A 104070-nucleotide genomic window follows, 5' to 3' on the forward strand; every position below is an offset into this window, starting at 1 on the left:
TTCCCTTAACGTTACGGATTTCTAATACTGCTCAGCAAACATGGTGTCATGATGTTTCTCTGTCATGGTTAGTATATTAAAGTAAAAGAGGGATTTTTGTAATGTCTATAATATTCAAGTCCCTATCTGTGTAGTTTTGGTGGTTACTGTAATAGTGTAAACAGTATGATCTACCCTCAGGGGTCTCGTGTTACTTTTTAAATCAATAAAAATAACATGTTTGGTTACACCATAAGACTGTGGCTCAACGAAGCATTTACTTATTAATGCAAGGCTACTTGTTTATTTTTGGAAATTTTATTAGGCCTATCATTTTGCATTTTTATTAAGAGTTCCACTTCAGCATTCTTATTTCCACTAGAGGGCGCCGCCCTACTACGCAAACCAGAGCTCTGACGCAAACAATACTGGGGATCTTTGAATATCGCATAATAAAGTATAGCCTACATAACCATTTCTGGATTAATGCCATTCGCCATAAAGTGTTCCCGCTAATTACTATGTATTATTGTTCACACACAAATCAAGTATAGCCTACACCCAAAACAGAAGGAGGAAAAAACATACGTTCTGCAGGGGTCTGAAAGAATATCAAATCAAGGATTTCATAAAATGTGATTAATTGCGTCGACCTGGAACATTTTACTATTTAATTGACTTTGACCTTCAGTTCAAAGAACATGTGAATGAACATTGATATGTGTGTGCAGTGATGAACGACACAGAGAACTAACCAATGACAAGTCTTCTGTCAGTTACCGCGCATCTGATTGGGTACGAGCCCGGCGTGAGCGCATAATATGCTACTTATTCTGTGTCATTGAGCACCGCATGGTCAACTTGGAGATCACTCACAGGTTAGTGATAATAATAAACGTGTTTTTTTTTCCCACAAAGGTATTTTCACACTCATTATTCCGTTTCAATTGTGTTGTTCATGTTAGCTCACGGAAGCAATCGGCCAATGAAATATGTTCGCATATGGGACTGCACATATGTTAGTTCTAACGTTACAGCTTCAAGTGAAACTTTCTGGCTGTCTCAAGGGGAAGTGTGTATTAAAATGTTAAAGGTTGGCGTTGTACATTGAAATTGTGTAAGGTATTGTGTTGTACAATGCACGCTACCTGTCAGATCGTCTTTGTTCATATTACTCACCGGTGGTCAATAGGTCAATAGTGTCAGTTGATAGTAGTAGCCTATGCAGAGTTGGCGTCCATAACTTAAAGCGTGTCTGTTCCCTCTTTGACTGCAAAAGCACTTGCTTGCTACTGCTAGCAAGTTCAATTCAGCTAAAGTAACTTGTGTGGAGCTTTCAGTTCAGTTGTTGTAACTAGCAAACCGTTAACCGTTTGTCTTTGTTACTGTTGAAAAAGACTATTTAGAAATGCAAACCTTACAGTGGTAACGAATGTGTAATCAGGTTAATGATGTGACTTGAAACTACTGGACTGACAAAGGTGTTCAAAGCGGTTATATCAGAAGTCCTTTTAAATGTGAGGTGAGTGAGAGGGATTGGTTGACTCCTTTCTGTAAAGTGACAGGGAATCTTGACCGATCGTTTGCGGGGTTACACGTTCTTGTGTGAGTAAGGGCTTGTCTTGTCAAGGTGACACAGGTAGCCTGTGTGAATAGGCCTACAGAAACGATGATTCAAGGGAAAATTCAGCTGACACTTGACTTGAGGCTTTAATATTGACTGAAATAACCTGCTGTTTCGTGCCATAACAAGCCCTGCCAGGTCTCACTTTCTCTTTAAAACTAAAAAGTTCCTCTTCCTCTTTTATATGATGATGGTGATGACAGCAGGTTGATCTGAGATTGAGAAATCAAGATGAATGTTTGAATTTAGTGAAATATGCAAATTTAGTGCAGTACTTACTAAAAAAAAGTCTGAGTTTGGAGCATATGCTCATCCACTACATAATGTCCTATAGTGAAAAAACACTCTGTGGTGCATAGTGGGTGAATGGATGTTTCAAGCACAGGCTGAAACTCCTTAAAATCTCCAATGACATGGAGTCAGTCCTTAAGTAGGCTAAATCTTGGTTAATTTCTGTTTTGACAGTGAAGTTGTGCAAGGACCTACAATCACATTCAACATCATTGCTGGGGGGTGGGGGGGTGGGGGGGGGAGTGACCAAAGTCTGTCTTTGTCCTTGCTCCTCAGACCCTTGTTGCTCAAGTTGTCTTCATTACTTAACATTGAATTCCCTCCAGCGTATGGAGGACACATGTTGGTCCTATTTGCACAACTCCTGTTACCGATTTTTGAGGCTTGATGTGTTAACTTGTCCAAAGGTGAACTGGACCTAGTTTTATGATGTTGAGTGGGTCATAGTTCAAGATTTTGGTGTCAGATCTGGGTGAAGGGTTGTGAGTGGACAGTACTCTCTTACATTTATACTTATTATTATTATATATACAAATAATTGCTTTACACTAATTGATTTTTATAGATCAATTCAGGGCTAGACAAGTCTCTAAATGCCCACCAATAACTTGCAAGCTTAAATTGATAACTTGATGAATGATTGTCAGACTATTTTCTTCATACAGCCCCGTCTTGCATGGCTCAAACTTTACATTATTGTTCTAATTGCATGCAAAGATTTTTCAACTTGTAGTTAGTTTATTGTTGTAGATATTAGAGTATTAGATAATATGAAAGTATGCTACAAAAGTAAGATTAAAAGTAATCTAATCTATTCATCTCTGATACATCTATGCATTGCTGCAGTTCAAAATCCGATAACGGGTTGCGTTTGAAGTACAACTAATGCTGTATACGAAGTGACCTCCAAACCACCTCAGTGAAGTTGATGTGTGCTTTTAGTGTTAATGTGACGCAACGTTGGCTGCTGCAGGAGGTGTAGAATTTGCAGTGTAAACACACACTGACTGAAAAAAGCCAGGTATGCAGTGGTGAGTCAGTTCGGTCGCGTTTTGGCAAACACAGAGAGAGGAAGACAAAAAGGGAAGGCCAGCGCTCTGGGAACATGACTTTGGCTGCTGCGTCCACGTCTGACGGAGACAGAGTTGTCTTGTCTGCAGGACAGCTGTCCTTGTTACGCCTTTACCGGATAGACTCAGATTGTGAGTGCAGGGGGAACAGGGTGCGCAGACAGACAAGGCCTGTGTCAGCTAGCCAGCCCCACCATTACAAACTCTCACACACACATGTGTGCCCCTTTCTCCCCTGAGACATATGCCCCGCATGAATTGTGCTATGTGTCAGCCACCAGCTGGAGATTTGACCCAATCACCCTCCCTCCCCCGCACACACACACACACACACACACACACACACACACACACACACTTTCCCTCCTGCTTCACCGTGCTTTCCACTGGCACGTCACTCGGTTTTAAATAGTGTCCCTAGACAAGCCCCCTGTCCATGCTTCCTGTTAGGCTGGTGCTCTGTGGGGTGATTTGCAACCCCCTTGGCCCTCCCCGTCCTGTAGTCCATGTTTAGGTGGCGCTGGGCTGGGCTGAGTGGTTACCTTTGCACTGGAAGCCTCTGAGGACATGGGGGACTGTGTGGAGAGGGATAGTGACAGTGTGATGGGATTCACTGGATGAAATGGCCCAAGGTGACTTCATGACGAAACTTGATCCAATCAGTGATCAGTGTGCAGTCAGTCTGCCTGTTGCCCTACTGTTTTAATGAACACACTCACACACACACACACACACACACACACACACACAGACACACACAAAGTGATACGTCTGTGTCGATCCTTTGGATAGTGGGACAAAAAGTCTGATAATACTTGAGGGAGAGCCTGTATCACACATCCTCTCTTGTTTCAGTGCTTTGATTGGTCGACGTGCTCTCTCTTGTCCAATCAGAGCCGCAGAGGGGCGGGACGGGGTCTGACCTTTGAGTAGCCTGTCACCCTGGGGGGGGGGGGGGGGGGGGGGGGGGGCACATAAACCTGATATAGTGTCCCATCATCTACTATAACTTGACTGCTCAGTCTAGGAGCACAATTGCTGATTGATTTCAGTGGACCGGCAGACCAGTAGGAAGACAACAGGGTTCCCTTTGTTTAAACCTTCCCTTTTGGTTCAGGTGAGGTCCCTATGCGTGGTCTGGTCTGTGAACACACGTGTGTGTGTCTATCTGTCTGTGTGTATGTGTGTGTGTGTGTATGTGTGTGTGTGTGTGTGTATGTGTATGTGCATTTCAGTTTCAGTGTGTATGCACGTGTGCAGTGTAAGGTCAGTGAGTCTGCCTATGAGAGTGTTATGGTCCAGTGCTGAAGCCGGTGGGCTGCCTGGGGTGCTGTTGTGATCGGCCACATGGGGTGTCCACACTGCAGCAGCCACAGGTTATCTGTTGCTGTTCACATTTCCTTCCTGTGTAAAAGTGTAGCCTAGTTGTGCACATGCACTGTTTGCACATGTTTCAGGGGTTTGAGTGAACTCAAAGATCAGATTCGTGTGTGTGTGTGTGTGTGTGTGTGGTGTGTGTGTGTGTGTGTCGTATGTAGATTAACTGCATCCAGCTACTGCAGATGCTGCTCACACTAGGAAAGGTGAATTGAGGAAGATGGTATGGTGAAGATAGTATAGCATTTGTTTTCCATTGTAAGCATTACTAGACATGAGGTCATGAGGTCATGCTTTTTGCTTTCTATAAAGTCATGTTCAGGGTTAGCCTAGAACATTTTGCATTTCATGTTTTATTGCAGTCTCCTCTGTTGCTCTATAGCACACACTTTGGAGATTGTTCAACAACACTTTCCATATTGACAGTCTAGATGGTTTTATCCATCAATGGACGTTTAACAGAGACGGGGCATTTCTTTCATACATTGCTGTCTTCTTATATGTGGCCTACACTTTTTTTTATGTCAAAGGCTAATATTTAAAATGCCAAATATTTTTTCATGTCAACATGATCTGAAATGCATAGCAAGTGGATATGATATAATGGAAATGAATTAGCACATTAGTGCATGGAGGAGCAATGTGCTTTCCAGGCCTGCATAGACTTAGACAGATGTAGGGGAAATGTCACCGGGGCAATGTCACCCTTGCTCTTGCTGGGTTATAACAGTGCTGGTGTTACTATGAGTCAGAGACCTTTGCCCCAGTCAGGAGAGACTTGCAGCTGACTAAGCAAGCTCATCAAATAGTATGGGCCTTGTACCGTAGGGTATTTCTTTTGTTTTTTCTGTCTTTCTTTTTGGGGTATGTGTGTTTTTGGTGTGTGTGTGGAGGAGAGGTCATAGTCCAAAAGGTTGTAATCCAGTGGTATTATTCTCTATAAAAAGACACTTTTACTGTAACTCATGTAGGCTCAAAGCCAGAATTGTATTATTGCTTGTGTTTCTTATTGTTCTCATGACAACACATAATCAACATTCCACTGTCACAATAAGCAGTACTAGACTTGATTCATCTTTACTTTTCCATACTGTGCAAATTCACTCAGACCGTAGTGTGTGTTGTGTGCTGTAACAGGCTGTGCGCAGTGTTGCCACACAATACAACACAATTTAGGTAAGTGTTGAATGTTTAATTTTTTGGGAGTTCCCCTTGGCGTAATTAGGTGCGACCGGTGGGGGTGGGGGGGGGGTGTGGGTGCTGGCGTCTTGTTTGTGAGATACACTACAGACTCTGTACATTTAACAATTATTTATTAAACACTACATATTAAATAAATAACCAGCTTCTCAAAATAACAGTTAACAAAGTAATAACACCTAACACACTATACAACAGTATTCAAATATTTTAAAATATTTGTGTAATTTAAACAAAGACTATTACAAACTATAGAACAAGTGCAAAAGAAAGTGCAAAACAACAAAATGTGCAAATGTGATCAGTCACTACTTCTGGCAGAGCTGACAACTATAGCATCGTTACAAGCCATCCTCCTTGGCTTTAAAAAGATCATTTCAAGGGCCCTTTGGTAATTGCACTGTTTTACTATTGGACCATTAATGCTTATCTTCATGCAGGCTGTCAGACTGTTGCCCTGCAGCCTGTTCCGCAAGTCTGTCCCTATCTATACACCGAGAGTGAATGAAGTTTAGATTATTTTATAGTTTTGTGTAATATGGATGGAATTTGAGCGCAGAGCGCTTTTTAATTTGAAGGCCGCTCTGTTCCGCTCCGATACTGCTCACACCACGAGACTGAGGCATGCCCAACTGTCTTCCTAATAAAACCAAGACTGTTAAATTTCAAAGATATTGGCCATATAGCCTAAGTTCGTTGATGGGGCTGGAGTTAGCTAAATAATTTAGAAAGCATACGCGTAGGCACGGATGGGCCTGGACGGGCCTAGGCCCGTCTATTGTCAGTCTTGCCCGTCTAATTAGAGGGCTTTCCTTCGTTTACGCTCACCATCTTAAAAGGATGCGCAAGTCAACAATGTGCTGAGAGCAGGTGGCTGTTTACTTAGCCGCTCCTCCGGTCAAATTCGCGTCAGGTCAATTTCGCTCCCCGGTCCCAAAGAACTAAGAGCAACGGCAATATATTTCACTCAGAACATTTATTTTAAAAGACTGTAACACTGATAGTGCAACAACAAACAAGCTTGGCAACGTTAATACATACATACATTGCCAAAAGAATACAGGCTTATCATCCACGTTTTACTTTAGCCTTCTACTTGATATGAAGCATATTCAAATTGCTCACGTTTTTCTTTGCTCTCCGTAGCACACCCTCATGTTTCTGCGAAATGTGTCCTCTTAGATTCCAAAATGAATCTTTACTCACTGGAACACTGTCACCACCACATGTTTATTCTTGCTCTACATTGTTAGTATCTAGTTGTTTTGTACGAATAGTACACTGACTTATCATTTTCCTTTCTAACAGTAGGGTAGCCAGAAATGTTCAAATGGGTGGGCACAGAAAAAAACGGGTGGGCAAAGCGAATTTGATTGAGCATAAGAGAGGCCTAAATTAGATACACCATAGAATAATTAATCATAGGCATGTTATATTTATGACATAAAACAGGAATTTATTGAACTAATTTGATCACAGCTGACAAATTACACAGAAACATTTTCAACTGGATCAAAACAATGCATGAATGTAGCTTCTGCGCGTCATATGGAACCCAATTGAGACAATATATTGACCATGTTCGACAACTGCAAAGCCTTATCATAGGCATTCATGACATGAAAAGTGGAACTTTTCACCTGACAGTCAGGTGCCAGTCGCATCACAGCTGCCTGAGCCAGTCGCATCACAGCTCCTCTGCCTCAGGACAGTAGCAAAAGAGAGCGCGCGGCAAGACTACGAGACACGCAGTTAACAGCGTCGCCACAAAAGTACATGTGAATAGACAATAACAAAAGTACATAAAACAAACATGGCATACCTGAAATATAGGACAAAACAAACACATTAGACAGGGAGTGATCCAGTCGCATCACAGCTCCTGCCAATCAAACAGGTAAACCACGTTTAAATGCATTCAGTCAGTTCACCAGTATGAAGGTCTATAAGCTAACCTGACAATTAAACGGAGCTGTGGCTGTTGCACAGGAAAAGAGGCTGACTTTGGTTTTCTGATAGGACCTTTGTGCTTGTGTGTTTTAAGGAATGTCTTCATAGACATTCCAGGTTTATTTCTAAAAGGTTGTTTTTGGAAAGACACACTGTCGTTTCAAAATGCTGATTCAGAATAAGGGGGAGGGCTATCCTTTACTTTGTTTAGCCATCTTCACAGTGACCAGTAAACATTTTGGAACCTGGAATGTATTCAACATGTTGAATTTCACTGCTGCAAATCTCACTTTTGCAGCAGTGGAAAACCTTTGGAAGTGTTCATAGGAGAATTCCAGCGAATATTTTTCCCCCCACATAGATCTCATCAAGTACTGTTGGAGTTTTTCCTTTAGGAAAAAAGTAAATGTATTTTAAAAAGCATACTCTTAATTTCCCATCTCATCATTGATTAATTCACTATGGAAATCTTAACAGGTTTCTGTCCAACTTTAACACGATATGGGGGTTGTTGGAGCAAGAAGTTAAGCTTCTTGTTGAGATGGTTTGGGTTTCACGTCAACAAGCTGTTGTTGGTGTTGAACAATACGATACAGATCACATGACATCCATTACCGTGTTAGCAGTGGCACTCTGACAGAGTGGGGTATATTAAAAATGCAGTGTGTGTGTGTGTGTGTGTGTGTGTGTGTGTGTGTGTGTGTGTGTGTACACAGACACAGACGCTGAGCGGCAGACACCATGCAGATGCCAGAGTTCATGAAGCAGTTTCGGCTGCCGGAGATGAATGAGTTGCGGGACTATCTGCACACTCTGTCCCCCAACACCATCGTGGGCATGAGTGCCTTCGCTGCTCTCTCCACCTTCTGGTACGCCACGCGGCCCAAGGCTCTGGAGCCTCCCTGCGATCTCTGGCAGCAGTCTGTGGAAATTGAGGTCAGTGTCCTTCCACAGGTTCATTATCATTATTGTGCATTATCTGTAGATGTGATCTCACGCTCTGTTTTATTCAGGTCTATATTTAGACCTACCAGACGGACTAATGGGAATTGTCAAAAGCTAGTTGTACTAAAGTAATTGACCTTTGTAATGGATTTGTTGTACAGTCAATAGAGAATAGTGTATAACGATGCAATTCAGCAGTATTCAGCAACATCACTGTGTTGAAAGGACCAGATATCCTATGCTGAGGCCCAGACATTAGTGTTTATTTCAGACATATGAAATGGCCACTTATAACTATATATAATAATAATAATATATAATAATAACAATGGCAGACATATGAACTGGTCATAAATCCAGTCCTGCAAATGTGGAAGGTGATCATGCGTGCTGAGCAGACAGGTTTTTGTTCCTCATTAGAATGGTGGACCACAAGAACCAATATGTCTAGTGCCGCCTGGGTCACTTTGCCATAGTACTCCTCTGTCTGGCTCCAGGGGCTAAGGTTTGGAAGTTTTATTTTTCTGTTTTTCTCTTTGTCTTTCTTTCTTTCTTTCTTTCTTTTTTTTTTTCTTTCTTTCTTGCGTTTTCTCTCTTTCTTGCTCGCTTTAATGCATCTGTCAGGGCGGCGAGTATATCAGACGGTCAGTCCTTGTAGAGGGTGACAAGCTACTGACCTACTACTATGACGACGCCAAGACCATGTATGAATTCTTGCTGAGGGGAGAGCGCGTGTCCAGTGAGTATACAGAAACCAAAACACACTCCCAGGCATTAGTAAAGAGTTTTGTGTTTACGTTTGTATAAAAACATAAGGATCATGTTTTATGCTAAATGCTCAAAGCAAACAAAGACAAATGCTCTACATTAAGAAATAGCCATGTTAAAACTGAATACAATGACCTTTGGGATAACAAACGTTTTGTTTGTTTGTTTTCTCCAGACAATGGACAATGTTTGGGAGCAAGGAAGCCCAAGCAGCCATATGAATGGCTGTCATACAAAGAGGTAAGACCACCAGCTAACATGTCAAAAGCAACATTTACCTTAAAGGCACACTATGCAAGATTTTCACCTTTACAAAGCAATTTGATGGTAAACAAACTTGTAATAGGCAAATCGTTCACCTAGCATAGCTATACAGCATAGACGTAGCGAGTCACTACTGAGAAAACCAACCAAATTCTAAGAACAGCGGCCCGACAAATCTCGCGAGAATCGTGAAACATTACCTTTTCAGTAGATATAGCTCTTTGGAGATCGTTTTTGCCTGTTGTTAATCCTTCACCCCCACAACAAAAGCATTTCATTGTGTACAGGGGGGATAAGTCACAGGAAGTTTGGTATTTACAACAGCAGAGTAAAATATAAATATATCACGACTCTAGAGGGAGATCTACAGTCGCCAAAAATACCTAAACCTGCATAGTGTACCTGAAATAACAGCTTGAAAGTAATTTAGTGCCACACTGACTTAACATGGATTGGAGTCTTGGACATTATTGATGTATGCCAGGAATATTTAATGTTGTAGCAAGTACGGGTATGACCCATTTTGTCGCTTTAAGCAGCTAAGTTAACAACATTTGAGTCATTCATTCATTCATTCATTCATTCATTCATTGTCCTGTATGTCATATTAAACCTGGGCTCTCTGTCTTGTGATGAGCTAGAGGGTAGAGGCAGATCCCTGGCCTGCATCACTATATTGTGTTGTTAAGTCTGAGTGCCTTTGTGTGTTCCTCTCTCCCGGTGTTGGCGGTCAGGTGGTGGACATGGCCGAGTGCTTGGGCTCCGCACTGCTCCACAGAGGTCACTCCAAGTCCAAGAACCCATACATTGGCATCTTCTCCCAGAACCGGCCAGAGGTAAGCACCCTTGTCCATCAGCCGCTGCTAAATTTAGACCCTTTGTTGTCTGGCTTAAGTTCCCCCCAGCGGCCTCCTACAGACCAGCAATGTTCCCTTGCAAACTGTTGGGTTTTTGCGTAGAGATATCCCCATATTTATACCACACAATATTCACCAGCACGTTTATCCCACTCCCAGCTGGAACTCTCGCTGCATGCATTTCCCTATCTGCTTGTCAGCATGTGTGTTAGGACAGTGGGAATTGGCCTGTGAAGTGGTGTATTGAATAGTATTTGAAGTCCTATGACCCCTTGTGTCCACAGTGGACCATGTCTGAGCTGGCCTGCTACACGTACTCTCTGGTGTCCGTCCCCCTCTACGACACACTGGGCACAGAGGCCATCGAGTACATCATTGACAAAGGTGAGTTACTGACTGGCAAAGGCCAGTGTATTAGGAATCCTTGTATTTTAAAACTTGTATACATTTGTTTTCTTGTTAAGTAAAAGGCTACATGAGCATGCCCTTGTAATGTGACATTTTGCTTTCGGCCAACGAAGAGATGGGGGAACAAAAAATGCAACAGCAAGTTAATGATTTCTTTATGGGAATCTAGACCACAAGAACAGACCTGAAAAACAACTCTAAACACTAACTTAAGCTTACCTTGTGCTGAGCCAGCGGAATGAGAGTGTGACCACCATAGATATATATGCAGTATATATATCTATGTGACCACCATAGATATACTGTATATGCAGTATATATATCTATGTGACCACCATAGATATACTGTATATGCAGTATATATATCTATGTGACCACCATAGATATACTGTATATGCAGTATATATATCTATGTGACCATAGATATACTGTATATGCAGTATATATATCTATGTGACCACCCCGTTGGTGGTTGTTTCTCTCATCAATAATAAAGCAGTTGCTATTAGCAGAGGTTAGCATCCGCTGGAAAAGCTTCTCAGAAAGGGAGAGATCCGTTTGCGCGCCATCTGTAAAGTAGATGATAAAGGGGGAGATGGACAGGATGCAGAGGTCCTAACATGGACATGGGAGAATCTCCTCATGCGTCCACTGCAAGCCCTTCTGATCCACGTGAGGTATGCAATGGCCTCAGTGTGTCCTCTGGTTAATAATGTCCACTGGTGTGGACTGTGAGCACGGTGTTACAGTGCTCAATGGACCATTAAAGGTGCAGTCAGGGATATCGCAGGAAGTTTGTTTGTGTTTATGCTTATATTTACATTTATTAGACGCTTTTGTGCAAAGATTTTTGTGCATTACTGTATGTTTTAACCAAAAACCAAAGGAAGCGTGCCAGAGAGGTAGCTTACCCCTGCCTTCTGTATTCCCCAAAAAAACTCAACGCAGGGTTTCATTTTTGTTTGGGGGCAGGCTGCCCCCACTTTGTTTTCAGTTTTCTGAGCCTAAACAATCCCGTAAAAATCACTGACTGTACCTTTTAAAGCGTCTCCAGATATTGTCAAGCAGTATTTACATTTTTAGTTACTACTTTTAATGTATTCTTTAAAGTTGAGCTGGGTCTTGAGCACAAGCAATGTTATTACTTATAATTCCTTTCATGAGTACATGATGGCACTAAACCAGAGAGGGTTAAAGCGGAGCTAGTAATCAAGGATCTTTGGCTAAACTACTGAAACATGCTGGCGGTTTTCCATATTTCAGCATAGCCCCACATAGTGAAGCTACACTGCTTTACATGTTCATATATGAATTCATCTCCCCCGTGTCTTTCAGCCGCTATCTCTACGGTGGTGTGTGACGTAGCGGCCAAGGTGACGCTGCTGCTGGACAGCTTGGTGGGCAGGAAGCACTGTGTCAGCACCGTCATCATGATGGAGGATGTGGAGGCCGAGCTGCTGGAGAGGGGCAAGAAGAGCAGCATAGAGATCCTCAGTCTCAAAGACGTCCTGGTGTGTGTTTATGTGTGTGGTGTGCGTGTGTGCGCGTGTGTGTGTGCGCGCGCGCGTGTGTGTGTGTGTGTGTGCGCGTGTGTGTGTGTGTGTGTTTGCTCTTTTATCTCTACACACAATGTACTTTGTCACTTGCATACAGGATGGCAATTATAGATGACTAGGATGTTAGATCAATGTGTCTGTCCACACATTAACATCAGTTTGATGTGCAGCGGTCATGGGTGGTTGACCTTGACGGACCTTTCCAATGACCTGTCCTCTCTCCATCCCTTTCCCCTTCCCCACAAACCTACCAGGCTCTAGGCAAAGAAAAACGCAAACCCCCAGTGGTAAGTGTTTTTGTTATTCTGTCTGATTTGATGTTTTCATTGTCATTGATGGTGGGATGGTGTTGTGTTAGACTGACTTTTGTTAACTCTGACTTTAGCCCCCTATGCCTGATGATCTGGCAGTTATTTGCTTCACCAGTGGAACAACAGGTAGGACCTGATGACTTAGTAAAACACACAAGGGGTGTGTGTGTGTGTGTCTATCTGTCTATCTGTCTATCTGTCTATCTGTCTGTCTGTCTGTCTGTCTGTCTGTCTGTCTGTGTTTCAGAGTAATTGTGTCAGGAAGGAAACTTACTTAAGTGTGTGTGTTTGAGAGTTATTGTGTCAGGAAGGAAACTTACTTAAGTGTGTGTGTTTGAGAGTTATTGTGTCAGGAAGGAAAGTTACTCATGTGTGTGTCAATGTGTATGACTAAATTCTTTTGAAATAATTTTGGCATCAGCTGTGAGAAATCATAAATGTGTGGTTATCTAGATCCTCAAATATGTTTTGCTCAGAGGGCATGGTGGTGCCTTTGCCATGTTTTGTGTGTCTGAGAAGCTTCATGTCTCTTTGGTTTGTAAATCTGCCTTTGAAATTCTAAGTGAGCCAAATACAATGCGCCACCTCTCATTGGCTTAGATCCTGGTGCCATATCCACTTCTTCACTGCCATTGGTTAAAGCTGAAATCTACTTCCTTGTTCTCTCTTTCTGCCCTTCAGGGAACCCAAAGGGAGCAATGCTCACTCACAAGAACGTTGTGTCTGATTGCTCTTCATTCATGAAGATTATAGAGGTAAACAAATATCAGTTAACTAGATTTAAGTTACTTGAAATATAAGCTAGTGTCCACTGTCTATAAATCAGAAGGGAGTTTCAATGCAAATTAGAAGTGAGTTCAGAAAAGGCTTCAGGTAAATGACCTGGTCACCTGTGTTTTTACCCTGCAGTGCGTTGTTTAGTATCAACACATTTTAGAGGATGTCCTTGCATATAAATGCAGGACATAGCCTTTAACCCACTTAACTTCTATTGCCCTGATGAATTTCCAAACCTGTCTTGTGAAATTTGAGTTTACACCACAGTGCCCTTCACATAGATAAACGGATGACGAGTTATAAATAAATAAATGAAAATGGTCATTCCAGTACAAACACACACACACACTTTTTCACTACTTCCTTGTGTCAAACCACACAATGCTAGATAGTTTTCAGTTACCAAAGTCAGTTTTAGTTCCTGGTTCCATCTGGTTCCTCCTTCTCTTTATAAAGGCTGTGATATCTCTCTGTAAGGGGCCCTGACATTTTGCACTCCCTCGAAGTGGTGTGATTATTTCCTCTGAGATTCTTCAGTACATGTGCCTCCCCCCTCTCTGTAATGTCGGCAATATCACCCTAAATCAATATCCCAATACTGTCATTTTAGATATTTATGTATGTGTACATTTAAAGGAAATAAACATTACTCCTTTATTGCACAATTTCATCATGAGTACATCAGTATGTGTACATTTAAAAGAAATGTATTGCACATTTTCATCTAAAAATCAACTCTGTGTTATGGAGAAATAGTCAGTAAGAGACTATTATTTGTATGTTCTGCAGTGTTTTTATTTTTTTATTATTTATCTATTTATTTTCAGAAAAGCTGCCCGATATCCAGCAGCGACGTCCACGTCTCTTACCTGCCCCTGGCCCACATGTTTGAGAGAGTCGTACAGGTTTGTAACAGCACATTCCCCTCAGTCCAGCTCTCTGCTCCTGAGCCACGCTCGGCCCTTTCTGACCCGTGCTCTGCTCCTCACCACGCTCGGCCCTTTCTGACCCGCACTCTTCTTCATGTGCCCCCAGGGGGTGATGTTGGCCCACGGGGCCAGCATTGGGTTCTTCCAGGGGGACATCCGGCTCCTGATGGACGACCTGGCTGCCCTGAGGCCCACTGTCTTCCCCACTGTCCCCCGGCTGCTCAACCGCATTTACGACAGGGTGAGTACGCCACGCCAGCTGCAGCTGTAGCTGTAGGCATTGATATTTGTGTGTGCCTTGGCTCATCACAGAGATCTAGTTTAGAAATTGGAACCTCATTGTAACTCAGTAATGAAATCTTAGCCCTATGCTTTATGTAAGGGATAATGTATAGAATGCCGGTCATTTTTGGGAATATTTAAAATATAATAATGGTGTTTAAATATTAAAATGTATTCACATCAAGGACCAGAATTTGGATGTTCAGTGCCTTTGTTTAGTGTTTTCTTTGGTGTTTGATTAACATTGATTTGTCTCTGTCCGACAAGTAGACCACAGTTCTGTTTAAAATTCATGTAGATATTTCATTATTTGTTCCACATTGGGTTAGTTTGGGCACAATTACTTACTTAAAACCATGGTTGAGAGAGTGAGTAATAGACAGTATACAATTGAGAAATTCACACATATTAATGTGCTTAAGCAGTATGGCATGAGTGAGCGTGGCGTTGAGTGATTAAGCTGTTAAACGCTCGTCATGACTCATGGAATGCCTCTTGTAGATGAATAAATAGTTCGACCGGATCTGTTTATATATGACAAGTTGATTCATAAACACAAACTGTTCCTGTGCTGTAGGTCCACGGACAGGCCAGCTCGCCGGTCAAGAAGTGGCTGCTGGGCTTTGCCTCCCGCAGGAAGGAGGCGGAGATGAACAGCGGCATCATGAGGAACAACAGCATATGGGACAAGATCATCTTCAAGAAAGTGCAGGTACTGTACGCCCTGCTCTGTTCCTCAGCAGCACCCTGGTGCATGCTTGATACCCTACTTCTGTGTAAAGGAAACAGTTGGGTGGTGAAACTGGTTCGACTTCAGTGGTTAAAATTCCTGACGAGTCACCTTCCGTCTGTGGCCTTGGCGAGCTAAGCTAAGCCACTCCACCTAGCTGATTTGGCTTTCAGGGTATTGTGCTCTTGGCTTTTGTTCTGCTTTGACATCAGTGTCGGCCCATTTCATATAAACCCAAAACACGAAAGTCCAGTTAAGTAGCTCTGTGTCGTTCTACGGGGAGATGGATGGCATGCATGCAGAGGAAGAGCTCATCGAGCATCCCAGACTGGTTTGGAGACCAGGGTTCCCACGGCTCATGACATTTCTGGAATATCATGGAATTTTGGAAAGTCTATTACAGGAAAGTCAGGGAATTTTATTCATTTTGGGGGTAAAGTCATGGAATATCAGGGAATTTTGTTGTAACAGTTTAAAATGTACTTGCCAAAATACATTAATACTTATAGTTCCATGCAGAACTGGTGCATATCTTTATTTGCTTTACTGCTTCCTTGAGTATCCCAACTTTGTTTATTCATCTCTCACTTTAAAAAGTCAAATATTCTTGAACGCTATACATTAGTAAATAGTATAGTAAGTCATGGAAATTCAGTTTTTGTCAGGGAAAAGTCATGGAATTTTACATTTGACTTAGAGTGGGAACCCTGGTAGACTCATCTGCACCCCCCACACCCACCTTTAAACACACACACACACACACTCTGCCCGCAGACCACACTGTCCAGAGTCTGACTCCAGACCTGCACGCCGGGCTTACTCTGGACTTCCAGGTGGACTCTGACCCAACTCTCACCACCTAACGCCTCATCAGTCCAGCCCAGTCATTCTTTCTTTCTCTCTCTCTCTTTCTCTCTCTCTTTCTCTCTCACTCACTCACTCACTCACTCACTCACTCACTCACTCACTCACTCACACTCTCTCTCTCTCTCTCTCTCTCTCTCTCTCTCTCTCATTTGGATGCATGGCTGCCTGTTTGTGTGTCATGTGACCCAGGGTAACGAGACCATTTGTTTCCATGGCACCATGCCAGAACAAAACTTCTAAACGACTGGTTTGTCCATTTTAAAGGAACTTGTGAAATCTGATGACACCTGAAGTAGTGTGGTGACTCGTGAAGCACTTTATGATCTTAGCCCTCAGGTGAATTATTGACTAGGTGTTAAGGTATGAGAATAAGCCTTGGTTTGTGTTTAAAGCCTCCAGGGCGATATTGTCATTTGCATTACCAGTTTGTGATCCACATCAGCTGAGCAAGCATCCCAGCTCAGTCATTTGCATTACATTAGGTGTCATTTTCACCTGTAGGAAGATGTCTTTCTCCAATACAGACGCAGTGCTAAAGGCCTAGATTCACACATGCTTTTACAGCACTTGAGACTGCCGTAACTTGGTCAGTCGTATGTCAGTAATGGCAGCAGTGGCATTGCACAAGGACAATGCAATATAAAATTCCCATGGCTAAATCATGTGGACTATTCATGCTTTAGGGTTTAGTTAGTGTGGTTTCTGTGCCTCCTTTGATTGTGTGTACTGTGTGTGTTTGCTGCCCCCTGCAGGCCAACCTGGGCGGCCGCGTGAGGTTGATGCTGACTGGTGCTGCTCCAGTGTCTGCCACTGTACTCACCTTCATCCGAGGTGCTCTGGGCTGCCAGGTGAGTCCCTTGTCGAATGACCACACAATATGCCGGGCTTTCCCTAATAGACTCCCATGGACGTTCACATGTCGGACTCATTCCTCGCATCCCTGTATCTTATACTGTAGATGACCACAGTGGCTAAGGTTGTTTCTCACAGCTGTTATCACAGGGCCTCACAGGAACTTTATGGAGTGGGTGCAAAGTCTGTGATAAGGCGCCTTCACTTGTGATGCTGTGCAGGTTGCAGCCTTTCATGTTGAACATGTGAGACAAGGTTGTTTTTGTGTGTGTGACCTGGTGCTGCCCCTGCATGGTGTGTTGACTGATTTCCTCTTGCTCACAGTTTTATGAGGGCTATGGACAGACGGAGTGCACAGCAGGGTGTACTATCACACTCCCAGGAGACTGGACAGCAGGTACACACACACACAATAAGTACAAAAAAGAACGCGCACATCCAGATTCAAACAGGTGCTGGACCAGAATACTTCAGAAATAAAAAATTACGTTAGTCCGCACACTGAGAACTCCTTTTTAAAATATTTTAATCACCACATGTGACGTTTCGGGCTGAATACCCTTCTTCAGACATGAAGACAGCAAAAAGACAAGGCACATATATACATACACCAATCGAAGTCACCTGACAGAACACCTGTTACAGGTTATTATCTTAAAGTGCAAAGTGTCCATTAAAGTGCAAAGTGTCCATTAAAGTGCAAGTGCAGACACAAAGTCACATGACAATACTGTGTACTATACATAGTGCCCCAGGCAATCTTAAAGTGGTGATAAAATACAGGCACAGTTAAGCAAAATAGGCAAACACATACACACACACATATGCTCAGATGTGTGTGCATAAACACACACCTCAGAGGGCTGTATGCATCTGCCTTTCCTTCCACTGATGCAACACACAATGTGCAGATTAGCATCAGCTCCCTGTGTATGCTTGCCTGTGTCTGATGTTCATGTTTTTTTTCCCCTCAACACACAGGGCATGTTGGAGCACCCCTTCCTTGTAACGACATAAAACTGGTGGATGTTGCTGAGATGAATTACTTAGCTGCAAACGGAGAGGGAGAGGTGTGTGTCTGTGTGTGTGTGTGTGTGTGTGTGTGTGTGTGTGTGTGTGTGTGTGTGTGTGTGTGTGTGTGTGTGTGTGCGCACGTGCGCCTGTGGGCGCTTTTAGGCTCATGGGTGCTCATTTATTAAAATGGTTTTGCTCTGTTGCTGCCTTTTTTTTTTATATTATTCTTAAGTATGGTTCTCTCTGGCCCCACAGGTGTGTGTGAAGGGACCAAACGTGTTCCAGGGCTACCTGAAGGACCCAGAGAAGACTGCGGAGGCCATCGATGAAGACGGCTGGCTCCACACAGGAGACATCGGCAAATGGTTACCGGTGAGTGAGCCCCAACACTCACACTTGTTTTGTTTTGTTTGGTTTGGTTTGTTTTTTTATGAAACACGGCCTAATTGTAATGTAAAAAACATGGCTAATGTGAACACAGATTCAGATAATTCATCCTTTCAGTCTAGCCTGTTGGGGGTTGGGGGGGGGGGGGTTGTGGTGGTTAATGATAATGGCAGCAAAAGGGGCAGCCGTGGCCTACTGTTTAGGGCTTCGGGCTTGTAACCGAAGGGTTGCTGGTTCGATCTCCGACCCAGTAGGAAAAATGTGGACGGGGGAAGTGGTTGAGCACTGCTCTCCTATGCCCACATCCACGGCTGAAGTGCCCTAGAGCAAGGCGCTTAACCCCTCGCTGCTCCCCGAGCGCCGCTGTAGCAGGCAGCTCACTGCTCCGGGTTAGTGTGTGCTTCACCTCACTGTGTGTTCACTGTGTGCTGTGTATGTTTCACTAATTAACGGATTGAGATAAATGCAGACCAAATTTCCCTTACGGGATCAAAAGAGTATATATACTTATACTAGATAGTGATTAGGCTATGAAAATTGCTGTGAAAATTATGTTTATTGAAAGTATAAAAATGATATGTTTTTGTGTGTGTGCACAGAATGGAACATTGAAAATTGTGGACCGAAAAAAGCACATTTTCAAGCTGGCCCAGGGAGAGTACATCGCCCCGGAGAAGATCGAAAACGTCTACATCAGGGCCGACGCTGTCGCACAGGCCTTCGTTCACGGAGACAGTCTACAGGTGGGAGCCACAGCAGTGTCTTGTCATAGCAGTAGTCTCATGGGTATCCCCTTTACATGTCTAACGATTAGGAATTGGATCTAAAGCACTATACATTTCTGTGTTGCTCAAGTGCCTAATATGTGCTACCAATAACACACATTATCTTAGCACATCATTTTTAAATGAATATACAGTACAATATACGATAATTGCTCTGGATGCACCCTGCATTTTTAACTGCAGCTTAATATCACATACATATTAACTGCCTCGCTAGTTTTGTCCTCTGCTTCGTCCATTGTCCATGCACCTGTGTGTTTTTTTCTGTTTATGCAACCATGTCCATGTATCTTGTGTGTTTTTTTGTATTTATGTATCTATGTGAAAGCTGTAAAGCGTCTTTGAGTGTCTTGAAAAGTGCTATACAAATTAAATGTATTATTATTATTATTATTATTATTATTATTATTACATTTACAATTAGCAAGGCACTGACCAGGCTTTGGTTATTGTTGTCTGTTTAGTGATGTTTACTCCCTTTTGTATTATCTGTGTATGTAAACCCGACAGTCCTGCCTTGTGGCTATCATCGTGCCAGACCCTGAAATCTTACCCAAATGGGCTCAGAAGAGAGGCCATAATGGATCATATGATGAGCTTTGCAAAAACAAGGTCTGTTGTTATTTCATCTTGAACACCCAAGCCGATTAGTCCTAGTACACTTGAAGCATTGCTTTATGAGAAATGTCAAGTTCTGAAATTCTGATGATCTGACATTTTTGTTTGCGTGTTCTTTGCCATGTAGGAAGTAAAGAAAGCTATTTTGGAGGATATCTTAAAGCTAGGCAAAGAAGGAGGTCTAAAGTCTTTCGAGCAGGTGAGTGTCCTTGATGATACAAGTCTAGAATTTTAATTCATTTCTTTCCAGTTGTAAAACGTTAAGGATTCACGTGTGTTTATGCTGTGGAACAAAGCTGTGTTGGGCTGCTTTTGGCTATTCTCCTGACCTTTCTAGTTTTTTAAGGTCAGGTCCCACACATTGATTATGCTTAGTGGAGATGGAGACTTAAAAAAAAGTTTAGTCTACGACCAGACTTAATCCATGTATGGGAATCCTATCCATAATTTCACTAAATTAAGATCTTAATATGGTATAGTATTTGGCCTTTTGAAGGATCGTTATGAGCTTTTAAAGCTGAATGTTTGAATCTTATCCATACCATATGTTGTCTAACACACATGCTTTTGCTGGTCAGGTGAAAGACATTAGCCTGCACAATGAGATGTTCTCTGTGGAAAATGGCCTCCTCACTCCAACCTTCAAAGCCAAGCGGACCGACCTCAAGAACCACTTTCGAGACCAGATCGACGAGCTCTACTCCAAGATCAACATGTAGATGATAGTGGGGAACCAGAACAGAAGGCAAAGCAGGAACTTTTTAAAAGGGAGCCTCCTCAGGGAACACTTTATCGTTTTGTCTGGTCTCTGGACATACAGTGACCACAGGACTGTGTCTCTCATGAACGAATAAAATTAAATGAAGATCCAAAAGGAGCAGGGACAAGTCAGCTATTTATGAATCCTCTGCCCTTAAACCGAAAGCCATATGTTTTTTGTTTTGTTTGTTTTTTTAAAAAACAAATGTATTTATTTTTTCATATAATATGACATACACATGAACATAAACTGTAAGACACATAGACATGTGTGGTAAGGCACATAGACATGTTTGCACCAAAGTGCTTTCAGCTTCAGGTAGACCACTCCTATGAATGAGAACAACTACCTGTCTGATAACTCCAAAAATACATATGAAAATGTATTCTAATAGTTTAACTAAAAATGCACTCACCATCATTCAAAACCAAATATGTGGCAAGGGAGAAGATTTCCCTTTTACCTCTAATGTAATGTAATGTTGAACTTAATCTCCTTTTCTCTCCTGATGGATCATTGTCCAGGTCAGTTGAATAATGTCCAGTCATTAATTCCACATCAAGTGGAAGGTCTGGTGAGTAGGTAGTTAAACAGGGTGCAAAAGTTAATAATACTGGACTGTATCTGTTTGTGGTTTGTACTTTGACTTTTCGGAAAGTCCTACATTGTTTGTTTCCCTGATTTAAGTCCTCACATCATGCGCCCTACTACGCTGTTTTGTTAGGATCTAACAATATTTGATATCAATGCCGTCTCTTTCCAGGAATGTATTGGGTGCATGTCAAATTTGTGCCACATGTTGTCTTTGCGTTTTATGCCACACTAGGCTATCTTTGACAAACAGCATTGTCAGCCATATTTGTTATTAGCCTGTCTTTCTGGAAATCCAAATTCCCTGTTAATTGATTTGAATTGAAACATTCCTCAGTTCTTAACCAACACAAGTGGTATGTCCGAGGGAAGCAACCGACATGCGCCCAGAGCTGTGTAACTCACTATTGCAACAGCAGGCCTGGCCATTTGAAGCTCCCTCTGGTTTGGTGGTTACAGCAGTCATGAGCAAAGTATTCAATGCCTTTTTTTATTATTATTATTATTATTACTATTATTATTATTATTATTATTATTATTGTGACAACAACAAAGTAGATGATTAATCCTTACAGATATCTATTGGAGTATCTGTGGAGAGAGATTTAGCAACTTGCAAAACATTGTTTCTGCACAGGTACACAGTATACCTGTCCATTATAGACATTCATAATGATGCATTGCCTTACCTCAACAGTGGTCACCAGTTTTTGCTTCTGACTGACAGGTCTGCACATTTTCAGTGCTGTTGTATTGAGATTGTATTATTGAGGACAGCAGTGTTGAACCATATGCCTTTCATGATTTGTGAGAAAGGAAAGGCTGCATGTTTGTAAGATATGCTAGTGTGGTTTTGTCCATGGACATTGAAGGGTTTTTTTTGTTTGTTGATGGAGTCTGTAACTAAAACTCTTGTCATAGTGAAGTTCAGTGAAATGTCTTCTCTCTTTGGAGATATTTTAAAGCAACAGGGAAATACTAAATCTGTTGGGCCGTCCATTTTGTAACGGACACTTTTATGAAGGGAATTTAGGTGTGAAATTACCAACACTTGATAATTTGATAACTGTCAATGGTTGAAATACAACAACTGATCTTTAGGTATAAATTCTGTTAGTTCTGTTTCTGTGTGTATTAAACATATATGTGCACTGTTAATAGTGCATACAATTTTGTGATTGACACAGCTAATAAATACCATTCAGATGTCATGGGTGTCTGTTGTAATCTATATGAACTCTGATATTTTCAGTTATGGAAATAGTTGTACAACCTCTTTTCAGAAAACTTACTGCATGTAAAAAAAAATAAAAGCTCATTAGTTTTAATGCAGAAAATGTCAAAGGTAAACACAAACTTTGGTGGATTACATTTAAAATATTTAATGAAAATATTCTATCCTAAAGACAACTCACATCAATGGTTTACCCTTGCCATGTTCTATAGCACAGATTGTATGACATAAGTAATTTTAGAATAGATTTTAAGCCTCAACTTATAAGGCTTTACATGTTCTAGCACCTGAATATATTATTGAATTGTTTATCCCCGTGTTGCGCGGGTTTGGTCACAAGCGGCCCGCGGTCGCCCGATATTTTAATCAACCCGACTGCAACTCGGACCGCGAATATTAATTAGGACAAAATTATACCCGACCCGCGATCCGACCCGCTTATTTACAAAAGGTGTGCTTTTGGTTATAGCCTGCATGCAGTGTGACAGTATAGGCCATTTCTGTAAATCAAACTAATTTATTTGCGAAACTTTATGCAGTAGCCTAGAACTACACGCAGTAAGCATGCAGGACGTCTGCGCAGGAGAGAGAATGAGAATAAGAGCGCAAGCACGCACGCAACCACCAAGGATTAGAACACTAGGATAAGATTTGAAGGCCATGGACATCTTGCATACATCTTTCTTTCGAAAAAAGAAATGGGGAGGCAAGGTAGGCAAGAGAGATGCATTGCTGGTCAAAACGTTAGCGTAAGAACTGGTTTATAATGCTGAATGAAGCACAAAGCTTTACTAAAGCACATCCACTGTTTAAAGTCACAAACACAACGAACTAAGGTAACTTTTATGCATGCGCGAACCTATACATACTGGTAGATATGGCTGTGTAGTCTGTGCCATAACATTTATTCCTGCAGGCTGCCCGTTTTGGCTGTCATACTTTTAAATGGCTTCGCAAGAAGTAGGCCTATAGACCATAACTTGTACTACTGTCATCTTCTTTAAGAACTTTTCCCAATATTTCCCATAGGCTATATCGCTTTCCCTGAAGGGGTGTCTTTATTATTTTAACTCGTGTCTTCAGCTTCTTTACTGTTGACTTTACTGTATTGATGCTTTACTGATGCTAGCCTTCTCGTGATTTTCTAAGTAGGCCTATTTGTAGAAAATATATATTTAATTAATTTTAACTGACCCGTCCGCAAATGACCCGAATATCATTAAAATATTTTGTTTATGACTCATAACCGCGGGTGACCGCGGTCATCCGCGGGCAACCGCTTAATTTCGGGCAGACCGCGCAACACTGTCCCCTACTCATGGGTGGACATTTCATTTCACCTTTGTGGGGGACAATAAACAGAAACCGTTTTTGACAGGCAACCAGAGGTGAAACCATCCAATCCAGTAGGTGGCAGCAAGCCTCTTGTAGAGGAGAGACCCCTCTCTTCTTTTTCAACGTCATGGAGTAAACCATTTTATTTCTGGGACACATCTCATGATCACTACATAATTCGCATCCCTACAAGGACAAACTTTGAGACGTACCAGACGGCATTTAGTATGTTATGTGACATATAATGATAGTACAAATCAAACAAGATATGAAATATTGAATCACCAGTCTCTTAAGTGTCTCAGTGCGATACCTTCTTGACACGCTATCCCTGTGTCGTCGGTTCGTTGATTCCAGGCTCGTCTGCATTTTTCCGCGGGAGTTTCATGTTGACGACGTCCAAGTAAGCTAAGCTTTCAAGGTATGTAGCTAGTAGCAATCTTATTAATTTCATTTCGTGACCTGGAAAAACTTTAATATTTTTCTGACCTGCAACCTAAGCATATAACGTAGACGTTACATCTTGTTCAGCTGGATGGAAATGTAAGTCCACTCGTCTAGGCTTTATTTGGCACTTTGGTAGCAGCTACTCGCTTTTTCGTTTTCAGGACATCTCCGAGGATGAGTCGAATGACCAAAACATTGCGAAGTGTCAAAGATGACTGGAAGGTAAATTTAGGTTAGATGCACCTTTTCCCAACATCAGCCTACACCAAGACATATTTCGTGACGACTTTTTTTGATTTTGTAATTCACCCGAACTTAACGTAACTTTATAACGTTATGTTGTTTTTATCGCCTCATAATATTAGCACCAAATGGATATGGAAGAAGCATCCCCTGACTTATCTGCAATTGAGAAGGACAGCATTTTCCAGGATGACCAGTTCAATAACGACGGTAAAATTAATATTAGGTTTGCTGGTGGTGACCGTTTGAAAATGTTGTTGCCTGCTCTTTGCTCTCATTGTAAAGTTACTCTGTCTCTAATACATCTGTGTGCATAGACAGCACTGGTAGTCTGAGCGAAATAGGGTTGAAGGTGGAAGTAAATACAGCAAAAGAATATTTGGTCTTAATCGAACCGTAATTTCATGTAGATTAAGAATTTCAGGTGCCTACAGCGCAGATTTGTACCAGAAAAAAGATATACAGCTTTGAATGGACCATGGTATAATGATTATTGGGCCAAAAACGTATATTATAACATATAGATATTAGCTGATATCTCCCATACTGGTAAAAGGATCTTTACCAAACTTGGTGTACTTACTCACCATAAGTTCTTCATTAAAATTAGTAGGTGTTTAATGTCTTGGGGTCAAAGGTCAAGGTCACGTGAGGTCATACTTGACATGCAATGTTTGTTTTATACCTCTCAAGCAGATTGAAGGATCCTCATTAAACCCAACACAGTTAATTAAGCCTAAATTAACTGATAAGGCATTAAAGATCATGGGGTCACAGGTAGAGGTTAAAGGTCATGAGGCTATAGCTGGCTGAGGCATAGAATCAACTATCTGAATTGACATTAAGACATTCATTAAAGCAAAACAAACTTTATTTTCTGTATAAAAACAGTTGTTTCAACCTCCACATCTTATTTTAGTATTGTAGTAATAGCCTCTCTGAAATCAGGGGAAATCTAAATAATTTGCTGTTTTAAAAATGGGGGTTGGGCTGTACTATCATTGCAATACGGTGAATAAAGATCAACAGTCTTCGGAAAATCTTCTATCTACATTGTCTCCTTCGGACGCCTTGTTCCAGAGTGCTAAATTACTAAATAGTCATGTGGTAATTGTTAATTGGACAATTGGATTTGGAAGTGGACATTTTCTAGCCTGGAAAATCCAGACCCTGGTAATCTCAAAAGATTAAGGGTCTGGCCACGAACAATGTAATGGCCCAACTCGAGCGGCGGCACCAAGCATGCATTTGAAAATCTCACTGCAAGCAATTGGATAACACTAGACCAATGTTTACTCTGAATGATTCCGGACTTCGACACAATTGGATAACACTATGACCAATGTTTACTGACCTCCAACGTTGCAGCGTTGTCGTCATCAATTTAGCTCGCCTCTGGCCCGCATATATCAGATACGCCGATTTGATTGGCTCCCCGGGATGCAAGGGGTAAAAGTAACGTGCATCATTGCTCATTCCATTGTGCTCTCGCGAGAACTCTGGATTTCCAGGGTAGACATTTTCCACGACAGTATCCTGATTGGAGTGCGCTTGTCTGTTTACTTTTCGACACAGTACTACTAACCGCTGCTAAAAAACTAGTCCCTTAAAATGTTATGCGATCATTGAAATGCATAGAATAATGTTAGAAATAAAATGATCAACACAGACATTTACATTGAGTCTGCCGTTATAATTTATTTGTCTGCCGTTATAATGTATTTGCCTGGGTGTACTGTGGAGTGGGTAAGACTGTTTTTAGTGGCAGGCTGACACATACTGATGAACTCTGCAACTATAAGGACTGGATCAAACGTGTTGAAAACGGTCTCCACTGATAAATATCACACATGCTAACTTGGAAATGAGGTCCTATGTCCAAAATCCTGAACCACCCCTTTAAAAATGTGTTGTTGCCTATAGCAATGCTATAGTAAATCAGCTTTTGCAAGCCAGTGCTACAAGATGACAGCTCACCTCCACATTGGCAGATAACACAAAGATCTGCGCATATGCCAGGTTCCTCTTCAAGTGCTGTCTCATCATCCATTGCAAATAACAGACATGCCACATTACTAACATCAAAACTGGAAGACAATGCTAGTCTTCAGGGTCACAGAAATTACCAGGAGAAAGTGGACAACACCTTGTCCACGAAGGGAAAAATAGCAAGGGCCACAGTTAACAGTCATACTAACGTATGGAAAGTCACAACAGCACAGAAAGCTATAATTTACAGCTGAAAGTAGCACTGCTTGTACTGTGGAAAGGACTGCAAGGGCAATATTGAAAGAGATATTGTTCAGGTCATGACTATGCTAGTGGACGTATTTCACTGTTACTGTATGTAACTGCTAAGCACATTTGCCTAGTAATTGCAATCAGATTCTTGATTCTTATATACAAAGAAGGGGTATTAAACTCATTGTGCTGTAGATAGGGACTCCCCATGTCAAAAACAACCAAGTCTATGTTGTGCAACAACAAGAAAAAAAGAAATCACTATATTTACAGTAATTGAATTGAACATGGCATGTTGATTAGCATGTATCCACCGTCTATAACCTTGTATGTCAGGGGATAAAACTGACGTTAACCTTTGACCCCATGGCCCTGAGTCCCTAAGTTCATCTAACTTGTATAGACAATAAATGTACTAGAGTTAATGAAGATCCAACAGTCTGCTTTGGAGATATGAACCAAATACTGCATGTGAGTTATTTGTGTGACCCCTTGTAACCTTGACCTTTGACCTAAAGACCTAAATTGTCTTGCCAGTTCTTTGACAACTTATAGTGGGAAAGTAGACCAAGTTTGATGAATATCTTTCAATTGGCTTAAGAGAGATCAGCTATTATCAAGATGTACTAACATACGTTTTTGGCCCAAAAATCATTGTGCCATGCTCCATTCAAAGCCCTATATATTTTTTTCGGTACAAATCTGCGCTGAAGGCACCACAAATTCTTAATCTACAGAAAATTATGATTCAAATGATACCAAATATGCTTTTGCTGTATTTACTTCCACCTTTGACCCTTTTCTAGGCTAATTCGCTCAGACTAAAATTAGAAACACAACGAAGCACAGACCGAGTCATACACTAATCCAGTTTCCTTTAACTTCTTTAACAAAGCGACTTTCAGTGTTGTGAAGCTATACATTTTATCTGCATACTGGTAGTCTTATGTGTGAGCTAGTGGACCAGCATTATACACACAGGATATTTATTCAACTTAATTTACATTTGATGTTCCACAAGTCATCAGCTGTTTATTTTTACAGGTAGCAACCCACTTCACAGTACTGCGATGGAGGATGACTTCAGTCCAGTGCTGACCCATCAGAAGGCGACGCCAGCTAGAAGAGTGGGGAGGCAGCCCGTGGCGGAAAGAACGGAGACACCACGCCGGGTCTTGGGAACGCACAGAAGGTCGAGCGCTGCCAAACAGGAGAAGGCCAAGGAGAAAGGCTCACAGAGTACAAACTCTGCCTTCAAAACTCCGTCCGTGCCCCCCTTGTTGGAAAGGGTGCCCTCCAAACCCAAAGCCATGTAGGTTTTTCTGCCTGCAGTTTGTAGATGGAACCATTACCATGTCGTTGCGGTACCGCAGGCTTTCATGGGCCTGAATGTGGTATGGATGCTGCAGACCCTTGTGGCACAAAAGCTCAGTGTTTGAGTAATTCCCCTCACAGGCATAAAATGGTCTTCTTCTCGTCAGGCCACTGCGGAAGATCTCTGAGGAGACAGAAGAGACGTCAGCATCCGCTTCACAGGGTACAACAGAGGCGTCAGCATCCGCTTCACAGGGTACAACAGAGGCGTCAGCATCCGCTTCACAGGGTCCATCTACTACAGTAGGAGACTCATCAGAGGTATCATCAGAGCTCTCAGGTTACTCATGATCGAGAGAGATGAAGCTAATATATAAATGAAGCCATACATTTCTCATCTCCTCCAATCTCATTTGACTGTGTTCAGTTTGTCAATTACATGTCCTGTCTGAGATTTTCTTCTTTGAAATTCCTATGGATAGATCGATGTTGATAATTGATCGATAATGTTGCTTTCATGAACTGATGAGCTCTTCCCCTCCAGGAGTCAGACAGTGAGGGGCCATCTGAAGGTGACGGTCATTCTTCACCTGTTAGAGGAAAGAATCAGCGTGCCCGGCGCTCGGAGGGGGAGGAGGGGGGCTCTGGCACAGTAAGTCATGGGCACTGTGAGCTTTGCCCACGTGGGTATGATGAAATAAGGGGCACAGTAATTACGTTTCTCGACTGTGTTTATCCATCAAGTCTGACAGATTTTTTTTGTTTAGTTCAGATATACAAGTTACAACAGAATGGGTATTGCGCAACAAATCATAGCCTGGTGTGTGTGTGTTCCAGTGTCAATGTCGAGTTTGGTGCAAAGATACACACTTTCAATTCATCAAAATATAAAATAAACTGCTGCAGAGTGCTACCCAGGGAAAAAATTACACACGTCTTCGACGCGCGGTAAATGTGCACGGAGGAGCGTTCCACCTCCTTCAGTTCTGTGCAGTGGACTTGGTACTAACTTGTATGGCTGAACATGCCCAGTTTTGTGTAGAACCTATTTTGTATGGTACCTACTTTCCTTGATCATTTAATTATTTCGCTCATTGTTCGGCCGTGTGACATGTTCAGTTCAGTTTAGAGAGATTTATTTGTCACATACATCGTTATATTAGTTATAACAAGCAGTGAAATGTAAGTCTGGTTAGCTTCATGACTGTGTAAACTAGAAATACTATAAGTAAACAGATAAGATTAAAAGCAGAAGGTAATAATAAATCATTCAAAATAATAGTAATTCAACATGTCTACATTGTTCTCTCCCCAACAGAAGTCCGGAGGGCAGAGGATGTCACAAGGGTCGTCTGTAACGGAAACACAGAAAAAGAACAGGAAGTCCAGCGGCATAGTGTAAGTTTATTCTAAAATGAATGTGTTAGGCTTCCAAAATGATTTCTGTAAGTACAATACTGAGGCGATGATGTCATACTCCTCATGTTGGGAACATTTGTAAATGAAGGAAAAGTGTGTTCTTTGAGTGCCTCTTCCTAGCTGGACTAAACGCGTCCTCTTTTTAATCAGACCACTGCAGAAGATCCCTGAGGAGAATGAGCTGCAACAAGGGACATCCGCATCAGCTGAAGACCCAGACGTATGACCCAATCTTCTCTTTTACTTGTCTCTTTCACTTCCATGTGTAGCTGATCTGGCACTGTGAGTGCTACCAACTGCCAAGGTCATGGGTTCAAGTTCTAAAGTTCTAAGGGAGCCCACATACTGAAAAAAATATATTCCAAGTTGGAAAAGCAATTTATGGACATTTTTTACAGGGTGCAAAGGTCTCAGCCTTTTTGATTTCGGAGGGGGGCCAGTGTTCCTACCCGAACAGCAGCTTCCTATGGCTGTTACAAGCGATAAGACCTGCAGAGAGTGCAGCAGCTTCCTATGGCTGTTACAAGCGATAAGACCTGCAGAGAGTGCAGCAGCTTCCTATGGCTGTTACAAGCGATAAGACCTGCACAGAGTGCAGCAGCTTCCTATGGCTGTTACAAGCGATAAGACCTGCAGAGAGTGCAGCAGCTTCCTATGGCTGTTACAAGCGATAAGACCTGCACAGAGTGCAGCAGCTTCCTATGGCTGTTACAAGCGATAAGACCTGCAGAGAGTGCAGCAGCTTCCTATGGCTGTTACAAGCGATAAGACCTGCAGAGAGTGCAGCAGCTTCCTATGGCTGTTACAAGCGATAAGACCTGCAGAGAGTGCAGCAGCTTCCTATGGCTGTTACAAGCGATAAGACCTGCACAGAGTGCAGCAGCTTCCTATGGCTGTTACAAGCGATAAGACCTGCAGAGAGTGCAGCAGCTTCCTATGGCTGTTACAAGCGATAAGACCTGCACAGAGTGCAGCAGCTTCCTATGGCTGTTACAAGCGATAAGACCTGCAGAGAGTGCAGCAGCTTCCTATGGCTGTTACAAGCGATAAGACCTGCAGAGAGTGCAGCAGCTTCCTATGGCTGTGTTACAAGCGATAAGACCTGCACAGAGTGCAGCAGCTTCCTATGGCTGTTACAAGCGATAAGACCTGCAGAGAGTGCAGCAGCTTCCTATGGCTGTTACAAGCGATAAGACCTGCAGAGAGTGCAGCAGCTTCCTATGGCTGTTACAAGCGATAAGACCTGCAGAGAGTGCAGCAGCTTCCTATGGCTGTGTTACAAGCGATAAGACCTGCAGAGAGTGCAGCAGCTTCCTATGGCTGTTACAAGCGATAAGACCTGCAGAGAGTGCAGCAGCTTCCTATGGCTGTTACAAGCGATAAGACCTGCAGAGAGTGCAGCAGCTTCCTATGGCTGTGTTACAAGCGATAAGACCTGCAGAGAGTGCAGCAGCTTCCTATGGCTGTGTTACAAGCGATAAGACCTGCAGAGAGTGCAGCAGCTTCCTATGGCTGTGTTACAAGCGATAAGACCTGCAGAGAGTGCAGCAGCTTCCTATGGCTGTGTTACAAGCGATAAGACCTGCAGAGAGTGCAGCAGCTTCCTATGGCTGTGTTACAAGCGATAAGACCTGCAGAGAGTGCAGCAGCTTCCTATGGCTGTTACAAGCGATAAGACCTGCAGAGAGTGCAGCAGCTTCCTATGGCTGTTACAAGCGATAAGACCTGCAGAGAGTGCAGCAGCTTCCTATGGCTGTTACAAGCGATAAGACCTGCAGAGAGTGCAGCAGCTTCCTATGGCTGTTACAAGCGATAAGACCTGCAGAGAGTGCAGCAGCTTCCTATGGCTGTTACAAGCGATAAGACCTGCAGAGAGTGCAGCAGCTTCCTATGGCTGTTACAAGCGATAAGACCTGCAGAGAGTGCAGCAGCTTCCTATGGCTGTTACAAGCGATAAGACCTGCAGAGAGTGCAGCAGCTTCCTATGGCTGTTACAAGCGATAAGACCTGCAGAGAGTGCAGCAGCTTCCTATGGCTGTTACAAGCGATAAGACCTGCAGAGAGTGCAGCAGCTTCCTATGGCTGTGTTACAAGCGATAAGACCTGCAGAGAGTGCAGCAGCTTCCTATGGCTGTTACAAGCGATAAGACCTGCAGAGAGTGCAGCAGCTTCCTATGGCTGTGTTACAAGCGATAAGACCTGCAGAGAGTGCAGCAGCTTCCTATGGCTGTGTTACAAGCGATAAGACCTGCAGAGAGTGCAGCAGCTTCCTATGGCTGTTACAAGCGATAAGACCTGCAGAGAGTGCAGCAGCTTCCTATGGCTGTGTTACAAGCGATAAGACCTGCAGAGAGTGCAGCAGCTTCCTATGGCTGTTACAAGCGATAAGACCTGCAGAGAGTGCAGCAGCTTCCTATGGCTGTGTTACAAGCGATAAGACCTGCAGAGAGTGCAGCAGCTTCCTATGGCTGTGTTACAAGCGATAAGACCTGCACAGAGTGCAGCAGAAGTGTCGTTAGCCCTATTAAGTGTTTATGTGCCATCGACCTGATTTTGGAAACGTTATTTTAAGACTCTTTAGGGGGCCTTTAAGTAACTAAGATGAATTATGAATGGGTTAATTATGGCTGGGGTGCGTCTTTAAAATACTCATTAGTAATGCTGAAAACATAAGAGCAAGGCTGACTCTTCTGTGATGTGGAAGAACTGATAAGATTTTCCCCCTCTGTAGACAGACAGTGACCTCCTCTCGGATGAGAACAGTGTGTACGTCCCGCCCAGAAAGAAGAAGAGCCGACTCATCCAGCGCTCTCAGGAAGAGGAGGAGGGAGAGTCCAGCGTGGTGAGTGGACGGCTAGTGATGCACTATATCAAACAGGACTGACGATTTTAGTTACTGTTGCATTTTCGGTCACAGTTGTGACTTCCTTTAATTTAAGTATAATTTAACTTTCATCCGTGAGAGTGTGGCTATCCAAATGTTTTCTCTCTTTTTGTGGTGATGAGTGAACTTATTATGAATGTGTGTGTGTGGAATGTGGAAGGGTTTTACTTCCTCTGGGGTCAGTCCATCTGTTGCTGCTGCTTTGAAACTTCAAATTCCCTGTTTGGGGATCAATAACTGTTATCTTAAACCTTAAAAAAACAAAAAACACAGCCAGAACCAGCCTTTTAAACTGCCATGTTGTGATGTATTTTTGTAAAACCCTTTTCTGCTGTCCTCCTGTACACGAGGAGGTCTGAATATGCTTTTTTCCATTTCAAATTCCTACACCAAGTGACGTAAACTCTCGGGTAATTTGTGACAGTGCTGTAAATAAGACTTTACGCTCCTTGACAGCCACCAAAGAAGAATGCAAGAGGGCAGAAGAAGTCCCGCTCATCCTCCGGCAGCAGAACAAAGCAAAGCAGGAAGTCTTCCTCTGGCTCCTCAGGTACGGGTCACATGGAGTGGAAGGATGGTTTAGGTACTGCTAATAGGGCTGTGTCTCATTTGACATTGTTATTTGTACACATTGTAACCACTATACAAATCACAGCATGTAAATAGGAAATGTTGGAATTCTTTTGTCACTATTGGGAGGTGTAGGCTAATGAAGCCGGCCACTTGTGCTAAGCTAGGCTAGCGGTGGGTGCATCACACCGAGTAACGACACGCACGGATATTAGAAGGGTATGTATCGACTTATCGAACTGGGGAACACGAAGAATGAGCTAGTCCCAAAAAGCCGGAGTGTTCCTTTAAGATGAAAACGATATGCTGACTACCATGCTAGTTCTTTGGGAAAGGCAAGTTGCATCATGTTGGTGGAAAAAGACTTGGAGTCTTGATTATGTCTGATCTGTCTGATTGTGGTGTGTCAACATTGTTTCTTTATAACTGAATAAAACACCCAGAGACGAACAATAGAGGCTTCAGTGATCAGTAATGAGCTCCACTAGAGGACTTTGCTCTCTCTTCCTGCTGTGCCCACTCAAAATAAGGAAGATGGGAAGTTGTTTTTTTGCTGTTAAAGGTTCAGTCCTTGATTATCACAAAACATTGTTGATATTTGAGCTCGACTGCTTTTCTATCAAATGACACCGCCCCTTCTGTACTCCTCAAGCAATGTGTTGATTGGCCGGAATAGCACATAGCTCCATATCAATGTGTTGATTGGCCGGAATAGCACATAGCTCCATATCAATGTGTTGATTGGCAGTAATAGCTCCATATCAATAGCCGAACTGAACTTATGAGTTAATTAACATAGACAAGCGTCCCACTAAATTATTCCTGCCAGTGTGTTTTATGCTATCGATAGTGTGGAATAGCCTAGGCTCCTTTAAGAACTATCGTAAAATCTCCAGTTTCAGCCCCTTTCGTTCAGAAATTCTAAAATAAAGATGTTTTTTAATACTTCAAAATATAACATTTGATTAATGAACCTTACATTTTCCAGTAGTCATAGATGTGTAGATTTGAACAAAGTCTGGTTTGGTTCTTAGCAAGACCATCCACTGCCTTCAGAATCTTATTTTCTCACGCGGCACATCTTCGTGAAATCAAAATTCCACCGGAGCTCCAAGCGGATTTGTACACACAGCCGTACAACACTGTTTACAGCTCTTCGAGTCACAGTAAAAATGTAATTTATGGGACATAGTTCATTTACATACACGTATGTTGTGTGTGCTTGCGTTTTTAGGAATCCGCCATCTTGGTTTGTATAGAAATGAATAGGCTATTAAGTGACATACACGTAAAAGGACAGAAATAGGTGACTGACTTCGATAGCATAGGCTACAGCATAGGAAAGAGTTACGCAACTTTCTGCTTCTCCTGTTTGAAAACGGGTCGTATTGGTGACGTTTTCACAAGCGAGGGCGTGTCGAGGTGTAATGCGGAGAGGCAGATAGATAGATAGATTCTTTCTTTCTTTCTTTCTTTCTTTCTTTCTTTATCCCCAAGGGGAAATCAAGGCTAATAACCGGACAGTCTGAACACAAACGTGTCAGGATCATGAGGCTTGTAGCCTGGCCTACTATCACCAGGTGGCCCCTCAAATTACCCTAGCCTGGCCTGTGATGTGTTGATTGGCCGGAATAGCGTATAGCTCCATATGGGCCTCTTTGTTTTCCTCTTGCAGAGCACGGACTGCTCGATGGCCATGAAGAGCACTTTGAAGGATTTAACAAAGCGTATTTTGAACTAGAATTATGGACTGTTCCTTTAAATTGGCTGGTGTTTGTAAGTCACATTTTTGTCTTTCAGACGCTGCCGCTGGAGTGAAGCGGAGGAGACCGAAGGTGCGATACCCCATTGACCTTGAGGTGGTGCTGGAGGCCTTTCAGGATTTTGTTGAGGAGTACAAGTAAGTGGCAGCGAGGAAGACTTGTCTACTGAAGGTGCAGTTATAATGGGACCTACAGTATGGGTTTTAACGGTGCAGTCTGACAGTCGGACAAAGCATGATCAAACACTTGTGGGTTTGACAACTATACTCACCTCAGCTGTGGGTTGAGGTACTTAACCCATTTACTCCTAAAATGCCTGCTAAAAACGCCTATAGAATCCTATGGCATTCTAGACTAAATAACCTTATTTCCTGAGGGTTTTCTGAAAACATACTAAAAATTGTCACGTCTACCAAAATTTAATATCTAAGCCTCTGTAGCACCTAGAAACATGAAATAAAAAGCATGCTGCGCTACGCAGCATCCAGCGGGAGGGTCAATGTTGCGCTACGCAGCATCCAGCAGGAGGGTCAATGTTGCGTCATGCAGCATCCAGCGCGAATGGGTTAATATCCTTTAATGAGTGTAATAATGTTATGTAGTAAGGTTATGATTTGATATACCTTAGCTTCTTTTTTTCCGGGATAACAGGATATGGTGCAACTCTTCTTTGCAGGGAAACGGTGGATTCTAATGCGGTTCAGAAGGCAATAGATCATATGGCAGAGTCTTTTGTGGATCAGTTGACCGAGGTGGTAGGTTGGACCTTGGACTTTGATCTGTAGTGGTTGTGGTAGTTCTAAAGTACAGAACTTCATTTTCCACTGATACTGATGATGTAAGTTTATGTGTTCCAGATCACTGCAACCAAAGAACTAACTACTGTTAAAAAGAAAAATGTGAAGGTATTAATAGATACATATTTAACTGTATGTTTTTTAGATTATCAAGCAGTATTGTCGTGAGGTTTGGTATGCCATATTTCATTTAACAGTTCTTTTTTGCTCCCTGGCAGCTGAACACCGCCATTAACCGTAAGCGGGCAAAGTTGGTCGACGCCAAAAACGAGCTCATACAGTGAGTCTCCTAAACAGACATAAATATTTCAACTGGATTTAAGACCTATGACAACCATAACAGAATGATGACTTGGCACAATACTAGTTTCCTGGGTAATCGGTATCTGATTCCCCACAGTAGCAGTTAAAATCCCCATCAGAAACCATATAGAGAAATTTTGAGATGCACCGCCTTTTGATTATTCCAAATGCTAGCCATCCTTTGTGAATACATCCAGTGCTCTCCTCCCATATCTACTCCGGTGTAAAATCATTCAAAATCAAATTTCCTTGAATTTCCCCTCGGGGATCAATACAGTATCTATCTATTTATCTATCTATCTAGAATAGGCTTGGGTATCGAATATCGAGTATTGGTTGGAACCGGGACTATCTTTGCGATTTTCCCGGAATCGTTCAAAAGTTTAAATTTCGATTCCTAGTTTCGATTCCCAGTCCGCCGACCTGAAGAAGAAACGGCTGAACACCAATGAAGAAGCGCATAGTTCATAGAATTAAAATTCATGAAGAAGGTCAGACTATTTCATTCAGAAAGCAGGGTTCCCGCGGATCCTTAAATAGTCTTAAATACAACTGAATTTTCGAAAGAGAGGTACTAAATGTGCTATGGGACCGCCAGCGAGTGCAAGAGAGCGAGTGATGTCTCAATCCAGTTTTGTGTATTTAAAACGCAATTGTATAAGTGATTAAGCTATTAGGCTACGGGAAGAAGTGTAGTGGCTGCAGAGTGAAGATGTTTTTCACGGGTGTGGTTAAAGGAGTGAAAACAGTAATAATACAGTAGGCCTATGTACAAAATAATATGCCTGACGTTTTCGTGGTGTAGCTGAGGCCAGAGAGATATAGGCTACAGGAAGCCTACGGTAGAATGAGCAAGAGAAAGAAAGAGCGATAGGTTGGCCATACGTTCGAATTTAGGCCGGACATATGGATTTTAAAAGCCCTGCCCGGCGTCCGGCGCAGCCTCAAGCCGGACGCTCATTTGTTCTCCTTTTTTGAGTTGCGCTTGGCATCTAAAAGCGTTGCTCGGACGCAGCATCGTTTCACAAACTATGGACGCGAAGACTGCTATAGTCAAATTATGTGCAGTGCTTCGCAATCAGGAGGAAATACTGTAAGTTGATCTGTTTGCATCTTTCCAGCGTGTGTTGCTGGCCTAGCCTAGGGAAGAAAATATCTGTCTAAGTTATAATAGCCTACCTGTAATATCTGCCAGCAGCTTGCTTGCCAGCGTTTCCCAGTAGGCTAGGCCTACTTCGCAAAAGTTGTGAACTATAACCGCATATTTTTTGAATGTCGGCGACTGGCTACATAAAAAAAAAAAAACGTGTGTTCATAATACGTGCGTGCTTGAGATGAAATCAGCGGTTTTCAGCAGGATCATGCGAGGAGGACCTGTCTCTTAATTAATTTAAAACAAGTCAATGGTTTTACAATGTTTCAGTCAAGCTTTGGTCGGTTTAGATACAACTGGTATGCAAAATGTAAAGTAGTGGATTAACTTTAATTTGCTGTGCTGCATATTGGACAATAGATGCACATAGTAAATTATATAAAGTAGGCTTATTAAAATATGTAAATAGCTTAGTCTAACTTTGAAAAAAATATTGAAGGGAATCCAGTCCAGTGCACATGTCTTTGGCAAGTAGCCTAGGCTACTACAGACACAGGTGAAGAACAGTCAGCCTCAGCAGTAAGCAAAACCAAATATGTACAGCCAGCTTCAAAAGCAAGCAGCCCAGACCCTAAAATTATTTTTCTTTTGCCATATAATATATTTAGTAACTTCTGTAGACATCCAAAATGGGGTGGGGGTTAAAATTAGTAGGAAAAAAAAAACTATTGCATAAACAGTCATATATATCTTTTTGCTGTGCAGTCTTAAGTTTCATTTAGATGTCTTGAAAAGGTCTTAAAAGTCTTTAAATTTGCACTTGGAAAATGTACCCTGAGAAAGACCGTTGGTTAGCTAGCTCATTTAAAATATCCTAAACTTTTTTTGACCCAGCCTCTTAAAAAAATCGGAATCGAGAATCGCTAGGAACCGGAATCGAAATAAGAAATCGGAATTGGAATCGGAATCGTTCAAATTCAAACGATACCCAACCCTAATCTAGAACCATTCCTCTCATATCTACTCCTGTGTAAAATCAGAACCATTCCTTTCATATCTACTCCTGTGTAAAATCAGACCCATTCCTCCCATATCTACTCCTGTGTAAAATCAGACCCATTCCCCCATTAGGAGTGAGGCCAAGCTGAGGGCACTGGAGAAGGAGCACCAGCAGCTGGAGCAGAGGCTAACAGACCTCACCAAGGGCATGTCCCTCCTCAACGGCCTGACCGACCTTCACACCAAGTACCTGGACTACTGCCAGGCCCATCCTAAAAAGACAGAATCGGTGAGAGAGCATGCATTTACACGATTGGAAGACAGAGACACATTCGGTGAGAGAGCATGCATTTACACGATTGGAAGACTAGTAAATACATTCGAACGTTTTATTAGTTTATCAACGTCTGACGGCATACTCAAACATCTGACCCAGAGCAGAGCGGACCTCATAATACGATACGCGTCGGGATACATGTGTCACGATACGAGTCATCACAATATATTGCAATGTGATATATGTTGCAATACTTTTTACCAAATATGTAAAACTAGAGCTGGAAACACACCTTGCTGTGTACCACCTGGCCAGTAGAATATGTAGATCACATGACCCTGATAATTACCACCTGGGCAGTAGAATATGTAGATCACATGACACTGATAATTACCACCTGGGCAGTAGAATATGTAGATCACATGATACTGATAATTCAGCAGACAAATAATAAACAAATATCACAATAGTCAGCTGTATAGACATTTTTGCAGTCTAATGCTTTAAAAAAAAAAAAAAATATATATATATATATGTCTATACATATATATATATATATATTTGGCAGCAGTGGCGATACGATATATTGCGCTAGTTACATTGCATTACATTTGGCTGACGCATTTTTAGCCAAAGCGACTCACAACATGGTAAACAGTTTAAGTTTTAAAGAAATTCTCAACAATTTTAGGACAATTTAAAAAACAGTAGAGTACAGTAAGAATAAGTACATCAGTGAGTGCTGTTTTTAACAGTTACGTGTCAGTTTAAGACGGCTGGTGAGTGCTAGGATCAGCAAGACTTGTTGTAAGTGGTGCTATGAGAGGAGATAATCTCTAAAGAGCTGGGTCTTCAGGAGTTTTTTGAAAATGGAGAGGGATGTCCCTGCCCTTGTAGGAACTGGCAGTGTGTTCCACCAACGAGGAACAACAGATGAGAAAAGTTTGGATTTGCCTGAGCGTACCGGTGGTAGAGCTAGACGTCGTTCTTCTGAGGAGCGCAGCGGTCTGGAGGTAGCGTATGTCTGTATGAGGGCATTCAAGTAGATGGGAGCAGAACCGGAGACTACTTTGTAGGCAAGGGTTAGAGCCTTGAATTTGATGTGTGCCGCCATAGGTAGCCAGTGTAGCTGGATGAGCAGCGGGGTAACATGTGCCCTTTTGGGTTGGTTGTAGACCAGGCGCGCCGCCGCGTTCTGGATCATCTGAAGGGGTTTCACTGCGCAGGCTGGGAGACCTGTCAGGAGGGCGTTGCAGTAGTCGAGTCATGAGATTATTGCCTGAACCAGAAGTTGGGTAGCATCTTGAGTCAAGTCCTGATGTTGTAGAGTGCGAAACGGCATGACCGGGCAACTGAGGCAACATGATCTGAGAAGTTTAGTTGGTTGTCGAGAACAACACCTAGATTTCTTGCAGTCCTGGTAGGTGAAACAGACAGGGAGTCAAATTTGATGTTGATGTCGTGGTGTATGGTAGGTTTAGCTGGGAGGACCAGCAGTTCAGTCTTTGAGAGGTTCAGCTGGAGGTGGTGTGCCTTCATCCATGTAGCTATATCTGAGAGGCAATCCGAGATCCGTGCTGAAACCAAGGGGTCATCAGGTGGAGAGGACAGATAGAGCTGTGTGTTGTCTGCATAGCAGTGGTATGAGAAGCCATGCGAACGGATAATCTGTCCCAAGGAGGTGGTTGCGATACGATATATTGATATCGATACACAGCCCTACCCCTCACACAGGCCTACAGATGACTCGCAGAGAACATTCTCACAAATGGCATCACTGTCTGGTATGGGAATACCACCCAGGCAGAGAGGACGGCCCTTCAGAGAGTTAGAAAGACTGCAGAGAAAATCACTGTTGCTAACCTCCCATCCTCCCATGACACTACACACAAGGCTGCAGGAAAAAAGCACAGAGCATCCTCAGACACACATGACCCTGCTCATCCTTAGAGACACACATGACCCTGCTCATCCTCAGAGACACACATGACCCTGCTCATCCTCAGAGACACACATGACCCTGCTCATCCTCAGAGACACACATGACCCTGCTCATCCTCCTCAGAGACACACATGACCCTGCTCATCCTCCTCAGAGACACACATGACCCTGCTCATCCTCCTCAGAGACACACATGACCCTGCTCATCCTCCTCAGAGACACACATCACGCTGCTCATCCTCAGAGACACACATGACCCTGCTCATCCTCAGAGACACACATGACCCTGCTCATCCTCAGAGACACACATGACCCTGCTCATCCTCCTCAGAGACACACATGACCCTGCTCATCCTCAGAGACACGCATCACGCTGCTCATCCTCAGAGACACACATGACCCTGCTCATCCTCAGAGACACACATGACCCTGCTCATCCTCAGAGACACACATGACAGAAGACAGAACAGCAGGCAATGTCACCTGAACGAACACGTGCAATATCCTCAACTGTGAAATGGACATCTCTCTCATATGCTTTTATGTATTCTCTATTTATTATTTACTTTATCTCTTCTCTAAATGTTGATCTTTTGAGCTTTGCACAAAACTTCCTATGTACTGTACTGTCTCTGCATGTACAAATGGCAAATACATATCTCTTATCTCTTTCTTATTTCTCTTTCGGTTTCAGTACGGCCCCACCAGTTTGCCTGCTCTGCTCATGGAGACCAGATGCATGCTGGGAGCTGAGCACCAACTAAAGACCGTCAATGCTAAGCTTCAGCAAGTGTTAGATAATGTGGACCAAAAGTGAGGTATCGGAGCAATCCAGGGTCAATCACCTCTACTACACAAATGTACCACAGGCTTCAGAGCTTCTAATGCTAGTAATGTTGCATAGTATCAGGAGTTGATATGATGTGATATTGCATAGTATCAGGAGTTTATATGATGTGATATTGCATAGTATCAGGTGTTGATATAATGTGATATTGCATAGTATCGACGATGGTCATGTGTTGATCTGGTGTGTTGTTTATCAGATTAACAGATTATTTATGTTTATCTGTTTGTGAAAATTCTCTCTTTTGTATATAGGTCTGTACTCCTTGGTAACACTGTGTTCAGTATGTACCCTCTAAAAAGAAGGCCAATAATAAACATAGTTGTGTGTATATATGTCAAGATTTCAATAGTGAGATTTGTAAAATTGTAGGTTTGAAAATATTTTTAAATTGTTTCTCAACTCTTACTTGTTGAACAAGAAGACCATAACCCCACACCTTTTAAGGTAAACACCTTTTGATCCATCACTTTTCTTGGGACAATCTGCCACATTCTCCATCATGGCCCTCCAGGTGTCTGTCCACTGTGTGTACTCTGCATCAAAAATTACACATTCGACACAACTAACCTTAATTGTGAAAGCATTTACAGACTATGGACATTTGTTATCAAAACAGAATAGTCAACATTTGTTTTATCTAACACAATACATTCTGGATTCTCAGGACAGTCTGAAATGAAATAGATATAATAAGGCTATAGCTATCAATCAATTCATCAATTAGTTTAATTAGTCAACCAATTCTATTGCCAACTATTTCGGTAATCGGTAATTGGCATTTTATATTTTCTGCTATACTTACTCCTCTATGACTAAACTAAATATCTCTGGTGTATGGACTACACAAGGCATTTGATGGGGTTTGGGAAACACTCACTGAGTTGTTTCTCAATATTTGCATTTTATCAATTAAACAACTATTCCACTAATTGAGAAAATGATCAACAGATTAATTGACTATGAAATGTATTGTTAGTTGCAGCCCTAGTTCCATAGTGTTCATGTAGCCTCACAGTGACATTAGAGGTACATTTTGAAACAATGAAAGCCTAAAAGATTGATATTTCACATTGTGTCCTTCATTTAGATGACACTCCAGCTTTTACCATCTGTTCTGACCGACTTTAAAACAAGGCCGTAACTATAATATACTTTGAGTCCGTCCCCCCCACACACACACACACACATACACACAGAATATAATCTTTATGAAACTATCGAAGTCCATCGCTTAAGGTTAGGATCTGTTAATGTTCCATTCAGCTGTTGATGGGACAATTAATTATGTAACACCTCATACTAACACTTCACTTCTGCAAGAACCTGTTTGAAACGGTAATATTAAAGTCTACAGTCATTTTACACTGGAACTGTAATTGTGGAGACAAATAATATTTTGATAGATCCGACTGTAATCGAATTAATTAATAATGAATTACTCATTTAGAAAACAACGAATTTATCTAGCTAGAAAGTGTCATAGCGTAGTCTAGGGTGCAGTTGGTTTGAATATTGTTTACATAATCACATGGAGCCATGGTAATATAGCCACACAAAGGCATACTCCGAAAGCAGACCAGACATGTAAATGTTGCACACCTAAGTTTTTGAATACTTGCTAAGCTTTGGCCACAATATTTGGATTGTATATATATATATATATATATGAAAACATAGAACACAGAAAATATAAATAAACTCGATCTCTATCTATGTGTTCATGAATGTGTAAATAGAATGCCATTCTCAATCGGTGCCTTAAAACCATTTGGGGAAGAAGTGTGTAATTGTCTTGACTTACAGGTTCAGTGACCGCGACAGCGTACCCTTGCAGAACCAGTTGTGTGAGTGTGTTATGCATTCTCATTCCATAGCCCATGACTGACTTCCTGTTTCCGGTCGGAACATGCTCAGAACGCTATCAGTAAAGTAACTGCCATTCAGGCCTCTTCTCTGACTGAATATTGTCTGAATATCTGCATGCATGTTTCCTCTATCTGGAACAGTCTATTGAAGAGTTTATGCTAAGTGCTTGTCTGGCTGGCTGTTTAATTCATGTCTTGAGCTCTTAGTTGGTCACTGAAAAAAATCTGGGAGTTTGGACTTGGGTCAGTAAAGTCTGCCGAATGGGTTTTAGTTGTATCAGTTGCGGCACATATAATGCAAAGTGCACTAGAATCTTTGGTTTGATTCAATATTACCACATTGTGGAATAACATTGATAAGTTCTCCAAAATGGTTAAGTACAGGCTCAATATTTCAGAATTTGTTGAGTATACAGGGGAGTAGACCTATCTGAAATTCAAAAAACAAATATATCTATACCGCTGCATTACATTTTGGATGTGTTAGGTTGTTTAGTTTGGGTAGAGTATTCTCCAAAAACCGTTTAGAGGGCCAATGTGGCTGAAATCTGTAACACTAAATTGATGGGAAATGAAACCATTGGTGGAGCAATGACCTAAATAGAAGCACAGTGCTGAAGTGGGAAATGTACACAGGACTACAGCCCACTCTTCCTGCACACATGGACTTAAATAGATTAATGCATCAGGACCTTTTTACAGTTTGATTCAGTCACTAAAGTCCTAATCAAATGTGAGCTAGGCCTACATCAGTTTGTTAGGTCAACTGGTGCCATGGTAAAGCACATAGTGGTGCCTGACAGGACATGTGCCTTTATGACAGTTTAAAGCTGATCAGCTGACGCTCAAAAAGAAATTTAACTTTATGGGCAGCTAACTGAGTCACAGAATGTTTTATTCTAATAAACTGGCGTTGACATTGAGCAATATATGGCATAAAGCAAAAAGTATAAAATGGTTTACTTTTTGGCATTCTAAAGTCAAGGTGGCCCTTATAAACACCTTTAAAGAAAAAGTGATTTGAAGAGGCTGGCTTAGTTTGCTATGGGGGACTGAAGGTCAATCTTTTTACAGCCATACCAAACTTTGCATTGACTGAATCGCTGTTAGATGCAAATATGGTTTGGTTAATGGAAAATAGGCTAGGAATGAGTAGTGAACTTCTGTAGGTTACAGTCAGGTTACGGCCGACCATGTGGGCGCCTGACAGTTGTTGGGAAACCTACGGTAGTCTACTTTTCCCAAGAGGTGGAAACGTCAAAAATTGTGGGCGTGTTCAAACACTTCCTCGTCAGTGTGAAGAAACCAACTCCAACTAGCCTACTTTTCCTCCACTTTTCAGTGATTCAAGGTAAGTTGTTTCTGTTTATTTATGATGGACTCACAAGTAAGCTAGCCTAACCCTAAGGACAGTGCAGCAGAAATTCCTTATGACACTGGAAGTTGAAATGGATACTCCGTATAAAAACACGTGTTAAGTTTCATCTTGTGTTTTAAGGTTGGAACGATTAGGGAGTAACTTTCGTGATAAGAAATCATGTTTTTTGTCCACTAAATATTGGTGTATTAAAAGTGTTGACGTGAAATGCATTATGTGGAATTGACATCACATTTGTCCTTTGTAGATGTCAGGCACGGTGGACGGTGATTCTGTGGACGCCAGGTCAACTCAAAGGTAGAGAAGTTACGGATTCATTGCACACCGACTTATGAAAGAGACAATGTTTTGCGATTTATTTCACGAGTAGGCTATCATGATTAACTCGACCGAAATTAATCTTATTTACTTTTATGTCTCAGTGAAGTAAACAGATGTGTTAATCAAATGACCGCAAAAACAGTCATGTTTTGTTGTCAAAACTCATATTTGAGGCTTATACTCTTGCGTGGGGCAGGTCATCATCGGGTTTTTTTTATTCACGCGCCAGCAAGCATGAACTTGTAGTAACCTACTTTGAAATGTGACTGACTCAAAAGCAATCTTTGGCTGGCATGCCTTCCAAGTTTGAGGTGAGGCAGTTACTTGGACAATGTATTGCTTAACAAAATGACAGTGGATGGCATGGAGTCATATTAGTTTTAAAGGAAGCCTGAATCCTCAAAATGATGTGCATATAATCAGTTGTGTGCATAATAGTGTGTGTTTTAAAAAAATTAATAAAGTTCAAAATCCTTATAATAGCTGTTAATTCCATAATATCAATGCATTGGGAACACTGCACATTCAATTTCAAATAAAAACATGGCTTTCACTTATCACATCTGTGTTGCATGGAGTCGACCAACTACTGGCAGCTGTGAACAGGTATTCCAGCCCAGGACGATTGAACTACATTCCACAATTCCTCTGCATTTCTGGGTTTTGCCTCAGAAACAGCATTTTTGATGTCACCCCACAGGTTTTCTATAGGATTGAGGTCTGGGGATCGGGCTGGCCAAGATCCATAACGTCAATCTTGTTAGTCTGGAACCAAGACTTTGCTCGCTTACTGGTGTGTTTTGGGTCATTGTCTTGTTGAAACCTGGTTGAAACACCCATTTCAAAGGCATTTCCTCTTCAACATAAGACAACATTACCTCTTCAAATATTTTGATGTTTTGAAACTGATCCATGACCTCTGGGGTGTGATAAATAGGTCCAACACCACAATATGAGAAACATCCCCATAACATGAATTGTGCCACCATGCTTTACTGTCTTCACAGTGTACTGTGGCTTGAATTCAGTGCATGGGGGCCGCAGACAGTTTGTCCAACAACCCACATGCACTGAATTCAAGCCACAGTACACTGAAGACAGTAACACAAACTTGATCAATTTTGGTCATGTTTTGATTTGAAATTGAATGTGCCGTGTTCCCAATGCATTGATATTATGGAATTAACAGCTATTCTAAGGATGTTGAGCTTTATTCAAGTTTTTAAAACAAACTGCTATTATTCTGCACACAACTGTAAATTAAGTCCACCCACAGTGACCCATATTTGGTTAAAGGCCGTGTTGCAGGGTTCATTTTCCAACAAATTTGCACAATTTGCTTGTTGATAATAAACATTTAAACTGTTATCCATTGTATTTGATGTTGTTGGGTATCACAAAACGGAATATAATACGAAAAAGCAGGTACTATTTCACAGCATTTCGAGTGATTCTCCTTTCCCCCACAATGCATTGCATTACGTCACCTTGGGGAGACAACAGACCAAAGCCCACCTTGAGACCCTTGAGAGTAACGAGAGAGGAGTAAAGAGAGACGAGTAAGGGATTGTTCAGCAGTAGATAGCGCAGATTATAGATACATAGATAGGCTATAGATAGCCTAGATATGTATATAGACAGATAGATAGCTAGATAGATCATGTCATTATGCTGGTCACAGGGGAGCTCCTCGACCAGCGGCCAAAATGCACTCGCTTCCCTAGTTACTGCAGCTCTCCACCACAGTTTCCATCGGGACGGCACAGCCCACACAAGCACCTGCAAAACTGCGACTTGCCCATATTATCTCCCTCTTTGGTAAGCTGTACCCTGACGATGTCAATGGCAATCAATCACGAGCTGTAGTTATCGAAAATATTCATGCTGAAGACACGACCAGCCTAATCGGCGGCGGCTAGAAGCTAAGTAACTGGGGTGGCTCACAGGTGGGACTAAAAAGTTAGCCCAGCTAGCAATCGATGCTTCATATTCTGATCTTCTGACTAAGTTTGCCCGGTAACCTACTTATCTGAACTAACGACATGATCACTATCACTAGATATAAAGAACATGTTGACTTTCATTCGGTGCTGTTCACTGACAGTAACAAAAAAAGTGTCGTAATGTTATAAGCATAATACATTGAACTGAATAGGTGCATTATGTAGCCTCATAACGAGGCCTCTCAAATTCAGAAAATTGCATTAAACTAAAATCGGAAGACATTGTTATGTTTGTTAGACCATAGGGTAGCTGTGATATAAATGCTGTGACGAAATTCGAAGTGTAAATATACAAACTTTATGTTGAAAGTGTAACCGCTACCGTTTCCCATAGGAATGAATGTAAAACATATACCCTCCAAAACGAGACCTCCCGAAATTCAGAAAAAATACTAAATTGATGCCAGGCACCGTTATTCCCATTGGTAGACCATAGGGTAGCTGTGGTATAAATTCTGTGACGAAATTCGAAGTGTAAATATACAAACTTTATGTTGAAAGTGTAACCGCGATGTCCATTGAAATGCATTGAAATGAATGAAGCGCAGATCAAGTAGTCCCCAAAGTGACGTCATCACCTAATTGCGTACAAAAAACCTGCTAATGCTAAAAACAACAAAAACTGGCATTTAACACCATTTGGAGACATTTTTTAAATGATATACATATATTGAGTGCTTTATGTACCCATTAATCAATAGTGGTGTTTAAGCTGCAACACAGGCTTTAAATCTTCTCCATCCTGTAACTCTTGATTTGATTTCATTTTTGAGGCACTATATCCATGCATTTTACTGTCATGTCATTGTACTCCATTGTCCATCTTGTAGCCCAGGGAAGCCCTCGGGCCCTAAAGGGAGGTCACAGGTTGATGCTAAGCCTCCAGCTGATGCCTACCGTTACAACATGAATTACCCGTCCATGGGCCAGTGTGTCATCATCAACAACAAGAACTTTGACAAAAAGACGGGTAAGACGTTGTTTATAGGTTGAAACATTCTGTTAGTCAGATGTGAATCGATTTGATCAGCCCCAAATTACCATTCAACAACGTACAAATCTGACCAATTAAATTTACAACATTTGTTTTTATGTTTTCTGTTATTGTGCTACCACTGACAGTCATATTTTATCTGCTTTCCTTACAAGGCATGAACATGCGGAATGGGACTGATGTGGATGCAGGAAATATGATGAAGGTCTTTAAACAGCTTGGCTATGAAGTCATCTTCAAAAATGACCTCTCCGTAAGAGACATCAAGACATTATTATACAATGGTAAATTCTATTTCATAACACTGAGTTTATCTAATCTGAAAATCTAATGAGGTATCACGTACCTCCACTACTCTTCTAGTCAATAACTTATTTAAGCTATAGCCTACAATGTCTCCTTGATGTTGCGTAAACTTGTGTAGATGTACAAAGGTTGCTATTGCGCATGTGATCTTTCAATCTGCTTTCGGTATGAAACTGGCTTACTTACTCAAGACTTATTAATGTACACCTGAGGTTAAGGTTTGTAGTGAGCATAATGAAACAGAAACGGCTATGAATTCACTGTGCGCGTTTTTTGTCTTCTGTAGCTTTAAAGATAATATTATTATTGTGTTAGAATGCCTAAAATGAGTTCAGCTGTGTCATACTACGCAAAACCTGCTCTTCATCATCATGCTCCTCTTCTTCGTGATCTTCATCATGCTCCTCTTCCTCTTCTCCTTCCTCCTTATGTTCTCCTAGTTCCTACCTCAGAATTAGAAAGAAAGAAGGTTTTAAAATACAATCCTTGATGCTGGCTAAACAATCAATTGAACTGCCCTATAGTCTTTGCACCTGAAAGGTTGTCTTAAATTATTTAAGCCTTTAAGTTTGTTGAATTATGCCTAGCCAGTGTTATTATGAACACCAGAGTTTTTTTTTATATATATATATATATATTTGATTTTTTTCTTTTAGCATGCACCGAACAAACTAGAACAGCTAAGAGCAATTTGCTGAATTTGACAAAAGAACCCAAACCCTAACAGTGTATTGAGTTAAAATTGCTAATTTTACTTTCAGTAATTGCAATAAGGTGCGTCAGAGAGGACGGGAGAGCCCACACCTCAATGATTTCTTGTTGTAGTCATTATTGCTGACTCCAAAATCTGGACCCTGACAGTGTCCCAGGAGGACCACAGCAAGTCCGCCTCCCTTGTGTGTGTCCTGCTGAGCCATGGGGATGATGGGGTGCTGTACGGGACCGATGGCCCCGTGCCCCTCGAGGACCTCACCAGCCTCTTCAGGGGAGACCGGTGCCGCTCGCTGGCTGGGAAGCCAAAGCTCTTCTTCATCCAGGTACAGCAGGCCATTAGCAAGGCTTACAGTTCTCAGGCACTGTACTGGAATTGAGGCGTGGGCTGGGTCTTTTGAAGAATTAGAAATAGATAATATACATTAGCTTTGAAAATGTCTGAAAACTTCAGGCACATACAGTCAGTTGGCAGCTTTTTTTATGAGGGACAATGGATAAAGCAGCAGTACATTATGAGATACAACAAGGATAAGTACCAACATTTTTAATTTTAAGTACAATACAGCCGACTATACCCATACAGATCGTCAGATCAACTCTGTCCCTGGGTTTTCGTCTGTAAAATCACATTAACTCATTGAGTGCCAAAAACGTAATATTACGTTTTTCCTTCCCATGCGTTGAGTGCCAAAAACGTAATAATACGTTTTTAGCGTTTTTTTTTTTTAATTACGAAACTAGACACTCTAACACACCTTATATGTGATTTTGGGAACTCTGTGATGAATGGAAATGAAATATATGACGATCGATAACTCATGAAAACGCACAATCTGGAAATTTTATCATAACTCGGTTGCCGCTTTGGGTCGAATCAGTGACGCATGCACATCAGGTCAAAACCAGGCCATTTTCGTGGGTCTATCACTAGGTGGCAGTCTCGCCAGGTCTCGCTGATCGCTTCCCGGAAAGTTTACACAAGTAAGTAACAGGCAACACTTCATATTTCATGAAAGACGTTATATCTCCATTTCTAGAAAAAAACTGCGATTTTGATGAACACTGTTTAGCTTGGGATTTCTCAGGAACAGAGGCGTGTAGAAATACACGGTTTGCACCCACTGAGAGCTTAAAGTCTCACCTTTTAAATGAGCCATTGTATGTGTTCAAAAATCATCAACAAGGTGTAGATTGCTGGCACTCTAGGACAAAGCTCCCGAAAACAGCTTGGCATTCAATGAGTTAAAGGTTTGTAGTTGTATTTCTCCTCTTAATTGTAACGTGTTAAGAAGAGCCTTGGTCAGCAGTGCTGTTGTTTTGTACTTCCCAGGCATGTCGGGGCACAGACCTGGATAGTGGCATTGAGACAGACAGTGTGGCCGAAGAAGGATCCACAGAGAGGATACCAGTGGAGGCAGACTTCCTCTACGCATACTCCACTGCACCCGGTAGGATATGCCAGTGCATGCATCAGTTTCATTTTTACTCACACTTCCAATTTCACAGTGCTTGCTCAATCAGTTTCTTGTTCAGTACAATTTCATTTTCAGTTTTTTAAACACTTACTTGCCAGTGCTTACTCAAGCAATTTCTTTTTTAGCTCAATTTCATTTTCACTTTTTAATGTATACCTGTCAATTAGTAGTGCATGCATGCCCAATCAATTTCATTTTCACTTTTTATTTTAACACTTGTCACATAGCAGGCCTTCTGCCACTATACTTGCTTAGTTCTGTGCCGGTTAATGTCTGTTTACATGTCATTTCAGAAATACAGAATATCTGCAGTGGACTTATACACAAAGTGTCTCAGTTAGGGATTTTCTAATGTGCTTTTGCGCAAATTGTTACATGATTGTATTTTTGCCAACATTTGGGTGCTCAGCAGCCTTTTGTGGTACACTTAGAAATGCAATACTCTTATTTACTTTGTCAGTTGGCAGATATTTTATACAAAGTGACTAAGTGAAATGAAAAAGACACTTGGGAAACACATACACATCGTCAGATCAACTATATCCCTGGATTTCCATCTGTATGTTTGTATTTCTCCTGTAATTAATTTGTTCTCATTCATATGTGTGGCAGGCTATTACTCCTGGAGAAACACCTCAAATGGCTCATGGTTCATTCAGTCTGTGTGTGACATGCTGGCCAGATTTGGCCGAGAGCTGGAACTCATGCAGGTCATGACACGGGTGAACCGCAAGGTGGCACTGGAGTTCGAGTCATGTTCCAATCTCCCGGGATACAATGCCAAGAAGCAGATTCCTTGCATTGTGTCCATGCTGACCAAAGAACTGTACTTCCCCTAGCGATGTGACCAAAGATTAGGCAGATTACCATGGCACTTGGCTGCATGACATAGTGGACCACATAGTGGAAGAAATGTTTACTGACATGCTGAGTAATGCCTGCTTTAGTGCCCACAGGATACAGGTCACAATTACTTTTTAAATAATTAAAAACAATTTAAATAATTAATTTTGCGCAATGGTATACAACTGTTTCAAATCAGAACAGTTAGACAATTCAGCTGGAAATGATATAAAAATAAGAATTGGAAGACTATACTTGAAATAAGTCAAGCAGGGAGTTTATCAGTTTTTTAATTGTGTTAGTTATGGCACTGTTGTCTGACCATATGTTAGTTATATGCAGATCTCTACATGTTGGCATTAACTATTTGTTATTTATGGGTGGAATGAATGATATAATATTCAGGGGTGACATGTCTTGACATCAGTGGGCAGAGCAGCATGGTGTGCTCTGTAAGATAACACAATGCAGGGCAGAGCTGCAAGGGAAAGACAAGCCGTAAAAGGGACCAAACTGACACCAACAGAACTGGTTATACTCATCTTGCACACAAACACTAAACAGAAATGAATGTGTACTTTCAGTTGACTACTACAAACTGGGAATGTGCCAAGTTCCATTAAAAATGAACAATTTCATTTTGAACATAATCATTTTGTGACAGTTTTATTAAAATTGTTAATAGACAAGCTGTGGACTACTTAGGGGCAGCCGCGGCCTACTGGTTAGCGTTTCGGACTTGTAACCGGAGGGTTGCCGGTTGGAACCCCGACCAGTAGGCACGGCTGAAGTGCCGTTGAGCAAGGCACCTAACCCCTCACTGCTCCCCGAGCGCCGCTGTTGCAGGCAGCTCACTGCGCCGGGATTAGTGTGTGCTTCACCTCACTGTGTGTTCACTGTGCGCTGAGTGTGTTTCACTAATTTACGGATTAGGATAAATGCAGAGACCAAATTTCCCTCACGGGATCAAAAGAGTATATATACTTACTTGATGGTTACAATTGGTTGTTTACTGATTTGTGTCTAGTGATTAAAGAACTGCATCATTGCCATGCCATAGCATTCCTGAAAATACCTATGGTGCATTTGGTCTCTAACTTTTCCAGTGCTCCCACAGGGATGGTGACCTTGAAATAGAAAGCATGCAAGTTTTCATAGTGCACTTTTTGGATGTATGAAGTTCATACATGTAGCCTATTCTGCAGGTTAATCTTCGTTGGGAGCATGATTGTAAAGAGGAATGTGTTTATTTGTATGTATTAGTCCACAGTGACACCGTATTTCAGTTGTACAACTCTCAAGGTACTATTCCTTCCTTGTAAGCAGACTTATGTGTGGTGAGGAAAAATTGTGATTGTGAAAAATTGTGATATTGTAGGTTTGAAGATATTTTTTAAATTATAATCTCAACCCTTACTTATTGAACAAGTAAGCCATAACCATGACCATAACCACACACATTTTAAGTTGTAGACCTTTTAATACAGGGGTGTCAAACATAAGGCAGGATTCATGCGGCCCCCCAAATGTTTTGAGTAGGAAGAGAAAATTAGAGGAAAAAATAGATATTCACATCCAGTTGTCTTCAACAATGTATAATAAGCAATATCTCTCTGATACATTGATTAAAACCAGTTAATCTTCAGTGTCCTGCCGGCGGGACGGTTACCCCCCCCCCCCCATTCTAAATCAATTGTATGCACCATATTGCTATGTAGCATAGTAATGTTATACACCATTTCAAAGCTTTGACTCTTGGGAATCCAAAAATGACAATCACGTACAATCTGTATAGTGCTTTACATTCTCAGATGAATCTTATTATGTCTCAATTAAATTTGATCCAAAATGCCCCCCTCCCAGGCGCGTAGCAAGCGTGGGGGATGTGGGTGTTATAACGTACACACTTTTGCTGGAACATGATTCTATCCCCCACACTTTTTGTCAGATTAAAATGAAAGTAAAATATGGAAATAAACGCTCCCGTAAAGAGTTGGAACCGTCTCTACCATAACACACACACAAAGAGACACAAATAGGTCTGTTGATTTGATTGAATGGTCATCCAGCCAATCACATCAAGTTAGCCAGTGAAGAACCAGAGCCGCTCTGATTAAATTTAAAGTGTGCATCTTTCAAGGTGCTGCTGCTTGGGTCTGCATTATAAAGTCTGCAGTGAGCAGATTTCAGGTAGAATTGAAATGATAATTGTTACCGCATTATGCTAATTTAGTAAACCAAAATTCACTGTCTGACTGACAGTTTTCGTCACAATGTATAAATGCAGAGAGTCAACGTGAAAGCGGGGGTGCGCGCAACAAGGCACTTGTTTGTGCAGAAAGACCTTGGCTACTATACTGTTCTCAGAGCATTTTGCCTTCTCTGTCTATTATCTGCAGCTTTTCTCAAACTATGGGCCTCCTCAACAATTAACCTACTAGTCCACGTAGCCGCGAAATTAAGTTATGGCCGGTGCTGGAGATCTTAAATACGATAGCGTTCCATTTAGAACATCTTATTTTGATCTTACAAACGGAGGCGTCAATACACATTTGAGTTCTACATCTGAGAACTAAGATTTCCAGCATGTAGAACTCAAATAGAACGCTTATGAGCGCTCATGCAATGTGTGTGTCCCTGCAGCAAGTGAAACTAACGTAGGCTAGAAGCAACAATAGCTTAAACAACAACGTGGCTTCCTGTAACTATTAATGGAAAAAGAAACTGCTAATCATATTTAAATTGACATTAATTAAGCTGGCTATATGCAACACAATTTATTTATTCCCTTTGCATATGTTTGGGTTCAAACGTTTTTGAATTTGAGCTTACAGTTCTGTATTCTTTATTATTATATTTATTTAGGTATTAGTGATACCTCGAAATTAGGCTGCTGTCTGTTAGGGCAATTTATTGTAGCCTGCTAACCCATATGCACAAAACATAATTTCTGAAATGATTTCTTGATTTATAACATGAGATATGTCTCCATGTAGGGTAGTGTCAAATAGTGAAGTGATAGGTAGATCATGTAGGCCTACATGTCACATATGAGGGGCGCTGTTTCTTCTGTCCCTCCCAAACTGCATTATGGTGTGTTTAGCAATCAGAATTTCATTTTTTTTCGGGGTAGAAACTGCCGGACACCAATATAGTCCGCACCCCTCTCAGAAAATACTTACAACGTCCCTGTAGGGAGTTATTTATAATTTGGCAAGATTGTTTCATTTTCCTATCCCACAACCCCGACACTTTTAAAAAGCTTGATACGCCCCTGCCCCCTCCCCCTCTTTTGGTGCTACGCTGACCTCTGGCTGCAGTGTAGCTGCAGCACAATAAGTAGATGCAACATATTGGGTACTGAAATATTCACAAGAATCCAGAGAAATTGAATCTTCATGTTGTATTATCCAACATTAGTTGTACAGATGTAGTCTCTTATACACATTCATTGAACCAACAAAGTAAATGCAAAAATAGAGACTTTTGTCATTATTCCATATTTTATGTAGTTAGTCTATATCAGAACACCTGACATAAAATCTAAATAGTCCACCTTTTTATTGTCAGTATGCATTTTGGGAACACAAAAGTCCTATGGGGAGTTTCCATAGGGCATTTTACAAAATGCATGAGCATACCTTGGCAAATAATGGTCCAAAGCAGTCATTTTTTATTCTATATTGATCTACTTTTGCACACAGCTTCACAAGACCTGGCTCAGAAGGGCTCAGTTGTGTTTCTAAGTCATCTCAAGTGACCTAGAGGGCTGAAATGTGATCAGTTTAGAGATATTTGTTATCTGGCAGAAATATAAAACAGTATTCTAGCCTCTGTACCAGTACTTCCCACAGCTATTCTGATTGTTCCCTAAGAAACTACAAGGTCTCAGCTTTCTAAAGAGACCAAGCATTTGATGGTAGGCCATACTGGGAACAGTGGCCTCTGAAGTAGGCACAGTGCAATTTCGAGAGGGAAAACCCTAAAAATGCCTATCCCATGTGAAGTCAGGCCAGTTTGCTGGCCAATTAAAAACAGGGATACCATGGTCCTTAAGGTACTAGAAGCTTTGGCACTGTGTGCAGGTACCAAGTCCTGTTGGAAAGGAAATCTGCATCTCCATAAATTTGGTCAGCAGCAGGAAGCATGAAGTGCTCTAAAACTTGCTGAAACCCATGTCTTGCATACGTCTGTGCGTGGTGGTTCTTGCTGCAGTCCACTCTTTGTGAATCTCCCCCACATTTTTGAATGGGTTTTGTTTCACAATCCTCTCCAGGGTGCTGTTATCTCTATTGCTTGTACACTTCTTACCACTCTACCACTTCTTTTCCTTCCCTTCGACTCTCTGTTAATGTGCTTGGACACAGAGCTCTGTGAACAGCCAGACTCTTTAGCAATGACCTTTTGTGTCTTGCCCTCCTTGTGCAAGGTGTTAATGGTCATCTTTTGGACAACTGTCAAGTCAGCAGTCTTCCCCATGATTGTATGGCCTGCAGAACTAGACAGAGACCATTTAAAGGCCTTTGCAGGTGTTTTGAGTTAATTAGCTGATTAGAGTGTAGTACCAGGTGTCTTCAATATCGAACCTTTTCACAATATTCTAAATTAATTTGGGGTTTTCATTAGTTGTCAGTTATAATCATTAAAATTAAAATAAATAAACACTTGAAATGTATCAGTCTGTGTGGAATGAATGTATAAATTATACTAGTTTACTGAAATAAATCAACTTCTTCATGATATTCTAATTATATGACCAGCACCTGTATATATATTGCTATTACGTTTTAAACGTGTTAGGTTGTTTAGTTTTGGTAGAGTATTTTCCATAAACCTTTTATAGGGCATGTGGTTGAAATCTGTTTACTAAATTGATGGGAAATTAAACCATTGGTGGAGCAATGACCTACATTTAGTAGAAGCATAGTGCTGAAGTGGGAATATACACAGGCCTACACCTCACACTACTGCTTGTTCCTGCACACATGGACTTAAATAGATGTATGCATCAGGACCTCTTTACAGTTTGATTCAGTCACTGAAGTCCTAATCAAATGTGAGCTAGGCCTACTTCAGTTTGTTAGGTCAAGTGGTGCCATGGTAAAGCACATCAGTAGTGGTGCTTGACAGGACCATGTGCCTTCCTGACAGTTTAAAGCTGATCAGCTGACACTCAAGAAGAAATTTAACTTTTAACTTTATGGGCAGCAAACTGAGTCACACAGGTTTTTTTTTTTTGATCTAACGTTGACATTGAGCAATATATGGCATAAAGCAAACAGTAAAATAAAATGGTTTACTTTTTGGCGTTTTAAAGTCAAGGTGGCCCTTAAACACCTATAAAGAAAACAAAGTGATTTAAAGAGGCTGGCTTATTTTGCTTTGGGGGACAGAGACAAAGGCCAATATTTTTACAGCCACACCAAACTTTTGCTTAGCCTAATTTTAAAAATTGACTGAATCGCTGTTAGATGCAAACATGGTTTGGTTAATGGAAAATAGGCTAGGAATGAGTAGCCTAGTCTAAATCCTGCATGAGAGTAAACTTCTGTAGGTTACAGACGACTACCTGGCGCAGGGCGCGATACAGTAGCACCCTAACCTAGGCTACTTTTTCCGAGAAGTCGAAACGTCAAAAAATGTGGGCGTGTTCAAACAAACAATTAGTTTCTTGCTTCTTGTTGCTGGCGGTCATAACTTCCTCGTCGGTGTGAAGAAATCAACTCCAACTACTTTTCCTCCACTTTTCAGTGATTCAAGGTTTGTTTATTTATGATGGGCTCACAAGTAGGCCTAGGCTATCCTATCCTAACCCTAAGGACAGTGCAGCAGAAATTCCTTTTGACACTGGAAGTTGGAATCGATATTCCGTATAAAAACACGTGTTTAGTTTCTTTATCTTGTGGTTTGAGGTTGGAACGGTTAGGGAGTGACTTTTGGGTTAAGAAATCATTTATTTTGTCCACTAAATATTGGTGTATTAAAAGTGTTGACGTGAAATGCATTATGTGGAATTGACATCACTTGTCCTTTCTAGATGTCAGGCACGGTGGACGGTGATTCTGTGGACGCCAAGCCAACTCAAAGGTATCAATAGAGAAATATGTTACGGATTCATTGCACATGTTATGAAAGAGACAATGCTTAGCGATTTATTTCACGAGTAGGCTATCATAACTCGACTGAAATTAGTCTTATTTACTTTTATATACACCAGTTCCTCGTAAAATGTATTGCTTAATAATATGACAGTGGATGCATGGAGTCATATTATTGGTTTTAAAGCCTGATTCCTCAAAATGACATGCATATAATCAGGGTATAAGTCTACCCAGAGTGACCCATATTTGGTTAAATCTTCTCCATCCTGTAACTTTTGATTTGATTTCACTTTTGAGGCACTATATCCATGCATTTTACTGTCATGTCATTGTACTCCATTGTCCATCTTGTAGCCCAGGGAAGCCCTCGGGCCCTACAGGGAAATCACAGGTTGATGCTAAGCCTCCAGCTGATGCCTACCGTTACAACATGAATTACCCGTCCATGGGCCAGTGTGTCATCATCAACAACAAGAACTTTGACAAAAAGACGGGTAAGACGTTGTTTATAGGTTGAAACATTCAGTTAGTCAGATGTGAATCGATTTGATCAGCCCCAAATTACCATTCCACAACGTACAAATCTGACCAATTAAATTTACAACATTTGTTTTTATGTTAAGGCCTTCTCTTATTGTGCTACCACTGACAGTCATATTTTATCTGCTTTCCTTACAAGGCATGACCATGCGGAATGGGACTGATGTGGATGCAGGAAATATGATGAAGGTCTTTAAACAGCTTGGCTATGAAGTCATTTTCAAAAATGACCTCTCCGTAAGAGACATCAAGACATTATTATACAATGGTAAATTCTATTTCATAACACTGAGTTTATCTAATCTGAAAATCTAATGAGGTATCACAAACCTCCACTACTCTTCTAGTCAATAACTAATTTAAAGGAACCATATGTAACATTGTGGCCAAAACTGGTACTGCAATCACTTTCAAAATACTGAAGAGCGGTGTATCCCCTCCCCCTCCCCCTGACTTGAGGTTGCCAACCCGGATGGCGAAACACTACTGACTTCGTGATTAGTAGATAGGTGGAGGGTGGCGCATCAGGCCAAAACACAACATGACATGACAAAACACAACATCAACATCAGTTGAGGGCTGCAACTTCACTTTTTAAATGACAATATCCTGGCCGGACTACTGTTGTCAGTGATATAAGTATTTGAAATGAACATGATTTCTTCATGTCTAGTGAAATATCAGGGCCATTTTATGATTAATTGAAATATTTTTCTTACATACGGCTCCTTTAAGCTATAGCCTACAATGTCTCCTTGATGTTGCGTAAACTTGTGTAGATGTACAGTACAGAGGTTGCTATTGCGCATGTGATCTTTCAATCTGCTTTCGGTAAGAAACTCACTTACTTACTCAAGACTTATTAATGTACACATGAGGTTAAGGTTTATAGTGAGCATAATGAAACAGAAACGGCTATGAATTCTGATCACCGTGCGTGTAATAGTGCTGCACTCTTCAGAATAGCATGTAGTTGTTTTTTTTGTTATTTTTTTGTCTTCTGTAGCTTTAAATATATTATTGTGTTAGAATGCCTAAAATGAGTTCAGCTGTCATACTACGCAAAACCTGCTCTTCATCATCATGCTCCTCTTCTTCGTGATCTTCATCATGCTCCTCTTCCTCTTCACCTTCCTCCTTATGTTCTCCTAGTTCCTACCTCAGAATTAGAAAGAAAGAAGGTTTTAAAATACAATCCTTGATGCTGGCTAAACAATCAATTGAACTGCCCTATAGTCTTTGCACCTGAAAGGTTGTCTTAAATTATTTAAGCCTTTAAGTTTGTTGAATTATGCCTAGCCAGTGTTATTATGAACACCAGTCCCCCCCCCCTTTTTTTCTTTTAGCATGCTTCGAACAAACAGCTAGAACAGCTAAGAGCAATTTGCTGAATTTGACAAAAGAACCCGAACCCTAACAGTGTATTGAGTTAAAATTGCTAATTTTACTTTCAGTAATTGCAATAAGGTGCGTCAGAGGGCGGGAGAGCCCACACTTCAATGATTTCTTGTTGTAGTCATTATTGCTGACTCCAAAATCTGGACCCTGACAGTGTCCCAGGAGGACCACAGCAAGTCCGCCTCCCTTGTGTGTGTCCTGCTGAGCCATGGGGATGATGGGGTGCTGTACGGGACCGATGGCCCCGTGCCCCTCAAGGACCTCACCAGCCTCTTCAGGGGAGACCGGTGCCGCTCACTGGCTGGGAAGCCAAAGCTCTTCTTCATCCAGGTACAGCAGGCCATTAGCAAGGCTTACAGTTCTCAGGTTCTGTACTGGAATTGAGTGTGAATTGGGTCTCTTGAAGAATTAGAAATAGATAATAATATATAATAGCTTTAAAAATGTCTGATAACTTCAGGCACATACAGTCAGTTGGCAATTTTTTTTTTGTGAGGGATAATAGATAAAGCAGCAGTACATTATGAGATACAATAAGGATAAGTACCAATTTTTATTTTATTTTAAGTACAATATAGCCAACTATACCCATACAGATTGTCAGATCAACTCTGTCCCTGGGTTTTCATCTGTAAAATCACATTAAAGGTTTGTAGTTGTGTTTCTCCTCTAATTGTAAGTGTCAAGAAGAGCCTTGGTCAGCAGTGCTGTTGTTTTGTACTTCCCAGGCATGTCGGGGCACAGACCTGGATAGTGGCATTGAGACAGACAGTGTGGCCGAAGAAGGATCCACAGAGAGGATACCCGTGGAGGCAGACTTCCTCTACGCATACTCCACTGTACCAGGTAGGATACGCCAGTGCATGCCCTATAAGTTTCATTTTTACTTTTTTTTTCAAAACACTTACTCAATCAGTTTCTTGTTCAGTACAATTTCATTTTCAGTTTTTCAAACACTTGTCACTCACCAGTGCTTACTCAAGCAATTTCTTTTTTAGCTCAATTTAATTTTCACTTTTTAATGTATACTGTACCTGCCGCTTAGTACTGCATGCATGCCCAATCAATTTCATTTTCACTTTTTATTTTAACACTTGTCACATAGCAGGCCTTCTGCCACTATACTTGCTTAGTTCTGTGCTAGTTTATGTCTGCTTACATGTCATTTCAGAAATACAGAATATCTGCAGTGTACAGATGCACAAAGTGTCTCAGTTAGGGATTTTCTAATGTGCATTTGCGCAAATTGTTACATGATTGTAATGTTGCCAACATTTGGGTGCTCAGCAGCCTTTTGTGGTACACTTAGAAATTCAATACTCCTATTTCCTTTTAGTAAGTTGGCAGATGTTGGCAGATATTTTATACAGAGTGACTACTGTAAGTGAAATGAAACAGATACTTGGGAAAGTTGGGAAGTCCAACAAGGATAGGCACCAAAAAATACATTTTCTTTGCAATACAACCAAGCATATCCATACACATCGTCAGATCAACTATATCCCTGGATTTCCATCTGTATGTTTGTATTTCTCCTGTAATTAGTTTGTTCTCATTCATATGTGTGGCAGGCTATTACTCCTGGAGAAACACCTCAAATGGCTCATGGTTCATTCAGTCTGTGTGTGACATGCTGGCCAGATTTGGCCGAGAGCTGGAACTCATGCAGGTCATGACACGGGTGAACCGCAAGGTGGCGCTGGAGTTCGAGTCATGTTCCAATCTCCCGGAATACAATGCCAAGAAACAGATTCCTTGCATTGTGTCCATGCTGACCAAAGAACTGTACTTCCCCTAGCGATGTGACCAAAGATTAGGCAGATTACCATGGGATTACCATGGGGCTACTCTTTACTGACATGCTGAAGAATGTGTTCGCAGGATACAGGTGTTAAACAAATGAACAATGACTGTTAAAAAAAATGAATATAAGAATTAATGTTGCACAATGGTATACAACTGTTTCAAATCAGAACAGTAAGACAATTCAGCTGAAAATGATATAAAAATAAGAATTGGAAGACTATACTTGAAATAAGTCAAGCAGGGAGTTTATCAGTTTTTTTTTATTGTGTTAGTTATGGCACTGTTGTCTGACCATATGTTAGTTAGTTAGTTATGTGCAGATCTACATGTTGGCATTAGCTATTTGTTAATTTATGGGTGGGTGGAATGAATGATATAATATTCAGGGGTGACATGTCTTGACATCAGTGGGCAGAGCAGCATGGTGTGCTCTGTAAGATAACACAGTGCAGGGCAGAGCTGCAAGGGAAAGACAAGCTGTAAAAGGGACCAAACTGACACCAACAGAACTGGTTATACTCATCTTGCACACAAACACTAAACAGAAATGAATGTGTACTTTCAGTCGACTACTACAAACTGTGAATGTGCCAAGTTCCATTAAAAATGAACCATTTCAATTTGAACATAATAATTGTGTGACTGTTTTATTAAAATGTGTTAATAGACAAGCTGTGGACTAGTCTACTTGATGGTTACAATTGGTTGGTTACTGATTTGTGTCTAGGTGTGATTAAAGAACTGCATCATTATCATGCCATAGCATTCCTGAACATATATGATGCATATGGTCTCTTACTTTTCCAGTGCTCTCACAGGAATGCTTGAAATAGAATGCATGCAAGTTTACTAAGTGCACTTTTTGGTTGTATGTAGTTCATGCAGCCTATTCTGCAGATCAATCTTCATTGGGAGCATGATTATGATGAGGTGGCCTACTGTAGCCTATGTGAAAAACACATATGAATGCGAATACCTCTAAATTGGCAAAAGATATCAGTAAAATTGCAAGGAATATTGAACAGTTTTAAGAGGATGCCTCTGCCTTTAAGGCAGCATCCTGAGAAACAAGGAAGCGAAAATGAAATTGAGTTTCGCATTACAGTGAAGACCATGAGCAGACTTCCGTGATCCTCATACAACGCCCTCTAGGTCCTCAGACGTCAAACAAACATTTTCGGGAGGGGATTTCCACAGACCAGTTTCCTTTACTTGTTTTGCTTTCGATCTGAAGAACAGAAATAGGCTCATTTAAGTTTTCGTTTTGCTATTGGAATTCACATATTTAACGAAAACTTCTGAGGACTAACGAGACCAACGGTGCCTTATCGGGGCTATTTCATAAGGTAACGACATTTCCGCATGTTTTTATTTCTAGGAGCAACAATTATATTTTTTAGCCTAGTGTGCATCGGTCTAAGCGCAATCGAAAGTAAGGGAATGTTTTGATGGGATACACATCGGGAATTGTTATTTTCACTTTTGAATTGACTTGTCAGTTGTCACCCAGTTTATTCGTGAACTTCATTTTGGCCACAGACTGTCAGCTTGTCGACAGCAGCGTGACTTGTAGAGAGAAGTTGTCAAAGCTATCGAGGCCAGACAATGGCGATAATGTTACAGTTTACTATTGTAGGTTCTGGAATAGGGTTTGCAGAATTCTGTCATGCTGAAATACAGTGTTTGCAAGCAATGCTTTTATTGAACAAGTGCCGTTTGCTCGTTCGCTCTCCAACTCCGTCTGTGTGAATACGTGCGTGTGTTAAAATAGTCCCGTTGCGCCTTTTGGATTGCTATTAGCAGCCTAACGTGAGATACAGTAATATATTTCAGATCAGTAGGCTACAGAATAACTGGGAAACACTAAATCAACATTTGCGACTGTAGAATTAAATACCTTGTATTGTTCATTCTTCATGATCTGTGTAACAGGTCTGTTGGCCAGGCGGCCGTACTATCACACTCATTTTCTTTGTGGTTCTCCACATTGTTGCATGATTGCTTGTCAAAATTGTTCAGATTATTCTCAGAAATGTAGATTTAGCCTCGGGTTCTTCAAAGGCCTCCAACAGCTCAGTGTGTCTGTACAAATCTACAAAGCCTTCCGATTAATTGCACTCTGAAGAAAAAATATTGACATAGTTTGTGTGTGTTTTAAAATGTTTGGCACAAGAGCCACAGTAAGTAGGCCTACATGCATTGTTATGTGCATTGACAAGCTTTTGCATTAAGAGTCTTTTGAGGAGACTAATCTGTGATCGCTTCCTCCTATCTTGGATCTCTTAATGGACTGTAGAAATATGCACTGTTGTGGAAGCTGTCTCTGAACATGACATACCCCAGATCCTTATTCTATCTCTCTCTCTCTTTCTCCCTCCCTTGCTCTCTCTTTCTAACCCTCATTCCTCATAGACCAAAATGCCAGTGGAAAGAATGCGGATGAGACCATGGCTCGAAGAACAAATCAACTCATGCAAAATCCCAGGGCTCAGATGGGTTAACAAAGTGAGTGCCCTATCTGTGACACCTGAAAGCAAAGCACTAGATTTTAGCCAATCATGCCTTCAAAATCTGCATCCCCTGTCAGTAGGCCTTGTGCACTGGCAGTGTCTCCCTCCAAAAAGAAAACTTAAAAAGGCTGTTTGCAATACTCAGTTTTGCAATTGTTTTTTGGTACAGTCTGTTTTTGTATCGTTTTATGTTTTACTCTGGGATGGTGCACCGAACCTGCATGTCTAAACTGGTCATTCTGGCTCGATATGTTGGGTGTGTGCAGGTAGCGCTGTCACTAAGCTCTCCTCTTCTCTCCTGTTTCACCCGTTGCTGCGTGTTGTTGTCTTGTGGTGTGGACGCAGGAAAAGAGGATATTTCAGATCCCCTGGATGCATGCAGCACGCCATGGCTGGGACGTGGAGAAAGACGCTCCGCTCTTCAAGAACTGGGCTATTCACACAGGTAGCCTACTGACACTGAGTGCCAGGGCACGCATGCTCTCAGAGCACTTCATAGCAACATGGCTGTTTCTCTCTCAGCTGGCCACTCTACACATACTGTAGCCCCTCCTCCTTCCTCTCTCTCCGATACACATTCTCTCCATCTCTCCATTCTATATGCATACAGTACACAACATATGGGTATAATGTATACATTTGCACTGCATGCATCCTGCTCAGACTCATGCGGCTTTGCTTTAAAGGTAGAAGTGGTGCATATTAATTGAATATTAGATTATGTATGATAGATTTCAAAATACAAACAAAATTCAGGGGAAATGTGGCCAGGTAATAACATATGTCATCTTCTAAATGCTACTTTATGTTTGCTTACAAATGTAATATTTGTAGCTATTCTGCAAATGTGTAGAATTAACCTGCCTGAACTTTTTCAGGCAGGTTAATTCAGGTTTCACAATTTACACAAAAGACATTCCAACTCTCTAACATTGTAATAATACAGTCATCACATGAGTTGAATCTTTCTTCTTTACTTATTTTTTTTTCTGTCACTCAGGGAAATATCAACCAGGGACGGACAAGCCGGACCCAAAGACATGGAAGGCGAACTTTCGCTGTGCCATGAACTCTCTGCCCGATATCGAGGAGGTGAAGGATAAGAGCATCAAGAAAGGAACAAACGCCTTCAGGGTTTATAAAATGCTCTCCCCGTCAGAGCGACAATCAAAGAGAGGTCAGTAGTCTGCCATCCCTATCCCGCTATTATAGAAATAGAGCTTTTCACAGCAAAGAGAGGTCAGTAGTCTGCCATCCCTACACCGCTATTATAGAAATAGAGCTTTTCAAAGCAATGAGAGGCTCCTCTGTAATACTCTATATAGCTCTAATCTACTGTACAATTTATAGCACACAAGTGATAAGATACTGTCAAAACAGCCGTAAACATAGTTGGTGATTAAACAGTGGTGGTGTTTATTGAGGTGGATTTTAGAGTTTCACAATGTCTGAGTTGGACTTCTGCTTGTATAAAGAAATGAAATTGCGAACATTGTAGCCTAGGTCTACCTAATTCAGCCATCTTTCTTAAAAAATTTTTTTCACTTTTTTGCAGGCAAAAAAAGAAGTGAAAAAGAAGAGAAGGTAAAGGTAATGCAATCATGCACAGTGCCTTTGCTGTGCGTCATATAATGCAATCATGCACAGTGCCTTTGCTGTGCGTCATATAATGCAATCATGCACAGTGCCTTTGCTGTGCGTCATATAATGCAATCATGCACAGTGCCTTTGCTGTGCGTCATATAATGCAATCATGCACAGTGCCTTTGCTGTGCGTCATATAATGCAATCATGCACAGTGCCTTTGCTGTGCGTCATATAATGCAATCATGCACAGTGCCTTTGCTGTGCGTCATATAATGCAATCATGCACAGTGCCTTTGCTGTGCGTCATATAATGCAATCATGCACAGTGCCTTTGCTGTGCGTCATATAATGCAATCATGCACAGTGCCTTTGCTGTGCGCCATATTGTGCTGCTCCATCTCTGACCCTTCTGTAAGGTGTTGCGTAGCAATGGTCAACCTCTCTACTGCTATTGTGACGGTGCAACGCGTTTTTAACTCTGTTGGCACTTGGCCCCTCTGTAACGCTGTTACTATAGCTACAGGGTGGGAAGCACACTATTCAACGTGTGAATGCCTCTCCACTGCCCTGGCACCGTAGTTGTAAAGTTGTAACAAATCATTTTGTTCCATAATTGTTTCATAATCAATATGTGATTTTTGTTTTTGATGCTAGGCAGAGATTTTGTGTCCATCACTCTGAAATGCAAACCCTTCGTTTATGATGGTGTGTATAGGGGTCACAGTCTAGACTTTCATGTTAATTCATGGATAATGAAGCAGCTACCTGCCCTATATCTGAAGATTAATGAGAAATTAAAAAAAAGCTTTTGAAACATTACTGGCAGGAGCTCAAAGACAGTGATATATATAATTTATACAATATGAATATATAATGATAAGTATATTATGTTATATTATATTATATTATATTATATTATATTATATTATAATATATTACGGGTACAAATGTATTTGTTTGTTTTTTGGAATGTTAGTTATGTTTTGTAGTAGCACACAAATGAAGTAGGCCTAGTTTCAGTTATATTTTATTATGACCACATTACACTTCTATCTGTTCACCAAGTTCTTGCTCTGTGGAATCACAAATGTTTACATATTAACGGACTGAGAGAAAAACAACCTGTGGGACGCTCTTGCATAGTAGCCCTGTCCCTCATGACCAACCTGTGGGATGCTCTTTCATAGTAGCCCTGTCCCTGATGCTCAGCTGTTTGTGGCCCTCTCAGATAGAGCCCTGTTCACCTGCCTGGGACAGCAGCAACGGCTTCTCCTACAGGCCAATGCACGTGAAAGAGGAAGTGCCACAAGATTATGCGACCCCACCAAGTGAGTACCATTAGCGACTACCTCTTCTACTGAAAGAGGCAGGGCCTTCAAGCCCCCCCCCCCCCCACCTCTTTCCCTTGTGTGTATATAGTTTATGGAAGCGCCCCCCCCCCCCTTTTCCTTGTGTGCATTCTTTTCTTTCTGTGCATTCTGTGCAAATGGATTTGTTTTGTTTTTTTCAGTGTTCTGCATTGGTTATGTTTGTTTAGGCCTGGTAAATATGACAGTGTTTCCTCAGGAGAACTATGAAATTATGTATTTAGAATAGCATCAAGGTGCAGTGCCAGTGTCCCAGTTTTATTCATACTACTGAGCCATATGTAGTTGGATATACTGTAACACTTCGTGTAAATATGCTCATGCCTCTTTTCTGTTTATATAATGTATTATTCAGATGTGAAAGAAAATTATTTTCTCTCGTAAGTTTGCTGGTGACTTTTTCAGGGAGTGTTTGGATAGTTCCTTTTATCACTCTCTCACACACACACACACACACACACACACACACACACACACACACACACACAGATAGTCACACACACCCAGTCTAGATTTCTTCCCACTTTTAACTGAGGCATGTCTTCAGCTCTTACTGTAATGTTTGGGTGATATGAGGTTAAGGCCAAATCCCTGGCTCCCATACTCCCAAGTCCCAAAAGATGAAGAATGCCATCAGCTTTAGCAATATGTGATATTTAGCAATATGTGAAGGAAGTAACTGGTTTTTTTTTTCTCAATCCCGCCCCCCCCCCCCCCAAGTGGAATCATGCTTTACTGAAAACCGCTTGTTCCTCTTCCTGTTTTTTTTTCCACAGTCCCACAATTAGGCTGTTATCTGTGCCAAATAAGAAGAGGTTATCTGCAACCCTGCAATTCTGAGGCAGCCACTAGTTAATGTGTAGCAGGAGTGTCCACTAGCCAGTGTAATAACGCGCTGGATTATGCACCACCGGCATATGGTGACGTTGCTGGGTCAAGCTGTATGCTTTAATGCTGGCTGCGGGTACATTGTGTGTGTGTGTGTGAGGGTGATTGGGCGCTGGGCTGGTGGTCATCTTGTGTCAGGGTCTACTTTAGAATTAAAAATTAAAAGTGGGAATGGCCTTTGTATCTGATCTAGTGTGACACAGGTCCAAAGGCTGCAAAGTCTTATCAGCAAAACAACTGATAGCAAAGAGCTTGTATGCATCTTTGTGTGTGTGTGTGTTTAAGAGAGAGAGCATGTGTGTGTTCTTATTTGTGGGAAGTGTTTTGTGTGTTTGGGCATGTTTGTGAGTGTGGTGCTTTGTGTGCTTATGTTTGTGTGTTTACACATGTCTGTGGTGTGTATGTGTCTGTGTCTGTGTGTGTGTGTGTGTGTGTGTGTGTGTGTGTGTGTGTGTGTGTGTGTGTGTGTGTGTGTGTGTGTGTGTGTGTGTGTGTCTGTGTGTGTGTGTGTGTGTGTGTGTGTCTGTGTGTGTGTGTGTGTGTGTGTGTGTGTGTCTGTGGTGTGTATGTGTATGTGTATGTGTATGTGTCTGTGTGTGTGTGTGTGTGTGTGTGTGTGTGTGTGTGTGTCTGTGTGTGTGTGTGTGTGTGTGTGTGTGTGTGTGTGTGTGTGTGTGTGTGTGTTTACACATGTCTGTGTGTGTGTGTGTGTGTGTGTGTGTGTATGTACTTTCCTGTGTTGATTAGCCTCCTCTCCAAGAACATTTCCTCCTAATAATAGCCCTGACCACTTCCGGCGCCAAGGCCAAAACATGTTCAAGCCCCCCAGGTAGCCCAGCATTCATTCTGAGCATTGATGAGTACCATACCAGAGTTGGGGGGAGAGCTCTTGGAAAGCATAGCGCCACCAATCACTTCACTCTGGAGGAAGTTAAATTACTACTACTACTCCTCATGGGACAAATCCAGTTTGGTTTACTAAAGCTACTTAGAAAAGGAAGTTCAAACTACTTTAAATAGTGACACCAATATTCACAAAATGTCTGTCTAGGAGCGCTTCCTGGACTCAAGTTTGTTTGTTTGAGGTGCTCTTTGGATGGGAGAATGTAGATGAGAAGAACAGGGAATTCCAAGGCACTCTCAATTTTCAAAGGTTAAAAAGCCTTTATTTTATTGGCTTGGTTACATTTAAACCTTTTAAAAAACTCCGATGCGTTTCGGCAAACAAGCCTTCATCAGGGAGTCAAACAGGAGGTGGGAGTGACACCAATATATTCAAGTTTAGTTTTATAAATTTGCATCAGTAAGCAACGGTAACATTAAAATAATGACTTCCCTTTATGGAAAAATAGTTTTTGTATCAGTGACTACTGTAATTTCCCAACTATTATCAATTACATTGATTTTGCAAAATGTATTCAGCTAAAAATGTAGCTATTTGAATCAGTATGCAAACATGAATGTAGTTGAACTGCTAGCAAGCTACTGCAAATGTAATTAACTGTAGTTTGTTACACCCCAGTTCTGCCTAATACCCAGAATGCTCTCTGTTTGTTACTCCCCAATTCTGCCTAATACCCAGAATGCTCTCTGTTTTAGTGAGCCGCAGTCCTGAGGAGGACCACCTGATCATCAGCGACTTGCCGGACGTGTGTCAGACCATTGAGGTCATCACGGAGAACGAGGAGCAGTCGGTCACCTCCAGCCACCCCTACCCACTGCAGATCTCTCCTGTCTCCACCTACGGAGGTTTGGGCTCTAAAACTTTTGTTTTGTCTGAGCGCTGTTTTGTTTTGTTTTTTGTCAGAGAGTTTCAATCTGAAATGAGTATGTTTATGAAGTGCAACTGTGTTAATGTGTTGCCACAGACTGTGTGGGAGCAGTTTGTTGCCTAGGATGGAGGTCTTGGCCGTAGTTTACTGTTGCTCTGGCCTTTTAGAGCAGATGTCTTTGCACAGGGGTGTAGCTTCGCAAAAAAAAAGAATGCCATTAGTCAGAGAGTTGTCGGTTTCTAAGAGCTTTTTCCTGAACACATTAACTCTATATATCTTTCTCTCTCTCTCTCTCTCTCTCTCTCTCTCTCTCTCTCTCTCTTTTTCTCTGTCTACGAACACACATTTGCCATCTAGTGAGATTGGCATTAGCTACAAGCAAACATTGGCATACAGTTTTAAGGAGATTACCATGAGCTACATTCCTATACTTAATAATTCCACAAGTCCACACGCTGTCTGAAATAGAGTGGTAAGTCAGACTCACTCTAGACCAAACATGACCTCTCTCTGACCTCTTGCCACCACATCTCACAGGTCAGGACATAATTGCATCAACTTCCTGTTGTTCAGCACGGTGATGGCCACAAGGGTTAATGACTGTTCCTTCTAGGTGTTTTCAAGGTCACTGCGTGCTTACTGTTGTTAAAAAAAATAAATGGCGGAATGGATCCTTTACTCTGCAGCCACCGTGATTGAAGAGAGTTAATGTACAATCAGGGAGTGGCTTCCGCGCCACCAGGACTGCAGACTTTAATCCCAAAGCCATTTGATGTCAGACAATACATGACTCACTGATGGCTGTCAACTGCAGAGGATCGGAAAGTACATTTCTGAGAGGCTGTTAAACTGGATTTTTTTTTTTTTTCAGAAAAGAGTTGAAAAGTAGGCAGCAACCTCTGGCCACTTTGCCCATTTCTTGTTTTCATGTCGGAAATATGAACTTCACTTTCTGTTTTCTAATTGATTTGGACACATTTAGCCAGAGGAACAGTACAAAACAAAAGATGAGCGCCCGCAGATCACCACACCGACCGACACAGTAAGCTCTGTGCATGGAGTCTCATCTCAGTACAAATAGAAATCCCGTAACAGTTAGAACAAGAATGCTTTCGGGATTTCCCAAAGCTGAGACGTGTGCGATGAAGCGTGCTCTGACATTTGACACACGCAGTGTTGGGAGGGTTACTTTCAAAACGTATTCCGTTACAGAATACAGAATACATGCCCAAAAATGTAATTTGTAACGTATTCCGTTACGTTACTCAACTGAGTAACGTATTCTGAATACTTAGATTACTTCCGCATTGAATTGCATTTTATAAGTGTAGGAATGCGGCCATCAAATCCTGCTTAGGCCTACTAAACAGGCCTATTCTGGTGTGTTCTTCTGTTCCAAATGGCTGAAGTGTTAGGCCCACATAGGAGAATGTAAAGTCAACTAAGCTATCTGATACAACTTTAAAATAGCAGGGTGACCACTAAAACTACAGCAGGCGACTAGGCTACTTAAAACAAACAAAATAAATAGGCTACTTTAAGGGCGTAGCCAGAAATTATAATTAATTATATTATAATGCCTGTGAGATTTTTCGGTGGCATCAACCCAGTACAAGTGAGGGGCGCATATGACAGGTGGAACGCAAATGACCTGTAAATGTAAACACTATGGGCTACTGTATATCAGTGCTCTCAAAATGAACGTGATCGCGTAATGACAATCAAAAACCGCACGTTAAAATATGCTACTCGCAAAAGAATAACTGCACCATATAATTCATTTTAAAGCGTAAATGTAGATCTAATTAGAAAAAAATAATAATCCATAAAGCTATTTTAACTTAAAATAAAAAAAAACTTAGAATGCAGTGCCTATTTTAGAGATTGGTTTTATTGTAGGTGTAAATCAACACGTGAACTAGGCTTTGTTTATTGCTTAGTAAACTGTATAACCGATTGGCCGAAGTAGCCTGAGCTATTAATACTTGGGAAAATATCCTTTGAACAGACATCAGGAACCACGATCAGTGAGGAACAGGAGTTACCTCCACTTACTTTACTCCTAATTTGCTGTGCAAACAGTCATTTCAGGGTCTCCGATGACGCGTCCATAATGCGCGCTGGCTGCGTTTTGAGGCTAGTGCAAGACGGCGGGGCTTGGATTTAAACATGTAAACAATTTCATCATATATTGCTTTCAGGAGCTTCTGGGAAATGGAGTTGCCTTAATTTATTTAGAGAGTGAATAAACTTATGAAACAGAGAAGTATCGTCATGTAATCCATTGATTTCAACAATGTAACTGTATTCTAAATACCAACTATTTAACTTGTAACTGTATCGGAATACAGTCACTCATAATTTGTATTCTGAATACGTAACGCCGGTACATGTATTCCGTTACTCCCCAACACTGGACACACGCATGCATCAGATATGGCCTCAGTGTTGGATATCACAGCAGTGTGTGGACAAGGTGTAAAGCAGCAACACAGACACACAGACAGACACACAGTGTTACTGCTGTCTCGGGTTACTCCTCTGTGTCTCTCCTTGACTGCAACGCAGCAGTGGTAGAGTTCAAGTCTGGCTGCCGTTCTGAAACAGATCTCCACAGACACGCGCAGCTCTTCTGGCAGCTGTTAATGGGGGAATCTGTTGGGGGGGGGGGCACAGCAAGTCATTCCTCACCGTGCTTTGGCATGATGGAACGTGCCTGGTCATTTTGCCGAGAGATTGTTTTGCTCGAGGTGGCTAAAATCTTTAGATCCTCTTATATGAGATACGATGGAGCAGAATTTGTTTTTTTCGTTTGCCCCAACCTTGTACCTACACACACACACACACACACACACACACACACACACACACACACACACACACACACACACACACACACAGACAACCTACACACCTGCATGCACGCGCGCACACACACACACACACACACACACACACACACATGCATGCATTCGCATACACACTCACACACGCATGCACTCACACACACACACACACACACACGCAAATACACACACATACACACACACACAAACCTGTTTGTCAGGTAATCCTTGGAGGCTTGTTTTCATTCTTTGTCTCTGTTTCTCTTCTTCCTCATAGACAGCGACACAGACAGTGTGCACAGTGAGGAGGACAGTAAAGAGGTATGCACGATAACAAGATATTATCTCTCACCAAGTGAACAAAGCATACACTTGTACAAAGCTGCTAAAGCGCACAGAATCCACGTAGCCATGTAAAGGGGAACTTGGTATTTAGTATCCTATTCACTGCTGCCTATAGCCTAGACATTATATCTATCTATCTATCTATCTATCTATCTATCTATCTATATCTATCTATCTTTCATTTCAATCCAGTGTCCTGCTCACTTCCACTAAAGCGTACATATGAATGCCGTACTACAAATGTGTGTATTGTTGAATACTACCATTGAGTACTATGTAGTATTTATCACCAGGTCCTCCACATGCAAAAGCTGTTAAAGTAACTATCTACTCACTAACACAATCATGTCAGAGACATGAAATAGGTCTAGACTCATATAAATATGTTGTAGTCTCAGTTTCCTGTCACAGATCTGTTGATTTACAGGTTTATTGTTGGGTTTGATGTTTGAGCCAACCTGTGAGGAACCGATAACAGATTATTTACTGCTCAGAATGAGTTTTAGTAATTGACCCTTCAGGTCTTGGACTCCAAAAATGTAAATGTCCTCTTGTTTCGGAGTCTAACGTTATGCAGGTTGAGATATGCACACGTGTGCATAAATGTGCCACTGAGGAACTTCTGAGTTAAGCTTCAAGTTTCGAACCCTGCAGTAACTACTAGCAACGGCAGCATCTGCAACCTCAGCCACTATTCTCAGTTCCTGTGCTGCCTCCACACTACTGACACAAAACACAAAAAAACAAACGTAACAGACAAAGCCACTTTGTCTCACTTTCTAAGGTAAATGTGTTGCTGCATGTTTTAGAATGATTACGCCTCACACACACTGATTCATCTCTACCAAACAGAGCTAGCCAGTACCAGGAAAATAGAAACGGTTACCAGAAATTTCTCTCTATCAATTTTTTTTGTGTTTTGGCTATTGTTCTGTTACGGTAGGGCCACTCAAGCACAGTTTCCGTGACTCACCGCATGTCAAGAGCATAATTTTTGCTGGTAGTTTTGGCAAAAAAAAAGTAACAGTTGACAGAATGAACAATGGACACCATAAATAACCTGCGAGATTAGGGAAAGAGCTACTTAGTCAGAGGTCTAGCATGTGGTGATTTCAGGTTCAGGCCCAAATGCAGCAGGCCTTCCTGTGAGCAAAACAAGGAAAACAGCCACTGTAGACATGAGTAGCCTTACAAATTTGGCAAGAGCAATTGTGTGTGTGTGTGTGTGTGTGTGTGTGTGTGTGTGTGTGTGTGTCTGTGTGTGTGTGTGTGTGTGTGTGTGTGTGTGTGTGTGTGTGTGTGTGTGTGTGTGTGTGTGTGTGTGTACATGTGGGGGTGGTTCTGCAGGTTTAAGTTCCTCCACATTCCTCAGAGCAGATTAATCACTTTGGACTCAAGTGGAGGAAGAATGTCTTAACCCGATGCTAAGGACACCACATGTTCACAGGCACACGCAAAACAAATGCATTTAGCTGTTTATTCAAATGTCACAACATTTATCTAGCAGTGAAAGCTTGCTGGACTCAAGTGTGTGTGCATCCCATAAGCAGCTGGTAGAGGCATAATAGCCAAAGTGCCGAATCTTGCAACTTCACTTCCACAAAACATTTGAGAGATTTTTTTAAGAAATATTTTTTGAATGATTTCTGGCTCAATACCTAGAGTTAAAGATAAATAAACATGTATATATTTTATATTTTATAATCAGCTCAGCTGAGATCTCTGTTGCTTAAGTATCTTCTAACATCATCCCTATAATTTATGAATTAGGTTGTTTATGTTTTTATGTTCTGTACACACCCTTAGCCAACTGCCCAGCCTTCATTCTGATGGCTACTTATCTTTGTTTGACAGGCGTTATGGCACCCTCTCCACAAGGTTCCGATGAGGAAGCCCACCATCTCTCTGCCCGGCATGGCCACGTTCGTCTCATCGAGCAAGACGCCCTTCTCGGTGAGCATTAGCCAAGACCCGTTGCCACTGGTCTCAACAGGGGTGGGCCCCTGGCTCATCCCCGCCTCCCAGCCCAGCACCATGCCAGGCCCCTCGGGGCTGGCGTCCACATCCGTCCACGAGACACGCGCCAGCGTCATCATGAAGACCTCCGACGTGTCCAAATCCGTCAAGAGCTGCTGAAGAAACCTTTGCTCATTTTTTAAAAAAAACAAACAAACAAAAATAACATTACATAGGACCAGAGGGGCAGTTATGACCACCCACCCACCCCACTCTCCCAGGAGCACAGGACATGTGGTGGGGTGCTGGTTTCCTTAGGAAATTATGATCTAATGAACTCCCTGAGTCGGGCAAACTTTGCCAGGTCATATATGATCAAAAGCACTGGCTGTACATGAGACTATAGAAGATGGTGATGAAATGCAAGAATGGGGGAATATGGGTGTGTGACTCTACTGCAGAGAGGAATGCTGTGCCTCAAAAGCAGCCAGACTCAGGTGAGGTTGTTGGTTGGATTGTGAATATGTACATAACCTTTGTGACGTCTGCATAATTGTGAGCAGCTTCTGCACCTTATATACGAGCATTTAAACGGGTGAATCTGTGGCCTATCTGGGGATTGTGCAAAACGTTATCCTCTCGATGGGGATACCCCTCTGATGACAGTCACAAAAACAAAAAAACAATTAGTGATTGCCTCAGTGTGGGTGTCAAAGAAAAAAAAAAACTAAATGCACTCAATCTAAATTAATTTATCTTGGAAGTTTAGGTTAAGCCATTATATTTTTGTATTAAAGGGAATATTCTGCTTTGTATTGCTTCATTCCCACAGCCCCCAGTGGTTAAATACTGTTATATTTTTTGTTATTATTTTATAAAATGACACCTGGCAATTTAAGTTCTCTACTGTTTGTATGTGTGTGAGAATGTGGCTGTTGCTTATTTGTGCCAATATGTTTTTGTTTGTTCATTTGTGTTGTTTGTGTCTATATATTTGTTCAATGATGTGAAGACATGTCTGTACATGAAGCCATGTGCGTTCATGAGCCACTTTAAATCCTGTGGATCACCTGTTCTACAAATCTTAATGGAAGATTTCTTTTAAATTTTGGATGTACCATGTTATTCTCTTTGTAATAAATGTCAAACACTGCTTTTTGTGTCCGTTTGTGTATCTACATCAATAAATTTATTTTGCCAAATGCACTGGATTCCAAAATGCAATGAGCTGGATTTGTTTTTAGAGACAGGGTTTTCCCCTGAGAATATAATAACTAACAGTTCCGTTGGTTTCTTAAAAGCCTTTCTTTCCAGGCCAAATACCATAGCTTGCTACTACTAGTAGTAACTGAGAATACTCTGTGGCCCTTGGCAGCTCCACAGCCATTGCCTCTGTACCAGAATTTATGTGCAGCGCATGTGCTATCTTTTTTTCCAGCTACAGGCCAACAGGAAGGACCAGTCTTGTACCAGCTGCAGGGATACACAATTGCTGCATACTTACAGTGCATGACCTGGTTAGGAAATCGAAGCACTTGCTTATTTGAAAATTGTGTAAAATTAACTTGTAAACCAAATGTTGTTTGCTAAATATTCAAGTGTGTGTGAGTACATGTAGAATTGCATAATAACCATAACAGTCTAAACAAACATGCTTCTCTTTGTGTTGTTTATGTTGCAACATGTCTGTTTATGTTGCTTTTTGTTTTTGAAACACTTATTAATCGTCAAAGGTCTTTGTGGGTTCATAGTTGCAAACTCATTAAGGGGCGCTGTGAATTTTAGTTCACCCTAGCCTAGGACACGGGTAACAGTTCAGATGTAATTTGATGCAGTTGTGTTGGCTGGGGTGCAGAAGGGGGTTGGGGGGGGTTCGCGCCTTTTGGTTTCGGTTGCGCTTCTGCAACGTAGGCCTACGACGTGGATATGCACACACTCGCAGCTGAATGGAAAGTGGGAGGGAACAGATCTTTTTGGTGAACAACAGATTATGGTCTCTCTAGGTCTAGGCTATATATAGAACATAAAGAGGTGCACAAGTTTTAGATTTTTTTGTATTGATTTGTACGTGTTCATTTCCCATTTCACATGGTAACAATTACCACGTTGTTTAAACTAGCTTCGACCTTCGCCTTAAAGCACCAAGCACCCCCCCCCCCACACACACACACACTGCCCCCGAGAGAAATAAGCACGTCTTCAATTGTAGTTGGCGCGGTAGGCTATTTGTTGGAGTCGTTGTTAACAATATTGTGAGTGATTGACTGCTAGATATATCGCTTTACACATTTAAAATTCTATTTGGATATCTGCGTATTTTCCCGAGTTCAGTGGAGGATTAGAGAAGACCCTTTACATGTTCTCAGGCAGTCTGGATAACCGAAATAACAGAGTATTTACATCTGCACACACGATGGCAAAACACTCAGACAGAATCTCAGAACTCAGAACACATGGCACAGACTAGTGGCTGAAGAGGAAACTGTTTGCAACGCATACTGTGCATGTACACGTAGGCCTACAAGTGACGTGCGCAAGAGGGCAGCAGAGTATTGTTTTGGCGAAAATAAGTGAAGTAGAATAAGTGGAGGAGAGGTTTGCGCTCATTGGCTTTGCCTCCGTCAAATTTCCACTACTAGGCCTTATTTCATGTAACTGTAATATGTCTATTTTGCCCCCCAAATATCACCTAATAGCCATTTGGTCCAAAGGGACAGTATATTTTAAAGTCTTTATATTGTGTTCATTGAACATTTTAATTATTATTCTTTGAAATATTGAATGGTAGCCTATAGGCTACTCCCAACCACATTTTTCATAGTTTAACATTTCAGATATACACAGGAGAGGGGTTGAATTCCTAGTGTTATACTGGTTCACACTGTGGCCAGTCAAACAACCAAGCCTGCTGTCAAAAACAAAATCAATAACAAATCAACATTTGTGGGCAAAAACATCACCAACAGAACAGCCTTCAAGAGCATTTCACTGGGGTTATCAAGCAGGCGCCTTCCTTCATGGGTATTTCATTGATTAAACCCACAACACCTCCAGAAGGCTCTACAGTGGTATGCTATGGGTATATGGTGTCCCAGACCCCCCCACACCCCCCACACACACACACTCATGATGGGTTCTCTGCCAACAAATACCGACAAATTCTTTGGTCACAATGTAAAAGTACATGTCAATACTGTAATTACTTTATTGTGTCTATACAAAGCAGGGCTTCAAAGAATTAAGGGTTAAAGGATATATGTATTATCCTTGAGGGCAATTTGTCGTACACTCAGCAAAATTCACACACACATCAGAAGAGCAAAACTAAATGGTCAATATGTACATTACGCTTATTTAAAAGATAAACACCAGCCAGGATGAAAGAGTTCTTGAATCTGTGTGTCCTGCATCTTTGGAAACAATTTGAACTCCTTGAAGGGTAACTAAAAACAGTGGGATGAACTCCTTGAAGGGTAACAGTGGGATGTGCCTTCTTCAAAGACCCGAGTCCAGTCAGCAGTTCTCAAAGTGTGGGGCAGGCTCCACCAGTGGGGAATCAAGGCATGAAAAATTAAAAATTCATGACTGGGTGTATGAATAAGACTTGTGTTGCGCTTTGCGCCACTTTGCGCCGGGTGCACGATAGGCCCAAAACGTTTAAGAACCACTGAGTTAAGTCACTCATTTTTCAGCACACTGCACAACACGCGAACAAAACCAATGTACCTATGTTTGTGGCTAAGTACACCAGTTGACTGGTGAAGAGGATTGTGAGGACTGATTCAATACACTAAAACATTTTGTACAACTGATAAAAAAGAAATCCATTGCTAAACAAATCACATTACGGAGCCCCTGAAGGGAAATAGGAACTTATTGAGGCTAAATAATTATTTCCACTATGTCCCCTCTGGGGTTCCATAGGTCTACAGACAGTATCCCCAGGAGGCCTATGGAATGTGATGTCAAAGCACTGAACCTCAACATCATTGATAATTAATCAGTTGCTCTATGAATCTGAGAAAGTTGAGTTCACATGCAACCATCCAACAAAAATATTGTCGAACATGTGTTCTTGAACTCATCTGGTTAAACCTTCCACAAGCACAATATTTAAGAAAGGTGATGTCAGATAGATAGATAGATAGATAGATAGATAGATGGATAGGCCTAGATCAGGGGTGTCAAACTCATATTAGGCAGTGGGCCAGATTTGTTGGAATGAGACCTCATGGGGGCCATCATTTTCATGGTCATTTTCATTTCTCTGCACTGGTATCAGAGTGTTGTTAAATGATATACTCCTTTACTATACCCACTCATGAGCAAACAAGTACAAATCATTTACTCGTCATATCCTGCTCTTTCTCTCTTGAAACACCCTACTTTCATGTCAGTTTTTTGGCCTCTTCTTTCCTGAGGAAGGTCTGTAGTGCTAGGTTTAATCAATTTATCACAGAAATTGCGTATTAGAAATTGTTGAAGACAGCTGGATGTGAATATCTTTTCTTTCTAATTTTCCCTTCCTACCCAAAACATCTTGGTATGAAACCTGCTGGTGGGCCTGATCTGGCCCCTGGGCCTTATGTTTGACACCCCTGGCCTGCCTAGCTAGCTAGATAGATAGATAGATAGATAGATAGATAGATAGGTCTAACTACTTTTAGTCGTTGTGATTACTATCAAGGCTGCCCATCTGCGTCACCGTTTGCCCAGTGCATGGGTCTCTGAGTCACTCCTCTATAGTCTCCGCCTCTAAATCTGAGGGTTCAAGCGGCTCCGCGCATCACAAGCAGATGCTCTCGTAACGCTGCGATCTAGTAGCGTGTGTCGGTTGACAATCGGTTGACTCCTTTGTGATCGTTAATCATGACAAAACTCACCACGGTATCTTGTGCAATAATTGCCGTCGTTCTCGTTATCTCAAAGTCCTGCGACGCGAGTCACAAACTTTTAGTGTTTCTCATTGATGGATTCCGCTATGACTACATGGACGACTTGCAGAAACTACCAGGATTTAGGGAGATCGTGGAAAACGGCGTCAAGGTGGATTATATGACGCCAGATTTTCCAAGCCTCTCCTACCCCAACTACTACTCGCTCATGACAGGTATGTCTCAGTCCCACGTTTTAGCCTCAGTAACCAGTAGTAAGTAGGCTATTGAGTTTAGGGCATGTTTAGCCTACGCATTTTGGGAAAGGAAATGTTTCTTTTGCACTTGACTTGACATGTGCATGGAAAGAGTAAGAGACCCAAATTTACACAGTACCAGTTTGTCCCTTTCCCCCCCAGAGAGATCGCACTTGTCATCAAGACTTCATGGTCATGGTCGTAAGCTACCGAGGGACACCGAGGTCATGTTCTCGGTATTTCTTTTTCAAGTTTCGTTTGATTTATTAAGTGAAAATAACCGAGACAATTATCCTTGCATCGACACACCGTTACGTGACACGCAGTTGCAGATACCTCTGAAATGTCAACACGAAAGTAGTTGGCTATCGTGGACAAGGCTACTTAACAAACGCAACGCAGTGTCACGCGCAGCTCACATAAACTTCAATTCCCACAAGTCCATTGTCCAAAATAATAATAAAAAAATGGATGCCTTGTTACTGCCATTTCTACCTTCTGCCTTCTTCATTCACCTGACCTGAACAAATTTGGTGCAACGAACAACATTAACAAAAGCCAGCAGAAGCTGCTAGACAAAGAGAAGGGAAGGTGAGAAAGTTAATGTTTACATACAATAAAGATACAATAGGGCTACCATGAGATGCTAGCCTGTACTGAAAATGTTATGCTGAAATTCAGTGGAGATGCAGCTATCTAATTTGCACTGACAATGAAGATATCTATTAATGTAGGCCTAGGCTAATATAAGGTTGGATAATTCATGTGGTGATGGATACTATCTTTTAATAAGCATGGTACATCCAATATATTGTCATAAATATAATATATCCAAACATATTGTCAAATTATATCAATTATTGGTCATTGGTCACTTCTAATAATTGAGGTGGCACCAACATGATCTTCTAGGGTCGGCATTTGTGACCTTGTTATTTGAAAAATCCTGTATATGGCCTTGTTCATGGTATATGGTTCATGGCTATTCTCGTGCTGCTCAGAATTACAGAAGTACTACAAGTACGCAGCACACACACGCGCACACACACACACACACACACACACACACGCACATGCAATATGCTTGCACACAGATGCACAAACACAGCTGCACACATATATTCTCACACCTTCATGCACACACCCTCATAGTCATGCACATACCCTCACATTATTGGAAGAGTCCTTAGTAAAGACCCAACGTTAGCAAACTGATCAAGATAGCTTGTGCGTTTTCCCCCCAACAACTTACCACTAGAAACAATCATCGAATCTGCTTGGCTTGTGCGCAGCATGAAGTCAACACCAGGAGACCTGCTGGTTATAACGGATGCTACGCTGCACCGCAAGGCAAGGGCATCATTGTGTGGTGCACCCCAAAGCTTCCCTGCAGGGGACAAAGGGCTTTCCTGGCTAAAGCTCTAAGATAAACGGCCTGTGTGCAGTCGCTCCGCGTCACTAGATCGCCCCCGTGGTCGGGATCTGCTGATGGTGGTTGTTTTGGTGGGGGTGCATTCTCCCCGCCACAATGCATCAATTGGGTCAGAAGTGAATTGGCGGTGGCAATTGTGCACAGGCATTATCAACGTAACCAAACAGACGAGAGGGACAAAGCCCCAGGGCTTGCGTGCCCCAGGGGTTGTTTCAGGCCCAAAGTGCCAGACTGTAGGTGGGCAGAGGTCAAAGGCCAGGTCTGGACTGCAGGCTAGTGCTGGGCGGTATACCGGTTCACACCGAATACCGGTGTATATTTTCGTTATGATATGAATTTTTAATATACCGCCATACCGGTGTATTTGATTACACAGCGTTTGGAACGCTGCGCGACAGTGTTTCAGACGGGACTTTTTTCACACGCACGCATGGTGCCACTGCGAGGCATAGTGAGGGTAAACACAAAACACCATAAGTTTTTCCCATAAGTATACCGTGATATACATTTTTGGTCATACCGCCCAGCACTACTGCAGGCAACTCAGCATTGCAGGTGGAAAACTTTGGCTTCAGAGCGTAAAAAGCCCCACCATACATTTGTTCCACCCATTCACTAAACCTGCTGATTCTAATTAGCATAACTCTTCAATCACGTAGATCAGCAGGTTAGTGAAAGCACCTGTGTTAGTGCCTTAGACTGTATTGACCAGTTGAACGAAAGGCTCTCGGTGAGCTCGTTTGTTTCCTGTGGAGCCAGGTGTGTTTGAACCTGCCGCTATTCTGAATGTAATTAGTGTCTATACATCCTTCTTTATCGTTACCGCTGCTTCACCACTCCTGCTCTCGTTAGTGTGTCAGTGACGTTACCACTGCTTCACCACTCCTGCTCTCGTTAGTGTGTCAGTGACGTTACCACTGCTTCACCACTCCTGCTCTCGTTAGTGTGTCAGTGACGTTACCACTGCTTCACCACTCCTGCTCTCGTTAGGGTGCATTCAGAGCACCTCGGAATGACAAGGACCGCCCCCATGGCTACTTTGTTTTTCCGACAGCAAGTGTTCAAGTGCTTTGCCATCGAATGTGTGACAAACACGGATGCCACAACAAAGGTTAAAACATACACTCACTAATCCTAAACAAACAACTGTATTTGCTTAAAATATAGTGTAAGATGCCCGTGAAAGAAAGATATGCAGCTTTTCAAGTGATAAAAAGGGCAAATTCCCAAGTTCACATTAAAACTGTTGGACATGAAAGGCCACATGGACTACAAACGAACTACAACGTGACGACAAAAGTGATGACGAGCCCCTAACTGGGCAACTCTGTTAGCAAAATCTAGCCCCAGTTTCCGACCTCTGACTCACACATTAAGTGACGTGAATGACGCGGAATGATGATGTTTTCACTCGGAGAAAGGTTTTTCCGAAGCCCATGAACGCTAGGTTAGTGTGTCAGTGACGTTACCGCTGCTTCACCAATGCTGCTCCCGTCAAAGTAGTGTGTCAGAGGAGTTGAATCTAAAAATCAGAGGAATGTTTCCAGATGAATGAATGATTAGTGCATGGCACCCTTGCTATTCCCCAGATGAATGTTTAGAGTCCCGCACACTGACCATTCCGCAAGCAATTATTTTTTATTAGAAATTACAACGTTTCGGTCTTAGACCGTCATCAGGTAAATTCTGATTCTAATTCTGATACAACGTTTCGGTCTTAGACCTTCATCAGGTAAATTAGAACTCCTAAATTAGAATTTACCTGATGAAGGTCTGAGACCGAAACATTGTAATGTGTCATACCGGAACTAAGATTCCGGAAGTAGGCACATAATAAGGGAGGCCATTGTGGTTGAAGAATAGTGACGTCAGGATACCTCGGGGCACAAGACCTCCGCACGAGTCTCCGAGCAAAAAATCCGGCCTGACTTTGCGCTCAAGTCATTTTTGCCAGCGAACCCTTCTTTTTCTGTTTTTGGCAGTTTGCAAACGGAGTGAATTGCCACCATCTGCTGGACTGAAGTGTGATGGCAAGTGTACACTGTAGCCTCGTTCTGGCAGCCGGGTGAATAAGGCGAATTGCCCTTTTTTCTTTTTGTGCCCTTTATTTGGTTGGATGGTGGTTAGATGGTGGTCAAGGCAGAGTTGACCTTTCACTGTGGACACCTCTCTTATGTAAGCTCACATTCCAGGCATTCATTCTAGCGAAAGAAGATAAAGAGCTGTTGTCATTGTGTAATATTAACACTGAATAAATATAATCATTGCATACAACATCATTTTATGTCTATATATCAATCTAATATTTCAGTGCTATGTAGCATTTGGATATACATACATAATGAATATATTGAGTATGTTACATTTGAATATTTGGGACATGAGCTGGTTTAATGCTGGAGATACAGACACCAGCTCTATCTGCCTCCTCCCTCACACTCTGATATCTGATATCTCCTGTGTTACTCACTGGGCTTAAAGCAGCACTATGAACCAATTTGCCACTTGGTATTATTATCCTCAGGTGAATTTGGATGGGTAATGGTTAGGGTTGCAAAATTCTGGGAATTTTCAAAGTTGGAAACTTTCCATGGGAATTAACGGGTATATACGGGAATTAACGGGAATTAATGGGAATAAACTGGGAATTTTTAATACGGCAAGTTAGTCTATAACAGGGAACTCAAATGTAGTGGACAAAACCCCATCTTGCAGCATAAAGGCCTATTCACACCAAGAACGATAACGATAACTATAACCATAACGATAAAAGCGTTCACACTGAACAACGATAAACAAAGTCTCTCCTTGTGTTAATGAATGTGACGGTTAAAAATTGATGGGTCTGATTGGCTATTAGCTTTTATCGTTCTGAAAATCGCTCTGAAAGTGATCCCCAACGATATCGTTCTTTATGTCGTTATCGTTATAGTTTATGTGTGAACGTTGTCATTCATATTAACGAGAACGATATTTAGGCCGATTTATACTAGTTATCGTTATCGCTCTTGGTGTGAATGGGCTATTCACAGCAAAAACGATAACGATAACTAGGCCTATAACCATAACGATAAAAACGTTCACACTGACCAACGATAAACAAAGTCTCTCCTTGTGTTAATGAATGAGACGGTTAAAATTTGATGAGTTCTGATTGGCTATTATCTTTTTATCGTTCTGAAAATCGCTCTGAAAGTGATCCCCAACGATATCATTCTTCACGTCTTTATCGTTATAGTTTATGTGTGAGCGTAGTCATTCATATTAACGAGAATGATATATATAGTTATCGTTATCGTTCTTGGTGTGAATGGGCATTTAATACTAGTTAAAACAACCTGATTTAATGCAATTTCAGTCATTTTCAGTCAAATTTCTACCCTGCACACAGCAATCAGCAGAGGCTACTAGACGTAAAGGAAACCTATGGTGCGTTCATGTGCATGGGGAAAATAAATTTCCAATGAAAACGTCATCTCTTGTGGGAATAACTGGTGTGAAACTGGGAGAAGTTTGCGAACAGAGTTGCCCAGTTATGGGCTTGTCGTCACTTTTATTCTCATTCAAATTGGTGAACGTCATTTTGCACTGTAATTAAACTGTAATGGGACGATTAATCTGTCTGATTAAGCTTGACAATTTATATATAATTTACATAATCTATAAGGTTTGGTTGGGGTGGTGTGTTGTCATTTTTACTTCTTTTACCATTTTCTGGGATTCTAACTGAACAAACTGATAGTCAGTTAATGTTCCAACCAATCGGATTTTGTTGTTGAGTGGCATGGTGTCTTGTGCAGTTCAGTGGTTTCAGTATTGCTAGCTTAGCATGCTAGTAAACCATAGGCAGAGAATGGGATTCCCTGTCAGGGTTGTGCAGGAGGACCCAAGTGCAAGACTCAACCAGGCAGAATTACGGACAAAAAGGAATTTATTTTTAACACAAACTTTACATTTAAAGACTTTCTTGCTTACATACAGAAAAAGAGACGGGGGTAGAAATAGACAGACCAATTAACAGAGAGACTGAGGACTGGACGAGACCAACAAGACAATAACAGGGAACGGGTGTGGAAGCAGAAAGGAGGGAAAACTAACAAGACAGGAAGCACAGACCAAATAAGGAGATGGGGCGGAGACAAAGACAGGTGACAGGCAGGTAAACACAAAAGCACATGGGGAACAGGCAAAAACAAACACAGGACAATACACAAAATGGCCACCAGGGTGGCACAAACTCCAACAGTCCGGGCCAGATCCTGACAGTACCCCCCCTCTACGGATGCCTCCTGGCGTCCCCTGAAAAGTCCAACCAGGGTGGGCGGAGGGGGCCTGGACGGAGGGACTGGTCATTAGGGTTGGGTATCGTTTGGGTTTTATCCGATACCGGTGCTAAATCGATACTTTTAAAACGGTGCCCGTGCCAAAACGGTGCCTGAACCGGTACTTTGTTTTTAAAATGTTTGAAATTAAAATGGTCTAAAGCATGAATTGCTTTTTTTTTAATTGATAAGAAACATTTGAACATGAAATTGAACTGTTATATTCAATTTACTATCAATATCTCATTGCTCCTACGAATAATACATTTAAATGTTAAAACAGCTTGCCATGCATGCACACACATGGTGAGCTCTGCTTTCAAGTTTACCCAGTGTAGGCGGTTTGCCATAATGTATGTTAAAACCGCTTGCCATAAAACTGCCAGGTCATGGACAACGGCATTTGCAAGCAAGCTAATCTAACAGGGACTCTATTTTCCAGTTAATTCAGTGTGTTCCCAAATGCTTCAAGAAATTTCATGTCTTAACCCATAACACGCAGTAGTTTTGAACATGTTAGGCTACATGTCGGTGTTGAAGTGTTTAGATTCCCAGCGCTAGCCTAGTAGGCATTTTAACAGCAACTATGGCTATGCGCTAACACCAGTCAGCTGAGTTTAATTAGCCATAACTACGGAGATGGTTTCGTAGCCTCTTTGACCGCCCAGTGACATCAGGTAGGCTATGTAACCTACATATTTATGTTTTTGTCAGCAAACTTTTAACATGATCTTAATATTCATTGTGATGCTATGGGCCTCATGCACATGAAAGATTAATATCATGCCATTATGTTGTTTAACACACCGTGAAATAAAGTTTTCACCTTACAACTTTGCTGATAACATTTCAAATAAATGTCAGTTAGCGCATTAGCAAGGATATTGTTTAATGTATAGGCTAGCCTACTGTTGATGTTTCATAGCCTTTTGCTTGTGTGTAGTTAGGCCCACTGCTAGATTTTGACAGGAGCTCACGATATCGCTTTAAAGTAGGCTACTTGGGCTCACGCAAGCTGTCAAACACTGTCCACTCCCAATGTGGTGCACCCCTCTGGTTTATACATCCAGTGTTTATCATAGCAACACAAACACATCCAGATACAGTTAGCTATCAGAGCAAGATGTTAGAGATGGCGCATGACATGCAGTGATGCCTCGTTAAAAAAAAAAAAAAAAAAAAAAACGCTATTTAAGCACCGAAATGAGGCACCGAAATCCACGTTGTTATTCGATGCATTTACTACCGTTTGTGTCGGCACCGGTGCCATATTAGAACCGCGTTTCGGTGCCCAACCCTACTGGTCATACTATGACCATGGGGCAGACTCAGACGGGGCAGACTCAGACACGACAGACTCAGGGGCAGGGGAAGGGACAGGAACAAAGACAGTGACAGGGACAGTGATTGGGATGGTGACTGGGACAGTAAAAGGGACGGTGACTAGAATGGTGACTAGGATGGTGACTGGGACAGAGACACAGACAGAGACAGAGACGGGCACGGTGACGGGGATGGTGACAGGCACAAAGACGGGGACAGGGATAGACCACTCAGGAGAGACAGGAACAGAGAAGGGCTCGGGCAGAGGCGGGGCCGGCTCAGGCAGAGGGAGGCGGATCCGGCTCAGGCAGAAGTGGGGCTGGACAGACAGGCAGAGGCTGGGCTGCCGGCGTGGCGTCGGGAGACTCGGCTGCCGGCGTGGCTGCAGGCGTGGCGTCGGGCAACTGGGCTGCAGGCGTGGCGTTGGGCGACTGGGCTACGGACTCGGCTGCGGGCACAGGAGCGGACTCGGCTGCGGGCACAGAAGCGGGCGTCTCTGGGCTGGACACAGGAGCGGGCGTCTCTGGGCTGGACACAGGAGCGGGCGCCTCTGGGCTGGTCACAGGAGCGGGCGCCTCTGGGCTGGTCACAGGAGCGGGCGCCTCTGGGCTGGTCACAGGAGGCATGGTGTCTGATGACCGGGTTGGCCGACGCTTGGCACCACGTCTCCTCCTGGAGGGAGCCTGATGGACCTGGATGAGAGCGAGTTCTGAGGGGAACTGGAACTCGTCAGGATGGGGTTCTGGACCTGAAGTAGCCGGCTGAAGGCGCAGCACGCCCACCCTAAGCCCCTGGGAAATGGGCTGGAGGGGCCGGGTCAGGCGGGAGACTAGCAGCCTCAAAAACTGGATTAGTGGAGGAGCCAAGGAGGGACTGAAGGCTCCTACCCAGACCTGACAGCTGGTCGGCCAGGGTAGCCATTCCTGGAACCTTCAGTAGCCAGGGCCTCGAGGAAATAGTCCTCTCCATCAAGGTACAGATAGCCTGCCGGCGCTCCAAGTCAGTGGACTTCACTAGCTCGGAGTTAAGCCTGCTGAGAGTGTAATCCACTTGACTCAGCTCCTCCATTGGGAAGTCAGAGTTTGCTGGGTCCATTTGTGGTCGGATCGTACTGTCAGGGTTCTGCAGGAGAACCCAAGTGCAAGACTCAACCAGGCAGAATTACGGACAGAAAATAATTTCTTTTTAACACAAACTTTACATTTAAAGACTTTCTTACTTACATACGGGACTTTGACTAGACAAACAGAGAGACGATCCAACAAAGGACAAAGAGACGGGGTAGAAATAGACTGACCAATTAACAGAGAGACAGAGGACTGGACGAGACCAACAAGACAATAACAGGGAACAGGTGTGGAAGCAGAAAGGAGGGAAAACTAACAAGACAGGAAGCACAGACCAAATAAGGAGATGGAGTGGAGACAAAGACAGGTGACAGGCAGGTAAACACAAAAGCACATGGGGAACAGGCAAAAACAAACACAGGACAATACACAAAATGGCCACCAGGGTGGCACAAACTCCAACAGTCCGGGCCAGATCCTGACATTCCCGCTAGCATGGTAGCTAGCATTGTATGCTAAGCTAAGCAAAAATATGAACAAACAAATCATATGGGTTATTATGAAACAAAATGTTAATGTTTGTATAAGAAAATGTAGGAATTACCAAAAATTCCCAGTTAATTCCCATAAATTCCCATTAATTCCCATAAATTCCCTAATTCCCATAGTTTCCCATTTGGAATATTTCCAAAATTCCCCAGCTTAATTTACCATGGAAAGTTTCCGGAAATTTACCAGAAATTTTCCGCCCCTTTGCAACCCTAGTCAGAGGCTGCATTCATTGTTCTGCACTTTTATGAAGTACAACTACAAAAATACACACCTGTAAAGTATTTTGATACAAAATACAAAGCCATTTTCTACAACGAAATACTGTAAAATACAAATGATAACATACTATTTTGTATTTGAAATACTTATCTTAAAAACATGAAAAGAAAAAAAAACAGAAAAAGTTGGGACATTGTGTAAAACGTGAATAAAAACAGAATGTAATAATCTGCAAATCTCTTAAACTCATATTTAGTTGCAAAAAGGACACAGACAACATATCAAATGTTGAAAATGACAAATTTTGTGGAAAAGATATGCTAATTTCGAATTTGATACCAGCAACATGTTTCAAAAAAAGTTGGTACAGGGTAATAAAATGCTGAAAAAGTTGTGTAATGATAAAGAAAACAAAAGGAAGAATGTTTCACAACTAATTAGGGTAGCCTAAGTGGCAACACGATTGGGTATGAAAAAGAGCATCCCAGAGAGGCAGGGACTCTTAGAAGTAAATGTAGGGGTATTTATCACTCTGTGTAAACTTATGTGCACAAATGATAAAACAATGTCATTTTAATGCTTCTTAACATAAATTGTGAAGTATTTGGGGAGTTAATTATCTACAGGACATAATATTATTAAAACATTCAGATAATCTAGAGAAATCTTTGTAAACAAGGGAAAGAGCTGAAAAACACATTGGATGGCCTTGGTCTTTTGGACCTCAGATGGCTCTGCATCAATACCAGACCTGTTTCCAGACCTGTCATTGTATGGGCTCAGTAAAACCTCTGATAACCATTGTCTATGTGCACAGTTTAATATCAATTCATAAACTGCAGCCAACATTGTAACAGCTAAAATTGTATTGAGACATGATACAGAAAATACCACCCTCTTATCTGGGCCTGAGCTTGTTTAAAATAGACTGAGGTAACGTGGAAAAAGGTCCTGTGGTTAGACCAATCAAAGTTTGCCATTCTTTTTGGAAATCATGGACTCATTTGGGCTAAAGAGGAGAGGGCCTATCCAAGTATCCAACCTATCCAACTTGTTTTAGTGCTCAGTTCCAAACTCAACATGTATGACGGTGTGGAGGAGCATTAGTGCCTACAGCATGGGCATCTTGCACATTTGGCAAAGCACAATCAATTCTGAATGATGTTTACAGGTTTTGAGCAACATATACTGCCATCCAGGCAATGTCTTTTCTAGGGACAACCTTGAATATTTCAGGAAAACAATGGCAAAATGAATTCTGTACATTTAAATAGTATGTCTCCATAGAGGAAGAGTTCAGGTGCTAAGATGGCCTGTCTGCATATTGGAATGAGAAACATGACTAAGAATACCCCATACTGTTGAGCAACTGAAATCCTATATTGGGGATTAATGGGACGAAATTTCATTCTCAGAACTGTAGCCAATGGTCTCCACGGTTCCTAAACATTTACAGAATTTTGTTAAATGAAGAGGTGAAGCAGCACAGTGGTAAACATGCTCCCGTCCCAACTTTTTTTGAAACATGTTGCTGGCATTAAATTCAAAAGTAACATATATTTCCATGAAATAGTCCACATTTTTTTAACATTTGATATGTTGTCTATGTCCTTGTTGCTGCTAAATATGGGTTTACGAGACTTGTATATTATCACATTCTGATTTTATTTGCATTTTACACAACGTCCCAACTTTTTCTGTTTTGGGGTTGTATTGCCTATCCCTGGCTGTTGGCTTCACCAACTCAAACTTCACCAACCCAAACTAAACTAACTTTTGTGTGCTTGTGTTTTGTGTTTATGTCAATTTTGATCCAATTTGACTGCTTTGCTATGTTGCCCACCCAAACTTTCTACCAGCCCACCCAAATGTAGTAGGCTAAAACCAGCCCTGAACGTAATCGTTGTTTAATATTAACAGTAGGCCTAGGCTATATTGAGTTCAAACCGTGATTTAACCCAAATTCAGCACAATTTCTGTCACTTTAGAAAGCATGCTCAGCTCAGCCAGGTTCGCTTGTCCAGTCAAGACGTAATATCAACTTCTCCATTAGGCCACCTGTTAGAATGAACCAGAATTAAGGAAATCTGCTTAGCTAAAAACAAACCAGGGGGAGAGAATCCCAAGACTTCCCCGCCACTTTGTCCCTCCTAAGTTTGAACGGCCTCCGACGTCCTTGAGTATCCCTCAATAACAGATTGTTAACTTGAACCATTTCTCTGATAAAACAGTTACACTGCTGTTGTCCCTGAGGTGATGAGAATGCCTGATTTTATCACAGCAATCACTGCAGATTTGTGCACCACTACAGATGTGTTTTCTGTTGTGCCCTGAATTGAGGTTCTGTCTTAACTGACTCTTGATTTTCAGTCATTTTAGTCCGGCACGAGACAGGACAATACATTTCTTGTGCTGGATTTGGAGCCTCACAGAATGGCCTGATCTCCCATTTTGACATGCATACAGTATACAAACCGGAAGTAGGGAAAGAGTTCCCTGTGTGTTCTCATCACTGTACCCTCTATCCCATAGCCTGGCCCCGCCTGCCTACTGTACATCTTCTTTCAGGGAGATCTAGTCCGGAACACCACATCATAACCGTTTCCCTCAGACAAGAAAAATGTCAGGCCAATCCGTGATGAGAGGGGAAGACAAAACCTTAAGACGAAAACTTATTGTGATAAACAGTAGCAGCTACACCTGCAAACTTAAAAAAAATGCAGTTGGAAAAAATGCAGAAATGTATTTTACAGCTAAGGTACTGTTTAGACCCACATACATTGTTGGCAAAGTAGGAAGTCACGTTAAGAATCTCTGATCAATGTGATCGGTAAGGCTGGACCAATGATTTCAAAGTTAGTGCCTGTTGCGATGCAAGTGTTGGAAACAAATCCCAATGATGAGTCACCAGACTTTATTCACTTTGTGTGAAGTTTGGATTTTCCCAGACTATTTATCCCATACTGACTCCGGTTCGATTAGTCATAATGTTGGTGGGGGGGAGCGACTTCACACAATGTTTCTCAATAAGCATAATGTCTACTCTGACAACTACTGACTTTAAGTGGAATTTCAATGTGTTTGGTGGAAACTTTCTTAAACTAGATGTACCGCATAGCGGTACAAAATATGACCGCCGCTCAGTCCTGTACATCCGTTCCGCGAAAATAAATCACACTTCAATTTGTCTCCATCTTTTACTCCATCCCCCACTCTTGAAACTTTTGTGTATGCTTGTTTGGCATGCGTGTGTGTGTGTGTGTGGCTGCACAGAGGTAGCCTAATGGCGCTGAAAAGGTGAATAGATTGTAGAATAGTCAAAGAAGTTGTAGCATTGTTATAAAACCTTTAAAATCTCTAAACAATCACAAGTAGGGCAGTTCATCACAGTTCGTCCATTGCAACTGGATTGATGAAAGGTCACTTACACCTGTAGGCTACATTGTATTTGGGAAAAGCAAAAGGTATCAGCATAATGTTATATTTTTATTTATTTATTTATTTATTTATTAATAAACAAAACATCTCTGTCAGTTCCATGCCGTTTTCAACAGCTATCAAAAACAAAGGTCATTTTTGGATGGATGGATTTTTTGTGAATGTTTCTCTTCTTCTACATAAGATTTTAGTCATCTTTAGTTCATGTGATACTTTATTGTCAATGCACAAATTAAGTAACAGTAGTCTGAAACGTTATTGTTAATGCACAAATTAAGTAACAGTAGTCTGAAACTAAATGCTGTTTTACACCTAACCAGAAGAGGTTGAAGAGCTGTTGTCTGTTATTGTTCGTGCAAATATAGGCTGATTCATGTTCCCTTGCATTGTGTAACTGAGGTCCATGGCTAGTCTGGCTTTCACCAGACCAAGCTCAATCTTTTAAGAAATCAAAAAATAAATAGCGGGCAGATCAGGCTGGGTTCACCCAGCCTAGTCCATAGGCGCCCGATATTGTTTAATTTTCCGATTGAATATCCACGCTCTGGCTATTCTAAATGCAAAAATGCATCAGGGAGTTATGACAAAACTGTAACTAACAAACTAGATCCTAATAGAAAGCTGTTAGCTTCCCTAAGCTACAGGTAAGCCTATAAGGTAGGCCTATTTACAACATAAATTGTCAATAGGCTATGCTGACGACACAAATAAAATCTCCTTTGGAAACCAATGGCTTAAGCCTTACAGTATCAAGCGGACTTAAACTGCCATATCGTGGCGAAAAGTTGTAATAAAATATACGCAGCTCCATGAGTCAAGGAAAGCGCGAATGAAGTAGCCACTTCTAAATGGGACCCACTACACAGTAGCTTAAGGTGTGTTGCTAAAGCAGCCATAATGAAATGAAGGTATCATTGTTTGGATACTTCACACACATGTGCTTTTTAATCTCACAGACTACAACTACCAAGCTGGAATCAAAGCACATCGATTCCCCTCTCACACCCTGCACGCACTTAAAACAAATAAACAGGCGTCTCAGTCCTGTTGTACTGACCCTTCCATTCCCAAAAATATGTATGGTCTTTTAGATTTTGTGTTGAAATTCATATTTATTCACTAATTAGTTGTGGTAGTGACTAAAATTGTCATATGGTGTGACATGAAAGTTATTGTTTGTAAAATTATATTGGGGTATTTTGTTTTTAATGTGAGCAATGTATTATAATCTTCTATCATTACTTCATCAAGATCTAGCATTTCCTTGTGCAAATTTATTACATTTTACAGTATATTTCTTCATCAATACACAATGTAAGGCATATGTCCTCAATCTTTCAATAAAAGTCATATTCATTTTGACATACCTTGATATAAAAGAAAGAAAATGCTTGTGACTTTTGCTGACCCTATTTTCTATCTGTTCCATTGAGATTTGTATGATATAGACCCCAAAAGCCTTTTTATTTTTATAATTTCTTGATGTCACACCAAATGATATGGTGTCACGCCATATGATAAATAACACCACAAAACAATCTGTTAATACAAAAATGTGTATTATATGTATTTCACAAGCAACAAAAGACAGTTTAAGACAGGTATATCATGTAAAGGTTCACTTTTAGAAATCACAACTATGCAAAACAGAATGCCACCAAATATTGTATAGCTCTTGGGTTCCATGAGTTTTTCTCTTCTCAATGGTGGGCTTAAATCTGAATGTTTGTAGTTCCCCTTTAAGTTTATTCTCTTTATATCTGTTAAAAGACAAATTCAACAATTTATTCAGATAATTTAAAAAGTTTTCCTGAATTATAATCAGATTAAATTGTTGCAATTACTTATAGTGCTAAAGACAACATTAATATTACTGTTTTCTTTAACACCAGAATTTATTTTCTCAGACTACTATTGATATTTAGAATGTCAAATATGTATCTTTTGTATCCAAGGCTGTAGAGTGAGTGAGTGAGTGTGTGTGGGGGTGATTTCTGTGTTTTACAGGTATGTGTGTGTGATTCACAATACATGCAATAGTTGCACATCTTAAATAATAAATGTTAAATCATGTTAAATATGTCAAAATATATATTACACTTAATTATGAGTTAAACATATGTATGAAAAAACATTATTTATGCAGGAAAATGCAGTTTCTATACAGTGTGACAAATAAATCATATGGTGTGACGAGAAAACCCGGTCACACTATATGATATGGGGTCACACCATATGAGGTTTCATGTACTTAGCATGACACAGTGATTCCCACAGATTTAGATTCAATTTGTGGCGGTAGCTGACTTGGACAAGGGGGGGGGGGGGTGTATTAGGATCGTCTTGGTAGTGTATAGGTCTAATTGAGTCCCTGCCATTTTAAGACGTTCGTAACACAGTTAAAATGCTGCTGATGTGTGGATGCAATTCATTCATAAAGTTTTCTACATAGTTAAAATAAAGGTTCGTACTTCTCCTTGGGACAAGCACTTTCGCATTTTGGAAAACACTTTTCCATTTACATCGGGATTTTACATTCAGTGTCAGAGTCAATAAAATGAGCCCTTCAACGAAATTGACAAGCAGCTGTAAGTAGGCTAAGCATGCTAAATTCGACATCCAAACAGTATTCTAACGTTAGCTTTGAGATACTGCTTGATTGCATAACTTAACTTAGTTTAGTCTCTTCAATGTAGCCTACTATGTTGTGATAAGACCTTAGCAGAGTTAACTTCAATGCAGCAGTTTTGAACAAATTTGCGCAGCATGGTCACGATGCTAAGCGGATTTAATAGCAATTTAGCCAGACGTCTTGTATGCAATGCTTCTATGTGGCAACAACAATCCTTCAACAATCGTGAATATTTTGTTAAATTCACATGCAGAGGAGGGGCAGCGGGCTACGAGAGAGAGCGGGGCGGGGTAAGGAAAGGCTGCGTGCGTAAAAAGCGCAGCTCAATGGCAATGCAAGGATTTTTGATCTTATATTTAATTTAAATGAAATTAAATTAAATATAGAATATGAATCTGTGGCGGCCGAATTTTATTTTGTGGCGCCCCGCCACAGATTAGTCAATGTATGGGAAACACTAATGACATTAAGCAATGTGCTTTTATGCTAACATCCTAAAAACATGCTAACTGCAATATGACAATATAGTTTTAAAGGTAATATTGACTGAAAAGTAATTTTATTTGGGCATTTTTGCGTAAAATGCGTCACACCAGAAGACAGTGCAAAAGGGACCTGAAGCAGGAGTGCCGGATATACTTGATTTTTTTGAAAACATGAAGAGAGAAAACTCACCTTGTAACTTTCAGTGTCCTTCTGAGGTGTTGTTCTTCCTCCTGAAAGAAGGAGGACCCCTACTCCCCAAAGGTCTCCAAACAATTGCCCATTTAAAAAAAGTAATATGGCAACACACCATATGATATCCATTTCTGGGACAAAGTGTTTTAGTTAAGGGTGGCTTCACAATATTATGCCTGAACTTTTAGTCAAGCAGACTCACAAGTAGGCATCTGGGTTATCAATATATGATTGAATAAACAGAAAATGAATTCATTTTCTTGTTTTTATTCAAAATCTAAATTTGTGAAATGTGACTGGGACATATGAGCTTTTTCTGGTTTGGCTGAAAATTGTGAAAAAATGGAAGATTAATCCCATGAATGCTCTGTATGTTCATATAAAACAGCATTTTCTGAACAATATCACCATAGTTTTTGATATATTTTTTTTATAATTTACCTATCCTTGACACATTGGACCAAAAAAAGGCCATGTCATGTCAACCACCCATTTATAGTTTTCTACAAATGCAATCAATCAAATTGGCCTCCATCACTCAACCAACGCTAACGGTAACATTATTGTACCTAGGTCCTTATTGATATTATAATATTAACGTACCTGCAGTAAAAACCAAGCATGTCCGATAAACATCCTCAGATTTATTTCGGCTTCAAGAAGAAATGGGAATTACATTTCATGTGAACATCGTCCTATCCTTATTAGACGTTCTCTGCGGTAAACTACAGTCCTTGTAGGAAGCGTCCATTGTTTTCCAACCCACTTTTAACTTCCAACAAAATTATGTCTCACTGCAACGATGCGCCATCTAGTGGACAAACGACTACATATCGCCAATACTGGAAATGCAGCCATGATGAATATTTGGCTTTCTTTTAATCCTACTGAATTTGTAATTATGTATCGGCCGTTCTAATACCGATAGTATGTGCGTGCCTGTGTGTGTGTGCATGTGTATATGTGTGCACCGCCATCTACAGGCCGATGAGTGTACAGTCACTAAATGTACACATAACCTAATTTTTTTAGACCCCCACATGGATGAAATTCTACGAAACTTGGCACACCCCCAGAGAATTCCAGGTCAATCATACACATAACATTTGGTGCAGTTCTGAACATCTTAACTGAAGATAGGGGCGATTAAAGCAGAATGATATTGCATTTTCATTTTTTACCGAGGGGGCGCAAATCACAAATGAGTGATTATGGGCCAGGTTGATGTGGGCCCTTGAGACCAACATACCATAAAAGATTCTTCATCCTCAGTGCCACGGTTCAGGCAGTTATTTAAGAAAAAAAAGCTTTTTTTGCGGTTCGGGGGGCCCAGCACGGGGGGGGGGGGGGGGGAGTGGCCCGTGGCCCCCGGGGACGAAACAAATTTTTTCCATAAAAGTCTAGTGGGGCTTCATACCCACCAAATTTCATGTGCACCGGTGTTTCGGTGTCCCGGGTATCGTTGACCAAAAATTCAGGAAGTAGATGACGGGGAAAAAAAAAAAAAACTTTGACAATCATTATATGACCGCTTTGCTAGCGGCGGTCATAATAAAAGACAACTGCCTGCTAGCATCTCCACAAATTATTGCCACCTGCTGCCATATGCACTCTTAAAAGGAATGTGTTAGAAACAACACAAACTGTGTTGTCCCTATTTGGATATAGAGTGTCCACTTGGTGTAAGACTGTACACAGTATAACAACAGTTAGAATCAACACATTCGTTTTAGGAGTGTGGGTGAAACATTTCTTCACATAAAACCCTAAGCCATACATGTATACACAGACAATTTCTTCAAATTTTTTTTCTCTGACTTTCCGGACTCTGAAGGGCGATACTGTGAAGTGCACCACATGACGGGGAACTACATGTGGGACAGGAACACCAATAAGGAATTCCTAATCGGCCTCAACGAGGATAGCCGCTTGCCTCTGTGGTGGGATGGATCGGAGCCCCTGTGGGTGACCATGCAGAGACTGCAGAAGAGAGCCTACATGTACTACTGGCCAGGTAGTGTTTTGAACCAAGTAGTTATTTAGGTGATGGAGTACTCTTAACAAACTGTTAAATTAATAGAGCACAAGCTGTAGGAGGATAACCAAAAAGTGTTGGTTGTCTGTGAGCTTAAAACAGACTGTGAATGTTAAGCTTGTTTACACATAACACGGTAACACTTTATAATAACTAAACACAATTAATCATTTATTAAGCCTTTGTTACTTATTAGTTAATGGTTTGTTCATCATTAGTAATTTCTTATTTGTCATCAGTAAAGCATTTGTTCACACAGTTATACATAGTTTGTTCATAGTAAATAAGCCTATATCTTAAATATGTTTATACATTATTGTTAATACTTAATAAATGATGCAATAATATGTTTTTGATTAAGTAATAGTTCCAATATTTAACAGTTGTTACATACACATGCACTAATGATTAGTTAGGGTGAGGATACATATGTTATAAACCACTTCCTAATACTATAATTAATAATTAACTCAGGAGTTACAAATGGTTAGTTAATGCTATTTTGTGAGCTCATCTAAAGTGAGGACGTTTTATGCATTGCAACACATTTACAAATGAGTTATAAAGTTTACTCTTGCATTTATTAATTTAACCGAAACTTTCACCCAAAGCGATCCACTACACTACCTCTGCCCAGTGGTATTACAACAGTCAATTCAAAAATATAATATAGATATGCGTGTTTACTATGAACAAACCATTTTTAACTGTGTGTAAACATGATTTACAGATGAGAATCAATGTAGGAATAATGCTTTACAAATGAAGAATACAGCATTTAAAAATAGTTTACAGATGTTTAATAACAGTGTGTAGTAGAAGAAAACAGAAACTCTTGCATAGTTGTAGGGGTTTCTATCTGGGCCAAGGTAGTGTAGTGGATAAGGAGCTGGACTAGCATGTAGTAGCCTGAAAAGTTTGGGGTTTGATTCCCGGCTTTCACTGTTATGTCAATGGCCTTCAATTTAATTGACATGTGTACGTTGCTTGTCTGCTAAATGAATGAATGTGAATGCAATCTTTACAACTCATTTGAAAATGTGTTGCAAGCCATAGAAAGTCCTCACTTTAGATAAGCTCACAAAATATCATTAACTAACCACTTGTAACCCCTGAGTTAATCATGAATTATAGTATTAGGAAGTGGTTTATAAAATATGTATCCTCACCCTAACTAATCATTAGTGCATGTGTATATTGCATAATTTATTAAGTATTAACAATAATTCATAAACATATTTTAGATATAGGCTTATTTACTATGAATAAACCATTTATAACTGTGTGTACAAATACTTTATTTATTAGAATTAACATAGGAACAATGCTTTACAAATGATAAACAAAGCATTTTGTAATAGTTTACAACTGGTTTATAATAAGAAAATGATTTCATTATAAGTGGTTGTTTCATTACTTATTAAGTATAAATCATGTACTTACAAACATATTTTTTGGATAGGCTTATTTACTATGAACAAACCATTTATTATTGTGTGAACAAATGCTTTACTGATGATAATTTATGTATGAACAAGAAATTACTAATGATGAACAAAACATTAACTAATAAGTAACAAAGGCTTAATAAATGATGAATTGTGTGTAGTTATTATAAAGTGTTACCCATAACACCATTACGACGTCCTCCCTCAATTCTTTAATGATGTTATCTGAATCTGCAATTGCAATTCCCTTTTTGCGAATAAAGGTGATGAATTGAAATGTGATAAAACTGACAGTGTGTATTAGTCATTAGTCATTAATAATCCACAGAGTATGGGTGATAATAATCCACAGATGTCTTTAAGCATGCACTTTCAAATTTAGATTCAGGGATATTCATCACATTCATTCTTGTATGGTTCAATTTTACTAATAAATTACACATTACAAAACCCGCAGGGCTAAGTTTCAGGTATTGTATAAGTGGATAATACTCTATGTTTTGGTTTGTTGTGGTTGCAGAGTATTGCATGCTGTTATGTTTCTTCAAAGAATGATGAACTAAAACTAAAAAAATTTAATTGGATACGAGTTGTACATCATCTCCATTAACATTTTAGCAAAGCAGACATTTCTGACAATGACCACTGCTGCCCATGAAAGAGTTTGGCAGTAGCTCAAGACACAAAAGACATCTTAAAGCTCATGACATTTTTCATCAGGTTGTGAAGTGGAGATTCTTGGAGTTAGATCAGAATTCTGCGAGGAGTACGTCTACGATCCTTCTGAGAAGAACTTCACAGAGTCAATTGAGAAGGCTCTCAATGTATTAAAGTAAGGTGCACTTTGCTTTATCTGTAGTTACCCTTGCTGAGTAATCATCCCTGTGTCATTGGCTTTATAAATACATACAGTGATAAGTCAATACGCTTACACACCTCAAATATACCTCCCAGAGGTGAAGTTGGCCTTCAAAACAAAACATTTTGACTTAAAAAACTGTGCCCTGGGAGTGAATATCTATGTCTTGACCTCACAGATCTTATTTGAACATGGACCCATTATTAGAGTAACTTACCTGTGATAAGACATGAAGAGCTATTGATCAACTCTCTCTCTCCCCCTCTGTTTCTCTCTGTTTTTCTGGCTTTACCCAGAGATGGCAAAGCAGACATGGCCGGCGTCTACTATGAGAGAATTGATGTGGAGGGCCATCACTACGGTCCCCGCTCCTCCCAGGTGCAGCATGCTGTAAACAGGCTGGACGTGGCCTTTCAGACCCTCAACCAAAAAATCAAGGTCAAGGTTTTTTTTCACAATTTACGTCATATTTCATTACTTGTAATCATGTCATGAGTCACTTGGATGAGGGAATATTTGTGAAACACAGATATTGAAGCTGAGTGTTGATCCTGTCTCGTTCGCTGTCATAAGGTTCACCCTGTGCAGCGTGTTACATTATCTATTGTTTGTGCTGTTAAGAAATGTGTGAAACAATAAAAAAAAAATAATAATATTAAAGTCACCTCTTATCAGAATAGACTGTTTGTCATTGAGCTAGAGTACATGGAAATTAATTCACAGTAATACATTGAAATTCCTACAAGTGATATGTATTAAATATGTATCAATTTGTTGTTGTATTTCAGGACAAGGGCATGGCCGGAAACCTAAACGTCATCATGTTCTCTGACCATGGAATGACCGACATCAAGTGGATGGAGAAAGTTATCGAGCTGGATCATTTCATAAAAATGTCTGATGTCATCAAGATGATGGACAGGGGCCCTGTTGTGAGCCTCTGGCCAAAGCAAGACAAGTTTGAGGAGGTGAGGTGCTTCCTGCCTACCAGTCACTCACTTCCTGTCTGCCTACGAGTTGTTTTTGAGCTTAACTGGTGATTTACTGAGGAAAAATATGTTTCTTTTCAAAATACGATTTTTTTAAACTTTTGGCATCATCAAACACAAGCAAACACATCTGTCTGGGCCTTCAGACTGCAAAGTTGTTGTGCCAACAAGTAAACCAAAGTTTAACTTTGCTTTTAATGCTTACACAGTGTTTTTTCTATTATAGACTTTTAAAGCCTGTGTGCCATTGATTATATAAACCTATTTACAGCACCTTGAAGATTACCTGCTGTAAAAAGTGTTCACAGACTTCAGACTTTGCTGAGAAACCATAAGAGCCTGTCTTTTTCACAGAGTACATCTGTTCATTGTAATACAAAATATGCATGACATTTGTGCATGATAATCTCAGAAACTATATTCTCTCTCCCTGCTTCTGACCTCTTTGGTCAATCAGGGTTACCTCCAGTATTTCTTTGTATTTTGTTACAGAAGTAACTATACTCAGTATTTCTATTTAAAAATGCTGGTTTTAAATAGTATCTGCTAAAAATTCTTGGAAAATTTTTTTGTGAACATTTTATGTGAGTGACCATTATGAGAATTTCACTAGACATTTCACTGGAAACTAACCTTGAACTGTCATGTCTGTCTCCAGATATACCGAGTCCTCAGTGCTGTGGAGAACATGAGTGTTTACCGCAGAGAGGAATTCCCTGATCGCTTCCACTACAAAGGGGGCAAGTTTGTCTCAGCTCTCACCCTTGTGGCTGAGCCTGGCTGGTTCATCACAGAGGTGAGTTCTCTGAGTCAAATTAAACTAAAAATAAAAAAAGCATATAATAAAAAATAAATAAATAAAGCAACTTAATGTAATAAAACCATGATAAAAAAAACAAAAACAAATTAAAAATCTAAACATGAATAGGTTACATTTAAATAAGTTTGCGCATTACTTTGTGGTTCCCTCTGGAACCCAGTGAAGGGAAGGCTGAGGCGAACAGTCAGATACACTTTAGTTACATTGTAACAAGGTCGTGGTGTGCCTGGCAGCATCTATACAAGCTTGAGAAGCTGTGAGCTCTGACTTTTGAACTCCTGGCCAAGCACTGTGAATGCCCATTTCACTGTAGATGTAATAATTCTCAGAGTAAATGTTGCCTTAGAGAATCAGTCCGTCTGTAGCATTTGACAGTGTAGCCATTAACTTTCCTTACGTGACAAGACAAACTCTTACAGAGCCACAGCAGTGTCTACTGCAGCCCAGGCAGCCTTTGGGTTGGTCTTCAACAGCAGCACTGGTGCCATGACACCTGCAGGCTCACAGAGTAAAGTGCGCTGATCTAGTGTGCATAACACCCTCGGCCTATATTGCTGCTTAGATACTAAATCCACTAGTGGGGTCTGATGATCCCGACGAGACCTTATTCCTCAGATTTACAATACACACACGAGACCTTATTCCTCAGATTTACAATACACACACGAGACCTTATTCCTCAGATTTACAATACAGTCTCTACTGTGCTCTTGTTTTCAATCATTTTTTGATATACATAACTCTTCAACTCCTTTTTTTAATATACATTGCTCTTCAACTCCTTTTTTAACATACATAACTCAACTCCTTTTATTGTTCATTGCTTCTTCTATTGGAAACAGATGAGTGAGGGTTCAGTTTGTTCCTCTCTTCCCCCTACCCTTCTCTCTGTTCCTCTCTTCCCCCATACCCTTCCCTCTGTTCCTCTCTTCCCCCTTCTCTCTGTTCCTCTCTTCCCCCATACCCTTCCCTCTGTTCCTCTCTTCCCCCTTCTCTCTGTTCCTCTCTTCCCCCTACCCTTTACTCTGTTCCTGTCTTCCCTCTACCCTTCTCTCTGTTCCTCTCTTCCCCTTGTCCTTCACTGTGGGGGGGTTAGCCTGTTCGCCTGTCCTGTTCTCTCCATCTTTACTCTGTAATCTCAATCTCAATGCTACTGCAAGCCCTGGAATTGGCAATTTGTTAGCATGTGTGAACATTTGTTAGCATGTGTGAATATCCTCTGGTACCTCTGGACCTTACCGGCATTCCTAAATGACACACATTCAACACAGAATGCTGAGTGCATCACAAGAGGCCAAGGCAAAGCCGGCCAATCCCGAAGCTCCTGGGAGCCGTGGGCTTAGAGAAAGGTTCCTCAGCTCAGGGCAACGTGCTGACCCTGCTCTCTTTGTTGACAGAACAAATCCAAGCTGCCATACTGGAAGAATGACACTGAAGTGGCACAGGCTTGGCAACACGGCTGGCACGGCTACGACAATGAGTTTGTGGACATGAGGGGCTTTTTCATGGCACAGGGACCTGGTAAGCTGCTGACGCTGATGTCAACAACGTTTTGAGATAGTGTCATGGTGACATGTCATGGCTGAATTTGTTGGTACCTCTACAGATTATCGAAAAAATGCTTCATGTCTTCCTTGAAATTATGAAATTCAAAGCAATATTCTCATGTATAACTGCATGCCTTTGTCATGTATGCAGTATGTTTAGTAAAAGCATTATTAATGAAGATTGTGAAAGGAAAACAAATATTTATCTCTTATCTCTTTACTTTGATATTTGATATTTATAAGAATATTGAGACATGATTGATTACCTCCTCTTCACCACAGACTTCAAGAAAGACTACCGCGCTGCACCAATCCGAACAGTCGACGTGTATAACCTCATGTGCCACACCTTGGGCATCAAGCCCCTCCCCAACAACGGCTCATGGTCGCGCGTGGAGTCCATGCTGGTCGGGGCAGCCAGTTCGGTCCAGCCCAGTTTCCTGAACAGCTGTTTTCTGATCCTACTGGCCTTCCTGTGTTATCTACAGGCCTAGAACCTCCTAGAACCTCTCAGAACTTTATTTCCACCTCCTCCTCTTCCTGTACAGTAATCCCTTAAACTGTATGCTCCCCATCCACACAGACCTGTGTTTCATGTGTTTCACTCTTCTCAACACGTACCATGACACACTACTGTAGATTATGCCCCCCCCCCCCCCCCCCCATTTAGCAGCTAAAAGCATATCTACAATATTTAGTCATTGCACTCCTCTATACACATAGGGCCCTATTATCGTAGTCTAAAACACATGGTCACTGGCGAAAAGCTTATTTACATTAAGTGGGATGTCCAGTTCACATTGGAAGTGTTTTCGTTATCATTTCGTCATTTCGTTTCGTCGGGCGGATGGCGCAATAAGGATTTCAAGTCATGAGTGTGTTTTGGGCGTAACATCATTTAAACCAATGAGAATGACATCTGTTATTCCCTTTAACAGCAAGCAGTGCAACTTCAAACAGCGCATCAGTATTTTGATAGTCAGTGGCGTATTTGAAGGAATCTGCACGCGAGACCGTATGGAACAGTTATTCCACTAAACCATGCTTTACTAAAACCTAGCAGAGTATAGCCTACACACATTTGCACTCGTCTATTATTTAACTCATTGGCAAAGTGAAACTAACTTCACCTTGGTGTCAATCAACGACAAAACAGTTATACACAGGTAATTACTTTCACTATTGACTGACAATGGGTTACCATCAAAAGCATAGGCTGGAAAAAGCAACACTTACCTAGCCTAGAAATCTAGACGCACCCTAGCAGCGGCAAATTAATTTGCTCAGCCTGTACGTCTAGTATCAAACCACTGGGATTTCTATTGGCTGACGCCGTGGACGTCATCCAATCACAGCGCTCTATTTTGTTAGAGAGTCTTAAGGCGGGCTTAACAGGATAACGACAGTCCTGCGACGGTGAACAACAAGGAAGGTGGCTATGGCGAACGAAGAGCGGTTGTTTGAATCGGCGTTGTCGTCAACTTTGGAGGAGTTGGACTTATGCTTTTCTTTGAAAGTTGAGCAACACAATGCACTTAAGTCATTCCTTTCGAAGAAGGATGTATTTGCCGTTTTGCCGACCGGATACGGATATGGTCGTAATGCTGGCCTATTGCATGCCTAGGCAGTTTGAAAGACAATTCTCTGCCCGCCCCTTGGA

The 104070-nt window shown here is 41.3% G+C and overlaps 6 protein-coding genes across 13 annotated transcripts; all 6 read left to right on the forward strand.

The window, feature by feature from the left end:
* Positions 1-770: 770 nt before the first annotated feature.
* On the forward strand, positions 771-22403 carry LOC143132348 (long-chain-fatty-acid--CoA ligase 1-like). 2 transcript variants are annotated; one of them, XM_076291793.1, is made up of 21 exons: positions 771-857; positions 8208-8427; positions 9061-9175; positions 9380-9444; positions 10203-10304; positions 10610-10709; positions 12069-12244; positions 12544-12576; positions 12675-12726; positions 13282-13355; positions 14205-14282; positions 14413-14547; positions 15166-15300; positions 16938-17033; positions 17362-17434; positions 18019-18107; positions 18307-18423; positions 19038-19181; positions 19734-19835; positions 19969-20040; positions 20420-22403. In XM_076291793.1, exons 2-21 carry the CDS (start codon positions 8233-8235, stop codon positions 20558-20560), a joined length of 2094 nt encoding a protein of 697 aa, XP_076147908.1. In that variant the 5' UTR covers positions 771-857; positions 8208-8232; the 3' UTR covers positions 20561-22403. The 2 variants fall into 2 exon arrangements, with proteins under 2 accessions (XP_076147908.1, XP_076147909.1); XM_076291794.1 differs by lacking the exon at positions 771-857 and adding an exon at positions 4029-4081.
* A 1575-nt stretch (positions 22404-23978) lies between these two features.
* cenpu (centromere protein U) lies at positions 23979-41235 on the forward strand. Of its 2 annotated transcripts, XM_076291795.1 has the most exons (16): positions 23979-24182; positions 24370-24430; positions 24574-24661; positions 27737-28004; positions 28174-28327; positions 28551-28658; positions 29325-29404; positions 29576-29645; positions 32157-32267; positions 32766-32859; positions 34680-34779; positions 35319-35397; positions 35500-35547; positions 35658-35719; positions 37967-38123; positions 40748-41235. In XM_076291795.1, the coding sequence occupies exons 2-16, from the start codon at positions 24383-24385 to the stop codon at positions 40868-40870; spliced, it is 1590 nt and encodes a 529-aa protein (XP_076147910.1). In that variant the 5' UTR covers positions 23979-24182; positions 24370-24382; the 3' UTR covers positions 40871-41235. The 2 variants fall into 2 exon arrangements, with proteins under 2 accessions (XP_076147910.1, XP_076147911.1); XM_076291796.1 differs by lacking the exon at positions 23979-24182 and having other exon boundaries at positions 24368-24440.
* Positions 41236-44012: 2777 nt separating this feature from the next.
* LOC143132352 (caspase-3-like) lies at positions 44013-51452 on the forward strand. 2 transcript variants are annotated; one of them, XM_076291804.1, is made up of 7 exons: positions 44013-44119; positions 44394-44443; positions 47301-47440; positions 47620-47748; positions 48632-48807; positions 49815-49932; positions 50572-51452. In XM_076291804.1, the coding sequence occupies exons 2-7, from the start codon at positions 44394-44396 to the stop codon at positions 50796-50798; spliced, it is 840 nt and encodes a 279-aa protein (XP_076147919.1). In that variant the 5' UTR covers positions 44013-44119; the 3' UTR covers positions 50799-51452. The 2 variants fall into 2 exon arrangements, with proteins under 2 accessions (XP_076147919.1, XP_076147920.1); XM_076291805.1 differs by lacking the exon at positions 44013-44119 and adding an exon at positions 44186-44266.
* A 4440-nt stretch (positions 51453-55892) lies between these two features.
* On the forward strand, positions 55893-61281 carry LOC143132353 (caspase-3-like). The gene is made up of 7 exons (XM_076291806.1): positions 55893-56562; positions 56840-56889; positions 57258-57397; positions 57583-57711; positions 58996-59171; positions 59570-59687; positions 60413-61281. The coding sequence occupies exons 2-7, from the start codon at positions 56840-56842 to the stop codon at positions 60637-60639; spliced, it is 840 nt and encodes a 279-aa protein (XP_076147921.1). The 5' UTR covers positions 55893-56562; the 3' UTR covers positions 60640-61281.
* A 487-nt stretch (positions 61282-61768) lies between these two features.
* LOC143132351 (interferon regulatory factor 2-like) lies at positions 61769-75071 on the forward strand. Of its 5 annotated transcripts, none has more exons than XM_076291801.1 (9): positions 61769-61993; positions 63060-63152; positions 63503-63602; positions 64158-64334; positions 64713-64747; positions 65973-66072; positions 68599-68748; positions 71895-71938; positions 73817-75071. In XM_076291801.1, exons 2-9 carry the CDS (start codon positions 63066-63068, stop codon positions 74096-74098), a joined length of 975 nt encoding a protein of 324 aa, XP_076147916.1. In that variant the 5' UTR covers positions 61769-61993; positions 63060-63065; the 3' UTR covers positions 74099-75071. The 5 variants fall into 5 exon arrangements, with proteins under 5 accessions (XP_076147916.1, XP_076147918.1, XP_076147917.1 ...); XM_076291799.1 differs by lacking the exon at positions 61769-61993 and adding an exon at positions 62113-62279; XM_076291800.1 differs by lacking the exon at positions 61769-61993 and adding an exon at positions 62115-62279 and having other exon boundaries at positions 64713-64741.
* A 3618-nt stretch (positions 75072-78689) lies between these two features.
* On the forward strand, positions 78690-103068 carry LOC143132350 (glycerophosphocholine cholinephosphodiesterase ENPP6-like). Its single transcript, XM_076291797.1, has 8 exons — positions 78690-79028; positions 96547-96726; positions 98916-99027; positions 99351-99492; positions 99843-100022; positions 100702-100839; positions 102261-102384; positions 102693-103068. Exons 1-8 carry the CDS (start codon positions 78788-78790, stop codon positions 102902-102904), a joined length of 1329 nt encoding a protein of 442 aa, XP_076147912.1. The 5' UTR covers positions 78690-78787; the 3' UTR covers positions 102905-103068.
* Positions 103069-104070: the final 1002 nt, after the last annotated feature.

Source organism: Alosa pseudoharengus, unplaced genomic scaffold (genome assembly GCF_046254945.1).
Source record: "Alosa pseudoharengus isolate Yale_2024_CS ecotype anadromous, Long Island Sound unplaced genomic scaffold, YU_APseudo_1.1 YU_APseudo_1.1_scf_19, whole genome shotgun sequence".
NCBI classification, from domain to species: Eukaryota; Metazoa; Chordata; class Actinopteri; order Clupeiformes; family Clupeidae; genus Alosa; species Alosa pseudoharengus.

Bases quoted from the DNA above. Each gene is read 5' to 3' on its own strand.
- LOC143132348 (XM_076291793.1), top strand. From the start codon at position 8,233: ATGCAGATGCCAGAGTTCATGAAGCAGTTTCGGCTGCCGGAGATGAAT. The intron at 8,428-9,060 runs GTCAGTGTCCTT...TGCATCTGTCAG, and splicing joins AGCAGTCTGTGGAAATTGAG to GGCGGCGAGTATATCAGACG. The intron at 19,182-19,733 runs GTGGGAGCCACA...TAAACCCGACAG, and splicing joins TTCACGGAGACAGTCTACAG to TCCTGCCTTGTGGCTATCAT.
- cenpu (XM_076291795.1), top strand. From the start codon at position 24,383: ATGAGTCGAATGACCAAAACATTGCGAAGTGTCAAAGATGACTGGAAG. The intron at 29,405-29,575 runs GTAAGTTTATTC...CTTTTTAATCAG, and splicing joins AGGAAGTCCAGCGGCATAGT to ACCACTGCAGAAGATCCCTG. The intron at 35,548-35,657 runs GTATTAATAGAT...GCTCCCTGGCAG, and splicing joins TTAAAAAGAAAAATGTGAAG to CTGAACACCGCCATTAACCG.
- LOC143132352 (XM_076291804.1), top strand. From the start codon at position 44,394: ATGTCAGGCACGGTGGACGGTGATTCTGTGGACGCCAGGTCAACTCAA. The intron at 47,749-48,631 runs GTAAATTCTATT...GGACCCTGACAG, and splicing joins CAAGACATTATTATACAATG to TGTCCCAGGAGGACCACAGC. The intron at 49,933-50,571 runs GTAGGATATGCC...TATGTGTGGCAG, and splicing joins CGCATACTCCACTGCACCCG to GCTATTACTCCTGGAGAAAC.
- LOC143132353 (XM_076291806.1), top strand. From the start codon at position 56,840: ATGTCAGGCACGGTGGACGGTGATTCTGTGGACGCCAAGCCAACTCAA. The intron at 57,712-58,995 runs GTAAATTCTATT...GGACCCTGACAG, and splicing joins CAAGACATTATTATACAATG to TGTCCCAGGAGGACCACAGC. The intron at 59,688-60,412 runs GTAGGATACGCC...TATGTGTGGCAG, and splicing joins CGCATACTCCACTGTACCAG to GCTATTACTCCTGGAGAAAC.
- LOC143132351 (XM_076291799.1), top strand. From the start codon at position 62,253: ATGGCGATAATGTTACAGTTTACTATT. The intron at 64,748-65,972 runs GTAATGCAATCA...TGGCCCTCTCAG, and splicing joins AAAAAGAAGAGAAGGTAAAG to ATAGAGCCCTGTTCACCTGC. The intron at 71,939-73,816 runs GTATGCACGATA...TTTGTTTGACAG, and splicing joins GTGAGGAGGACAGTAAAGAG to GCGTTATGGCACCCTCTCCA.
- LOC143132350 (XM_076291797.1), top strand. From the start codon at position 78,788: ATGACAAAACTCACCACGGTATCTTGTGCAATAATTGCCGTCGTTCTC. The intron at 96,727-98,915 runs GTAGTGTTTTGA...ATTTTTCATCAG, and splicing joins CTACATGTACTACTGGCCAG to GTTGTGAAGTGGAGATTCTT. The intron at 99,493-99,842 runs GTCAAGGTTTTT...GTTGTATTTCAG, and splicing joins CCCTCAACCAAAAAATCAAG to GACAAGGGCATGGCCGGAAA.